At 45.1% G+C, this 128840-nt stretch overlaps 3 protein-coding genes and 1 long non-coding RNA gene across 23 annotated transcripts; 3 read left to right on the forward strand and 1 right to left on the reverse strand.

Annotated features, from left to right (window-relative positions):
• The first annotated feature begins 5285 nt into the window (after positions 1-5285).
• TPD52L2 (TPD52 like 2) lies at positions 5286-53194 on the forward strand. Of its 17 annotated transcripts, none has more exons than XM_081196636.1 (12): positions 5286-5395; positions 6705-6796; positions 20926-21015; positions 28516-28655; positions 32748-32896; positions 34080-34139; positions 37091-37150; positions 42054-42155; positions 47344-47370; positions 49461-49502; positions 51416-51464; positions 52921-53194. In XM_081196636.1, exons 2-12 carry the CDS (start codon positions 6718-6720, stop codon positions 53014-53016), a joined length of 894 nt encoding a protein of 297 aa, XP_081052762.1. In that variant the 5' UTR covers positions 5286-5395; positions 6705-6717; the 3' UTR covers positions 53017-53194. The 17 variants fall into 17 exon arrangements, with proteins under 17 accessions (XP_081052762.1, XP_081052753.1, XP_081052764.1 ...); XM_081196627.1 differs by having other exon boundaries at positions 5287-5395; positions 28489-28655; XM_081196638.1 differs by lacking the exon at positions 37091-37150 and having other exon boundaries at positions 5287-5395; positions 28489-28655.
• LOC308588130 (ABHD16B-like) lies at positions 8294-10363 on the forward strand. Its single transcript, XM_081196442.1, has one exon. The coding sequence runs from the start codon at positions 8910-8912 to the stop codon at positions 10299-10301; it is 1392 nt and encodes a 463-aa protein (XP_081052568.1). The 5' UTR covers positions 8294-8909; the 3' UTR covers positions 10302-10363.
• A 13019-nt stretch (positions 53195-66213) lies between the features above and the next one.
• On the forward strand, positions 66214-119243 carry DNAJC5 (DnaJ heat shock protein family (Hsp40) member C5). Of its 4 annotated transcripts, XM_081196761.1 has the most exons (6): positions 66214-66260; positions 87483-87573; positions 106159-106276; positions 108292-108505; positions 110321-110492; positions 112013-119243. In XM_081196761.1, the coding sequence occupies exons 3-6, from the start codon at positions 106170-106172 to the stop codon at positions 112108-112110; spliced, it is 591 nt and encodes a 196-aa protein (XP_081052887.1). In that variant the 5' UTR covers positions 66214-66260; positions 87483-87573; positions 106159-106169; the 3' UTR covers positions 112111-119243. The 4 variants fall into 4 exon arrangements, with proteins under 4 accessions (XP_081052887.1, XP_081052888.1, XP_081052890.1 ...); XM_081196762.1 differs by lacking the exons at positions 66214-66260; positions 87483-87573 and adding an exon at positions 92803-92905; XM_081196764.1 differs by lacking the exons at positions 66214-66260; positions 87483-87573 and adding an exon at positions 92885-92909.
• LOC308588386 lies at positions 78732-92697 on the reverse strand. The gene is made up of 5 exons (XR_014008687.1): positions 92553-92697; positions 87466-87663; positions 84371-86272; positions 81394-81857; positions 78732-80687 (listed from the first exon to the last, which is right to left on the reverse strand). It is a non-coding gene; the product is annotated as an uncharacterized lncRNA (long non-coding RNA).
• Positions 119244-128840: the final 9597 nt, after the last annotated feature.

Consider the following 128840-nt stretch of genomic DNA (forward strand, 5'->3'; position numbering starts at 1 on the left):
CCTGAAGCGTATGTAAACTGAGGCACCACTGTAGTGGGGCACCCTCCTCCCATCATTTCTGACCATTGGCTATGCCGGCTACAGATGATGGGAGTCCGACAAAATTGGGATGGCCCCCACAGATTTCCTCAACCCCTTGCCCACACAGACCAACAGTGGTTCTCCAGAATTTCAGACCGGACTTTCCCCTAGCTCTGCCTGGAGATGATGAAGGTTCAACAAGCAAATTCCTGCATCACTTAGGAGCTTTGACCCTAAGCTATGGCTCCATAGGCAGTAGAGAGAAGGGTAAGTAGAGAGAGTGACATATGGCCTGAGCCTCTGCTACCAGTAGAGCCAATCTATCTGGAAAAACAGAGAGGGTGGGTTGATCACATGGGCTGCCTGGGTGAGGGGATGGGCTATTGGTCAATGCAGCGCTGCTCCTAATTGGCCGACAGTGTCCCGAGAGTGGGAGCCCCTCTTCCTTTCCCCAGTGTCCCATTGTGCCTGGATTTGAACCAGGGGCTCCTTCTGGCATGGAAAATATGAGCTGCACGTTCCTGGGATCAATGATTGGGGCCAGTGGAGATGTCTTGATTCGGGTGAACTCAGCCTTACTTGCAACAACAAGTAAGGTAGGCTCTGTGCCCGTCGGCTTCCTGTTCCTCCTTAATCTCAGGGCTGCCCTTGCAGAATGCTGCAGGGAGGAGTATGGATGGGGACAAAGATAGAATGAGTTGGCTGGGCCTCTCTGGTGCCACCTACTGTTAGCCTCCCTGCCTGTTGTTTAGTCATTTTGTCATGTCCGACTCTTCATGACCTCATGGACCAGAGCATGCCAGGCACTTCTGTCCTCCACTACCTCCCGCAGTTTGGTCAAACTCATGCTGGTAGCTCTGAGAACACTGTCCAGCCATCTCATCCTCTGTTGTCCCCTTCTCCTTGTGCCCTCCATCTTCCCCAACATCAGGGTCTTTTCCAGGGAGTCTTCTCTTCTCATGAGGTGGCCAAAGTCTTGGAGCCTCAGCTTCAGGATCTGTCCTTCCAGTGAGCACTCAGGGCTGATTTCCTTCAGAATGGAGAGGTTTGATCTTCTTGCAGTCCATGGGACTCCCAAGAGTCTCCTCCAGACCATAATTCAAAAGCATCCATTCTTCGGCGATCAGCCTTCTTTATGGTCCAGCTCTCACTTCCATACATCACTTCTGGAAAAACCATGGCTTTAACTATTCGGACCTTTGTTGGCAAGGTGACATCTCTGCTTTTTAAGATGCTGTCTAGGTTTGTCATTGATTTTCTCCCAAGAAGCAGGCGTCTTTTAATTTCGTGACTTCTGTCACCATCTGCAGTGATCATGGAGTCCAAGAAAGTAAAATCTCCCACTGCCTCCATTTCTTCCCCTTCTATTTGCCAGGAGGTGATGGGACCAGTGGCCATGATCTTGTTTTTTTTTGATGTTGCGCTCTCCTCTTTCACCCTCATTAAAAGGTTCTTTACTTCCTCCTCACTTTCTGCCATCAAGGTTGTGGGAGGAGGATGGATGGGGACAAAGATAGAATGAGTTGGCTCCGCCTCTCTGACGCCACCTACTGTTAGCCTCCCAGCCTACTCCTTACCAATCCCAATGGCCACCAGCCACCACTGGCCTGGGGCTGGAGCATGAGAGAGGCAATTGTCCCTACCGCATGGCTGGTTCCAGTCTACTGCTGTAGCTGAGTTAGGGCTAGGGAGCTGCTTTGTGGAGCTTGCAGAGCAGGGTCAAGTCCTTTGTCTCCCTCTGATATGATGGGGTGTGGATACGCACGCAAGAGGTAAGTGGGGGTATGTTCCCCTCCATCTGCCCTGGTAGGACTTGATTTCCTGCATCCTAGGCCTGTTTCCTATGCATGAGCCAGTGGAAGCAGCTGCTCTCTGTGCATGCCTGGGGTTGCCCTGGTTGAGTGTTCTCGCGCCACCCCTTGGCTTCTCAGCAAAAGGCTTTCCCTTGCAGGAGGGTCTTGAACTCTTGTTCCAGGGGGATTCGAACTCCCAGCCTATAGGGACAGTCTGACCCCCTCCTTCTGTAATCCTCATAGAACTCTAGCCCGATGGTTGCCATTAATTGACTCTGAACTGATTTTAGAATGAATTGATTTTAGAATGTATTCCAATTAATTGATTATGATTTTATGTAAACTGTGTTATTTTTACTGTTGTTAGCCGCTCTGAGCCCAGCTTCAGCTGGGGAGGGCGGGATATTAACAAAATTTTATTATTATTGTTGTTATTATTATTATTAGGGGTGAAGAGCGAAGACTGACAGTAGCAGAGTAATTGCTGGCTGGACCACTGGTGCTGATGCTCTGGTGACCTCTGGTTGCATGTTTTCTGATGCAATGGGGGGCGTGTCCTCATTGTCACGAGTTCATTGGCTGATTCTCTGGGCGTGATTCGCAGCACACACCCTGATTGGTGGGCATTGGCTTCCAGGATCTGTGTGGGCGTGTCTGTAGCTTTGACACTGGGTATCTTGGCTGTTCCACCAGCATAGCACGAGCATTTCTCTGTGTATGTGCCAGCAGTGTGGCGTAGTGGTTAGAGTGTTGGACTGAAACCTGGGAGACCTGGGTTCAAATCCTCACTCAGCCATGAAACTCACTTGCTGACCTCGGGCCAGTTGCACACTCTCAGCTTAGCCTACCTCACAGGCTGCTGTGAAGATAAAATGGGGTGGAGGAGAACTATGTGTGCTCGCTTGAGATTCTTGGAGGAAAGGTGGGGTATAAATGTAAAAATAGATGAATAAAAATACAGTCATACCTAGGGTTGTGAACGTGATCCGTGCGGGAGGCACGTTCGCAACCCACAGCTCCTCGTCTGTGCACGCGTGTGATGCAACCCGGAGCTTCTGCGCATGCGCAAAGTGGAATTTGACGCTTCTGCACATGCGCAAAGTGCGATTCAGTGCTTCTGCGCATGCGCGAGCACCGAAACCCGGAAGTAACCAGTTCAGGTACTTCCGGGTTTGGTGCGGTCCGTAACCTAAAAACGTGCAACCTGCAGCGTTCGCAACCCGAGGTATGACTGTAACATTTGCTCCCACACCCACCATGGAGATGTATTTATTATTCACTTTTAGAACTAGCCTGCTTCCAAGTGACCAAGCTTCTCAATGTGGCAAACAGCATGACTTAAAACAGCAAAGTATGTTTTACAAATACGTATTATTAATAATTAACTTATTAATTAATTAATTCAATTTATATACCACCTTTTATCAAAAGATTTCAGGGTGGTGTACAACACTAGAAACACATTGCAAAACATCAACGACAAAAACACAATAAAAACGTAGTAAGAAGCATTCTGACAGACAGCCTAATAGTAAAATCATCATCATAATAACAGTCCGTCCTCCCACATGATCACAGGCCATATTTAATAACAGATATGAACAATGGAAGAATGTAGAAAATGGATTTTGGGGGTTTAGAAAATAAATGTAGATGTGTTTTAATGCAGCTATTAAGGGGGCATAACAATCAGGGAAGGAGGAAGTCAAGAAGAGAACGTGTAAAAAAGACAGAGTTATGTAATAATTTGGAAGATCTAATAAAAATCATTGGGGGGGAGAGATTATTTAATATCCACAGGCCTGGTTAAAGAGGAATGTTTTTTCCTGGTGTCTAAAAACATGCAATGTTGGCGCCAAGCCAGCCTCTCTGGAGAAAGCATTCCACAATTGGGGAGTCACCACAGGAAAGACACAGCAGGATTACGGACCAACATAAAAGTCCCCAGGCAAATGAAGAGAATTTCACCTGGTCCTAAAAAGACATATGGCTCAGTACCAGATGAGTCTTTCTGTGGAGAGATTTCCAGAGCCAAGATATTCTCCCTGCCATCTCTGAGGGGTTTTCGATCCACTGGATTTCGGAAAGCAAAATTGGCCTGAAGTAGGATTTGCAAGGAGGATATGCCATGGCTCTGCCCAAGGTCTCCATGAGGACAACAAGGGGAAGGAAGAGACCCTGGGTCACTTAAGCTGGACCCTCCACTGAGATTCTCCCTCTGGAAGATTCATGGTCCGGTTCTCTTCTCGCTTGGTTTGGAGTGAGGAGTCTGGGTCTTCAAAGGCCAGAAAGACCATTTCTATCAGATGATGTGGTGGAGAAGCTCTATCACATAGAGTGAGCCGTCAGGGGAGCAGGAAAGCTGGACTTTGTCTCCAAGTCCACAGAGATGCATCAAGAGGCAGGAGCAGACCCAGACCCAGGAAGGATCACACCTGGCTTCAGGTGAGGAGTTCTTGGCGGAACTGTTGCAGATATTTGAAGTGACTGGATGGATAAGAACTGACTCCCTTTGGAAGAAATCATTGTCCAGACCCATAAATATATTATTCAATTTTTTTTACTAGCAGAACTCTTTAGAATAAAACAGAAACATCAAATGATACATCCAAAACGTTATGCAATGTCTTGTGCTGTCTAGCACAGGCTCAGCAACCTACCAAATATGACATGATTCCATTTTTAGTTTGGAGTTGTTTTCTCTCTCTTAGTCAGAGAGGGTTTTTTACATGTCCTTACTTCCCAGAGCCTTGAGGCAAAAGATTTGCAACTCAATACCTTCATCGCATGATCTCAGGTTACAACACTCACATGTTCGCTACCAGAGAACAACCACCAGTTAGTCAATTATCAACTCAGGGAGAGCTCAGAGTGCTCTCCTTGGCTTTAATATAGCCCCATGGAAAATCCCCACATTAAACCTTTTCATCAATACACATTTAGGTATTCTCATTTCATTGTCTATTAAACTAATCCAGCTCTTCAATAGCTGGATAATATGTCTTGATCCATGCATTAGTCCAGGAGGTGCAGATGAGACCAGTTCCCAACGAAACCCACTGAAATCGACTTCCTCATGCACCCCTAGGGGAGGAGACTTAACCCAATGGGATGACATGCACATTGTTTACAGAAGGGCCCAGAACCAATCCCAGAGTCTTGCAGGATGATGAGCTCAGGTAGCAGGGCTGGAAAAGACCTCTGCAAGAACTCTGAGGAAATGCTGACAATGTGAACCTCAATCGAGCCCTCCAGATATCCTGTGGCCCTCCAGATATCGCTGGACTCCCATATCCATCAGCTCCAGCCAGTGCAGCAAGTAGAGATGATGGGAGTTGTAGTCTAGCAATATCTGGAGGGCTACAAGCTCCCCATCCCTAACCTTGATGGACCATTAAAATGCCTGATGGTTGCAGCTCCTCATGTGCAGAAAGGCAATGCATAATGTCATCACACTTAAGTGTTCCGCAGCAATGACATCACTGGGACTGAACTGTGATGTCACGAGGGTCAGGCTGATAATGGGAAATCTAATCTTCTCCCTCCTTCTTCTGCATTTCTACCTTTGGGATACACATAAGGTATCTTATCCTTCTAACAACATTACGATAAGCTTTGTGGATCAGGGCAAAAGCCCATCTAGTCGAACACCCTTTTCTCACAGAGGCCAGTCTGTGGGAAATCCTCTATTTTTTCCTTAAACTCTTACTAGTCGTGGGTTCCACAGCGAAAGTTTGTGCTTGTTGCTGCCTGCTAGGCATTTGCTTCATGAGGGCCACTTAACACAATCCTTTCCTAACAGTGTCATTCATTTAATGACACGTTTTTGAAAACATTTTATTCGATACAGCTTTCCCTCCCTCTTCAGGGCTTATCGAGCGCTATGCTCCCCCTCTTTCCAGTATTTGTCTCTTAGTCACAACTGGGACAGGTGTTCAAAGGCAACTGAGTGGTGGCTGGCAGCAGAATCCAAGGCCAGCAGAAGAAAAATATTTTGGCCTTGAAACAACAGACATGTCTCTGATAAAAATAATAGGGGAAAAGATAACTGAGCTTGGCACATATGTCTATTTTGCTAAGAGGTTCTTGAGACAGAGGTTCTTGGGAAATGGAGTTCAGGCTTTGTTCCAGTTTTATATAAGTGATGTTTATGGCAATTTGTAGAGCTACAGACAAGGAGGGAGAGGTCTCTGCCCCAAGGAGCTTGCAGTCTAACATTTGGCAAAGGGGAGGTATGAGAAGGAAGGAGAAGGGTGTTGAAGAGAAACAAGATACAAATGTGTGACCAGCTTTAGTCTGGGTGGCAGGGAGAGGTGAAGATTTGCACCTGAGGGCCACAAGAAGTTGCAATGGGTCTACTCTGAGTAGAATTTAGTTGGCTACGGCCCCAAGTTCACATAGAGAGAGTCATCCCTTATAAAACTGCCAGTATGTATTAATATCATTATAACTGCATACAGGGCCCTGCAGGATTCAACTTCCTTCCGCAGGGCCTGTAAGACAGAGCTATTCCGCCTGGCTTTCAATTTGAACTTAGCCTGATCTTTTATTCCCCTTCCTTCCCTCCCCCTCCCCATTTTATGAAGATTACTCGCTCTGGGATCCCACCGCTAATTCTCCCCTGGTCTCCTCGCTGGCCCAAATAGGACTAATTTAGCCAGCTAGCCCTGGTGATCATCAAATGTTTATTGGATGGATTTCCCCCCTAAATTGATTTTTGAATTCTGAATTTATTGTTATCCACGTTTTATACTCTATTTTATGCTTTTTTATTGTTGCATCAGTTAAGTGTTTTAAATGTGTTGTTAGCTGCCCTGAGCCCGGTTTTCTGAACCGGGAAGGGCAGGGTATAAATAAAAATTTATTATTATTATCATTTATTATTCATAGCTCACCCTGTCTCATGGACTCAAGGCAGACAACTGCGATTTCACCTGAGGCCCACCTGATGAATATGAACATGCAGGTTTTCAGAAAGCAAGGTTGGTCATTCAGTCGCTCTCTCTCTCTTCAATGAAAACTACAGTGGGGGACCTCAGGTAAAGGGGCGAAATCCAGCCCCTCCAGGTCTCTCTATGTGGCTGGAAATGTCCCCAGGTCATGCCACAGACGTCAATAACCTCAGGTGTTTTTGCCATACTGGAATCATAGAACTGTGAGGGGACACAGTGTGAGGATCTTCTAGCCCATAGATGTCAACTTTTCCCTTTTCTTGTGAGGAATCCTATTCAGAATAAGGGAATTTCCCTTAAAAAAAGGGAAACGTTCACAGCTATGATCTAGCCCAACCCCCTTGTAGTGCAGTAATCTTTTGCCCAACATGAGGCTGGAACCCTCGAAGCTGAGATTAAGAGTCTCATGCTCTACAACCATCATTAAATCCCAAAGCATCTTTAAAACAGTCTTATTTCGACAAAAGTTTAGTTGATACGAGTATTCATCTGTTTTTAGTCTATTGTTATTTTAACTCTTTGAACATTTAAAATCACAGTGGCTAACTTTTCTTATTGATGTTTTATTGTTTTGTCTTGTTTGTACTGCGGTACCTCAGGTTATAAACACCCTGGGTTACAAACACTTCAGGTTACAGACTCTGCTAACCCAGAAATAGTACCTCGGGTTAAGAACTTTGCTTCAGGATGAGAACAGAAATTGTGCTGCGGCGGCAGCGAGAGGCCCCATTAGCTAAAGTGGTAGCTCAGGTTAAGAACGATTTCAGGTTAAGAACGGACCTCCAGAATGAATTAAGTTTGTAACCAGAGGTACCACTGTAAACCACTTTTGAGGCTTTACAAGCAAATAGTGTATACATTATTATAAAATAAATAAAGACAGTGGTGCCTCGCAAGACGAAAAGAATCCATTCTGTGATTCTCTTCGTCTAGCGGTTTTTTCGTCTTGCAAAGCAAGCCCATTGACGGATTAGCGGATTAGCGCTATTAGCGCTATTAGCGGCTTTTAGTGGCTTATCGGCTTATCAGATCAGCTGATAAGCGGTTTAGCGGCTTAGGAAAAAGGGGGGAGGAAAAAAAACCCGCAGGAACTCGCAAGACATTTTCGTCTTGCGAAGCAAGCCTATAGGAGATTCGTTTTGTGAAGCACCTCCAAAACGGAAAACTCTTTCGTCTAGCGAGTTTTCCGTCTTGCGAGGCATTCGTCTTGCGGGGCACCACTGTAAATAAATAAGTGATATTTTGGCATGAGGGGCTGGGATTGTGTTTCCATGTGGGCATACAGTAACCTTACAGAAGTGAATGAGAGTGCATAAGAATGTGCATTAAACAAGCAAACAACCTGTCGTCTGGATGTAAACCCCCCATGTTTCTTCCTTGGCTTCTCCAGCCCAAGGCAACAATAGCCAAGTTCTTATAATTTGCACCAGAACCCTGGCTGTTCACAGCCCTGATTGGTCGCTGTTTTTATGATGTCACAAACCCCACCCCCATCTCCTCTTGCAGAGCATCCCTGCAGTGTTTTAAAGCTTGATCATACGAGTGGGGGGGGGTAAAATAAAGCACATCCACACCTGTACAGCCTGATTCCCCCTCCTTGCTCCGAAAGAAGGCGGGAATGAACTTCCGGTTGCCGAAATATCCAAGGAGGGTTTGGGGAGGGTGGACTGACTACCTGAAGATTGGGGGAGAACGTGGCAAATGAGTTGATGTGATTCACTGACCAAGCCATCTGCTAAAAGCGAGGGAGGTGTGGGCAGTAAAAGTGTGGAAGCACCACAGCCAGTCCTCTTTTCAGCGTTCATCTGGGGGCACCAGGACTGGTTGGTTTGGCTACTTCTGAGTGCTGGCCTCTGCTGCAATGTTCACAAAGGAGGCACGACCTCACTGATTGTGACACTTCCCTGTGGACTAGGGATACTGAGGCCCTTGATGGCCAGGCGCCAATGACCACTTCACCATGGCCAAAGGGGTGAGCTCCAATCAGTTCCAAAGCCCGCATCATGTACCTATGAAGTAATCTATCCGTCAACGGGAAAGCTCTGGAGACGTCAGAAATATCTGCCGTGGGGCAACCTTCCTTGCCCACACCTCTTTTTATGTAATTTATGCCTCTCCTAGAAGATAACCATTATCTCTCTCCATGTGCGTCTTCTGTTTTCCAAAGGCTCTGGCCCAAATATTCAAAACCTATTTTACGGCCAGCTACGACTTTGAGTTCAGCAACTGGCCTGTTGACTTCCGGTGGGACGAGGCCGGCGTCAACGGCAGCTCCCCCAGCCACGGTGGCAGCAACAAAGGCCACGGTGGCAGCCCGATCCTGGTCAAAGCAGCGGCGAGAGCATGTCCGCTGGCATCGGCCTTGATAAAAGGCCCTAGCAAAGACCGGGTCTCGCGCTGGAACTTCCTCCGCCACTACAAGCAAATGCCCGGCCAGTTGGCCAGCTATATCATGGCACATTCTTTGGGCCGCTGGCTCATCTACCCTGGCTCTGTCTTCCTCCTGAACCAAGCACTGTTGCCCGTCCTGGCCAAGGGCCAAGCTCGCCTCTTGAGGGATTACAACGGGAAGCGGGCCAAGCTGGTAGCTCGCGACGGGAACAAGATTGACACCATGTTTGTGGACCGGAGGGACAAGGTGAAAGGACAAGGGGAGCAGCGGGGGAACCGGCTGGTGGTTTGCTGCGAGGGGAACGTCAGCTTCTACCAGTGGGGCTGCCTCTTCACCCCCTTGAGGACCGGGTACTCCGTGCTGGGGTGGAACCACCCTGGTTTCGCCGGGAGCACCGGCCAGCCCTACCCGGAGAACGACGCCAACGCGGTGGACGTCGTGATCCGGTACGCCACCTGCCGCCTGGGCTTCAACATAGAAGACATTGTTGTGTACGGGTGGTCCTTAGGGGGCTACTCGGCCACGTGGGCTGCCATGACGTACCCGTCTCTGGGAGCCTTGGTGCTGGATGCCACTTTCGACGACCTGCTCCCCTTGGCCCTCAACATCATGCCCAAGAGCTGGAAGAAGCTGGTGGTTCGGACGGTGAAGGAGCACTTCAACCTCAACGTGGGTGAGCAGCTGTGCTGCTACCAGGGACCCGTCTTGCTGATCCGCAGGACCAAAGACGAGGTCATCACCACCTGCCCGTTTGGCCTGGAGGACCAGATCACCAACCTCAGGTGCAACCGAGCCAACGAGCTGCTAGTGCAGCTGCTGGAGTATCGCTACCCCGAAATCATGTCCCAGGACGGGTTGGAAGCTGTCCAGGTCTGGCTCAGGGCTGCCAACCCCAAACAGGAGGAGTCTGTTTACAAGCGCTACAGGATAAATGACGAGTGGTGTGTCAAGGAGCTTCAGAAGTACAAAGACAGCCTTGAGGACGGGAGCCCCTCCTTTCCTTGGAGGGTGGGGAAGCACCTCGCCCGCCGAGGGAAGCAGCTGATGGCCCTGTTCCTGGCCAAGAAGCACATGAGGAACGTGGATGCCACGCACTGGTCTCTCCTCAAGCCGGATGACTTTCAGATGCCCTGGAAGTTGTAGCAGGAGATGGGGAGAGGGATCAGGAGGAGAGAGAAAGACGCATAAAGAAAGAATGAGAAAGAGACAGGCTTGGGAAAGTTAATTGGGTGCCCCCAGATTTATCCTTCCCCGACAACAACGCTATGCTCTGTCAGTTCCTTTTGAGTTGTGGGGGGAGGAGAGGGAGGGAGAACAGAGACGGACATAGAACCATAGAGATGGAAAAGACCCTAATAATAATAATAATTTTTTATTTATATCCCGCCCTCCCCAGCCAAAGCCGGGCTCAGAGTGGCTAACTACAGTAAAATAATACAGCATTCCAAAATCAATTCATTGTAAAATCAGTTCAAATCAAATTAATGACAACCATTGGGCTAGAGTTCTGTGAGGATTACCAAAGAAGGGGGTCAGATTGTGCCCTGGCCAAAGGCCTGGTGGAACAGCTCTGTCTTGCAGGCCCTGCGGAAGGATGTCAAGTCCCGCAGGGCCCTAGTCTCTTGTGACAGAGCGTTCCACCAGATCGGAGCCACAGCCGAAAAAGCCATGGCTCTGGTCGAGGCCAGCCTAACCTCTCTGTGGCCCAGGACCTGCAAGATGTTTTTGTTTGAAGACCATAAGGTCCTGTGTGGGAGGTCCCGTAGGTATGAGGGTCCTAGAGTCTTCTAGTCAACGCCATGCAATGTGGGAATCAAATGCACACCGTTGTGAAATGCAAAGAGTTGCCAACGGACAGCTCTTCCTTGCTAATACAGTGGTACCTCAGGTTAAGAACTTAATTCGTTCTGGAGGTCCGTTCTTAACCTGAAACTGTTCTTAACCTGAAGCACCACTTTAGCTAATAGGGCCTCCTGCTGCCGCCGCGCCGCTGGAGCACAATTTCTGTTCTCATCCTGAAGCAAAGTTCTTAATCCGAGGTACTATTTCTGGGTTAGCGGAGTCTGTAACCTGAAGCATCTGTAACCCGAGGTACCACTTTTGAGAGTGGGCTTAGGGTGGAGGTCATAAGCTTTGTTTGGCCTCATCCACGGTTGTTTGCTTTATTACCCTGCTGCGATGGGGTGGTCAAGGGCCTTGTTTGCTTCCAAAGGGAGGCCAAAAAGCTCAGCATTCTCTCTGCCACAGCTAAGGGAAGCAAGCTAGGTCAGGGAGCAGACGGTAACCCACACAGGGAACGTACAGCTCCGTCTTCACACAACTCCCTGTCCCCCAGTTTTTGTGGGAATGTTCTGGGGTGCAGGAGAGGATATATTGACTAATTATATCCTTATCCAACTTGTGCTAACAAGTTCCCAAAATATCAGCAGAGTTTATAGACATTCCCATTTAAGTTCACAACGGTAACGTGTGCACAGGTTCGCTAGAACCTCTATAATAATTACTCTGGTAATTTCCCCTTTGTTCCCTCTTCAAATACAAGACACAACACAGTCTTTATAAAAGTATAAAAGAGTTTACTCACGTTCTGTTCACAACATGATCCCAGAAGGCAGACAGGCTTAAAAAGTTACATACACTTAGAATCTATCTTGTTGCAAGATAGACCTTATCTCCTCTCTGGGCTGAGAGCCAAGAGGGCATCTTTAGATGCTTCCTCATCGAGGGAAAATGGCAGAGAGAGGGAGATGGCTGCCTGCCCTGTGCTTTTGTCATTACCTGCACAGGTGAGGCCACACCCACCTCTGGTCACATGCGGAGGAAGTCCGTCCCCAGGAAGTTCACCTGCTTGCTGGACAGACATCCCTCCCCATTTTCTAACATGTACACTCTAGGAATGTTGTCATTGACTGCTCCTGTGTTTACATCCCACAGTTTTTGCCACCCAAGGCAGCCCCTTCGCTCCAATGATAGAGCCGGCCCTGGTGTATGGAGGAGTTGCAATAAAGAACAAACAGCAGGGAGCTATTTGCCTTATTTTTTGGACTATATATTGGGAGCAAATGTTCACATCACCCCTGCTTCATTCGTGTCGGATTCATTCCTGCTTGTGTACACACCAGGGGGTGTTGACAGCAGCGGGGATGTCTTTACACAGTTGCTCACACCTTGGCTAGACGTGAATTAGGAAGGGCTTAAGGATCCCAATTAGTGCGAAGCTGGTTTGAGAAGCAGCACATCAAACAGCAGCACATTTTATAGCAAAGTACAGGATACACCTGCATTTTGGATGACGGTATGTGAACATGGATTGTTCCCCGCACTGGAAAGGCAAGCGGTGCTTGGTAGATGGGAATATAAACACATCCTAAGGAAAGAGAGAGAGAGATTGTCCCAAAGTCACCAGTGAGCTTTATGGCTCGAATAGAGATTTGAACCCAGGTCTCCGTACCCCTGGCTTGACCCTCTAACCACCCCCTTTACAGTGGTGCCCCGCAAGACGAAATTAATTCGTTCCGCAAGTTTTGTCATCTAGCGAATTTTTCGTCTTGCGAATCACGAAATCCCATAGGAATGCATTGAAAATCAATTAATGCGTTCCTATGGTCAAAAAAAGTCCAAACAAAGCCAAATTTGGTACAACAAGAGTTTATTAACTGCTCTTTAAAGTCACACATACTGTAAAGAGCAGTTCAAAAATTGAAGGGAAAATAAATTAACTTTATAAACATGACAGAAAAACATTTAAAAATCAACAAAGTGTACAGTACATTTTCTAAGACTCTGGGGGACCACTCGAAGAAGGCTCCTCTTCCACTCTTTGCTTCTTGCTCAAGAACCTGTCCATAGTCTGCTGCTTCATCTGCCTTTTCAGCACCTCCCTGAAAGGCGACATGACCCTCGTATCAAAAATGTTCCCAACGTCATGTGCCACGTGCTTCTCAGGGTGGTGCTGCTCTGCAAAAGTCTGCACCTCCTTCCACTTCAGGCAAATGTCCCTCAGTTTTTCGGAGGACAGCCGTTCCTCAGTTGCTTCCTCCTCTTCCAGTGAGGCCTGCTCCTGCGCAGCCTCTGCCTGCAGTTCGACCAGCTCCACGGTGGTCAGCTCGTCGTCGTGCCCCTCCACCAGCTCGCAGACGTCCTCCTCCGTGACCTCCAGGCCCATGGTCCTCCCCAAGGCAACAATGTCCTGCACCACTGTTGACTCTGGTGCATCAGAGTCACTTGGTGCCACACAGTCCGGCCACAGGCTGCGCCAAGCGCAATTCAAATTTCTCTGGCTGATCCCTTTCCAGGCCGTGTTGACCATCTTCAAGCAGGTGACGATGTCGAAGTGGTCCTTCCAGAATTCCCGCAGGGTGATGGTGGTGCAGTCAGTCACCTCGAAGCATCGCCTGAAAAGCTCCTTGGTGTAGAGTTTTTTGAAATTGGCGATGACCTGCTGATCCATCGGCTGGAGCAGTGGCGTGGTGTTAGGCGGCAGGAACATGATGTTGATGAAGCTGAACTCCTCCAACAAGTCCACCTCAAGGCCTTTAGGATGAGCAGGAGCATTGTCCATCAGAAGCAAAGCCTTCAGCGGCAGGTCGTTGTCCAGCAGGTACTGCTTGACAGCAGGGCCAAAAGCAAGATTGACCCAGTCCACAAACAGCACACGTGTGACCCAAGCCTTGCTGTTGGATCGCCACATGACACTCAGCCGCTCCTTGTCGATCTTGTGTCTCTTGAAGGCCCGTGGGTTCTCCGAGTGGTACACCAGCAGGGGCTTGATCTTCAGGTTGCCGCTTGCGTTGGCACAGAAGAGCAGGGTCAGACGGTCCTTCATGGGCTTGTGGCCAGGCAACTTGGCCTCCTCCTGTGTGATGAAAGTCCTTTTGGGCATCCTCTTCCAAAACAGCCCGGTCTCGTCGCAGTTGAAGACCTGCTGTGGAACGTAGCCCTCCGTCTTCACAACCTCCAGGAACTCCGCTGCAAAGTCTTCAGCCGCAGGAACATCAGAACTGGCAGCCTCTCCATGCCTGACCACGCTGTGGATGCCAGATCTTGTCTTGAACCGTTCAAACCAACCTCTGCTTGCCTTGAAGACTTCTGGCTCGGCTGAGGTTCCTGGCTGTTCCCAGATGAGGTCAGCGTGCAAGGCCTTGGCCTTCTCACAAATGACGGCCTCAGACACTGTGTCCCCTGCACGCTGCTTCTCTTCTATCCAGATGAGCAGCAACTTCTCCACCTCCTCCAGAACAGCTGGGCGGTTCTTCACGATCCTGGTGACTCCCTTGGCTGCATCAGTCGCCAGGATCTTCTCCCTCATCTTCAGGATGGTCCCGATGGTTGATGGATTCCTGCCGTACTCCCTGGCGATGTCCGTCACACGCATTCCGCCGTCGTGCTTCCGGATGATCTCCTTCTTCATTTCCAGCGTCACCTTCTCCTTCTTCCTCTCGCCGGCCACCGCAGCAGCAGTCTTCTTGGGTCCCATGGCAGCACAGCTCTTACCTTCGTAAACTCAGAAAAAGAAAAAGAAATCAGTGATGTGCTTCAAATCCAAAAAATTCAAAATCACCCAGCCACCCACCACACAGAAATTAAAACCCAGAACCAAGTCCTTGAATCCCAAAAACCCCAACCCAAAATCCAAAATCCAAAACCCCCCAAAATTTTTTTAAAAGTTTAACTTACCAAATGGATGCAAGAGAAGTTCTGGAAAAGCTTCAACAATCAATCACCGAAGTCTTCAGAAACCTCAAATGGCTGCAAAATAAGTTTGGAAAAGCTTCAAAAATCACCAATGCCTTCAAAAACCTCAACTGTTCCCACAGACAACCACCCACCCACCACACAGAAATTGCAAACCCCTCCCCAACTGCTCCCCCAGCCCCTCCCCAACTGCTGCAAACCCCTCCCCAACTGTTCCCCCACCCAGACAAAAAAAAATTTCAAAAAATAACAACATGGCTCACTGGTCCCAGATTCCTGCAGAAACCTCTCCAACTGTTCCCCCAGCCAGCCAGCACTCAGAAATTCAAACTCAGGAATTTTTTTTTGAAAAACAACAAACTGGCCCAATGGTCACAGAAAATCATAAAAATTCCCAAAAAAGCCCCACAAGCTCCCAGATTATCGCAACTCCCCCCACAACACCAAGTCCTTGAATCCCAAACACCCCAACCCAAAATCCAAAACCCCCCAAAAAAGTTTTAAAAGTTTAACTTACCAAATGGATGCAAGAGAAGTTCTGGAAAAGCTTCAAAAGTGAGCAAAGTCTGAGAAAAGGCTACAAAACCACGTGCTAACAGTTGCTCCTCGAAGTCAAGTCGCAACTGCAGCTGTTCAAGCTAAGCACCCTTTGTTTTAACGGTTTTAAGAAAAAGGAAACAAAGTCGCGAGACGTTTTCGTCTTGCGAAGCAAGCCCATAGGGAAATTTGTCTTGCGAGGCAACTCGAAAACGGAAAAACCTTTCGTCTAGCGAGTTTTTTGTCTTGCGAGGCATTCGTCTTGCGAGGTACCACTGTATTTTTGTGACATGCAAACACTGGTGCTTTTAGAAGCTTGTGCATTTTGATGCGGAAGGGTGCTTGAAATCTAGGGGTGGTATTTGAAGAAGTTTATTCTGTGTAGACCTACTGAAATACCGTATTTTTCACTCTATAACACGCACCCGACCATAACACGCACATAGTTTTTAGAGGAGGAAAACAAGAAAAAAAATATTCTAAACGAAACAGCGGATGTATGATTTTTGTGGTTCATGCTGTGGCCACAGACATGTGATCTGACAGTGAGTTTGGAGTAGCCCAATGCAAAAATCCTGAGGATCCATGAGGATCCATGCGTTGTAACCACGTTCTTGCACCACTGCGGCCCCAGGCAACAGTGGGTGCGTGATTATTTTGGTGCAAGCTGTAGCCATGGACATGCTATGTGATCTGATGGTGAATTTGGGGTGACCCAGTGCAAAAATCCTGAGGATCCATGTGGATCCGTGCTTTGTAACCATGTTTTAAGTGGGGAGGGAAGGAAAAGCACTCAAGGGACAAGGAACACGCGTGGGGTGGGTGGAGAAGGATGCTGTTAATAATGCAGAAGAGGGGTATAAGAGGAGAAGGCTCCTCTCCTCTCCCGCTTTGCTCCTTTAAAGCAAGCAGGCTCTCTGTCCCTCTCTCCTCCCCACTCAGCGGCTCTTCTCCTGCTTTGCTGTTTCAAAGCAAGCGCCACGGAGGAGGGAAGGAAGGGGAACCATCGATCCTCTGCTCACGACTGCAGCAGATCCCCCCGCCATCCGTAGGCATTCGCTCCATAACACGCACAGACATTTCCCCTTACTTTCTAGGAGGAAAAAAGTGAGTGTTATGGTGCAAAAAATAGGGTAAATGGACCTGTGGGTTAAACCACAGAGCCTAGGACTTGCTGATCAGAAGGTCAGCGGTTCAAATCCCCGCAATGGGGTGAGCTCCGATTGCTCGGTCCCTGCTCCTGCCAACCTGGCAGTTCAAAAGCACGCCAAAAGTGCAAGTAGATAAATAGGTACCACTCCAGCGGGAAGGTAAATGGCATTTCCGTGCACTGCTCTGGTTCGCCAGAAGCGGCTTAGTCATGCTGGCCACATGACCCGGAAGCTGTACGCCGGCTCCCTCAGCCAGTAAAGTGAGATGAGTGGCACAACCCCAGAGTCGGCCACAACTGGACCTAATGGTCAGGGGTCCCCTTTACCTTTACCTTTTTTAAAAAACTTGTTCATTAATTTCAGTGGGCCTTACTCTGAGCAGAGTTTAGCTGAATATCACCCTGTGGTGCCTGATATGCGGGGGGGGGGGTATAGTTCTGCAAATGGAGAGCCTTTGGGGGCCCACTCCTATTTTTGTGATTTGCAGACATTTGTTTATTTATAGAAGGATTTACATACCACCAATCCGTACAGCATAACATGGTAGAGTGCAACGATATTTTATTGTACGTATTTACCGTGTTTCATGGAAGACAATCTTGCTCAGCTACAAGTGATTGCCAAAGAAGAAGACAATATGTACAATAAAACAGAAAACACCATTAATCAGTATATAATTATAATTGTAAGGTTATAATTAAAATCACTAATTGAAAAAAGCAGCTGCAGAGGCCTATCTGCATTCAAAGGATCTGCCATAGACGTCTGAAAAATAGAAAGAGTGCCTGCAAATCTCTGCTGAATGAGTGGTCCCAGTGCTTGATTTACATACAGTGGTACCTCGGGTTAAGAACTTAATTTGTTCCGGAGGTCCGTTCTTAACCCGAAACTGTTCTTAACCTGAGACACCACTTTAGCTAATGGGGACTCCCGCTGCCGCTGCACTATTTCTGTTCTCATCCTGAAGCAAAGTTCTTAACCCGAGGAACTATTTCTGGGTTAGCGGAGTCTGTAACCTGAAGCGTCTGTAACTCGAGGTACCACTGTATAAGCTAAACAAGCTATAGCTTAGGGCCCAACTCTCTTGAGGGCCCCTCCAAAATTTTACTATTAATATAAAAGTAAAGGGACCCCTGACCATTAGGTCCAGTTGTGGACGACTCTGGGGTTGTGGCGCTCATCTCGCTTTATTGGCCGAGGGAGCCGGCGTACAGCTTCCGGGTCATGTGGCCAGCATGACAAAGCCACTTCTTGCGAACCAGAGCAGCACACGGAAACACCATTTACCTTCCCGCCGGAGCGGTACCTATTTATCTACTTGTACCTTGACGTGCTTTCGAACTGCTAGGTGGGCAGGAGCAGGGACCGAGCAACGGGAGCTCATCCCGTTGCGGGGATTCGAACCGCCGACCTTCTGATCGGCAAGCCCTAGGCTCTGTGGTTTAACCCACAGCACCACCTGCATCCCTCACTATTAATATACTTCTTAATTGTATTTCAGTTCAACAATTACTTTGATAAAATACATATTTTGTTATGTGCAAATGGCTTTAGATAACTATTAGGTCCATAAATTACCATATAGCATATATTCAACACAAAAAACAGCGGCAATTTGTTGTTGACAAAGGACAGATGGACATATAAAGGGCCCCATTACCTTCAGTAGCTTAGGGCCTCATCATACCTAAATCCGGCCCTGATTGGTCCACAGCTGGGACCAGTGATCCTAAATGTTCAACTTCTAGTCAAGTCCAGTCAGATCTCTCTAACACTGAGGACAGCAGAGCGATGCATTTCTTAGGAATGACTGCAATGTCAAAAAAGGATGCCTGCTATTTTGCAACGTTTTGAGTTCGACTGAAAAATGGGTTTAACCATATCGTTTACATTTGGGTGCTTTCTAACAGCCAACACTGCTACCTGCAATGTTGGTCCATTGTAGGGGTCACTATAAAGCAGTGTGCCTGCTGCTCCTGCCAGATGCTGTTCTGCTTATGGGATTTGTAGTCCAAAACAAGTGGACGGCACCAGGTTGTCAGAGGCTGCTATAAGGGATGCGCCAATCAGCCTAGTCTTGACATTTCTGTTTGCACTTGTTTCCCATAAATCCACCCTGCCCTGTTTCAACATTCACCAGAAATTTTAAAAATAATAATGTTATTAATATGAAAATGCAAATATTTTTTTGAAAACGTTTCCTCTCAAAATATGGATTTCCATGCAGTTCTTTTGACCAGAGAACAATGCTAGGACATTTGGGAAGAACAAAAGGCGATGCATAATTGAAGCTGCAATCCTAATCCCCTTTACCTGGGAGTAAGCCCCATTGAATTCAATTCTGAGTAGAAGATTGCGTTGTGAATTTTTCACTGCTTATTAGATTGGGTTGTGCGGATCAGATCAGTTATTATGAGGCTCCACAAATACTGAATTCCTCAAGCGCCTGTCGCTACTATAAAACTTTTAAAAACTGTCCATCACTGTAAGGACCAGAGTGAATTGTTCCATAATTGTTATGTACTGAAGTTCTCACCCTGGGCCAGCAGGGGGATACTGTAGATACCGTATTTTTTGCTCTATAAGACTCACTTTTTCCCTCCTAAAAAGTAAGGGGAAATGTGTGTGCGTCTTATGGAGCGAATGCAGACTGCGCAGCTATCCCAGAAGCCAGAACAGCAAGAGGGATTGCTGCTTTCACTGTGCAGCGATCCCTCTTGCTGTTCTGGCTTCTGAGATTCAGAATATATTTTTTCTTGTTTTCCTCCTCCAAAAACTAGGTGCGTCTTGTGGTCTGGTGTGTCTTATAGAGCGAAAAATACGGTAGTTCAGGTCCACATATGCAAATAAGGGATCGAAAATGACGTTCAGTGATTGGATAGTTAATGGTTACTGTTGCGTTCTAGTGGCGCTCTATATAAGCAGGCTGGCTGAACCCTTCAGTTCAGTTCTGGCCTGTGAATAAACAAGAGCTGTCTGAAGAATCGCTGTGTCGTCTGATATGTTCACCCACAACTTAACAATAATGATGTGATTTCCCCCAAAATGGTGGCTTAACAACGAGAGATGTCAGAGTACAGATAAAGCATAGAGCTGTGAGAGAGCCTTATCAGCGGATTTGGGGGAAGGTGTCCGGGAGAACACAGATTTGCTACCGTCACAAAGACAAACTGTTGTGTCTTCATGTACCTGCAATGGAAACAGACCAGAAGGAGTCCCTCCGAACTATACATTTATAGCGGTATCATACCACTTTAAACACTCTCAGAGCTGTGGTTCTCAGAGTGGTTTAAAAATCAATCCCTCTGGGTAGGGAACTCTAAAAATTGTAGCTCTGTGAAGCAAATACGAGTCCCCTAACAACTCTCGGCTAGGGTTGCCATACGTCCAGGAAAACTAGGACATGTCCTCTTTTGGGGGGCCATCATACCTATCTGGGAGGATATTTACATTTTTTAAAAACATCTTTATTGCCTTTTTAAAATTTACAAAACAAGAAAATAAATTAACCCTTACACCCACATATACCGAAAAGAAAACAATACATAAACGAAAATATGAAAAGAAAACGATTAAAAAAGGAAAGGGGGGGGGGAATTGTCAAATACACAAAATTATTTAAGGAGTACAAACCACTATTTGAACATTCTATATCCAAAGTTCCTAGAAAGACATTACCTTCATATTTCATCTTTTCTTTTTTCCCTTTACCATCACTTTCATTCTATTACACTAAACTGGTTTGAGTCCCTCCTATGTTAATTGACTTCCCTCTATCTCTTTTTGCGGTTTCCATATTTCTCTTACATTTGAGTAATCTGTATTCTATTATTTAAAAAAATTCCCTTATTTTTACATTTGTTTACATTTTAAAGGAAATGTCTGGGTTTTTTTTTTATTTTGGGGGGTGGGTGGGTTTTTTGGGGGGGCGCATGGGCATGCTCAAGAGGGTGCTGTGCCCCAGAAGCGCCGCAGCAGAGTGAAGCCGCCGCAGCGAAGATCAGATATGAGCTGGGGTCCTGCCACCGCTTGGGCTGTCAGTGGCTCAGGCTTGGGCTTCTCTGCACACCGCAGCTGCTGCCAGCCAGAGCTGGGGGGAAAGGCATGCACCTCTTTCCCTGGCTTGGGCTGGCAGCGGCTTGGGCTGTCCTCTTTTTTGCTCTTCAAGATATGGCAGCCCTACTCTCGGTGCACTTAACAAACTACAGCTTCCAGGATTCTTTGGGGCAAGGGAACCCATTCAAAGTGGTATCATACTGCTTTAAATGGGGCCAGGCAGCCAGTTCTGGTGTCTGAAGAAGGAGGACCCATTTCTGTTGCTTACTGCTGGGATGTCCCAAGTCAAGGCTGTCAGCCCAGAGTCTCTTATCTGTTTCTCCCCCCAGGTGCAGGGTGCACGTGGACCCTCAGGCCTAAGTCCCTTGGAGGGACTATTAGACGGTCTCTCTCTCTTTCCAAAAGCACCAGCATGATCAGTAAGTATGCACAGCCATAGAATCCTAGAACTGCACACTGGGGAGGGACCTCGTGGGTCATCTAGTCCAACCCCCTGCAATGCAGGGCTCTTTTGCCCAATGTATGTTTCTGAGCACAATTCAGAGTGTTGGTGCTGACCTTTAAACCCCTAAATGGCCTTGGCTCACTATACTTGAAGGAGCGTCTCCACCCCCATTGTACATCCCGGACGCTGAGGTCCAGCTCCGAGGGCCTTCTGGTGGTTCCCTCACTGCGAGAAGCCAAGTTACAGGGAACCAGGCAGAGGGCCTCCTCGGTAGTGGCACCCGCCCTGTGGAACACCCTCCCACCGTCAAAGAGAACTATCTGACTTTTAGAAGACATCTGAAGGCAGCCAATCCCTTTCCCCAGGGAATTCTGGGAACAGGGATCTCCTAACAGCACTTTTAACAAACTACAAACTATAATGCCCAGAATTATTTGGGACTCTGAAAGTGGTATTAAAGTGTTTTAAACATATGGTGCGGATGCTGAAAATGTCAAGGATTTAACTTGGGACCAGGCCAAACTTCGGGAAGGCTGAAAGTTCAGACTGGGTATTTTTGTTTTTTAAGGGGACAGGGCAGAACTGAACGAAAGGTGGTGTATCAAACCAGTTCCCTTATTTTGCCTTTGGGATGCTGGTGGGTGAATTTTGTAGGAGCGTGAGAGTCATGTCAGCCAGGGCGCTTACAGCCTCCATGTTGCCGACAGCTGCCATTTTAATACCCCCGCCCAAGACTTACCCCAGAAGGGCAATACTTTGTGATGTTTCTGTAATTTATTTATTTGTTAGATCTCTTATTCAAGATCCAGGGTGGGTTACAACAATAAAATATATACTGGTAAAACAGACAAAGCATCGTAACCATCAAAAACTGTAAAAAACAGTTCCATTTATAAAGGAATTCCATATATAGCAACAATGTGGACATTTTGAAACAATTCCACATATGAAAACAGGTATAACAAAAAAAAAAAAAATAGTTCCACTACAGAAGCAGACAAGTGGGATACCTGAAGAAGAAAGTATTCAATTCATGTAGAAAAGACAATAGAGGTGTCCGTCTAATCTGTAAGGGGAGTCCCAAAGGGTAGTTGCCACCACAATAAAGGCCCAGTTCCTGAGAAGAAAGACCTCTTCACTGTGTAATGCGGCATGCAGATGTCCCTGAAAGCAGAAATGGTTAAGTCGGAATGATTTCCCCAGAAATCCCTTTAAAAGTGGTTAAGCTAGATTGCCTCAGCTAAGCTGTAACATGAGAGCTTATTTTCCCAGTGACTCACCACTTGCCCCTCGCTTGTGGAACATCTTTCTGCCAGGATGCTAAACCAAGGTGCGTGGATTTAGAGATATTAATTTAGAGATGTGAAAGCAACAAGCCCGGGGCAGAAGGGATACCTGGGCTGATACCTCCACCTACAGACCAAAGGGAGACATAACAGACTGAAGGAAGGAGAGGAGAAGGAAAGACTCCCCTACTAATCAAACCCATCAGAGCAGCCTTTACCAAGCTAGTACCCTGCAGATGATTGTCAACCAAAACTTCCATCAGTCCCAGGCTTAATGGAGTTATGAGTCCCATTAAACTCAGCAAGGCTTGTTGTTGTTTAGTCGTGTCCGACTCTTCGTGATCCCATGGACCAGAGCACACCAGGCACTCCTGTCTTCCACTGCCTCCCACAGTTTGGTCAAACTCATGCTGGTAGCTTCGAGAACACTGTCCCACCATCTCGTCCTCTGTCGTCCCCTTCTCCTTGTGCCCTCCATCTTTCCCAAGATCAGGGTCTTTTCCAGGGAGTCTTCTCTTCTCATGAGGTGGCCAAAGTATTGGAGCCTCAGCTTCAGGATCTGTCCTTCCAGTGAGCACTCAGGGCTGATTTCCTTCAGAATGGAGAGGTTTGATCTTCTTGCAGTCCATGGGACTCTCAAGACTAAACGACTAAACAACAGCATATATAAATGACTAAGTAACTGCAGTTGCGCACCGCAGACTTCTGTCACCCCTCAAACCACGTCCAGGGCAGCGCCGTCGACAAGACTGCCCGGAAATCACAAGCGCAACTTTGCGTTTGAACCCCTTTGGTCTGCAGCCAAAGAGCGACACCAAAGGGCTGCGGGCTGGAGCGAACCCGCAGGCTAGTTCCGGATCCCAGTCGCAGGTCGTAACGGCGCGTGGACTGAACGGCGAAGACATTTAAGGTTCAGTGCAAAATCTGAAACAGAAATGTAATTTCTGCTTCAGATTTCTACGCCAGCCTTTAAAAATGCTTCCGAGATAGGCTAGAGGCAGACTGCCCTGCTTTCAAGCAGCCACGCTTTTCTCCCCAAAGCAGGGGGGGGGAAGGGAAAGGGAGGGGGAACCGAAGGATAACGGCACACCTCGGCCAACGTGGAGAAAGCAAATGGAGAGTCTAATCCTAATTTATATTGAGGATTTCTCCTCAATGCAGAAGCGTCAAAAGGGATCCGGAAATGAGGGCGCAGCTTTGGCCTTTTGCAATTTCCTCTTTAAGGCCGCAAGCGCCTACTGATGACGTTACTAGCTGCGACTTCCGGGAGAGGCCGGAAGTGAGCGTGTGTGTGTGCGGAGACGGAAGAGCGGGAGGCGTGTGACGTCGCCGCGCCGTCAAGCCAGGAGTTTGTTGCCGCTGCTGCCGCCGCCGCCGCCTCCTTCCCTCGCGTAGCTGCGCAGCGGCCTCCGGGCGAGATGGAGAGCGCCAGCCAGGGTAGGCCAAGGCAGACCGGGCCGGGGAGAGGGCCGCCTCCTCCGCCTCGTCCCCCTGGGAAGGCCGCGCTGGGGCGGTAGGGGGGACGGGAGGAGGCCAGGCCCCGGGGCGGGACGCATCCTGCCTCCGGCCCGCTCTCGGCTTCCTCCAGGGCGGCACCGCCTCGGGCTGAAGGGGGGCGGCGGGTGGGGCGGGCCTGACAAGCGAGCGCATCCCTGCATGTAGAAAGCTAGCCTGTCGGGGAGGAGGCTTCTGGGCCATGGAAGTGGACAGAGCCCTGCACGGAGAAAGCTAGTATGTCGAGGGGAAGGTTTCTAGACCAGTGTTTCCCAACCTTTTTTGGGCAAAGGCACACTTGTTTCATGAAAAAAATCTCGAGGCACACCACCATTACAGCCCCGTGATGTCAGCGCGCAGCGTCACGCCGGGAGGGACATGAATTGCTAGCAAATTACATAATCACCTCCTTGAGGGCTGGCTCATCTTCTCCGAAGGCAGAACCCCATTAATTAACAGCACAGACTCACACCATAGCCAAGACGAGGGGGGAAAACCTCAGTCATGCACAGTCATGCACATGTGGGGGCTAAATGAGGATGAAGACCGGGCAGAGAGCAGGGTTCAAATCACCCCACCTGGCCAGGACAATCCCTGGGTGCTCCCTTGGGCCACTCGCCTGACCCACCTCGCAGGGCTGTTGTTGCGAGGATAACACGGGGAGAACCACGCGCGCCCCCGGGAGCTCCTTGGAGGAGAAAGCGGGCGATGAATGCAATGCACGAAATATATGAGAGGTCTGCGCGGAATATCCCCTGCCCGCCCGGCCGCCGCCGCTGTGCTCATTTCATGGCCGGGAGAAGAGCGCTTCAAACAAAACGCCCGGCCCGCCAGGCCACGCTGGGAAACGTAGTTTGCGCACCCTGCACGGGCGCGGAGCCCAAGGGCGAGGGGACTACGGATCCCGGCAGCCCCCGCCCCGGGGACGAAGGGGGAGAGGCCGGGTGCAGGGATGGACGGATGGGTGGGCGAGCGAGTGAGTGAGTGGCAGCCGCCAAGCCTTGGCCGAGAGCCAGGAAGGGCCTCCCCGGAGGAGGAGGAGGAGGAGGGAGGCGCAGAGCGGGAGGGAGGGAGGGAACTCCAGGGGTCATCTAGTGACGGCACCCCAATCAAAAATTTGACTTTTTTTTTAAAAAAAATCTTTCAAATTTTTTAATTTTTCCCGCGGCACACCAGGCAACATCTCACGGCACACTAGTGTGCCGCGGAACAGTGGTTGGGAAACACTGTTCTAGACTGTATAAGCGAAGAGATTCCTGCATGTAGAAAGCTAGCCTATCAGGGATGTGGCTTCTAGGCCATGTAAGTAGGCAGAGCCCTGCATGAAGAAAGCCAGCGTATCGGGGAGATGGTTTCTAGGCTGTGTAAGTGGACAGATTCCTGCATGTAGAAAGGTAACTTGTAGGCGTAGGATTTTAGCCCGTATATAAGTAGGCAAAGCTTCTAGGCTAAGTGAAGAGATTCCTTCATGTAGAAAGCTAGCCTGTCAGGGATGAGGCTTCTGGGCCATGTAAGTGGATAGAGCCCTGCATGGAGAAAGCTAGTATGTCGAGGGGAAGGTTTCTAGCCTGTATAAGCGAAGAGATTCCTGCATGTAGAAAGGTAACTTACAGGGGTAGGATTTTAGCCCATGTGTAAATAGGCAAAGCCCTGTATGTAGAAAGCCAGCGTATTAGGTAGAAGGCTTCTAGGCTAAGTGAAGAGATTCCTGCATGTAGAAAGCTAGCATGTCGGGATGTGGCTTCTAGGTAATGCATGTAGGCAGAGCCCTGTCTGAAGAAAGCCAGCGTATCAGGGAGACGGTTTCTAGGCTGTGTAAGGGGACAGATTCCTGCATGTGGAAAGGTGGTATATTGTGAAGAAGGCTTCTAGGCCAGCTTACTCTGGCCTAGATCTCTGACATTAGATTTCTGTGTGCAGGGGTTTTGAAAACCACTTGAAGGTTGTTGTTTTTTTACGATCATGGAGTGCATAAATTTTATGAAATGGGAAAAAATGATTCTCCCCCACACACACCTTTTTGTTTGTATTGTGGAACAATGTGAGTTTCGGTGTGCAGGCATGTTATGTGGGAGCCTTTTCAGTGGCGGCCCCATGATTTTGGTATACCCTTCCTGGTGCCAGTAGCCTCTTCTCTTGTGAGCTTTTAAATGGGGATTGAGCATCTGTTTGTTTTTGGGGAGTGGCCTTTGAAAGCAGATGCTGGGGTTTCGGCTGGCTGGAGAGTTTATAAGGTCATAGCTGGTGCTGGTGTTTTTCCTATGCTGATTAGAGTAATTCTTGTAATTAATTATGTATTCCTTTTAAGCTGGCAGGGGACTTGTCTTAAGTAGCAGCTACCCTAAATATACCCCACAGCTTTATTAATACTATTTTTTTAAAAAAATATTTTTATTTTTATTATTCATTAAATAAAAATAAGACCACCTCAAAGTTGAGAACTAGGCCTGGATCTAAATCCAGTGCAGCAGGAATGTTTGCTTTTGAGGTGGGTTGGGTTAGGGTGCGCCACATGGAGAGTGAGTGGGAAGGGGATTATTAAGAAAGGAAGGTGTTTACATGCAAGAGTTGTTTCTGTGTAGGCCCAGCTGAGGGAAGAAGTTGGTGGATCAGAGAGCTTACATAGGTCTCCTCTCCTCTTTTAACCCCAACAACAAGGCTGTGAGGTAGCTCAAATTCAGAGGCAACGGCTGGCCCAAGGACACTCAGTGGGGGTCGTGGCGGAGTGGGGATTTGGATGGGCATGATGGTTGAATTTAGGTGGGCAGGGCATATAGAGTGCTGAGTGATCATGGGAGTCAGGAGCCTCCAAATGTTAAGCTTGGTCTTTGAATTTGCCCTACCCCTTACGCAGGGAGCCCCAAGGATTTGATCAGGGGGCTAGGTGGGGAGGACCTGCAGTGGAATTCCAGGAGGCTGAATGCAGAGCTCGAGAATCTGAGCTACGCACTATCCTTTTAAGTGGGTTAGCTTGAGATCAAAGAGTTATAGCTTTGAGCTTCAGTGGATTCCCTGCTTTCATTTTTCTTGAGAGGTTTGCCTTTGATGCTTACCAGCAAAGAATGAAAGCACACGGTCTGTGCGATTCTCCTCTGTTTTTCAAGCAGCTGCATTAATTTCTAACGTGCTTATGTAGGCTCTCGACTCTCGCCTGCTGTGAGCAGTAACACACAATCGTGTGTGTAGTGATGCTTTGTTTGCTAAACTAACCTTTTGCCTGCTCCTTTGTGTCTTTGAAAGTGCAGCTGCTATCTTATCTGCAGGGCTTTTGAGGGGTAAAGACAGCAAGAGTACTTCGTTTTATGCTGAAAAGTGGTCAGCTTGCAATTTCTAGAGCTGGGATGGGAGCCTGTGGATCAAACTTCTCATCTGCCCCTTGCAGTCTAGAGCGGATCTGGAGGGCCCCAGCTCAGGTGCCCCACCCCTGCCCTAGAGGCTGTCATCGCAATTGCTGAAGAGTAACATAATTCAGCAGAATTGGAAAAACTCCTGAAGCTTGCCTTCCACATTTGTTTGTGGCTGATTTACCTAGGAAAGCCTCCCTTCCATCTTGCCCGACAGTCATCTTCGTGGGAAACGGTTAGGGCTTCGACAGCGAGGTCATATTGCATTAGCTTCATTTATTCATGTCTTGCACTTCCATCCCTCTAAGCAAGCAGCAAGGTGATTTATAGCCTTGCAGCAAAACAATGAGGTAAGCTCGGCGTAGAGATAGCAACTTAGCAAGCTTCTCCTCCACAAACTTTGGAACAGAGTGTGGATTTTGGCTTTTCTGCCTTGTCTGTATCACACTTCCTCTACCCTGCCCCAAGCTCATGTTCAGCAAGCAACTAGAGACCGTTCTGTTTACCCCACCCTTCTGGGCTCGGAGGAGCTCCTCTGCCAGAAACTGTCAGCATAATATCACTCCTGAGGCAGCTGGGCCACCAAATCCCCCAGCACACTTCCAGTATAGATTACAAGAAGCAAGGCAACCCATTGTGGTCTTAATAGGCCCACCCCTTCGTTTTGCAGGGGGCATGAGAATAATATGAGGATGTGTGCAGTAGAGATGTGGTCTTCAGAATGCCAGTACTAGCGTTGGCTCCCTTATCAAGGGTATGGAAGGAGAAGGACTGTAGTTTATGGATCTGCCCTGAGTGCAGAAGGTCCCAGGTTCAAATCCTGGCATCTCCAGGTAGGGCTGGCAGAGACCCCTTTCTGAAACTGGAGAGCTCCTGCCAGTTAGTGTATACAATACTAAGGTAGATGGCCTTGATAATAAAAGGTCAAGTCCCTATGTACGCTCTGGCAAACCCGGGTTTGTTGCTGGGTTACTGTGTGAGGCAGCCTTGAGCTACCTGCTCTCCCTGCAAGGAGAATGACAAGATCGCTAGATTGCCATCCCCGAACGTGTCAGCTGGAGGGGAAGGGAAGAGGCCATGTCTCCAGGGACAGCAGACCGTGCACAGTTGTTGTGGATGCAGCTTGTGGGAAGCTGCTTCTCTGGAGCTTTTGATAATGCAAATATGCTTCTGCGGGTCTCTTGAGCAGGACCTGATTTAGAGCAGCCTGCTCCTCTTTTCCCTCTTCCCCTTCGCCGTATAGAGGGGCGCCTGCAAGACTAACATGCTCTGCCTTTTAGCTGCTTATCCTTCCCCCCCTGGTTTGCTTCTTGTCCATGACAGATATCAACCTTAACTCTCCCAACAAAGGTCTGTTGTCAGATACTATGACAGATGTGCCTGTGGATAACACGAGTGCTGCCGCTACCGCTGCTCCTCCTGCAAGGGCCTCGGCCTACAATGGGCTCACAGAAGCGGAGGAAGAGGAGCTAAGGGCCGAGCTGGTCAAGGTAAAGGAGGCTGCCTCCACACTCTGCTTTTCTCCATTCTGTGCTCTGTTGCTGCGGTACAAGGGAGCCCAGATAATTCTTCCTCTGTAGCTCTAAAGAGACTTAGAAAGCCCACAGAATTTCTAAAGTGCCTGGTGTAACCTTGTAGTTCCCTCTTTTGTAGACATGTTCCTTCAGAGCAGTTGTCCCTCAAAACTGGGTCTCCAGCTGTTGTTGGACTACAACTCCCATCATCCTTAGCTGGCACCAGTGGTCAGGGATAATGGAAGTTGTAGTCCAACAGCAGCTGGAGACCCAAGTTTGAAGAAACACTGCTTTAGAGCCTTAGACAATATTGTGGCATTTGTTGTGTTTTTTAAAAATGATATTTATTAGAAGTTTAAAGATTACAGAAAAAAGAAAACAATAGAAAATTTAACAGAACATACCTTACAATACATAAAAAGAAAAACATAGAATAATACAACAAGACAACAAAAAGAAACAAAAACATTAAAACACACATCCAATATTCCATATCTTTACCTTTCATTTACTTGTTTCATCGACCTCCTCACACCTCCCTTTTTTGTATTCTAGTTCAATTAGCTATTTCAGCAAATTCTTTCCATCTTTCTCAATTTTTGTTCTATAATTTATCTTAACGGTCTAACCTTAAATTTTTCCATTTTGGCCCATTATCAATCAGTTTTTACTTAATTCTTTATTACATTTCTGCTAAAGCCATATAGCTTCATTCCAGCATCCTTCTAACATTCATTAATTTTGCAATATTTCTGTAAATATACTTTAATTTTTTTCCAATCTTCTTCCACCGACTCTTCTCCCTGGTCTCGGATTCTGCCAGTCATTTCCGCCAGTTCCATGTAGTCCATCAGCTTCATCTGCCATTTTTCCCTGGTGGGTAGATCTTGTGTCTTCCAATACTTTGCAATAAGTATTCTTGCTGCTGTTGTGGCATACATAAAAAAGTTCTATCTTTCCTTGGCACCAATTGGCCGACCATGCCCAGGAGAAAGGCCTCTGGTTTCTTCAGGAAGGTATATTTAAATACCTTTTTCATTTCATTATAGATCATCTCCCAGAATGCCTTAATCTTTGGGCATGTCCACCAAAGGTGAAAGAATGTGCCTTCAGTTTCATTACATTTCCAACATTTGTTATCGGGCAGATGATAGATTTTTGCAAGCTTGACTGGTGTTATGTACCACCTGTAGATCATTTTCATTAAATTCTCTTTTAAGGCAGTTACAGATAGGTAGCCGTGTTGGTCTGCCATAGTCACACGAAAGCTCATACCAATCACTAACTTAGTTGGTCTTTAAGGTGCTACTGGAAGGAATTTTTTTATTTCTTTTAAGGCATTACATGCCGTAAACTTCATACCAGTGGTCCATAACTGTTCCCAGTCAGCCATCATAATATTGTGTCCAACATCTTGTGCCCATTTAATCATAGCAGATTTCACCGTTTCATCTTGAGTATTCCATTTCAACAGCAAGTTATACATTCTTGACAAATTCTTAACTTTAGAGTCTAACAATTCTGTTTCCAATTTTGATTTTTCCACCTGGAAGCCTAAATTTTTGTCCAAATTATATGCCTCCATTATTTGATAATAATGGAGCCAATCTCGCACTCTGTTTTTTAATTTTTCAAAGCTCTGCAGTTTTAATCTGTCTCCCTCTTGTTCCAAAATTTCCCAATACTTTGGCCATTTGGCCTCCATATTGAGTTTTTTCTGGGCCTTTGCTTCCATTGGTGACAACCATCTTGGGGTTTTATTTTCTAACAAGTCCTTATATCTTATCCAGACATTAAACAGTGCTTTTCTGACAATATGGTTTTTGAACGCTTTGTGTGCTTTAACCTTATCATACCACAAGTATGCATGCCAACCAAATACATTGTTGAAACCTTCCAAATCCAACACATCCGTGTTTTCAAGAAGCATCCATTCTCTCAGCCAACAAAATGCGGCTGATTCATAATAAAGTTTAAGATCTGGCAGGGCAAATCCACCTCTTTCTTTGGCATCTGTTAATATCTTAAATTTTATCCGAGGCTTCTTGCCCTGCCAGACAAATCTAGAGATATCTCACTGCCACTTCTTGAAACAGTCCATTTTGTGACAATATTGTGGAATTTGAAGGCGCTACTATGCGAACAGCCACATTACCTGGGAATTCAAATATCCCTTTAGTACATTTTTGTCTTGCCCTTCCTCTGAGAAGCTGACCATGGCAGATGTAGTCTCCACAACATTTATCCTCAGAACAACTCTGTGAGTTGTTAGGGTGATGCACTAGCCCAAGATTACCCAGTGAGCTTCATGGCTATCTCTCTGGGGACTTAAAACTCTCCCCATTCCAGTTCCAACACTGCACTGTTCTTTGGCAGTAGGTCTTCTCTGTAATACAGGGCTTGCTCATGGTTTTCTAAAACTGGGGCATGGTTTTCTAAAACTGGTTCTCAAACCCTGCTCCTTAGGAATCCTGTGGTTGCTTAGTAAAGAAAGGTGGCTGAATACTTTCCTTTTAAAAAACTGTTTTCTTTGGCACATTCTAGGCATGCACTTAGCTTCTGTGGGATAGTGTTAAAGTCTAGCATGCAGGGCTCTAGCCAGACCTAAGCTGAGATGGTATGTCCCGAAACGTGCCCAAGAACCTTTTGCAACACACACAGTCCTTTGTAGAGAAATAACTTCTGGATTTCTTTGAGGACCGGAAGCAAATCACTGATATGTCAGGTCCACTGTTCACACATTGCAACACTTTGATATTTTCTCTTTCTCCTGATTGGGCTTCATACCACAAATTGGCCTGCATGTGAAACTTGACTGCGGAAACAGAGAGCTGTGTTCAAACAAACAGATCCATCAGGAATGTTGCTGTGTCAGGTCTCCCGTAAAGTGGATGTGCTGGGGAAACTCCCTAATCAATTATATTCTTTGTACAAAGGCTGATATCACTTCTATGCAGTCTACTTTTTTTAAATCAGAAACTGCATGGTCTAAACTCACAAAAGTAAAATCACATGCCCATAATACTTAGGCAGTTAAGGAACAACCAAACTGTAGGAAGTGGCCCTGAGTTCTTCACTTGTGTACACAAAGAGTGTTTGCAGAATCAGATCAAGGTCCAGCTAGTACAGTGTTCTGGCAAGAATCCCAGAAACCATCAGCTGTTAGGCGGCCCACTGTGGCCTACTTTCTGGCCATTTCTGCTCCAGAACAGCATTTCCCAAACTTGGGTATACAGTTGTTTTTGGACTACAAGTCCCATCTTCCCTAGCTAGCAGGACCAGTCGTCAGGGATGATGGGAATTGTAATTCCAAAACAGCCGAAGACCCAAGTCAGGGAACAGTGCTCTAGATAAATAATCTTCAGTCTTCTGGGGAGCTACCTTTAACCCGACCTACTTCTTAATTTTGCAAAGTATTTGTATGTTGGTAGCACCACTGCTGGGACGCGGGTGGCGCTGTGGGTAAAACCTCAGCGCCTAGGACTTGCCAATCGTATGGTCGGCGGTTCGAATCCCCGTGGCAGGGTGAGTTCCCGTTGCTCGGTCCCAGCTCCTGCCCACCTAGCAGTTCGAAAGCACCCCTAAGTGCAAGTAGATAAATAGGTACCGCTTTATAGCGGGAAGGTAAACAGCGTTTCCGTGTGCTGCTCTGGTGCCGGTTCGCCGGAGTAGCTTCGTCACGCTGGCCACGTGACCCGGAAGTGTCTCCGGACAGCGCTGGCCCCCGGCCTCTTAAGCGAGATGGGCGCGCAACCCCAGAGTCAGTCACGACTGGCCCGTACAGGCAGGGGTACCTTTACTTTAGCACCACTGCTGCCTCACACGTTACAACAGACTACAACCCAGTTGTGGCCGCAGCCCACTAGTTGCAGAAGAAAGCTAAAGCTGTTTAGCGCAATAAGCAGTTATGTTGATTAATACATTTAAAATGCTTTGCGGTTCATGTCTTGCTTGCCTCTTCTCTTGGAGGCCAGGACGTCACGGCTCACCTTCCATGCTGAACCGTTACGTACCTGCTCCTACGACACTCGGGTCTCTAACCCAGATACCTCTCCTCTTTTTTTGCAGGTGGAAGAGGAGATAGGCACCCTGCGCCAGGTATTGGCTGCCAAAGAGAGACACTGCGGGGAGCTGAAGAGAAAGCTGGGCCTGACCCCCTTGGATGGCCTGAAGCAAAACCTCTCAAAGAGCTGGCATGATGTCCAGGTCTCCACTGCGTAGGTGTTGCCTAGGGTGATTTTTCCACTGTAACCTGCAGAATTAGACGTGGTCTTCTATTGGGGCTTGCTCCTACAGAAAAGAGAAGTCCTATCTATGAGCTTTTATCCTTTGAGATCCTGAAGTAGTAAATCTTCCTTTACCATAGCAGTGGGGGACCTCTTGTCCAGGAGACTTATCCCCAAACCACAGCCACAACTGATAACACACACGACAGGGCTGCCAGTGCGCAGCCTTAAAGTGCTCCCAGTTGTGTATTGGCAAGCGAGGCTTGCTATCACCACCGATCAGTGGAGCAAGCCAGCTGGGATTGGCTGCTTGGAGGTGTTGGCAAAGAGCCATGGTGCTCTTTGTAATCTCCTTGCTCCTGCCCAAGAGGCCCTGCTCAGTTCTTTGAAGGACTGAGCACCAGCTGATCGGCAGCGCTCCAAAGCACCACGCAGGGCTCCTTGCGTGGCCTGCCCAGCGCTCTGAAGCTGCAACAGTTGTTGGAACGTCAAAGCGTCCCCTCACCTGACTCCATGCCTACCTCTCAGATCTGACCCATGAAGGGTAGGGGAGATAAGGATCTGGCTCCAACAGCCAGAACCACTTCTTCACACTTGCTGAAGACTTGGAAGGGACCCTGAGGTTCATCCAGTCTGACCCCCTGCAATGCAGAAATATGCAGCTGTCCCATATGGGGATTGAACCTGCAACCTTGGCATTATCAGCACCACACTCTAACCAACTGAGCTATCTAGGCTTGGTGCTTCTTTGGATCACAGTCTGGGCTCCTAATTGCCTTTTTGACTTACGTAGAACCCACTGGTTTTAAAACCCTCCTTGCCAAGACTTCCAGCTGTAGCAGCTTTGCAGTGCACACCCCAATCCATTCATGCAACGCAACACCTTTAATTTAATTTTATAATTCCAAATCTCAATCTCTTCCCAAAGGCATCTGAGGAACTGTATGTATGTATCAAAGCTACAAATACACTCTAGCTCCCCATCCTAGGATGCTGTGAATCTCGCACACTGCTTCATTTTTTCTCTGACAGGAGTGTTGCCAAGACCCATCTCTCAGGCTGGGTCAATATTTCATCACCTGCCTCTTGGCTGTTGGGTTTTCTTCTCCTCTCTTGAAACCATTTTGACCCCAGTTTTCAAAAGTGTGATTGACCCCCAGGTTTTTGTTTCTAGTTATATGAAAACCTCTGAGAAACTTGGAGAGTGGAATGAGAAACTGACCCGATCGGAGCTGTGAGTTCCTCTCCCGCCTTACAAGCACCAACTCCCTCTTCCTTGCTCTTTTCCTCTCACTCATTCTACCCCTTCACTTTGGTCCCAGAGGAAGCTGGCTGTGTGCTTGGGATGTTGGAGGAGCAACTTCTGGGCCTTTCGCTTATTAACGTCAAAACTCCATTCTTTTGCCCATAAACATTTCTTGTCCCCGTTCAAGATTAAGCTCATCTTGCTGGCTTCCGTGACGTTTCCTTGCATAGAGAAAGGAAAATTCCAATCAGTTACCAGGCCACATTGAAACATTGCAGAAGTCCAGCCGGGAATTGGCTACGTTAATTCAGCATCACTCCTGTACATGGCAAAAGGGAGGTTTTACCATTTCAAATTCTGATGCTCACATGCAGACCATGGACAAAGGAGAGCAGGAAATGTGAAGGCTGGGTGTTAGCAAATGCAGTTTCGTAGCTTTTGGTTTTAGCTTTCGGCTGGAACCATCGGGTGGTATAAGTTTTATGCAGAGTAGGCTCGTTTAAATTAATGACTAAGTAAGGTCTTATGGGATGCAGGTGGTGCTGTGGGTTAAACCACAGAGCCCAGGGCTTGCCGATCAGAAGGTCAGCGGTTCGAACCCCCACGACGGGGTGAGCACCTGTTGCTCGGTCCCTGCTCCTGCCAACCTAGCAGTTCGAAAGCACGTCCAAGTGCAAGTAGATAAATAGGTACCGCTCCGGTGGGAAGGTAAACGGCGTTTCTGTGCGCTGCTCTGGTTCACCAGAAGCGGCTTAATCATGCTGGCCACATGACCTGGAAGCTGTACGCCGGCTCCCTCAGCCAATAAAGCGAGATGAGCGCCGCAACCCCAGAGTCGTCCGCGACTGGACCTAATGGTCAGGGGTCCCTTTACCTTTAAGGTCTATTAATTTCAGTGACTATACTCTGAATTAAACTTAGTTGAATACCCGTATGTTCCATGGCTACAAAGTGGTGTTGAAAGGGGGAGATCAGCCGTGGGAAAGGATGCTCAACTCTTGCCCATTGCTTTCCCCCGCAAACACTTGCGGGCAGCAGAGAAGGGTTCTTCACCCTGGCTCCCTGCTTCTTCACTGGGGACCTCTTCTTCTGGAGGCTGCTTTGCAAAGGAGAAATGGTGCCTTGGGTTTCACTATGTGAAATTGCCACAGAAGGCATTGTTCCCTCATTGGGGTGTGAGAGAGGCGACGGCAGATGCAGCATCTTGCCCTTCCAGGTGCAGGAGACAGCAAAAGAGGATGGATGGGACCGTGCGAGACCTTCAAGCTGATAGACCTGCAGTGTTACTCTGTGCATCTCTGCCCAAAGGTCCCATGGAGTTCAGTGCTGCTCACTGCTAAGGAAGCACACCTAAAAATGTATTCAGGGTTTAGTTCTAGGCCAGGACGGAGCAACTTTGGACATGGCTGTGTTACAGCCTCCTGGCTGGCTTGAGATTTGGGCCGAGGCTGCCTGATCTGGTGTTGCTGAGGTGTGGGAGGGAGCTGTGTCCATATGGTCGACTGTGTGCATGCCTGTATATGTAGGTCTGCGTGCTGGCACACGGCCACCCTTGCCTGAATTAACGTATGAGAATCTCTCCCCTCCCCGTGCCTAGTGCAGAAATCCAAACAAGCTGGTGGAGTTGGGACAGGGCACTCTGTCGCTCCTTGGACAGCCCCTTGGAGCGAAAGTCAGGGTAGTAGTGATTCTTTCAGGCTTACTTACTTTACAAGCCTGACAGTTCAGCTTAAAGCTGGCAGCCTGGCCTGCTAGAACTATTTTTGACCCAAATTATTTGTCTTGGCTTGTATTTTTCTTTATATTTGGGACTGGACTAGGTGATTATAGCCAGCCAGCTAACTGTTAAGCAGACACTTTCCTCCCCAGTGCAGGAAAAAAATTCAAAAAGCCAAATCTTATTTTTATTTCATTTATACACTGCTTGATTGTAAAATGTCCCCTCCCCGCAAGAAAAAACCTCAAAGCGGTTTCTGAAGACTGGGTGTTAATAGGCTGCTATAGCACTTGTATTTATAGAATCCTGGGCTTAGTGTGACCTTGTTTTAAGACGCTCAATTATGTCTTCACTCTTTATTTTCCCACATGCTGCAGTGCATCTAACTGCAAATGGTAGCCCAAGCCATAGGCAACAGTGAGACACATTCTCTCTCTCTCTCTCCCCCCCCCCCCCAATCTAGCCTTTCAGATTGATTTTTCCGCAGGGGAGGCATAGAAATAAATGTTTGAAACGGCAGTTTAAAACCTGCCTTCCACCACTCTCAGCACTGCAGCAGCCTTGCAGCCTTTTAAACTTAATTGCACTTTAAAACAAAGCACCTGGCAAATGTTAAGTCGCGTAAAGGTATGTGTGGCAATTTCTTTGAGACGCAGCTGCCTCAACCAAACCGTAGTGGGAGAGGCTGATTAAATTAGCTTTGGGGTCGCTGACGTGTCTGCCTTTGCCAAAGGAAGAAAGAAGAACGGTTGCTGTTTTGATGCACTTCCCTGAACACCCAGCGTAAACTCTTTGTGCTTGAACCCTGCCTTGCGGGTTTCTCATTAGGGCATCTGGCTGCCTGCTATGAGGACAGGATTCTGGGTTAGGTGAGCTGTGGGCCTGATCCTGCAGGGATGGGCTCTGTTTTAATCTAACGGCAGCAAAGTAGGACTGCTAAGTCTAGGGTGGTGCCTTCCCCTCTGCCCTCCGCAAGCATGAAAAGGAAGGAGCTGGAGAGACCATTTTTGCAACATCTGAACATTTTATTTATTTAAGACTGCATGTCTTCGATGGTTCGCCCTGAGAACAGGAAGGAATCTGACCTCGAAATAGCACAAACTAGGGAGGAATAAATACAAAAGATTGAAGAAATAGTGATGCCTTTGTTACAGCCCTTGTGGTTTGGAGTGCTGTGGAAGAAAGGTTTTGGCCCCTTCTCTAACTTCCGTTGTATTTATAGATATGTTTCGGCCAGCAGCACCCTGGAGGACTGGAATGAGAAATTAACCCAATCAGAAGCGTGAGTGTCTTAACCTTCAGCCTAAAGCACGTTCCCTTATTCCAATAGCATCCTGCAACTAACCGTTCCTTCCCTGCACTAACTGCCTTCCTGCTTGGTCTCCATTCTCTAAACGCCGATTGTTTTGCTGACTAATTAGGGATAGTGGGAGAAGGATGACTTAGACTCTGCAGCTTACTGCGTGGCAGCTTTCTCTATGATCCCATAAACTTATCTGTGATACCCTTCCCACCCTGATGTTTGCCCATTGCTCTTTGGCAGTGAACACCTTCGCCTGCTTCTGTGCTTCCTTTTGATAGGCATTGTTCAGGTTAAGCTTAAGCTTGCAGATGATTATTGCTTGTGGACTGCGGTTCTGCGGGAGTGCAAAATGTAATGCAGAATGTAATAGTGGGACCAGAATCCTGAGGTTCTCCTCTTTTAATTATTTTTTCTAAATGCATGAATTCTAGCCCTTAGGGGTGTAAAAAAAAAAGTTTGAAAGTATGTGGGCAGCGTTTCTGAAATTTCAGCAGCCAGAGAGCTTCAGTGACTGTACCCCACCCATGACTAGCAAAGCAGAATAAATCATGCAAACGAGGAAAAAGAACCCACAGTATACTGCAAAGAGAGAAATGGTTGCAAATGGCATAGTTTTGCAAGTCGTAGAATGCATTTTTTTATTGGTGCAGAATTTAGATGGTAAGGGAATGGAGTTTTATTTTTTCAAAAAAGTTTTTGTATTCAGTATGCTCACAGGGCCTTGCAGTGAACCCAACCAAGCACACTAATGTTCCTGTGTGAAGCATTACTGCATATAAATTAAAGCGAGCTTAAGAAAGGTGCATTTTGTAACCCTTAGATGGGGGTTCTGGAGAACCGTAGATTCCCAATCCTAGTTTCAACAGGAGGTTAGTGCAACAGTTTCCTTTGGTTCACCTTATGTCTAGGAAACTTCTGGTTATAGTCCTTATATGATCTTACCATAATCAGCATATTTCTTCTGATGTCCCCAGGAGCCACTTTTTAAGGAAATTAGAGCCAGCTTCCATAATTCCTAACTGCAAGCATGTGAGTGTCTCTCCCCAATGAGTATCCCCATTGAAATAAATGGAAGTAATAGAAGAACCCTGTAACTCTGATTGTTTCCCGTTCAATTCAATGGAGCTGATGAGGGAGGAAGAGTCCCTGTTGACTTGAATTCAGAGAAGCTGAGGCTGGAATGGAATGCATTTCTGCTTGCACACATGTGAGGGGTGGGTGGGTTACTAATTTCCAGTCTTGCTGTAGCACTTCATTCATTGAATGCCACTCTGAAGGATCTCCCAGTCCTCTGGAGTGGCTTTATAGGAAGGATAGGACTGCATCAGAAATAAGGAACTGGGAAAGGCCTATCCTGCGAGAAGCTCCTTTGGATTTACAGTCGTACCTCAGAAGTCAAACGCCTTGTGACTTGAACGTTTTGGCTCCCAAACGCCGCAAACCCAGAAGTGAGTGTTCCAGTTTGCAAACGTTATTTGGAACCCGAACATCTGACGTGGCGTCCGATTGGCTGCAGGAGCTTCCTGCAACCAATCAGAAGCCGTGCCTTGGTTTCCGAACATTTTGGAAGTCAAATAGACTTCTGGAACGGATTCCGTTCGACTTCCGAGGTATGACTGTATAGTGCTTGGCCTTAGTGACTTGTTTGTGGAGCTTGACCCTTCCTCTCCCCTCCCCACAACACTTGTCTGCTTTTGGAGTATTTTATTGTTTAACTCATTGTCCTTTTCCCCTGTTACAATGTAGGCTGATTAGGGGGAAATTCTGAGAGAGGAACTTGACCTTCATTAAACTGAGATTCAGTGCTACCTGCTTTCTCCCACGAAAGTGCTGTGCATTGACATATCCCGGCAGTTGCTTTGAGTTAACAGAAAACTTTGGTGGGGTTTAATCAGAGTTTGTCCTGAGTTTAATCTGAGTGGAAACCCCCTGGCAAAGCAGGAAGTTTTGCAAACCTCAGCTTCCTGAAAACTGCAGCAGGAAGTCAACTTCGGTGGAAAGTTTCCGAAGCTGAATTTTTAAACACCTCTAATGCTATAAGGACGTGGGAGGCGCTGTGGTCTAAACCACTGAGCCTCTTGGGCTTGCCAATCAGAAGGTCGGCAGTTCAAATCCCTGCAATGGGGTGAGCTCCCGTTGCTCAGTCCCTGCTCCTGCGCACCTAACAGTTCGAAAGCACATCAAAGTGCAAGTAGATAAATAGGTACTACAGCAGCGGGAAGGTAAACAGTGTTTCCGTATGCTGCTCTGGTTTGCCAGAAGCAGCTTAGTCATGCTGGCCACATGACCTGGAAAAACTGTCTGCGGACAAACACCAGCTCTCTCGGCCTGTAAAGCGAGATGAGCGCCGCAACCCCAGAGTCATTCACGACTGGACTTAACTGTCAGGGGTCCTTAACCTTTTACCTTTTTTCAGTCGTGCTGTGCTAGCCTTCCTTTTCAGGCTTTAGTTAAGTACCAATGCTTCACTGAATTTGGTGACAAATGACTAGAGGGGTGGAGGTCTGCACCAGCCTTCCCCAACCCAGTGCCCTCCAGATGTTTCATACTGTAGCTTCCATCAGCCCCAGCTAGCACAGATCTGAGGCTGAAGAGATCTTTGGTTCAAAATATTTGGAAGGCATTGGCTTGTGGAAGACTGTGTATTAGGGTATTGCAAAGCAAATATCTCTTCCCTATATTTCTAGGAAACTTCAGCTTCTGCTAAGACAGCTGGGGCTGCAGAAAGGCAGGATGGGTCTTTGGGAGGCCTCAGCTGAATAAGCAGTATTATTCCAGAGCGGTACGAGCAAATACACAAGCTTTCTTGTCAGCACAGGAAGCAAAATGTGGCTTCTGGGACGCATAGGCTAGAAGCAGATTTTGTACAGTGCTTAAGGAGCTTCTGTGTTGCATGTCTGAGCCAGAGAGAGAGAGAGAGTGTTTGAAACCGTGCTGGGGCTTAGGGTTAGCGTTAAAAAAACCCTAATGTTTGAGTAATACAGAGACCGGATGCTGCTAGCCTACCCCTTCAGATGATTATACCCCCCGTTTTGGGGGACAAATGGTTAGGAACTTGCTGGACTGTAATCAGGGGGTGCTTTTGGTGTCAGGGTGAATAATAGGTACAGCTACATGACAGCTGGTCTTGCTAAGTCGTCCCCAGCCGACCCTTGCAGTATCTTAACACCTAATGCAGGGCAGGAGAATGCTGAAGAAGACAAATGACATTCACTTGCCCTTTTAAACAACTGAGGACCAACACCTGGGATAGCTGCAGCCATGTTTAATGAAGCTGCCAATACTTTAAACAAGGAATCAAGTAAAATGGCCTTGGCTCTTGAGGATGCAGCTGTGGCTCACATCTCAGACCCTCTACATAGAAAATCGGGGTGGGTCTAGCCTTCTTGGCAGGTTTGTTTTCAATGGGTGTGTTCCTAGTGGAGCACTACTTTTAGCTATTAAGCTTCAAAGTGAGCACCCATCTGTAAATCTAAAGTAACCCAGGTTCCACACAAGAATTGCCAGCCTCGATGAGAACTGGGCACCTTCGGGAAGAAGGCTGCAGTGCAGGTTTAATAATTAGATAATTAATAATTTTTCAAAGGAAGGAACCGCAGGCCTGGGTTCATGGGCGAGGACAAGTCCTGCCTCTCCATGGACCAGTCTGAGGCTTTCTCTCCAGCTTGGCTCTGATACTAGAAGTGATCTTAGCTAGCACATGAGAGCCCGGGGCAGTGAGTTTATGAGGATTCACTATGCAACGGCTTACTTCATTAGGATATGGAATATACTCGCCATCAGCGATGCTGTTTGTATACAAAAAATGCTATCCTAATTAATGGCAATGCGAATAGTCTTATCTTGTACGTGGCTGATGAGGGACAAGTCCCACTGAGTTTAGGTTGTTAGTGCATGCAGAATTCTAGCATTAACGATCAGGGGAAGAGTTTAAAAGGTGCTTGGCTGTAATCCTATCTTTAATCTGTTCCCTGTATGCACTGATTTTTTCTGGGGATGTTAGTGACTTGCTCAGTAGGGACTGAAATACTGTGTTTAGAACTGAAACATAAAGACTGTGCCATCTGAGTCTTTGGATTGATGGCAGAAAACTGTCCCAGAAATGGGTACTTCAATTCTTTGGAGTGTGTTGCTATTGTCCCTGTTTTAAAATAGCAATGTTAATGGTAACTGATGGGAAACATTTTCCTTACATAGCAGAAGCAAGGCTGATTCTTTTCTGAATTAACTTGTCACTGTTAACTGTTCCTTCTAAATTTCTAATGCTGTCGCCAGCTGAAAGCTTTTTTTGTGGGGGCGATGGGGGCTGCTTTGTAATTTCTGGGTAGATGAGAAATCCTCTTTTTTTAATATGGGCGCAAAGAAAAGCCGGGGGTTGTAAGGAGAACGAATGCCCCAAATGCAGTTTGACTGACTTGCAGTGAGAAAACGCTTCTAGCCCTGTGCAATGAGATTTTTTTTTTTTTTTTAATCAGTACTGGTAGTAAAGGCATACGTTAAAGAAACAACTTCGCTGCTTCTGTGCAAAAAGGCTTTAAATCCATCATTGCACTGGGAACCAGCTGAACAACTTTCCAGCCATTCTCACTTATTCACTGAAGTCTTTTAGTTTCAGTAAATGCCTCTGAAGATGTGTGCCAGTGTCACTTACAGCTGCATATGCCCTGTTTTAACCACAGCTGCATGGTGTTTAGGAATGAAGATGGATGACCCTCAAGTGATGCTTTCTCACAATGAGACCCTGGTCAGAAGTGCCGCTGTCTCCCTTATCCACAAGAGCCCTGTTTGCCAGACACCAGCTGCCTTTTCCCCTAGCACCGCCTCGTCCTTCCTCCTTAATTGCTGTCTTCAGCTGCTAACAAGCCTTGTTTTTCTTGCCTAGCTACAAGAAGACGCAGGAAACTCTCTCGCAGGCAGGGCAGAAGACTTCGGCTGCCCTTTCCAACGTGGGCTCTGTGATCAGCCGGAAGCTTGGAGACATGAGGTAATTTCTGCGCTATATTTGCTTCAAAGGGAGAGGAAGTTGAGCATGCGCCCAGTGCAACAGTAGCAATCAGTATCTAACAGCCCTGGTATTATTGACTGGTTCCAGTTACAGGGGTGAGAGGTGCCGAATGTTTGACTTTCTATTTAACTTACATTTTCTCTGAAGCTAAGAATGGCCTTTCCTTGGTGGCCTCTCCTTAAAAAAATAAAATAATAATGCCCTATTGATATCTGATAAAAGCAATGTTCCCCTTAGCTCTGAGGAATTTGCAGTTAGTGTTATGCTGATTTTAGAAGCAGGTCCCCCAGCGCCAGACGCTGTAATGTAACATAAACTGCTCTTTTAAACAAATTCTTTGATTTCTTTTCTTTTTTGCTCCGCTGTTTTTCTGAGATGAAAAACTACAGAGGATTTTTTTGATTTCTGTAATGTCCTTTGCCTACACATGTGCTTGTGTAATACTACAGTATAAGCAACTAAGTTTAGAACTTGTGTCCAGAACTTAATAACACTTGTTTGGCGTAGATTTCTCTGCTTGTTACACACCTAATGTTTTATAAGCTTGATTATTTAAATGGTCAGTGGGGGGGACGACCCATTTAACCCATTAGATGGTCTAATCCTGTTTGTTCATGGGTTCAGTGAGAACTTGGGTTGTGGACATACCCCTACCCTCTTGGGAGTGCAGCAAGACCAGTACCAAAAACTTCATTGCTGGTTAACTCTTCTTTAGTGTTGTATTTATGTACGTAAGCCTAGAATTTTCGTGTGTGGGTGTGTGTGTAATATTGAATTTATTCTCTGTTTGCCAAATTGGTTTAGGCTTTTTTATTTATTTACTGACATGTTCTATATTTTGTATATTTGTATTTCAAAGGGTCTATATTTTGATGTTTGCTGTAAGCCAGTTTGGGCAATCTCATTATGAAAAAGCGGCCTATAAGTAAACAATCAAAACAAAACATCCCCTAAATGTTTAGACTTTCACTAGAGTTCAGCTCCGTTGCAAATTGTCTATGTGCTCCAAACTTTGGTAGCCTGCAATCAGGTGATAGTTGCGTAGGGTTTGTTGAAGGATGCAGTTTCTGGTTTGGAAACTCATTCAGCCTTCATCTTAAACTGAACTGGTGGTAGTCTAAATACAGGGCTAAAAGCTGACTAGAAGCCTAACGCTACATTTCCCCATGAAGACACATGAAGTCTTATTTAAATGCTGTATCCCCATTTAATGCACCAGGAGCATTAACTTACAACAAGTGAAGTTGCCACTTTAGTTTGGTCAAGAGAATATGGAAGGAAGTTATCCAAGGTTCACAGGGTAGGTTCACACTTATTTGTGAAATGCAGGACAGCAAATGATTCCCCTTCAATCCTTATTCTTGAGAATTTTTATAAATGCAAGCTGTGTTATGCTACACTATATTATATACATCAACTGCTTAATGTGTTAATAGTACTTAATGTAAAATTGAGCCCTTGTATTCACTGCAACATTGATTCTTCTCAGACATTCTCCATTCCCTCTCTGGCTGGGAATATCTGGGTGGTAAGCGCTTGATATGAACTCTGATCACATAATAGCACTTTCAGGACTATTGCCACCTCTAGTACATTGTGGTTATGTGTGTATTTGTGTGTGTGTTGTTCTTCGAGTTAGCAGGTAGCACCGTTTTCTTACCAAAAGCAACATGCTTGCTTTAAATGTCCCAGAGAATTATTTCATAAATGCGTTGGTCTTGATAACATTTTCCTGGAAACTGATACAGCTTGCAAACAAGACCCATGCCTTTCCATCCTCCTACCCTAGGTTATTAAGAACCTAGTTTGCTATTTTAGTTTTGCATGGTCGACTTCCTGAAATTCACAAATTGCAATGTGGCATCTGCAGTGTGAATAGCAAAGACATTGATTAGATCTCTGTGTGTGTGTGTTTTAAAGAAGCATTTAAATGTTCATGCAGGTTGTCAAACCTTTGAACCACAAAGCAGCAGTCCTTAAAAAAAACAACGTATTTGTCATCATGGTATGAAGTCATTGTGGCCAGATCACACAGGATCTGAAAGAAAGTCGGAATAGAACTCGTAGCTAGGCTAATGAGGAGGATGAACCTTGGAGAAGGCAGAGCACTGCCCTGTGCCACTTAGAGTAATGTGATAAATGGAGACTTTGGTGGTTTATCCTCAAAGAGAACGGACTTTCAATCCACATCATAACAAAGGTGTGGTTGAAACTTAGTTGGGACAGATAATTTGTGGTCTTCTCTTTTCCACACCCTGGTAATGTCTAGTTAAATGTCAATAAAGTACTGCTGCTTGTGATTTTCTCTGCCCCAGATAGCAGCAGTCAAACAAGTGGGAGAGAGAGAAGCTGCCTCCTTCTGCAAGGTCTCATCCTGATGTCCATAGAGGCTCTTTTCCTAGTCCTTACCGAACCAGTTCCCTCAAATGAAAGGCAGACTTCTGCCACGAAGCTTGACTTATGTGATCAGAGACTAAAAGGAGTGAAACTGGTGTTTTGCAGTGAACTTCTTTCCTTTGGGCAGAAGAGGTTTTTTCCTCTCTGTTCAGCCTCATTCATCTTTGTCACGTGCCTTAGAGATTCTGCTCTTTTTATACTATTCTCTTAAGAAGCAAACTGCATTCCTTTGTTTTGCTGGTGTGCTTTGAAGTGTGTTCATGGATGAAACTTTCCACATTGGCTGCTCCAAGTAAGCGGAAAGGTAATTGATGAAGGGACAAGGTCTTGGTCAGGTCTAAGCAACAATAATCTCCTTGAACTCGCAGACACCTGTTGGATAAGCCTTCAACCTCGACGCATTGCCTGTATATTTTCTATAGTATCTAATCTGATTTAGCTTCCTCAGGGCCCAACTTGATAAGTTTAGTCACACTCCTGTTCCACTGAAATAAATAGAACCAAACTGTGACATAACTTCCTCTGCATCCAACCCATCTTAGCAAACTAACTGTTGTGAAAAGCCCCAGTAGAGACGCCTCTGCTAATCTTTTTTTTAATGAATGGAATTAACGGCCTTGCAGCATTGGCAAATGGCATGGTTTTCACAATCCCTCTTGAAAACAAGGGGCCACTACCACCAAACTTTTATGTACAATGCAAATTGGGCCAAATTGCACTGGACTTTTTTGGATGCGAGATTTCATAACAGCTGTTCTCCCAATATTCCTTTGGAACAGAGTCCTTTGGAATCTCAGTCCTCTTAACTCTGACACTGCTGCACTCAATTTCTGGCTACCAGACCTTGGCTTGCATTTTCTCCTTGCTGCTCTACAGCTTGTGAGAAATCGGGGGCAGAAAAAGATGCTTTGAGCATGCTGCCAAATCCCACTCACATGACTTAAGAGAAGCGGTTAAGGTTCCAAACCAGGGATCAGCAACCTTTTTCAGCCATGGACTGGTCCACTGTCCCTCAGACCATGTGGTGGGCCTGACTATATTTTTTGGGGGGGAAATGAACGAATTCCTATGCCCCACAAATAACCCAGAGATGCATTTTAAATAAAATGACACATTCTACTCATGTAAAAACATGCTGATTCCCGGACTGTCCGCAGGCCGGATTGAGAAGGCAATTGGGCCGCATCCGGCCCACGGACCTTAGGTTGCCTACCCTTGATCTAAACTCTTCTGTTTCGTTAGGGTGTCCTTGAACCTCTTGGTACAATGGTGTCAGTCCATTCCAAAATCCATACTTGGGCAGTGTTTCTTCTTAAAGCCAACTCAAAATCGTGCACAGGATTTTAGGGGTCGGGAGAATGAGGGGAAACATGAAGAAACAATAATAGTAATAACTCTGCATTTTGAAGCCTTGAGGTCTGCATTTAGACACTAATCTGAAGATGCAGATGGACTCGGGTATCAAGTTGCCTGTAGGATTCTGGGATGAAGAAGCAAATGCTGGTTACTGGTCAGGAAAGAGAGAGCCCGGCTGTTACCAATATCTGTTTTGTGCCTTAAGCAAAAATACACACACATTCCTGGCTTGAAAGGAAGTGTAAAGAGAAATACAGCAGCCCTTATATACAGTGGTACCTCGGGTTACAAACTTAATTTGTTCCGGAAGTCTCTTCTTAACCCGAAGCGTTCTTAACCCGTGGCGCGCATTCCCTACATAGGCCTCCCTCAGCCTCAGAAGCGGATTGCGTTCGCATCCCAGGGCAAAGTTTGCAACCCAGGATACCTACTTCTGAGTCTGTGGAGTTCATAAACCGAAGCGTTCATACGCAGGACTGTTGGTAACCCGAGGTACCATTGTATTGGCAAAGCTGGAGATTAATTTTTGGTGGTGTACTAAGTAAAAGTCAATTGACCCCAGATAGTGTGTTATGCATTCGTGGCTGGAGGGCATGCAGCCCTTGAAATGCAAAGCCCCTCTCTACAAAGTTGAAAATCATTATCTGATTGTAGATTTCTACCCTGAAGGGCTGGATACAGAATTCTCCATAGCACATTAAAATGAAACCCTTCTCTCTCTCTCTAGCCTCTTAGGGAGGTGGAGGTTTTCACTCTCCAGGCAGAATTTACACAGTAGTTCATCACACTTGCATCTGAGATGCTTTTTCTCTCTCTTCTGGGAGCAGCTCCCTGCTATGTGATCTGTGGGTCTGGTAAAATTGACCCACTGGCCACATAGTAAATACAGGTGGATTAAAGGAGTCAGGTTTAACCAGTTAGCAGTGCCTCTGGATAAAAAGTTGGCAAGTGTATCTGTTTACCTATGAGGGTTTGCCACATGCTTAATGATGTAATAAACGGCAAGTTAATTTAGCGTGGCTTAATGCTCGCATGGTCAGTGCCCAGTGCCAGGAATATAGCAGGGCTGGAGCTTGGAGTGGCAAGTAATCTGCTTTGCATGCATTAGCTACGAGGTTCAGTCCTGAGCATCTCCATGTAGGGCTGGGAATGTACCCCACCCGAAATCTTGGAGAGCTGCGGCCAGTCTGTGAAGACAGTGCTGGACTCGGTGTACCAATGGTCTGACTCTGTATAAGACAGCTTCCTATGTTCCAAACCTCTCCTGAAATCACTGCTTGCTCTCTATCTGTTAGTCTTTAGATGGGTTCCTTTGGGATCTCTTAAGTGTTGTGTTGTACTGGTTGGTGTGGGAATGTGCAACTAATCGCCTCTTTCACTGCTTTCCTTTCCTGCTGCTATTGGATTCCTCCAGGGCCCACCCCTTCTCACATTCCTTTAGGTAAGACTCTGTTCAGGAGGGATATCTGCAAGGAATCTGGTTAAACAAGGTTGTTTTCCGAGGCATACACATGAGCCTCACTTTCAGTTGAAAGGAAAGGGATCGGGAACCACAAATGGCCACATAACACTCCTGCCCTCCAGAGCCATTTATAGATGCTGCCAGTATCTTTCCAATGAGCTCAAAGCCAAAAGCTTCTGGTTTTCCCTCTTAAAAAAGGAGAGGTTATTGGTTGCTTAATGTCTCACGCATACATGCTCCCAAATGCCTTTTTGGGGTGGTCATGTTAAACGCAAGAACTGGTTTGACACAACAGAAGAGCCTGATCAGCTTTCCTTTGGCTTCGTTCCGCAACTTGGCTCAGATGGGGGCCGGATAAGACACTTGAGAACAACAACCAGTTGGCCTACAATAGACTGTGCTGGGCAAATCGGACCTTTGCTCCTCCCCAGACAAAGGCAGCTTTTTTACAACAAAGTGTCACAACTGTGCGGGTTCATTACATGCTTTGCGAGAGCTTTTACCTGCTCTCCTTTTCCACCGATGGCTTTAGACTGAAGGCAAGTTGCCGGGTTCGGAAACCTAGTGCTGCAAAAGCCATCTGAATGCCTCTTTCGCACTTTGCTGTGTCGACAGCATTGTGTGCAGCCCTGCCTCCCCCCCCCCTTTTTATATAAAAAAACAGAGTCCACTCCAGGGCTTGGTTGCGGGCCAGATGCGTCTCTTGGGCAAAGCACAGTATTAAAAGGCTTTCCCTTGAATTAAAATGAATTGGTGCTTGTGTGGGCGGCATTGGCTTTTTGACCAGAGGCAGTGTAGCTGCAGTTCAACATCCAGCCTGCTCTTGTAATGTGGGATGCTGGACTTTAAGCTCCTCTGGGTGGTGACATGTCCTGTTCATGTTGCCCTTCAACAGAAGAGGGGAACCTGGTGCCTGCAGACCCCACCACCCATCCCTAGCCACTGGTTGCTTTGGATAGGTCTGAATTGGAGTTGTAGACTGGAGGGCTGTGTGTCCGTCACGCTTGCTCTCCAAGGTGCGGCAACACCAGTGGGTGCTTTGAGTCTGGGGTCCCCAACCCATTTAAGCCCAGGAGCACCTTTGGGAATCAAAAATGGCTGCGGGTGCCACAAAATACCCATTTCGCAGGAGGAAAACTGGCAATGCTCAGAGCCTTTCACTCCCCAAAAGACCCAGGCTAAACCCCTACATGGGACGCGGGTGGCACTGTGGATTAAACCACAGAGCCCAGGGCTTGCCGATCAGAAGGTCGGCGGTTCGAATCCCCGCGATGGGGTGAGCTCCCGTTGCTCAGTCCCTGCTCCTGCCAAGCTAGCAGTTCGAAAGCACCAAGTATAAGTAGATAAATAGGTACCGCTCCGGCGGGAAGGTAAACGGCGTTTCCATGTGTTGCCCTGATTTCACCAGAAGCGGCTTAGTCATGCTGGCCACATGACCCAGAAAAACTGTCTGCGGGCAAATGCCGGCTCCCTCGGCCTGTAAAGCGAGATGAGCGGCGCAACCCCAGAGTCGTCCGCAACTGGATCCTAACGGTCAGGGGTCCCTTTACCTTTAAACCCTTACATAGCCCAAAAAGCAGACCACCCTCCGGGAAGCAAAGAACCCCCCTCCAGACCCCTCCCAGGATGTTTTAGTGCCCAAAGGTACCATATTGGGGGACCCCAGCTTTAGATACACCTCTTCCCTGGCTGATTTGAATTGAGATCAGCAGTGGCGTTTTGTATCTATTTACAGGCAGAGCAGTAGATTCCTTTGCTTTTAGTTATAAACCTCTGGCACACTTTGGAGGGGGGGGTTCTTTCGGGGGGGGGCGTTTCAGAGCCTCGGAGAGCCTGCTTGTGAAAGATTGCATTTTCAGTTGTGGTTGCCTATCGAGGAAGGCTGGGAAGGAACAGAGGAGCTATGCAATTTGCACCCCCAAAACACAGTTCTCCACAAAGGAAGCCTTCCAAAATGCTTTGCGGTTTTGTCATGGCGCTGTGTGGATGGGGGCAACTGGGTGTGGCGGCTTCCAGGGTTTTAACTGCTTCTAATATGTTCCTCCTTTCCCCTTAATGCTTCCGAGTAGCAGCTACTCCATTCGTCACTCGATAAGTATGCCAGCTATGAGGTAAAGTAGCAAAAGCCCCGTCTCTTTTGCAAGTCCCATATTTGCCTAAGGGTGACTCTGTCTCTGCTAAATGTATGGGGTGATGTGGTGGTGGGGAGGCACAGCAATGTGACCCCTCAGAGGGAAAAAGATTGTGTATTGTGAATTGTTAATAATTTGGATATTTATGTCCTGCCCGTCAACAAGGTTTTCACGGCGGCTAACAAACATGCAGTTACAAACATTGCGAAATATAAAATACAGGATAAAAGTGCAAATCCATAAAAATGTGAGCGGTTGCAAATCCTGTGGCACAGAGACAAAAAATGACAGCAAGAAAATGAAGGTATCTGACTGGTGCTTAAAATACATTGAAGGAAGTGCCAGGCAAGGTGCTCTGGGGAGGGTGTTGCGAAGTCCTGGCATCACCACTGAAAAGCTCCTCTCCTCTTCCCCCATCCCCAAACAGCCACTTGCCACCCTCAGGACCCAGTTAGATTGCTTTGCCTTTAAAATATTTCATTCTGTCTTGCCTGCTGCAAAAGAACAATGGGGTGGCCAGTCAGTGGATATTAATAGGAATGAATCTTCAGTCTATAGATATTAACTAAGGCAGTTCCCCAAATCAGCTTTATGTAGACAATTTTTTTAAAAAAAATCAACCCACAAATGTGGTTCTGTGCGATGGATCCCTTTTAACTGGTGGGCCTGGCAAACTACTTTTTCAGAATCAATCACTGTCCACTCGAAACAAAATAAAAAAATTCCTTCCAGTAGCACCTTAGAGACCAACTAAGTTTGTTATTGATAGGAGCTTTTATGTGCATGCACACTTCTTCAGATACACTGAAACAGAAGTCGCCGGACCCGAATGAGTGCTAACATCAAGGCTGATGAAACTACTTTTAAGCTCCTGTGTTTGATGGCTGGTTCACATTGTATTATACAGTTCTAGTTTTTTGAAATGGCTGTCGCAAAGCTTTCTTATCGCTCAAGAACACATCTATGGGGACATCTTCTCAACCATGACTAAGTCTATTTCGATAGCTGGTGCCTCGGCCTACTTCGAAAGTAGGATAGGCTGAGAGATCGTGACTTGCCCTTGGGCTTTGCAGCCAGGGGATTTGAAGCAAGGTATCTTGGGCCCATAGCCAGTGTGGCATAATGGTCAGAGTGTTAGACTGGGACCTGGGAGAGCAGGGTTTGAATTTCCACTCAGCCATGAAGCTCATTGGGTGACCTTGGACCAGTCATTGTCCCTTAGCCTAACCTACCACACATGGTTGTCGTGAGGATGGAATGAAATGTGGAGAACCATGTACACCACCATGAGATCCTTGGAAGAGAGAGGTGGTATATAAATGTAATAAACAAATATATTCTATCAGTTACACCATCTCAGCCTACTTTGGGAACTTGACTTTTTAGTTATGAAAGTTTGGCAGCTTATCTTGGTAAGCTGTCCTCCAAACCGAGCTAACTGAAGACGACTGGAGGCAATTGAGATACTTTTGAACTAATTCCACTGAATTTTTTGTGTGTGTTCTCGGGTCTCTTGATATTTGATTTTTCTCTTTTTCATTTTGGGGAGGAGGGGGCTTTGTGTGTGTGTCTGTGTGCTTCTTTAGGATGTTTTCTGGTTGGAACCCCAAATTCAAAGCTGCCAAGTACTTTTTGATATTGACTTCCTCTGCAGTTAGGTGCACGTTGATTTCTCTGAAACGGGCTGGCGAATGTTGGTAGCAGAACCAGGAATTTGCAGTAGCTGTGGTTGAGCCAAACTTTTCAGGGGCCATGAGTGCTTTTGGGGGGGGGGGTCTGTAGATGTTTCTCCACCAGCAAAGCTAGCTGCCTGCCTCAAAACGGAATTCAAGTTTCTAATATGCCTGTGCAGTTTTATTTTCTCACTTGCTTCTTCCTCTTTTTCCCTTAAGAAATTCTGCAACCTTCAAGTCTTTTGAAGACCGTGTTGGAACCATAAAGGTAATTTCCCTCCCGTGACGCGGCACAAAGCCACGATGTGTTTAGGATCGACGCGTTTCTGCTAGACGAGCAAGATGCCCGCTGTCATAACTGGCTGGGTGTGTGCAACGGGAGAGGTTGCATATTGCAAAACCAGGGAGAGAGACCCATACGAGTGAATGAAAAGCTTCATTGGATGAGAAAGGGGGTGTAGGTGGGGGGCAGCCACCTCTGCCATTAAGAACCTGTCCTCCTGTCCGCTGAGTCCCATCCTGTTTTTATATTGCTTGGTCACACTCTAGTGTGAGGGATCTGGGAACTGGCTTCTGTACAAAGGTTTGTGCACAGGAAAGATAGAATGTGGGGAGGGCAAGGGTTCAAACGACGCTTGAAGTGAAGGACATGAGGCAGGAGTTGGTAATGCAGGTGAGCTGCGCATAAGCAAGCTGCCAGCTAGCTCTGCCAAGGCTCTTTTTATTAGCACAATACAGTGGTACCTCGGGTTACATACGTTTCAGGTTACATGCGCTTCAGGTTACAGACTCTGCTAACCCAGAAATAGTACCTCGGGTTAAGAACTTGGCTTCAGGATGAGAACAGAAATTGTGCTTCGGCGGCACGGCAGCAGCAGGAGGCCCCATTAGTTAAAGTGGTACCTCAGGTTAAGAACAGTTTCAGGTTCAGTTTCAGGACCTCCGGAACGAATTAAGTACTTAACCTGAGGTACCACTGTATGCAAAACCAGTCAGATACATTTTGGACTGTGACCTTTACACATCTTCCAATCCTGAGATCAAGGGGTGATACGAAGTTATTTTAGCACCTGATTCCACCGCGTCACTTTCCCCTTGCACAACATATGACTAAGGAGACAAAGGTCACAGACAGGGCACGGCAGACCAGACAACTAAGAGAGCAAAGGTTAGATAGAGGGCATGATGTTCAGACAGCTATGGCTTGTCTGTTGGTTGGAAGTGTGCTCCACACCCAACAGTCATTCCTTCAGATGCTGGGTGGAATTCAATGCACTATTACAAATGTTCCGATCATGCAAGCAGTTCAGCTCTCCAGCTGCAATGGTCCTCCCTCTCCTCTCCCTGTGCTGTGTTCTGGGGGCACACCTCACCCCAATCCAATTTCGGGGGGAGCAGAAGGGAGGGGAAGCTCCCTCGCACAACTGGAAGTTGTTGCACAGGGCCTCCACCCTTCTGAGTAATACCCCTCCCCACCTTCTCACTATATAGAAGGGTCTGGCAACTTCTGTTTCAGTGTATCTGAAGAAGTGTGCATGCACACGAAAGCTCATACCAAGAACTAACTTAGTTGGTCTTTAAGGTGCTACTGGAAGGAATTTTTTTATTTTGACTATGGCAGACCAACACGGCTACCTATCTGTATCTGCTGATGGGGTTCTTCATGCGAGTCCCGCCCACTGCTTCCTGCTCTCACGTGTTCCCATTCCTTCCTTTTCGTCCAGTCCAAAGTTGTGGGCGGCAAAGACAACGGCACCGATGAGCTCCACTCCCCATCAGCATCCGGCGACAAGCCCTCCCAAGACAACGCGCCTTTCTAAGTCTACATCCGTGTGCATGACTCCCAGAGCCTCGCCCCTTGTTCTTCCCAACATGCAAGACGAAAGGAAAAGGTTCCTGGGCCGCAGGTCCTACTCTGACGAGAGAGATCCATACATCATATATGTAGACTTTTTTTGCTGCTGGATTCTTCAGGTCCAATAAAGTGAACACACAGTGTTTTGTACACTTATATATTTTACACTAAAAAGGTTTCTAGATGGAACACATTGCTGTGCTGCCTTTTTTGGAAGAGCGCCAGCAATGAGGATTCTGCAACCCTGGCCCAAAACAGCCCTCTTCTTTTTTTGGCACCAGAGTCCTGCACTCTTTCCTCCCACCCCGACCCCCTCTAATGTGCGGGCAAAAAAAATCTGTATGTCATGTAGAAAGAATAGTACTCAGATGCCGCTAGCTGCACAGGGGGCTTCTCTCGATTCCTGCTCCATCTTCTCCTCTGCATATAGCTAGCCAGCTTTCTGCTATCGTGGCTTTCTCTGCGATTGGAAGCACCGGGAAAGCTTTGGAAGCCTGCAGTTTCCACTTAAGATATATAACCAGGTTTGGGGGGGTTTCTTCCGGGAAGCAGGGGAGGGGGGTGATAGAAGATATTTAGAGCCTCTATTTAGCGACTGCCTAGCTTTGCTACACTGATTCTCTAGCTTTAATGAATCTCAGAACCTTTATTTTTTTGGAATGCAGTGGACTTCAGAACATACCAGCTTTTAGCATTGACATTTAGGGGCAATCTACCTTTGAATGCGGAAGCTGAAACACAAGCCTTACATCACCACCTGCTTTACTGGTTTATAACCTTTTTTATATCTCAAAAGCGCAAAGAATTCTTTTTTGATGGGGGGGGGGAGGGAAGGGGTGAAGCACTGGAGTTCTGCATTCTACCATAGTAATCGCATGCGGATGTGCTGGTCTTGTGTTCATTTCATCGGTGCGTGACGGTGCACATGCCTGCTTTTGCTCTCTCTCTCTCTCTTCTGAGTGTGTGGAACTTGCTTCTCTGCCTCTGGGTTTATGCCTCTGTTTTCTTAGTCCACCCATTTAATCAGATTAAGGAAGGACATGTTGATCGCAGCACAAGAGAGCTATCCTGGAGGGCTCCTCTCTCTCTCTCTCTCTCTCTCTCTCTCTCTCTCTCTCTCTCTCTCTCTCGGTTTGGTTCTCCTACCAGGAACCTCCTTAAAATACTTTGTACACTTTATGTGATGACAAAGAGCTCCACCTCTGATCTCCTTTTGTTTGCAGCACTTGCCACCAGTTCCTGGCTCTGTTTTCACTCAATGCTAGGAGCACTAGTATGTGGTATGTCTGCTCCTCCTTCCGAAAAAGGATGCAACCTTCCACTGTCCTGACCCCTTAGTTCTAAGGCAGAGGTGCCTCTTAAATTATCCAAACCTTTCTGTGCCTTAGAGGCTCAGTGGGACTTCAGCAGTGCCCTAAGTACATATCAATAAAGCTGTTTTGCTTCAAGGCCTTGGTGCCCCCAGAAGGCTTCAAGCTCTTATCTGACCCCTCCTGCCCAGCCACCCCCCGAGAAGCAAGTTTCAACACTTAACGTGCTGATTGTAGAACTCTCCCTGTGTCCTGTGTTGCCTGTGGATGGTGACCACGCCGTGTCGACCTGGCACAACGGATGAGAGAATCTGCAGGGTGTGGGGGTGTCATTTGCTGGAGTTCGTTCAAGGGTAAAGTAGGCACCCTTGTTGGGTGGGGAAAGCGGTGCCACTGGGACCGGGGAGCTGTTAGAACACAGACTGAACTGTTTCTCCTGTACAGGTGACTACGGGGGGAACTTTGTCAATAAAATATTCTTTTTTGAAAAGCAAAACGGCTGTCTTCGTCTTTGGGCTTGTGTACCAGGTGCGAACCTGCCCAAGCGCCCTGTGGTTTTGACCTTGGCTTTAGGGCAACCCTCCTTGCATTACAGAAATGGAGTTCAGACATTTCTAAATGGATGACACGGTAGGTTGCTCCCGATGTGATTGCCCTTGTTCACTGCAACTTATTTGTGCCAGCGGTGCTGAACTGAACTGATGGCAGCCCAGGGTGAGGGAGGCTTTGTCTGCAGCGATTGAAATATGAAGGCGGTCAGGGGTTGGCTGATGAGTGGAGGTGGGCTAGAGGAGAGTCGTCCGACAATGAAGGGGTGATTCAGATGGTTTGGGAAAGGCTTTGGAAAATGAGCGGGGGGAGGAAGTGGTTTCACAAGTCTCTGTGGCCATATACAATGTCAGGGGTCAGCAAGGCTTACCTTGCCTGGGCCGGTTTACTGCCGCGTAGCCCCCTCCGCGGGCCAGATCGCAGGTGCGCATGAGTGCACGTGACCGCAATTTTCGGTGTCTGGCACCGCGGAAACGAGTCCCCGTGCCGCACTGTGCTGGTTTAGCACAGTGCGTGGGGACTCGCCAAGTGGGTGGCTTGGTTCAGGGGTGGCTTGGGGGCCAGTAAAATGACCCCCGTGGGCCACAGGTTCCCAGTCCCTGTACAACGCTGTTGGGAACCAGCGGGGAGATGAGCACACAAGCATCTTCTCTAAGGGAAAAACAGTCAAATCTCTTAGTCTTTAAACAGTATTAGCTAGAGGCCACTTACATGCATTTGACCATTTCATGTTGGACGATCAGAACAATGCTGTAGCAATGAGAAACGACAACCATATTTACACCTGATGTTTGCACAGAAGGCCTGTTGCAAACCATCTGTCCCTTCTGCATTTTATAGCTTTCTGACTCACCTGTGTATACTGCCTCTCCTATTTATCCTGCTGCCCCCCCCCCACTTCAAAGATGAAGATATTTGTGTAATACAATCCGCCAACTGAGGATAACTCTTTAAGCATTGAATTACTATACCACGCTTCACCCAAAGATCACAGGCTGGTTTACAATATAAAAACACAAAAATGCATACCATAATACAAGAACAAAACCTGCCCCCACTGGTAGAGTTTAAAAGGCCATAGATTTTTTAATTAGCCAAGTGTCTGGGAGAAGAGGAATGTTTTTGTCTGGTGTCTAAAGATACGTAACAAAGGTGCCAGGCATACAAATTAGCAACTGCAGAAAAGGACCGTTCTCTTGTTGCCACCCACTGGACCTCTCGTGGAGGCGGCACATGAAGAAGGGCCTCGGATGATGACCACAGGGTCTGGGTCGGTTCATATGGGGAGAGGCGGTCCTTGAGGTATTGTGGTCTTGAGCTGCTTAAGGCTGGTGACCCTGTGGGTTAAACCACAGAGCCTAGGACTTGCTGATCAGAAGGTTGGCGGTTCGAATCCTCATGATGGGGTGAGCTCCCGTTGCTCGGTCCCTGCTCCTGCCAACCTAGCAGTTCGAAAGCACAAAAGTGCAAGTAGATAAATAGGTACCGCTCCAGCGGGAAGCTATATGGCGTTTCCGTGCGCTGCTCTGGTTCGCCAGAAGCGGCTTAGTCATGCTGGCCACATGACCTGGAAGCTGTACACCGGCTCCCTTGGCCTGTAAGGCAAGATGAGTGCTGCAACCCCAGAGTCAGCCACAACTGGACCTAATGGTCAGGGGTCCCTTTTCCCTTTAGGTCAATGCCAACACTTTGAATTGGGCCCTGAAACTTAATTGCTAGCCAGTGCAGTTGGGCCAGCATAGGTGTAATATGCTCAAAAGAAGAAGAAGAAATATGCTCAAATCATCTTGCCCCGGTGAGCAACCTGGCTGCTGCTGAATTCTGCACCGGCTGAAGCTTCTGAGCCATCTTCTGAGGCAGCCTTAAATTTAACTTGTTGCTGTAATCCGTCCTAGTGGTTAGCAGAACATAGACAAACTATGGTTAGTTTTAACAAGCAAGCATAATAAACAACGGTTTGAAGTTTGCTCAGGAAAACCATAGCTAAAACTAGCAACTTTTCTCCCATACCATAACATTCTGTGCTTAGTTGAAAATACGGGAAGCAGGTCCGATGTATCTTGTAGTGAAGTTCAAGGAGGAGGGGATGTTAACCCATTATCTCTCCTGAAGTGCTAAAACTATGGACTGCCTACTTGGCACGAAACCAGTCTGTTACCAAAACAATGAATTGGATGCCAGAGTATTTAAAGGGCACATTTAAAGGGTTCTGCTTGAGGGGTTTCTCACGGGTGCCTTGCTGGCCACTGTGAGAATAGGATGGTACACGAGGTGGTTCTTGAGCCTGATCCACCAGGGCTTTTATTTTTTTAAAATAAATTTTTTTATTAGTTTTTCACAATTTTTATAAACACAAACATAACACAATAACAACAAACAAACAAACACATAAACAAACATGTATAATTTCAAATCCTTATTTCTTAAACCTTACTTCACCGACTTCCCCATACCTCCCCTTTCTGCATCCCAATTTCCAAATTCGTTTCAGCAAATCCTACCCCTTGATTTTATCCAATTTTCCCTTATTCTTTCCCTTTACTTAATCTTTTGCAGCTGTAATCCCCTTTTTTCAAAAACTTCAACATTTTAACATTCATTAATTTTACAATGTTTCTTAAGATAAATTTTAAATTTCTTCCAGTCTTCATCCGCCGTCTCTTTCCCCTGATCACGGATTCTGCCGGTCATTTCAGCCAGTCCCATGTAGTCAATCACCTTCATCTGCCATTCTTCCAGAGTGGGTAGATCTTGTGTCTTCCAAGATCCACCAGGGCTTTTACATCCTTAACTGTTTCGAAATTTGCATTTGCAGAAAGGAAAGCAGACAGTGAAAGCTAATTTTGCAATTAGCCTTTTTAACAGCGGAGGCTTTGAGGTTTAATCCCTGGCATGTTGGGTACAGATTATTAGAACTTGTCCAGTAAAAGCACCTGTTCACTGCAGCTGGAGAGTGGTTAAGTGCCTTGTTGATACTGCAGTGTGGATTTCCTTCAGATGAGAAAATTTCCTTTGGAATTATTATTATACAGACACGAGATCAGTTTGGAATTCTCTTTCTGCACAGTGAACCAGGACTTGCTGAGATGAGTCACCAGGACAACAAAGAGAAAACAGCAAAAAGGTTTGCGTCTTCTGCCTCCTCTCTCTGGTGCTCAAGGGACAATGCAATGCAGAATGCAAGACAATTAAAAACATCATGAAACGTGGAAAGCAGTCTGACTGGCTTCCTTGGCTCCTAAGATACTGTCACAAGCAGACACTTGAAGTAGCTGCTGTCTTAAGCTTGGGAAGGATTTTGCCTGTAAATTTAGGCAGTCCTGACCTTGAGTTCACTCCGTATATTAGAATTCTGGGTCCCACAGCAAAGCTAACTTGCCACACTGATCCAGGGTGCATAAAAGAAAACATGCAAGGTTTACTGAATTAAACAGGACTCACATGGTTAGGACTGTACTGTTAGATGACTTTAAACGTGGTTGGACAAACTGATGGAGAATTGGTCTAGTTGTCTCATCACCATCATTTTTAATTTGTATATCGTCTTTCTATCTTACAATACTCAAGGCGGTTTGCAAGCTGAAGAAACAAAAAATGCACATCTTATAAAAATCTAATTCAATACAAAAATGTGATGATAAAACAAAACTTTAAAATAAGCAACCTACATCAAAAAAGTAACATTCAACAATCATTAGGATAGTATAAAATAATAATATCAACATAAAAAAGTTAAACAGAAATCCACTCAGCAGTTACAATAAATAATTTCTAAACTATAATCAATAAAACAATGGCAAGCCACAGTAGTAAAAATAAATAAATAAATAAATAAATAAATAAATAAATAAATAAATAAATTATACCCCGCCCTCCCCAGCCAAGACCGGGCTCAGAGCGGCTAACACCAGATATAAAACAATTGATTGAAATACAACTTAAAAAACCAGATTAAAATACAACATTAAAATGCAGCTTCATTTCAGCAGAAACTCAAAAACTTTTTGGGGGATGAAAACATCAAGTCTTCACCAAGGCTAGCTATCCAGACTGGTCCTACTTGGGTCAGAAAAAAGCCAGGGAAGTCCCCAAATAGGAGTTCCATCACAGAAGGAAAAAGGAAAAAGAAAGAGGGGGAGGGGATCAAGTTAATTCCAAGCCAAAGGCCAGGCGGAACAACTCTGTCTTACAGGCCCTGCGGAAAGAAATCAGATCCTGCAGGGCCCTGGTCTCATGAGGCAGAGCGTTCCAGCGTGGTGTAGTGGTTAAGAGCGGCAGTCTCGTAATCTGGTGAACTGGGTTCGCGTCTCCGCTCCTCCACATGCAGCTGCTGGGTGACCTTGGGCCAGTCACACTTCTCTGAAGTCTCTCAGCCTCACCTCACAGAGTGTTTGTTGTGGGGGAGGAAGGGAAAGGAGAATGTTAGCTGCTTTGAGGCTCCTTTGGGTAGTGATAGAGCGGGATATCAAATCCAAACTCCTCTTCTTCTTCTCTTCCACCAGGTCGGGGCCAGTGTTGAAAAGGCCCTGGCTTTGGTTGAGGCTAATCTGACTTCCTTCCATTCAAAACTCATTTTTACAAATGAGAACAAATCTGAGGCATAATTGTCTGAAGGGCTGAGGGTAATGAAAGCAGTTTGATTGGTTAAGGTATCTGTCTCAAGTATGTTTTAGAATAGAATAGAATTTATTATTTATACCCCGCCCATCTGGTTGGGTTTCCCCAGCCACTCTGGGCGGCTTCCAACAGCGTATTAAAATGCAGTGGTCTGTTAAACATTAAAAGCTTCCCTAAGGAGGGCTGCCTTCAGATGTCTTCTAAAAGTCTGGTTTAAGTCTGGTTCTAAAAGTCCGGTTGTTTTAGCCAAGGAAAGTATATAGCCACAAATATTTCTTACAGATGTTCTACCTTCTGGCTTATTTGGAGTTGATGCCTTGGGCTCCATTGGGAGAAAGGGTGAGATATAATTTTAATACATAGAATAATAAATAAGGTGGTGCCCTTCAGATGTTGCTGGACTCTGATTGCGTCGGGCCTCAGCCGGCATAGCCAATGGCTCAAGGATGCTCACAGCTGTCACTCAAGAGCAGCTCGAGGCTGCCATGCTGACTACATCCGATGTGCAGAGACAGCATAGATCTGTGGACACATAAAAGGCAGCCAGCCTCCTCATGCCCTGTTTGTAATTGCCTGGGTCCCTCTGCACGACTGCATTTGGAGATGGCGTGCCAGACGAGACAAGGCTTTGATCTCTTCCAGCAGGACTGTTTCATATGATAAAGTAGCTCAGCAAGAGATGCTCTCATTAAGCAATGGGTGGGAGGGAAGGAGACACGCAGCCCGGGGAGGTGTCATCCTTATGGCTTTTTGTGCGGCGGAGATTTTGCATTCCATAACATCCTGTCGCCTCTTCTTTACTAGATAAGATCCCAATTCCTGGATATCTTGGGAGGAGCATAATTAGCCCCAAAGAAATCTGCAACTAATTCTGAATTTAGAGTTTGAAAGTGGCGCATGGACCATGTCTCCGACAGCTGCAGTGCATGACTGCAGCTGCCTGCATGAAAAGTTGGCCCTAGGGTGAAGGAATGTAAATGGTGCCCCTTAAATCTCAAGTTCCTATTGCAATGCTCTTATGATATTTCTGAAGGCTAATGACGACAGAACCTGAACTGCTAATTGAAAGAAAATTGGGAGCTTCCAAAAAGAGGCCAAACTAATTTGCTGTCATAACAAAACTGGTTGGCCTTGTGTACATAAGAGAAAGCAGTACTTTTCAAAAAAAAAAAAAAAGTCCAGGAGAGATCAGAAAGAGAAAAGCTGCTAGCCCCCATAACACTATAATCCATGGACATCCAGGGTCGGATTTAGATGAAGGGAGACCCTAGGCTACTCCACCTGTGAGGCCCCCCCCCAATCCCCCACCCTCACGACTAGAAGAAAATGGAAATGTTATAAACAAAATTTAGTGAAGCCAAGGTGTATTTAAATTTCTGCAATTCACAATTTCTCCTCTAAAGGACATCAGAAAACTTCATCAAAATTGGTTTGTCTAAGTTTGTCACTTTCAATGTGCAGAATGCTCAGTGTGCACAACATCTCTTGAGACATCGTGGCCCGTAATTCATTTTTAATTCTTTTGAGTCTTGGAAAAACCCCTCTCTCCTGAGCAGTTAGTGACCATAAAGCTAAGAAATAGCCGCAAGATTGCTTCCACATTTGGAAAGGCCACCTGAATTTTTTCCTTGTATATAATTTGATAAAGGTCTGTATGAGACAGAGAGTGCTCTGCTGTAAGCCTATGGCTTTGTCTCACGTACAGGGGAAAGTGCAAAGTTAAATAAGTTTCAGGTCCTTATCTTCTGGGTATGCTTCCATCAACAGTTCAACACCTTGCTGAATTTCTTGTTTAGATGCTTTCAGAATAGCAAGAATGGAAACCAATTGTGCAGCATCACTGTACACAGCACTTCTTTTTAAATTGGCTGCAAGTGTATCTAATATAGAAATATAGGAATAAAGGATTTTATCCTAAACTTATCTCTTAAAGAAAGTGCATCTAAGGCCCTAGGCTTTAGTCTACTTAGCCTATACATAAATTCAGCACTGGGGACATCCATTGAAGCTGGGTGCTGGAAGATTCAGGACAAATAAACAAAAGTACTTATTCGCGTAGCGCATAGGTAAACTATTGTTAACGGAGAAATCTGAGGGCTCCCTTGGACAAAAAACAATGACACCAGCCAGGAATACCAGAGCAAAACAGCAGCCAGTAGGCTTGGTCTTTATTGAAGACGGTCGCGACAGGACTCCTACCTGCCACAAGGTGGAACAAGATGGAAGCCCCGAACAAAAGAGAACCCAAACTTTTATTAACTGCTAATCCCCATGTTACACCCCCCTAAACTACATCACTCATACATCATGAAAGGGGAGCTCTGGTGGCAGTAATCTGAGCATCCTGGACCCTGCCCCATGGTTCTCCTTGCCCTCCACCAAACAAAAGAGATATTTACATTTCCTTGTTTCCTTGTTTCCCAGCCAAGTTAATCGCACCCTTTTGTCTTCATCTGGGTTTGGTATTTCTGGAATGGCTACCTGTCTGGAACTCAGGTATCAAGATGCCAGGAATTATCACTCAGGCAGAGGGGCTGCTGAGTAGCTGAGGTCACATGTCTATGAATTTATGAAGTTCTCCAATGAGCCAGTACAGATACATTTACAGTGGTGCCCCGCAAGACGAATGCCTCGCAAGACGGAAAACCCGCTAGACGAAAGGGTTTTCCATTTTTGAGCTGCTTCGCAAGACGATTTTCCCTATGGGCTTGCTTTGCAAGATGAAAACGTCTTGCGAGTGTTCCGATTTCCCCCCGCTCCCCCCCCCTTTTTCTAAGCCGCTAAGCCACTAATAGCCTTTTAGCCGCTAATCCGCTAAGCCTTTAATAGCCGCTAAGCCTTTAATAGCCGCTAAACCGCTAATAGCGCTAATCCGCTAAGCCGCTAATAGGGTTGCTTCGCAAGACGAAAAAACCGCTAGACGAAGAGACTCGCGGAACGGATTAATTTCGTCTTGCGAGGCACCACTGTATCAGTGAATTCTTACATTTGGTATCATACAGCAAAGGCCCTTTGAATAGATAGGAAGAAACTGTGATGAAGTGTTTTGTGGGGACAAATAACAGAAGTCACAAAAGTGATTGTGCTGATTTTGGTAGTGGGCTGCATGTGCATGATATCTGCTGGAGGGGCACCCCCCCCAACCTGTACATAAATTCCTGCAACACTATGGAACTCATTCCCACCAGAGGCAGTTATAGCCACCAGCTTGAATTGCTTTAAAAGAGAATTAGATAAATTCGTAGAGGAGAGGCAACGCTTCTGAATGCCAGTTGTGGCAGCCACAGGAGGGAAGAGGGCTCTTGCACTGGGGTCTTCCTTGTGGGTTTTCCACAGGCACCCGGTTGGCCACTGTGAGAACAGGAAACTCACAGCACAATCGTAAGCACTCAGAAGTCCAATTGAGCTCAAAGGGGATTTCTAAGTATGCTTTGAAGTGCCACTGATTTTCATGCAATGACGATACGATATGATACTGTTATGTACTGAACAATAGGATCCAAAATGCAGCAGTCTGATTGGTCCCAGAACAATAGGATTCAGAATGCAGCAGTCTGATTGGTCCTAGAACAATGCAGCAGTATGATTGGTCCGCAGGAGCCACCCAATCCAGATGGAAGTGAATCCACAACCTGATTGGCCTACAGGAGAATCCCGGAATTAGCCAATCACATGCAGAGCATTGTGTAAATAATGTATATAAAGCAGATACTTTGGGGGAACTTCCATTCCTCCTCACCACTATGTGCTGAATAAAGAGCATGAAATCCACTCTCGACTCCGAGTATATTTGAGATATGATACAATAATCTTTATTGTCATTGTCCAATACAGAACAACGAAATTGGAAAAAAAATCTACATCAGACATTCAAAAACCAACAAGCCTGCTATCCCAGTCATCCCAGCCTGGTTAGGTCCCTATAAACTCCGATACCCCATAATTAAATACAGTATATTCCCATAGAGACTACCTTGCACTGTGTTTAAAACCCAAATCGCATTTGAATAGAAACTGTTTCTCAGGCAGCTAGTCCTAGTCTTTATAACCCTGGACCTTCTTCCAGAAGGCAGAAGCTGAAAGAGATCGTTTCCAGGGTGTGCACTATCCTGCACTATGTCTGCAGTTTTCTTATGGCACCTGGAAGCATAGATTTGATCCAAGGTGGGAAGAGTGCACCCAATTATCCTCTCCGCAGTCTTTACAACCCTGGACAGCATTGTTTTTTCAGTGGCATTGTGTCATACAGTGCACCATGCAGCCTACCTTACAAGGCTGTTGTCAAGATTACAAATATATTAATCCTAATAAAAAAAGAATGAGAAAGGCAAATGCTAAACACTGCTATGATTTTGATTAGCCTAGTCTAACAATGGCACCTCTCCAGATCCGTGCTGGAAGGGCAATTGACTAGAATCATAGAATTATTGATATGGAAGGGAGTCATCTAATCAACCGCCCCCCTGCAAAGCAAGAATCTCAACAGTGGTCTCCCATCCAATTTGAAACCACATTGGACCCTGCTTAGCTTTGACAAATGTGCTAGCTGTTCTTGTTTATTGCAGCAGGTTTGTCTCTTTACTGCTTTTGGCAATAATGTATCTGTTTAATTATTTGGTGGTGCTCACTGACTGCGTCCCAGTGGCCATGAGGTTCCAGGGGCCACGGCAGATGAATCTACGCATTCCAGAGGTCATGCGGTTGCAATATTTTTACTTGAAGCAGAGTGCACAATCCATATTTACTTTTCATTTCCAGGCAGTGCTGAACAATCACATCTCGTTATTCCAAATTTTAATTTAATAATTTATTATTATGTAGCTAAATACCTCTGTCTCTCCACTCACCCATCTCTTGGATGCACTCTGTGCCATTTCTTGCAGTTGTTTTGTCTGGAAGATGGTGTAGAGATAAGACCTCATTCTAACTGCAATTAAGACTTAATGCACTCAACTAGAGGAAGGGGGGGAACTGACGTCATTTCACGAACATAAGCATGTCAGCCAACCTTTCTTTCAGCCTTCCCTGGTGGTCTAGTGGTTAGGATTCGGCGCTCTCACCGCCGCGGCCCGGGTTCGATTCCCGGTCAGGGAATGACATTTTTTTAAATAAAAAAAATATTTCTTAAATCCAGGTACCTTTACAAAGGGCGGGGAGCTCGCTTTGATTTTAGCATTTGCTTCTGCCCTGGCTGCTTTTCATTCCCTGAATGCAATACTTTGCAGGCTTTTGCTGCTGCTTTTTTTGCATTTGGAAGCGTGCACCATCCGCTCGATGCACGCGCCCTGCTCTTTCCAAGGGAGGCCGCCGCCGGCTGCACCCTTCAAGCTCGCTCCGCGGCCGCGCGCACGCTTAAGAGGATTGCCGCCGCCGCCGCCATGAACGAGGCCGGCGAGCGCGCTTTGCCCGCCCCGCGCGCCTCTGCAGCGCCAGGCTGCGATCCTGCGCCTCGTTGCTCCCGAGCAAGCCCCGCCGGACTCGGTGGACCTTGCTACCGAGTAAACACGCCTAGCAAGGCTCAGCAGAAGCGGGGTGCCCGGGGGGGGGTCCCCGATCGAGGATGCGCGCTGCAAGGAGATGCTTCGGGGCAAAGATTTGCAAGAAGATGTGGGGCTACTACGCACCCCGCACATTGCACGGGGCGCGCCGAGACGTTGCCTCCACCGGCCTCCTCCAGAGAAGCGCCTCCTTGCAATAATTAGATTATTATTATTGCAACTATTAAATTATTATTGCAATTTGCGCGCGCTCGGGTACCCCGCATCGCATCCCGCACTTGAACGCGAACACGCCCACCCCTCTGATTTGTGCCTGCAACTTTCCCTAAGCTTACACCTGACGTCTACTCAGAAGTAAAAAAACAAAAACCATCCCATTGAGTATGTGTGCAATATGACACCCAAGTCAGAGGGTCTCCGGGACTGACGCCTCACCTTTCCTTGGGATTGCGGGTGGTTTAGGATTTGCAAGAAAATTAAAACCGACGGTTGTATTATCATCATCATCATCATCATCATCATCATCATCATCATCATCATGATGCACGGCGTCCCCCCTTCATTGATTTATTTGCAAAGCGCACGACCCCTCCTCCTCCTGGAGATTTCTGCATTGCAGGGGGGGTTGGACCAGACGACCCTCGGGGGGTAGGATCCAGCCCCCCCTTTCCCAGCCCCACAAGATTCCCAACTCCTTCCTCCCCACTCCTCTTTCCAATTTTTGCTGCGTGCCCTCCCTTCCCCTCCTCTTTTTTTTCTCTCCCGGAGAACCAGACAGGCCCCTGCTGCCGGAGAAAGGGACGCGGACGGATTGACAGGCAGGCGCGCGCCCGCGCGCTCCCTTTCCCCGAGCCTCGCCTGCGCCAGGGCTGTCTTCCCCTGCGCGAGGGGGGAGGGGGGACGGGAAGGTGAGGGAGCGCGCGCGCAGGCACGCACGCACGGAGCCAGGCGTACGGGAGCGAACCCCGCGCGCGCGGAGCCTCCGGAACAGCCCGGCGCGTGCCCGAGCCTCCTCCTCCTGCTCCTCCTCCGCGAGCGCGCACGCTGCTGGCTCGGGTCGGCGTCGTCGTCGTTCTGCTCCCTCTCGCCGGCCGCCTCGCTCTGCCTCTCTCTCTCTGCTCGGTGCTGCTGCTGCCGCCGCCGCCGGCCCCCTTCTCCCCCCGAGGAAGGAAGCTGCGCAGGATCCGACCCAGCCGGCCAGGAGACGCCGACGGAGGAGGCGGAGGATCCGGCAGGTGAGGAGGGCGCAGCGGAGGCGGCGGCGGCGGCCCAGGCGGGGGAGGAGGAGGAGGGAAGCGGCGGATTTTCTGTCAGCGCCTCACGGTCGGAGGAGGAGGAGGAGGAGGGAGGCCGTGAGGCGCGAGGGAGGAGGGAGAAGCCATTGCGGGAGGGCCTCGGGGTCTCTCTCTGTGGCGCATTGGGGGGGGGAGCTGTGGGGAGGGGGGCGTCGAAGAGGGGCGTGTGAGGAAATGGAGGGTGGGGGGGATGACGAGGAATTGGGAGGGGTCGTTGAGGGTGGGGGGCAAGGGGTGACTGGGGAGGTGGGGGGTAAGGAGGAATGGAAGGTGAGGAGTCATGGAGGGGTGTGTTTGAGGGTGGGGGGCAATGAGGAGGAATTGGGAGGGGTCGTTGAGGGTGGGGGGGTTGAGGAGGAATTGAGGGGAATCATGGAGGGTGGGAGGGATGAGGAGTGTGTGAAATGGGGAGCGGAATGAGTGAAAGAGAGGGAATCAGGGGAGAAATTGAGGCCCACCCCAAAGGTGGGGTGGGGTGGGAAGAGGGAGAAGAAGATGGGTGTGTGTGTTTTTTTGGGGGGTGGGATGTAGTCAGATTGTGGTGGGTCAGAGGAGTGCAAGGAGGTGGGGTGGGGAACGGGGGTCGTTCATCCAGGGAAGTGGGGAGGGGAGAAGAAGGGATGAGGTGGGTTTGGGAAGGGCTGGCAAGAGAGGAGGAAGGGGAGATGGGGAGGGGAATTGGGGGTCGCCTTTGCGCTGAGGAGGCCGGTGCAGTTGAAGGGCAGAGAGAGGGCTGCTGGTTCGGGGTGGGGATGACAGAGGAAAAGGGCTGGAATTAGGTGGCTGTGGGCAGATCATGTATAGGGCCGTTGGGTGTTTGTGAAAGAGAAAGTGTTGGGGTCGGAAGCTTCTGATTCTTCCTGCATGACATAACATCCTCTCTACGCGCCCCCCCCTCGCCAGAGTCTGCCTGGTGATGAGGACAGCCCTGTTAATGCTGATAGACAGATTGCCAAGAAAAAGGCCTCAAGTCATTGGGAAGAAACTACGAGGGGGGCAAAAGAAAGTGAGGCAGGGCTCCTCCTGGGCTCTATTGCAGATGTGTGTCTCTGTGTGCATGTGCTCCTCGACATAATGTGGAGAATGGGGTTGAAAAAGCAGTAGTTCCAGCAGGGGAGAGCTGGTGGTTTATTCTTGGGAACCTCTTTCACCCAAGGTAGGCTGGGGGAACTCCTCATCCCTTCACTGACGTACATATACTCTGTGCCAAGGGAAAGCTATTATCATAGGTACGTGCTCAAGCTCCCTTCTCATGCAGTTCCAAGATAATTAAAGATTAAAAAGCTCACAGATTATATAAATAATGGTCTTAGATTTAGGATTGCTGTGTATTCACTGTGATTGATAATGCCAAGTGACATGGGTGGGAGAGAATCAAGAGGCCCTGTCTCCCTAATAGATGATTCCACAGAATCATTGAACATTTGAGTTTTTATGACGTGATGCATTAGCTGCATCCGTGAAATGAGTTTGAGATTTGCGTTCTCCCTTGTCTGGTTTTGACTGGTGGCCACCAAATATTTTAGCCTACCCCCACAGATAGTGCCTTTAAATGTTGCTGGATGAAATGAGCAAGGGCCGTGAGTCAGAGCAACACTTAGTTGTCTCTTCTGTGCTTTATCAATACCTTGCAGTCGTAGACATGGTGGAACAATTCATTTGACGTATTACTGGAGCATGTTATGTTGCTGGAGCCAGTTGAGGAAGAGGTGAAAGCCATCCATGCATCTGCTGGCGCTGTGACACAGAAGGGACTTTAGAAGCTTTCACATCTTGCTTGCATTTTATCCACTGAAGTATCAGTTTGCAGTTAATGTGTACTGCTAGCTTTTGCTGTAGGTCTCTGCATTTTGTGCTGTGTCTCAGGCTGCGAGCTCTGTAGTATAATGTGTATTCAAGGGTAAAAGACAAAGTCAGTACATCATTTTGAACTAGTGTGAGATGAAATCTGCCTTATCTGTTCAAGCTGTTTTATTGCTTTAATTTTCTCCTTGGACTCTGAAAAGGTGAGGTTGCCTTTCATTTATGACACAGCAGTTGGTCACTGAAGCAAAGCAATGTAAGATAGAACTAGATTGGTCATCTACTGATGAGCTTGGCAAATATATAGCATTAAAGAAATTAAGCTCTTATTTGGGATGAGTATCAGAAAGGAGCTAATGGTTGTATTTATGCATTTTCAAGTCATGTAAAACTTGGCATCCGCCTTTAAGCTCAATGTTGGACCTAGGAGCTACTTTTAAATGATTTCTGAATACATGTCTTTTTCTGTTCCCTTTTCTTTAAAAGAGAAACAAAACAGAAAACCTCACAAATGTAAAGGTTAGGGAAGTAGCCAATGTGGAGTCCTCCAGAAATTGTTGGGCTATATTTCTCATCAGCCCAAACCAGTTTGGCCAGTAGTTCAGGATGGTGAGAGTTGTAGTATCTCAAAGGCACCACATCAGCTACCCCTGGGTTAGACTGTGCTCATTTGTGGGTCACAGGCCTCCAATTGGAGGCCAGTGCTGACAAACAGAATATTTGAGCGCAACTGAATATTGCTAGTGATGCATGATTCATTTCTTTTACAGACACTCATAAAGCCAATTCAATTAACAAATGGTTATAGCACATTTTAATTTATTCTGTGCCTACTGAAAAGGGAGAATAAAATTGAGGAAGAAGCAGGGTGGGAAGTGAAGGTGTTGCTCTTAAATTTGCATCAACAGGATATACTTTAATTCAGTAAACTGAAGCCATAGCTAAATTAATTTGCCCTTAATGGGAAAACCTTTGTGGGCTTCTGGGAGGTGGTGGGGGACTTATTCTGCACTTCTCTATAGTGTGGCATTTTCATTTGCAACTAAATTGCATTACCACATTAAGTTCTGAAACTTCCCATCCTTTCAAAACTGGGCCGGTTTGGAAATCAGTTGGGCAAGAAAATATGTACAAAATTGTAGGCAGCTTCTCAACTTTATTTGGTTCTCTGCTTCTCCAATGAAATGTTGGATTGTGGATGGAGTGTTGATCATTTGCGCATTAAGTCATGCTATTCATGTGAGCGGAAGCTTCTCAGTTGCACAGCTGCTGGTTCCCAGTGATCTGGCTGCTTTATCACCAGCCTCTCTTATCTACCCATGTGTTGTCTGGTAAACTGAGACTATTCTATTGTACTTTGGAAACAGAGAGAGCTCTCATGCATACATATGACATCTTTCCCTGTGCTATAGAAATGTAATCTGTGGGTAAATAAGAATCCAGGAAATATAACGTGTCAATTTCCTGCTGCTGTGGCCGCAGAAATTATTTCTAGTTTCCTGTCTTCAGTTATATATGCCATGGTTAATGGAAGCTGATGGCTCACACATGCCTTTGTCAATACTGAACAGAAGACTGATAACTGGTGCCTGAAAGAGAAGCGTAAGCCTTTCTAACACTGAGATGTTACAGGCTTTCAGTTCCATGTCTTTGAGGGTAGGGAAGAGCATAGTTACTGAGCAAGATAAGAAGCTGATTCAAAACAGAAGTCAATGCCAGAACTAGAGAGTTAGAGATGGAAGTGTCTTCCAATAAAAACAAAGATTGGGTCGAGTAACCAGGGTACCATTTTTGGCTTTCTCACCAGTCTGTATACCTCAGGGATGTCTATCTATGCATGTGTACTCTATATTATTCAGATGTTGGCAGCCAATCATAAAATCACAGATCCTTAAACTGTGTAGCAGGCCCCCCGATGGAGTGTGGGTGTAGGGGACTGCTTTGTCTGTGGGAGTTAATATTATTATTTGTTAGGTTTTTATCCTGCCCTTCCATCCAGGGTTGGGGACGTCTGGGAATACGCATGTGCATTCTCTTCTTTCTTCCAGTTTGATCTCCTGGTTAGGACATAGCTAAGCATGAGACTTGACAGGAAGCAGCAGACCTATTGGGGGAATGTTGTAGCTGGTGAATCCACCCCCTTATGTTTAGAGTAACTAAACATCTGTCTTCAGAATGTTGCTCTTACCAACTTGAATTTAACATTCAGGTCAATGTATGTAAAGACATATATGTGCATGACACCCATCATATATGTACAGTGAGGACTGCATGCATCTGCTACTGCAGCACACGATTGCTAGCCATAACTGTGTGACTTGGCGTTAAGAAACTTTAGATGACTGGCATCTTCTGTTCCCCTTTCTGAAAAACTGTAAGGGAGGAAATCCCATCATAAGGATATACAGTGGTACCTCTGGTTACGTACTTAATTTGTTCCGGAGGTCTGTTCTAAACCTGAAACTGTTCTTAACCTGAAGCACCACTTTAGCTAATGGGGCTTCCCGCTGCTGCTGTGCCGGCAGAGCATGATTTCTGTTCTCATCCTCAAGCAAAGTTCTTAACCTGAGGTACTATTTCTGGGTTAGCGAAGTCTGTAACCTGAAGCATATGTAACCTGAAGCGTATGTAACCCGAGGTACCACTGTAATCAAAGCCCTGCTGGATCAGCCCGGTGACCCATCTCACCCTGCATCCTGCATCCTGTACTCAAAGTGGCTCAACCAGATGCCTATGGACAGCACAAAAGCATGACTTGACTACTCTACCCACTTGGGGTTCCCCAAACTGGTACTCAGAGGCATACTGTGACAGTAAAGGTTGAATATGGTCAGCATTTCCCAGCTTAGTGTGGAGGTGAATGTTATATGGGAAACATGAGGATTACCATCCTCAGTGATGATGATGTGGGGAGATTTGCAGGGGGAGTATCTGCCAGTTCTTATCCTTCTGGTCCATAGTATACGCTCCCTAGGATGAGAATGAGTGATTTGCCCAAGTAAACTCGTACAGGAACTAAGCCAAACTGAGTGTGTGGGGGACAGTTTGGGGAACATTTGCAGGTGAGAACTAGTGGCTGGGGGGGGGGAAGGCACATTTCACCCACTGATCCCCCCTCTGTTCCCGGTATCCCCATTATTTTAACAAATGTGGGTTGGGCAACGGGTGTTTGCCCAGTTCTGATTTTACGCAGTTTGTTCACTTGTTCATATGGTTCAGAAGTTTGTTACAAAAGTTCAGCTAAACTCAACTTCCTCTGATTTAAGCTGCTTGTTGCTTTTGCTGTCTTTCTTTTTAACATTGTTTTAACTTTTTTAAAAAAATTGGCAATATGCACCCTATACCTTTTCTCTAGGCTTAAAAATCCCCTGCTATTTGTCTTCTAATTTACAGGTTAGATTAGGCTTCAGTTTATATGCCACCTTTCCAGAAGGAAATTGTGTTCCTGGCAGATCACACTATGCAAGCTAAAGAAACTGCAAAGCAGAAAAATAGTTAACAAGCATTTCTGACTTTATATTTATTTATCTCAACATGTATTTAAATCAAAGTTAAAGATGCAACAACACAAACTCTGCATATATATTCAAATTAAACTATGCAAATGCTTTTATAATGCATGTTTTCTCAAAGTTATTTTCGGATGATCACTGTCCGTGCAAAAAATCCATCCAAAACAGTAGTCAAAATGAGTAAAAAGTAGGTCTGTTGCTTTTTGACTTGAACACATGTGATGACACTTCAATTCTCAGGAGTTATAGTGGCCGTTAACTTTTGTGCCATAGCATCCCATTTTTGACTAATTTTGATTTTATTAAATGGTACCTGAGAATATTTTCATTCTTATCAGTGCAATATCTTTGCAAATTGCCTTAAGAGATTTGATTCATTAGTTTACAGTATCATTTACCGGTAATTGTGGTCCGGTGGGTTAATTGCCTTCTCTTATCTCTTAGATAACTCATAAGAGCAAACCCCCCCCCCCCAAAAAAAAACTTCCTAGCATGCTCCAGAAACAAAATGCATGCCAAGACCATTTAGGAACAAATGCTGGTTGTGTCTTATGCAAAGACTTGCTGTATAATAGTCATAAATTGGGGTGGGACTAAATATGACATTGTTCACTGGTGTGCTGCTGAAAATGACAACCCCATGTTGAGTTTCTCTCACCACCTGTTATGTGTTGCCATACCTACGTGTTATGGAAAAGGTGTCACACGCAGCACTTACCCTTCTGTTCTGTGTGTTTCCTGTGTGTGTTGTTGCAACTACTTCCAGTCTAAACAGGCTGTTGAATACATCAGAACATTTATTATTATTGTTTTTAAAAATTACATTTGGATATTTTCGTTTTGATGTTTGGAGCAGCTTCTTGAAATTGAGGATGGTAAGCTGGTGACATCAAATCTCTAACTGCAGTCTTATAAGATTATTTACTCCAGAAAATGCAAATAGCTATTAACACATTTACCTCTGACATAGCTGATCGTGAAATGCTGACTTGCTGAATAAAGTAATTTTCTAAGTCATGTCTTGAGGCATCTGCAAATGTATCCATGGAAATGGTTGGTTGTTGGTTGCTTTTAGCTAATGACAAAAAGATGAAGTAAAGAATCAGAGTTTTAAGTTTTTGTTACTTAAACTGTCAAACCAGCAGTTTTTTTAAAATTATGTATGCCAGTTAATCCATTTTATGCTCATTATTTTTGCTCACTTTTTGAGTAGTCCGTAAAGAAGTCCAGGAGTTGGAAAGCACAAACACATTCTTGGTATGTTTAATTGAATCGGTGGCATTTACTGTTGCATTCAGATTCTAAGCATTTGTGCCTCTGGAGCTCCATTTACTGTCTCTGCCATGCTCACATAATGGCTTCTGACCTTGGGATTGTGACCCACTAGTGCATTAGGACCAAGCTATGAAATTTCTTATAAAATGTAGAATTTGTAAGCAGTTTGTTGACTTGCTGGGGAATCTTTTGAAGGAGAAGGTGATGTAGGAGACGTATAACTACTTGGCAATATGTTCTCTTTGCAGTGGTGGTGCATGGAATGTCAGTTTTTCACGCTTAGTAATTAGGATGAGAATTACGTTTCTCAGCTATAGGTAGATAGCTGTGTTGGTCTGCCGTAGTCGAGAAAATTCCTTCCAGTAGCACCTTAGAGGCCAACTAAGTTTGTTATTGGTATGAGTTTTCATGTGCATGCACACTTCTTCAAAGCTCATACCAATAACAAACTTAGTTGGTCTCTAAGGTGCTACTGGAAGGAATTTTATTATTTTTTTCTCAACTATGTAATACATTAATTTGCTTAAACTGTGAAACTTGACCCACCAGCAATCTCCAACATTGTTTTCTTTTTCATACCTTATGGGTTTCACCAGTACTTAATGTAGAAAGACTGTTTCAGTTAAGCCTGTGGAATCCTGTGTTCAGAAAACGTAGGGAATTCTCAATGCATGGTAGTATACTCCTCTTGGAGCTGTCCAGCATGGAAAAATGAAATCTTGAGCTTGGTTTCCTTACGAGTGATAGACTCGTAATCTGGGGAACCGGGTTTGCTTCCCAGCTCCTCCACATGCAGCTGCTGAGTGACCTTGGACTAGTCGCACTTCTTTGAAGTCTCTCAGCCCCACTCACCTCACAGAGCGTTTGTCGTGGGGGAGGAAGGGAAAGGAGAATGTTAGCCGCTTTGAGACTCCTTGTGATAAAGCGGGATATCAAATCCAAACTCCTCCTCCTCCTCCTCCTCCTCCTCCTCCTCCTCCTCCTCCTCCTCCTCCCCTCCTCCTCCTCCTCCTCCTCCTCCTCCTCCTCCTCCTCCTCCTCTCTGAAGTAGAGTTTTAGGGTACCCAGACTCAAGAGTTACTGGATTCTACTCCTGATGGCCCCTTTATCTTTGAAAAATCAGCTTTGGGTGTGTGTGATGAAATAGGAGGGCAGAGAGGAGGTGTATAACCCATTCCCTACCTGCTGTGTTTCTTCTCCAGGTCACCCGCTCCCAGTCACATTTCCCTTGCAGGATATCAAATGCGTTTTGGGGGCAGTAAGCAGATGTTTGAAGCCTAGCTTGAAGGGTGGCCAGATTGGTGGGTGATTCAGAGCAGAAAAGTGGGTGGAGAAAAGATTAGTATCTCTCTCCCCCCCTTGCTGTTTCTCTGCTAGGCATGACTTCCCCATGGAGATCCTTTTTTGGGTGTTGGTGGTAGGAAACAGCCATTATAATGAGTTACAAGCAAACACTTGTAATATGTAGCTCTGTCCTTTTCCAGACATAGACAGCCTTTTGAAAAGATTTCCATAGAGAGGTGTGCATAAGACTGTATTACATTGAAGTAAAAAGATTCACAGAGCAGGTTCAGAGTTAGTGACAATTCTTGCTCTTTTCTCTTGCTCATCAGTGTATTACCCCAGATTTGTTAGCCTTGGGGAAACAGGTTATTAAGGGAGGTTGGTGTTTTTCCTTGTTTGCTACATGCTCTCAGTACAGTGGGCACCTCCGGTTAAGAACTTAATTTGTTCTGGAGGTCCGTTCTTAACCTGAAACTGTTCTTAACCTGAAGCACCACTTTAGCTAATGGGCCCTCCCGCTGCTGCCACGTTGCCACCGCGCAATTTCAGTTCTCATCCTGAAGCAAAGTTCTTAACCCGAGGTACTATTTCTGGGTTAGCGGAGTCTGTAACCTGAAGCGTCTGTAACCTGAAGCATCTGTAACCCGAGGTACCGCTGTACAGTGTTGAGGATGCTAGCTTGAATACAATGTGTTGAGGAAGCAGGGCAGGAACAAGCCATACTTGTAGAGATAAATTTGAAAATGTGGTGGCAAGCTTGCTGATATGTTAGTCTACATCTGTATTGAATTTGCTTTTAAGATTTTTTTAAATCACTTGTTTGCTGCTCTGGGCTCCTTTCGGAGGAAAAGTGGGATATCAATTTAATAAATAAATAAAAGCAAGGAATAGAGTAACAAAAAGAAGTATGTAGTCCATCTTTGAAGATTCTCATTATTTGTCTTTTCACCTTTCCCCGCCCCCCAAACGGCTCATTTATGATTTCCGACAGTTGTGCGTAACTATATCAGATTTAAAGATCTTGTAGAAATGAGACATGTCCCAGTTTTCTTCGCCAGCTGCCAATTGAATGAAAGCAACAGGAAATCTGCTTGTTTTGTGTACTTCACAGAATTGTAGAGTTAGTTGGAAGGGATCCCAAGAATCATCAAGTCCAGCGCCCTGCAGAACCGGCAAAAGTGACAGATAGACTAAGAGAAAAAGACAACAGAGACTTTGAAAAAGATTGGGAACCATTCATATTATATTTGCAGAAACAAAGAAAGTCAATAGACTTGATGGCAGGATTTAAATAAACATCCACGTTATCAGCATCAGAAAATGTTTAGAAGATAGTGAAATAGGATGGTGTATTTCCTTTTATTTTTATGTTTTTAGGTTTGATGTTATGTTATTAATAACTTTTTCTGTTGAGAGACAGCAAAGTGGGCGAAAATAGAAGAAAACCAGAAGCGGAAGTTGGGGGAAGTCTTGGAGGGGAGGGGAGGGAGGAATATATATAAAATGTTAAGAATTTGAGATGTATGTAATGAATGAAAAAGAAAAATGAATAAAATAATTTTTTAAAAAAGTCCAGCACCCTGCAATGCAGGAATCTCATCCATGACAAATAGCCACCCAACCTCTGCTTAAAAACCTCCCAGGAAGCAGAGTCTGACACTTTCTGAGGGAGTCCATTCCATTGTCAAACAGCTCCTAAAATTGAAGCCATTAATTTGGATCCTACCCTCTGGAGCAGAAGTAAACAAAGCCTGTTCCATCTTCCTTGTGACAGCGCTTTAGATATGTTATCTTAGTCACCCTCCTCTATACATGTTCAAGTTTATCAGTATCCTCAAATTGTGGTGCCCAGAACTGGACACAGTACAAGTGTGGAGAACTGAGACTAGTCTTTCTTTTTTCAAATATGAAAGAAGGTCCTGTCTCTCCCACGTGGTGTTACGGTTAATTTACAAACTCAAATCCTGCTGGTGAAATGTTGGCTTCCTGTTTCCTGTTGTACATGCTTTTTGTGAGTGTGGGGTGTGTGTGAGTAACATGTTTTAAGGATGCCAAATGCAGGAGTAACACTGCCTCGCTTATGTAACATAGTCTTTAAATCCAAAACTTTTCCAGATAAAATATCTTGCATAGTTGCCAGTCTGGTTACTAACAGGGGCCGCTAAAAAGCAAGTATGCTAAAAATGGTCCGTGAATCACCAGCTGTCCGTAGACCTGACAACCTGCTGAATGAAGCACTTTTGGGGAAATGAGCACCAAGGAGGGAGATGTCCTAGCATGGATATAGTCTGAGAACTGCTGCCGCAGAATATCGGTTCACAGGCGATACTGTAATAGCACTTGCAAGGATGCTGATAAGATTGTGCCTAATAGTATAGTAGGTGCTTAAGGCATCCTAGCACTGAAGAATTTAAAAACTGCCAGTCTCAAAGCTTTATAGACAGCCAGCTGAAATGAAAGTGATATTTCATAATTTAATTAAGATTTTGAGACCTCAATTTATCTTCAAGCTTTTAAATTTTGGACTAGAGAGCTTTTGTATTCTGAATCTCGTCAAATTTTGAATTGGAAGCTTTCATTTTAGCTTTCTTTCATAGTCACCACTACTTTTTCTTAATTCACATTTTAATCTTATTTTGGTGATGTTGCATCAACCCCTTGTCCAAAGCACTATAAGATTTCTTGCTAGGTACTTGTAACTGGTCAGACATGAAAGTTCACTATAGGCACAGTTACTTCACGCTTTGATACTGTGCATTAACTATAGCGTAAGTGGAAAAATAAACAAAATAAGCTGTTTTAGAGTTGCAGTACTCCTGTCACTTAGGTAATTGATGCTTGTCTGAAACCTGGTAGTTTGTGTTTATTAAAAGCCTGGCAACAGTTATTCTTGCAGGCATAATGCTGAACCGTGGTTTATTTTCCTTGACTGCTGTTTATTCAATTTCTTACTTACCACATCAGGCCTCGGAGCAGGGTACAGCAATTTAAAATTCAATATTTAAAACAGTCTAAAATGAATTATAGCCACAAGAATAGGGTAGGCCCAAAAGATCTATATTTCAGGTATCAAGGCCAGATAAGATGTTTATTATACCTCAATATAAAACTTAGGTTAAGGACTGCTTCCAAGTACCTCCTTTGAAGTGAATCTTCATGAAGTAGTTAAGCTTCATTGAGGGAAGTATGAAAAACTGTTGCCCCACTTATCCAGGCACTATGCTTGCAGGTGACAAGTTTCATAGTTGACTTTTGTATGCTCTCAAGGGCAAGACTTAGCTAAGTAAACTAACCAATGGCTTCCATGACCCAACTTGGATATAATGATAAACTGCAGTTTCGTGCTATGTGAGGCAGCCTTGGGCTTGCTCCTATCTTTGGGGACTGGAAGCACCTGCTTCCTGTTTTTCCTCTAACCTCTGTTTATTGTTATAGCTGGAAAGGACAAACTATGGTCAGCTTTAATGGTGGTTTATTAAAAGAAGGAAGGATTGAAACTGATTTATGGTCTTGGCTTGTAATAAACTATTGCTTAATGAAGGGGTAGGAACTGTCAAGGAATTCTACTCATTATTGATTCAGAGCAGAACTCCGATGTATAGTTAGCAGAGTAAAAACTTAAACATGTTGCAGGATTCCCAGAAAAATAGACCAGAGGCAATTAATTTCATCCAGCAGAGCTTTACTGCTATTGAAGGCAAATGAGCATAATGGTCACAAATCCAATACATTCAGGATTGGCACTGTCCATAAGAAATCCAGCTGCAGCAGACTTATCTTAAACTTACAATAACTTATTATGTCTACAGAACACCACACCAGAAGGAAAAGAGATAGAGAAAGTGAAACCCACACTCCTTCTGGCCTTATTATCATAGTCAGCATGACCATGCCGGAAAGAGATAACAGAACCAGCTTAAGCCAGCTGTACTCAGTTTCTCCAAAGGAGTAACCCAAACATCATGAACCTTCTGCTTGTTTCTTTCACACACAAAGCTTCCAGAACCTTCTTGAATTAATTAGAATAGGAAAGATTTCTACACATCAGATCAATACCTCCTGTACTAAGAAATGCAAACTAACAGGAACTTGTGGTGCTCCGTAGGTTCTTGGATGCTCAGCTTCCATCAGGTCCTGCCAGCATGGATACTGGTTAGGTGTGATAGGAGTCGCTATAGGTCCTCTTCAATTTCATTGTAAGTTTGGAGTCATCCAGGGTTAAGGCAACATGCAGGGTATTGGTACCATGGTTAAGTGTAACATTTGTACTGAGCTTCAGTGTTCCCTAGAAAATGCGGTACCCAGCGTGCTCATAAATCAGCAATATATTATGTTAAGTACCCAAGGGAATATTGTTGCTACCACTTTCAAAATTCCTAAGGTGATATTTATTTATTTTACATATAGAGAGAAAGAAACTAAAAATAAGACTTAGTTGGCTATTACTGTTAATCTTACTTGACAGAAATTTGAAATATATTTGATCCCTAACATGGGCATTTCTGAATTCTCTGCTAACTTTTTCTGAGTACAGCCATGTATTTAATGGTGTTTGTGTGGGACCAGGCTGGAATAATCTCCAGGCTGTCCAGAAACTTGAAATATTTCCTCAGCCCTGCAGCCCTTGTTTTTTTGTTAAGCCTGGGTGGAGCGCTCTAAACCTGAATACAGTAGAACCTCTACTTACAACCGCCTCTACTTGGGCCCAATCCAAGTTGCGACCACGGCAAACCCGGAAGTAAATACCGGGTTTGCCGTGATTCACGCACGTGCAGAAACGGCTTCTGCCATTTGCGCATGTGCAGAAGCGATTGCCGGATCGACTTACGGACGGACCTCCGGAACTGATTATGTCCGTAAGTAAAGGTTCCACTGTACTCTGTTTCTAAGCCAAAGGAATGGAAGAAAACGAAAGGAAAGAATATCTCTGTTGGCAGTACATACAGTGCAGGACACTTTATCTCATTTATGAGCTTGCATTGCCGGGTAGTATTTGACCACAATGTACACTTTTCTTACTGGCATTGTAAAACTTGAAGAAACTTGAAGTGGCAAAAAAGCACAGCTAAGGTTAGAATCTTTTGAATGCCACACCCTTACAAAAATGCATGACTGTTGCACTGTAGTGTGTGATTCGGTTTCCCTTGTGCAGAAGAAACTAAAACAGCTGGCAGGATGGGAACTGAGCTCCTCTTTCTCTGTGTGTACTTTGCCTAGACACATTCCTGCCTAAACACCCTTCTTCCCTTCTACCCAGTGCCACTTCAATTCACCTTCCTTTGTTTTGCAGTTGGAATGATGATCCAAGCTTTACCTCCTTGTATCCTGTCTTGACATGTCAAAATATACCGGTACCTTCTGACTTATGGCAGGACTAGAGATTCATGAACAGTTTGCTGTTTGTTTGTTTTAAAAAGTTAATAGCACTTTGGGAAGTTCCAAATCGGATTGAAACAGTGGAGATGCGGGAGGAGTGTGAGTTTAACCCTTCCCTTACAGTCATTTTACCAATTAAAATATATCCTTCCCAAGCTGCTGTTTGCCCCATGGCAGGTCACTTGGTACGGACCGTGTGCCCCATTGATTGAGGAGAAAGCTATTTAGCACACAAACTGATAGCAATATAATATCTAAAATAGATGGTGTCCAACGCTTACCCTCCCGTGAGATAAGCACTGGGGTAAACCTTCAACTCAGTGGTCTTGTTCTTCTCAGTGACATGTCAGAAATTCTCAATTGTATTGTTCTCATAGGCAATACCAGGAACCAGAAGGAAAAAACCCTCTTGCACTCTGCGAAGAGTTTGAAGTCTTCTAAACATAGTCTTTGAATCCTTTACTCTCAACTGCTTTCAGTCCCCATTTAGCATTAAGTGACTCCTCAATCTTTATTTCTGGAGCTACCATCAAGTTTGACAGCCTAAACTCATTCATAGTCTTATAGGAATACCCATTCTTCCTTGCAGGCCTGCACTCTATTCACTAAGCAACTGATCTCCCACCATTCCAAATAAAGTTGGCTGGTTGAGATTCACCTTTGAGCAGCAACACTTTCATCTACTCCAGAGTATTTTGGGACTGACCCTCTTACAAACCTGGGGTCCTTTTTATAGGTTGTGTGACCAGTAGTATTTGATACAGCTCCATACTTCTGTGTCATCCTTTTTAAAAGTCAGGATATGCTGATGGTCTTTCCAACATCCTGTGATGAAGAATTCAATGAATTAAGCATGTGTTGTTTTCTGTCTTGAACCTCCCACAGGAACTTCTGTGTTCTTATCTGTCCTTTGCCTAGAGCTGGACCATCAAGGAATCAGTCACGTCATATTTTTGTTCTTGCAGATCTTATTTAGTGGTTTTATCTGTTTAAAGTAGTCATCCCCTTATGGTAGAGTAGAGAAGTTCCTGGTTGTAGAACAGAGACAGACAGGCTTAAGGCTGGCAGGACCTACTCTGCTTGTTTTTACTAGAATCCTGAGTTACATCCATGGGAGCTTGGTACATAAAATATAAAATGTATGTTAAAGTTACTTATAAAAGTCAGAAGCTAAAAGCAAGTTAAACTAAAAATATATAAGTAAAACCAACAGTTTAAAATATATAATAAAATTGCATATTAAAATGCACGCCAGAATCACTTGTTAGCAACATGTGCTAACATGGTTGCTGTTCTGAAATCTCTCCCTTGGTCTTCTGCAGGTGGCTATAAGGAAACATTGCACATTAAATAGTATGATTCACACTTCCACCTAGCATCCTTGCCCTTTGTAAACAGCCTCCTTTCTCAAAAAACCAGCAAACCAAACTTAAGGAGTGTGTTTTTCTTTCACTCTTGTCTGGTGCATCTATAATGCATGCATATAGCTAAATTTTGCACTTTAGTAATTAGGAAGCGTAAATCTCTTCTGTTGAATGGCACACTGCGAAGTTCCCTTGTGTAACCTTTTTTTTCTTTTTTTTGAGGTTGTTGTTGATTTCTTGTTGTTTGATCTTGTGGTGTTTAGTGTCACTGGCTCTGGCCGCAATAAAACTTGAAACTTGAATGCATGCATATAAATCATTGGCCCTACGTGTGCCTGAGATTCCGGGATTTTGAAGGTGTCCTAGTGAGTGAGAGGAAAAAGGGGGGTGGGGAAACTTCTAAGTTTTCCAAAAATGAAAACGTTGACTGCCATTTTATTTGCTGGAGCTTATTCCTACCTTCACCGGAAGGGTCCCAAAACCCATTGGAACAGATTTTCGAGGGTGCATGGGAACGGGGAGCACAGAGGAGGGTGACGTTCCATCGTAGAAGCAGAAATCTGCTTCCTTGTTTGCAGCTCATTGTCAGGAGATTTTGCTTCAAGACACTGTACACAGCCAGTTCTCCTATTAATCACACCTTTGAAAAGGAAAAACCATCACCTACAGTATAAATTGCTTTGCATAGGTCCTGGCTGGATGTTTCCTTTGCTACTACATTTGGAAAGACTGCTCCGGTATTAGTGTAGCTTACCCACACTGGAGGCGCATCCTCTTGCGCACTTGACACCCTGCCAGGCCTCTCGCTGCTGCCCGTGCTGCGCAGTCTCATGAAGTCACTCTGACTCTGCTGGTGCTGCTGATGTCACAGTTTCTGAGCTCTGCTCTTAGCGCTCTCGTTTCACATTCATAATCTGGTGATTCTAGGGCAGAATAAAGCATTAGGCTTTTTATGCGAGCAGGCGGGTTTCAGGATCACGTCAGTCAAATGGCTCTTGAGCAGCAGGCGCGTATCTGCTGTTTAGCTGATAGAATAAACAGTATATTGCTAATGTATTTTGACATGTTCACATTGTAGTGGAGGTTTCAGCTTTAGATTTTATATATAATTCATATTTAGGTCAAATAACAACAGTTCTTCATGTCTTTGTAGCTATAGTTGTTTCTTACCTTCCATCTTTAGGCTATTCCAAGTGGGTTTCTGCTGACACTTTATTTCTCAGTATATAGAAGTACTTTATTTCTTTTTCTCCTGACAGGATACTTTCCTTCGGAAGGATATGAACCATCTATATTACCTTGGCACTGTTTTTTCATAACCTGGGCTGGTTACATATTTAATTAGGTCCCAGCTTTTTGGGGATATTTAGCTACACTGTTTGAGGTGATAATATGCTGCCTTAACTCTTGCACGGTTTTGATATATTAAAAACTAGCCAGCATCCACTCAAAGCCACCTGCATGATATTAATGCCTGTCATTGCTGGGAGGCAACTGATGTTCGTTTTCTTTAGTTCCGTTTCTGCTTGCTTTTTATATTAGAATCCTAATGTAGTTTTTTAAAAAAACTTATTTTAGAAATAAGTCAATAGGCAACCCAGCTTAAAGCACTCTCTTCTAGATGACTTGTGTTTTTCTTTTAATAAATTTCCCCAAAAGAAAGACTTCATTGGTTCTTTCATTCAACCAATTCCATAATTTAGTCTGTGAAATGGAAGGCTTTGGGACTTTCTAAAGAATTTAATTTCTTTAAATAAGCTGAAGAAGTGTGCATGCACACGAAAGCTCATACCAAGAACAAACTTAGTTGGTCTCTAAGGTGCTACTGGACAATTTACCGTATTTTTTGCACCATAACACTCACTTTTTTCCTCCTAGAAAGTAAGGGGAAATGTCTGTGCGTGTTATGGAGCGAATGCCTACGGGTGGCGGGTGGGATCTGCTGCAGTCATGAGCAGATGATCCATGGTTCCCCTTCCTTTCCTCCTCCATGGTTACAAAGCATGGATCCACATGGATCCTCAGGATTTTTGCACTGGGCTACTCCAAACTCACTGCCAGATCACATGTCTGTGGCCACAGCATGAACCACAAAAATCATATATCCACTATTTCGTTTAGAATATTTTTTTTCTTGTTTTCCTCCTCTAAAAACTACGTGCGTGTTATGGTCTGGTGCGTGTTCTAGAGGGAAAATACGGTATTTATTTTTTATATATATTTCTACTGCATCAGACCAACACGGCTACCTACCTGAATCTTTAATTTCTTTAACATCTTAATTTTTGTAGTGTCATATAAGAGTTTGAATGCTACTTGCTATGGTAACTGCTATTCTGCCTTTGGTGAAAGCCCCTCCCAGTGGGGGTGGGGGTGTGAAGGATGCTTGGGTTACTACTGAATCCCTTCTGAGTGTGCATAAGGAGGGAGCCTTTCATGCACAGCATGAGAGGTAACTAAACTCTCCACCCTGCATTGTTCGCTCCCTCAATGCTTTTTACCAGTGTTTTCAGGGCAGGGGTGAGTTCACTTCTGACAGGAGAAGCAAAAGCTTTTTCAGGGACAAAGTGCACTTGGAGGAGTCCCAAACCACCCCATGGTGTGGTTTAAATCATTCTGCCCCCAAAGCATGACGGTGTGATGTCCCTCTTATGTCTACTTGTACTCAATATCGGTGTGTCATATGTACATGGAGTACAAGGTCACAGGCCTTTATAAGAAGTTGGTCAATTAGACTTAAATGGCTAAATTTTAATCCACTAAGCTTATTAGAGCAACAACATTTGGGCAGCGGTAGTTAAACTTGTCACAAGAGTCTGTGTAACCTGTGAAACAAGGTTAATGATGATGGTTAAAAATATGTCTTAGTGTGAGCTAGCTGGGGGCCATAATTAAGCTGAAAAAATTGTGTGCATGTGTACGTACTAGATTGCTCCAATTAGGTGATGGAAACATAACCTTTTACCTAGGAAAAATGAGTTTAAACAACTCTGGATCCTTAGCTTCTCATAGTGTGTTTCTAGGCCAAGAGACCCACTAAACACACAGATTGGTCATGTTCATATATTACGCTAAGCTGTACTATGGCTTAGTGTGTGTATACACACTGTTTTCTGTGAAGAAGGCAACAGCCATATTGCTCATCTCTGGACTTTATAGATTGGACTGGCAAATAATCCAAGGGTAGGCATACTGTGTCATCTGAACCCAGGATTGCCGTTAAAGTATTTCCTCCTAAACCATGATTTGTAGCCAAGGTTGAGGAGGAGAGACTTTAACCGCAATCCTGGCTTTGCATAACACTGTAAGCTAAGTCTTGGTTGAGTTACCATCCTGTGCTGAACTAAAAATTCTGGGGGGAGCAAAGCGACTGCAGGCTCTTTGTGGGGAGCCAGCGTGTTTATATGGTCATGATATGACACACTCTCACACTTACTATGATGTGCAGACCTGGCCATTGCCTCTTCCCATGTGGATTTCTCAAAAGAGCTTAGCAGCAGAGCACCCAGAAAGCAGTAAGGATGATATGAATCAACCAAACAAATCTTTCTGTGTTTTGTCTCTCTCCAAGTTATGATTTGACAGTACTTGATATGATTCAACAGTGTATTTGCTCTGGGTGAAGGCAGGGTGGTTTAGGCTTGATACAAAGCTCCAAGGTCTGCTGAAAAATAGTTTTGAGGCAAACATTGCTCACTTGGGATCTATTCTGAAAGAGGTCGGCCAGCCTGATGATGCTAGCAGTTTGCTTCTGATGCTGATGAACATGTCCATAATTTAAAACCTGGCATGCTGAACTTGGCTGTAGACCTGTCCAATATTTCCGCTATACAACAAGTTTGGGTCCTTGAAACAGGAAGGACTGCATTACTAACTGGAATACTGGTATGCTGCTGATACCAAGTTACATCTCTGAATTTCATCTGAATCAGGAAAGACTATTCAGGTCCTAAGCTGGTGTCTGGGGGCAGTGATGGGCTTCATTAGGGCCAATAAACGGGACAACAAAGTAGGATCACATAATGCCAATCCTGAAAGCATGGTACTGGTTGCCTCTGAGCTATTGGTTCCTGTTCAAGGTGTTAGCCTTAGTATTAAAAGCCCTGGACAACTTAGGGCCTTAGTACTTACAGAAGCATCTTTTCCAATACTTGTTGACTTGTGCCTTAAGATCTGTGATGGAGGCCTTATTCATAGCTCCACCATTGGGCATGGCCAATTAAGTCACCGCCGCAGGGAACATCCTGACTTTGGACCTCTCCCCCTGTAGTATTGTGTTTGTCTCCTATGGTGATGTAATTTCATTGACAGTTTAAAATGTACCTGTTTGCCTGGACCTTTGGCAAGGATGATTGGGGCTGGTGACCTATTATTCATTGCTTTTTGTACTGCATATATAAACTCTCTTACTGATACCCACATAAAAAATGCTTCTTAACAGTATTTTAATTAGATTGTTTTTATCTAATTTTATACCACTCTGGGCTCCTATGGGAGGAGATGCTGGGTAAAAAATATAATAAAATACTTTCCTGTTTAAAAATTATAGCAACAATATTTAATATTGTCATTGGGTTGCATCCATTGTTAGTCATAGTAGATCCATTGAAATAAGTGGATGTGACTAACTTGGAACCACTAACTTTAGTGCGTCTACTTGTGAGTAGAATTTAGTTTCCCCTCCATCTGTTAATAGCATCAGGCATAGCTGACAACAAATCAATCAGTTTTTTAAAGGCCAAGTGTTGCTGTTAGCAACCTAAGATGACAATAATTTTTTCTGCATACCTACTGCCCCTCTAGCATATGAAGATACTTTATTAATTTCAAGGCAAGTAATGTGGGTTTAAAGAAAAAATGTGATTGTAGAACCTGCAGTTTTAGTGCAGTTAGAAATTCTGTGCAAAAGGAGGAACTGAAGAAAAGTAGATTTCAAAGCCTTAACGCTGAATTGTGATTTTTCTCCTCTCATTTGGATGTGTGTGGAGGGGAGGGACCAATCTCTTCACTGTATAAAATGCAGTTTATGAAAATATAGTCAGAGTATTTGAAACGACAAAAAGATTATTCAGTAAACACAGAGCTTTATTTTAATCCAAACCTCTGTCAGTAGGCTGGGATCTGAGACCGTTCCATCCTAGCAGGGAGGCTATGTGCTCCTTCCTTGCTGACATGTGCATGATGGTAAATAGACAAAAAACTGACATAAAAAAGGCCAATAGAAACCAGTAGGAGACCATTACAACCTCCCAGGAACACTGTTACCGACCTTAAGGTGGCTATTCTTGAGCACAGATACTTCAAAGGGAGACTCCAGTGTGAAACTCCTGAAATACAACTGATAATGAATTTCTGTTTAATCACCTGTGATCTGAATAGGAATAAATAGCCTTTTATCTCACTAAGGTGTTCATTAGCTTACCAATTTCAAGATGTCAATGGGCACAGTCATGATTTTACATAAATACATGTAAGCTGTAACCTAAATGACAGTCTTGAGTTTCCTTCTTATCTCGCTACTAACATTTATTGTCCTTTACACCCATTTGCTGCCATTAAAAAAATAATCTAGTTTGATTCCTTTTTAATTTTAGCTGGGTGGCTAATTAATTACATCATCATGCATTCTCAACCATGAAAACAGTGAGAGAGCTGTCTGTGGCTCTGACAAATCACAGCATTGTTTTCTACATTGAAACTAATGCATGGAACCTTATTGCACATTACAGATTTCACCACAAAACCTCATGGTGTATTACCTTTTGATGTAATTTGTTAACCAGCCATTTAATCTAAGTGTAACCAGAACAATGAAACACCATGGTTCGTCTGCAGCAGCACAACCGGGCACATTCATCTGCCCCAGCTTCAACAAAACATGTCTCTCCCATATTGGTCTCTACAGCCACAGCAGGCGCTGCGACCTTTCAGCAGTTTGACTTCACCCCCAAAGGCGCACCCCTCTGCTGTCTACCGAGACAGACAGATGCCAACCACCAGAACAATGGGGTATACTTGTTTGTATCACTTGAAATGCCTTTTTCTTTACTTGTAAGAGTATCTCATGTGGCAAAGGCCAAAGGTTCTTGCCAAACCCTTTTAGTTCATGCTTTAAAATCTTTCATGTGGGATTTTGCTGAAAGGTTGCAGTCATTTCGCTCATCTGATTCTGCTTGTTCTAATCAGTTGCACAAATTAGCAGCTGCCAAATATTATCACTGACCATATTGAATTCTAGTGCTGTAAGAGGCTTCACATCAATGGGAAGTCCAAGTCACCCATCATTCTTACTTGCTTGTAGAAATTTGCATGCATTAGCTATGCAAACTGCAGTTGTTGGAGATTATATTTTTCTGTCAATGAGTAAAGTCATAAAACTGTCTTCTGGTTCATTTAAATCAGTTGTTATTAAGCAAGAAAGAATTAGATTAGTGTGATTATAAACATTTGACATTGTTAAATATTCTCTGCCCCATCTCTGTTCTCCCAACACACAGTGTATTGTTAGCAATCTGATATATTGTTGTTTACCTGTGCTTTGTCCTTAGGAGAATCCTGTTCTGGAACCTGAAGGCTGAATTTTTAGGATCCCGCATCTAGGATCTAGCTGTGCTGTTTCATAAGGACGGATTTGTTAAGGCAAGTGAAGCCTCTTAACCTCTGTTAAGAGTTTGAAAATCTCAGCTCTCTGGCAGATGATGTGGCAGGAGCAGAAAGCAGTTTGGTTCCCTTCAAATGCAGCAGGTAGAGAGATTCCATCATTGCTTTGTGGGAGTTGGTAGAAGTGGAGGAAGATAATTTTTCTAGTTAGCACTAGTTGCAAGGACTGCATCTTGGATTAGCCTTATAAAGCTATTGTACACGAGTTGAACTACGCTTGAAAATTGCCAGATTTTAACTTTTATTCTTAATTAACATTAAGCTGGTTGGCTGTATGTTTGATCCTGCACTGGCACTACAGGTTGGGAAAAAGCAATAGCTAGTAATCTGTCATATTATTAAGTCATTTTATTGATTAAATAGTTGACTGAAAGAGAAACAACCCTTTTAATTTCATTCCTGCAGCCATCCCTGTTTCAAAAGTTCAGGGTGGGCAACTGCAGTTTTACATAAGAGATTGAGTTGCATTGCCAGAGAACTCTTATTCCTCAAAGGTGCAGTAAAAGAGTATATTACAATAACAAAATGTGCATTGCAAAGTTAGGTTTTAATAGTGATGTGAGGTGAGAATATTCTCGAGAATATTCTTTGCTAGAAAATTCTCCAGACAATATTCTCCACAAACTGTAAATTCTAATGTAAGAACCAGTTTTACAACCCACATTTAAAAAAATCTAGTAAATAATAAGTCAAACTGTGATATTGCCAGTGTAAGTAATGAATAATGATTGTTTTTATCCAGTTATATTACTGGCCATTGTGTCATTCACCATTGGTAGTTCTGAAATGTGAACTACATAATTTGATGAACATTTGAATTCATATGTATTTCAACTACAGTGGTACCTCGGGTTACATACGCTTCAGGTTACATACGCTTCAGGTTACAGATTCCGCTAACCCAGAAATAGTGCTTCAGGTTAAGAACTTTGCTTTAGGATGAGAACAGAAATCGTGCTCCAGCGGCGTGGCAGCAGCAGGAGGCCCCCATTAGCTAAAGTGGTGCTTCAGGTTAAGAAGAACAGTTTCAGGTTAAATACGGACCTCCAGAACGAATTAAGTACTTAACCCGAGGTACCACTGTATATGTAATAGCCTCTCCCCCACATTTTGGTGTGACCTTATTCTTAGCAATTCTGTACCCTTGGCCAAACAGTATGATTTTTTTTTACAGAAAGTACCTTTAATGCTTTGTACATTTAAAGTACCTAGGCCTATACAATTATGTGTAGCAGCATGTAAGGTGGCCTTGATTTAAACAGTTGATGTTTCTATATTTTTATTTAGTGCCAGTAACTGGTTTTTGCAGTGCCATTCAGTGGTACAATATTCTCATTAATCGAGAATATTCTTGAGAATATTCTACAAAAGATTATTCTCGAGAATTTAAGATCACTAGGTTTTAAATTGAATGATGATGATGATGATGATGATGATGATGATGATGATGATGACTTATTATTTATACCCCGCTTGTCTGGCTGGGTTTCCCCAGCCATTCTGGGCAGCTTCCAACAAAAGATTAAAAATGCATTATAAACACCAGTCATTAAAAACTTCCGTAACTAAATAAGACTAAGGAGTTCTGACATCTAATGTGACCTGAGTTCTGGAACAATAACGTTTGAATGCACAGGATTTAACAGGTGCTAGTGTGCAAGACTCATCCCTTGCTTTCACAACTACCATATTTTTCGCTCCATAAGACGCACCTGGCCATATGACGCACCTAATTTTAAGAGGAGGAAAACAAGAAAAAAAATACAGTATTCTGAATCAAATGTTGTACTAAACTGTTTAATAAACTACCGGTATATCAGAATAATATTTCAACCATGTAAGATGAACAGCAGTCAACAGTGGCATTAAGAACCATCATAACTGTCATTAACAAGTGAAGAGAGACTTTATCCCCTAGTAAGGGGAGCAGGCAGTGGAAATATATGAGCTTCCCACATTGAGTCCCTTAAATCTCAGGACTGTATGGTATGGCCCCACACAATTATTTTAATAAAGCCAAAAGAAGTGGGACTTTCTTCCTTTTTTTGTTCATTGCAGAGAGCTCTGGCGGCTTTCATATGAGGGAGGAATGAGGGAGAAATCTGATTCAATTCCCATTTAAATTCAAACCTACCTAATTCACACCTTCATACACAACACAAGGACCCTTCAAATTTAACACTTCTGCAAAGGAAGGCACTGCTGTCCCGGCAAGACCTGTGGCGGAGGGAGGGTCTTGTGTGGCAGCACGTCGCCTGTGGGGATGTGGTACGTTGCCCACGCAAGTGACATCCCAAGGGGGTGGCCAAGTGTGGGGGCAGAGGGATTACACAGGTACCACTGTGCTTGCTTTACACCCGTGTAAGCGGCTCCTGTCCCACTTTGCTGCTTTAAAGCGAGCTGCGAAGGAGGGATGGACGGGAGCCATAGCTCCCGTCCGTCCCTCCTCTGTGCAGCGTTCACTTCATAAGACACACAGACATTTCCCCTTACTTTTTAGGAGGAAAAAACTGTCTTATGGAGCGAAAAATATGGTAGTTGTCATGCATGCAGTTTGAGAAATCTGTAATGGAGTGCAAAGCTAGTTTTGAAGGGTAGAAGGTGGTATGCTGCATTGGCATCTAAGTTCTCAAGAGTGATAGAGCAATACAGAGTGACATGCACAATTAACTAATAGACATTGAAATAACAGTCTAATAAAGTCAGGGTCCCTCCTAGTTTACCATTGATTAACGTAGTCCTTTAGATGCTTGGGTTTCCTCATTGCTTGAACTGTGGGCTTTTTTTCTCTCTTAACTCAAGCCCCCACCAGCCGTGGATCAGTATATGCCATCTTTTAGCTATGTCTATTAGCTATCTTTTAGCTAATATATCTATTAGCTTTGTCTGTTAGCTATCTTTTAGCTATGTTTGCAGAAATGATTTCAGGGAGGTCAAATGCACACCTGTCCCATGCAATCCACACATGATTGACTTCGAAACTACACTGGCCTTTTACTTATTATCTCGAATGAGGGCATCTGGGACCTCTGTGGACTACAGTGGTACCTCGCAAGACAAATGCCTCGCAAGACGAAAAACGCGCAAGACGAAAGAGTTTTCCGTTTTTTGAGTCGCTCCGCAGAACGAATTTCCCTATGGGCTTGCTTTGCAAGATGAAAAGTCTTGCGAGTTCTTGCGAATTTGTTTCCTTTTTCTTAAAGCCGCTAAGCCGTTAATAGCCGCTAATCCGCTAATGACCTTGCTTCGCAAGACGAAAAAACCGCAAGACGAAGAGACTTGCGGAACGGATTAATTTCGTCTTGCGAGGCACCACTGTATTTCAGCCTGTACAGCTCAATGAACAGAGTTGGCATGGGTTTGTCCTGTGCTCTTTTTTAAAGGAATTGATGCAGCACTGTTGTGCTAAACTGGGAAGTGTGCCATACCAGTTTGCCCTTGGTGATCCCTCTGTAATGCTTCTTTAAAGAATCGGGCATACTTTCTGACATGGTTAATTTGGGGCTGGGAGCAGTTTCCCCCTCAGAATAATTCCTGGATGGTTTGAGCCATGTACTTTCTTGCTGGCTTCTTATTCATAGCCACCTGTGCATTTACAGGGAGCACTTCGTGCAGCATAATTCTGTATACCAGAGATTAGTGTGCTGCTATTTATGTGTGTAGCTACAAAATGAGCCACAAGGGATGCTAGCATTTTAAAAGGCGTTGGCATTTTATAGGAATATGCTATACCAGCAAAAATTAACAAAGCTATTACTTTGAGAGGCGAGAAAGGAATCCCCTTCAGTCTCACAACCTTTCCTGCGTGTATAGGCCAGTGGTTCTGCTTGCTGTGGCAAATGTTCCATCACACTCAGATGCGTGTAATGAACCCCAGCCTTCCTTCCAACCTTGGAGATGGAGGGTGAGGATTATCCTCTTCTCCAGCTTTGGTGGTCGGGAGGAGAATGGTACAAGGGAATGCTGAGGCTACTGCTGAACTGTCAAGGCACTTGAAGCACCTCAGGGACATAGGACAGAGCTTGCCATGCCCATAGCTCTCATGCAGGCCATCTTCCCATCATTATTAATCTCCATCTGCCAACCACCTGTTCCCATTGCTTGTTTCCATCTATTGCATTTTGGTCGCTCCTCTTTTTGTAGGAACACATGATTCTGCCTTACTCCGATTCATTTCTCCCAATTGGTCTAATCCAGTACAATCTGCTTTGGGGGTGGGCTTTTGTTTTTATTCGCTACTATTTTATGTATTTTTTGTGCTTCCATATTGTAAACCACCCTGTAATCCTCGGATGAAGGGTGGTATAGAAATTTAATACATCAAATAAAATAAATAAATTACTGATAGCAAGCTCTCAAGGTCTTAAGTAGAGAGATCTGTTTTGTTGCTTAGTTGAAAATGCTGGGGACTCAGCCTACGTCTTTTATGCATGCCCGTCACGTGCTGGGCCACTGAGCCATGGCTTCCACCCAAGGTAGTCCTTTCCCAACTACCCATTTCATTCTCTTCATAATAGTCTTTCCCAGTGCTTCTTTTCTAAAGAAAATGTTTAGGGGTACTCTCATTTTCTGACTCATATTGAAATACTGCCCCTCAAAGAGGCCAAACTTAGATTCACAAAAGGTTTAGGGATATGCTTACCCCTGTGTCCCCCCAGAAAAAAAGCACTGGTCCTCCTTGTATCTGACCTCCTCCCTATGCCATATGAGCCCCACAGTTGATTTACCATCTTCCTTCTTGCTTCTTTTCTCTCTCCCCACCCCTATCATTAGTCAACTACTCTTCCCTGGCCAGTTCCCATATCTTTGGTCTTTAGCTACTTCCCCTTCCATTGCTAGCTATCCTGCTCACTCTACACCTGTCCTTTTCACTCTCTCCCCCGTCACAGACAAACGTCAGTTGTGGGTACTTCTCCATTTTAGTTGTCACACACTCATTCTGGGCTTGGGGTACTAACCTTTTGGCACTGTCATCTCCAGCCAGTCTTTGCCTTTTGTTTCTGTGGTTCCACATGGTCCGTGTCATAGCCTTCAGCCCTATAATCTTGCTGGGGCTTCATCACTTCTGAGCTTCAGTTGTGATGCCTCTCCTTTGCAGCCACCGATGTTCATTGCTCCTTCAAAATTTCTTTGGCTCTTCTGTTGCTTGTTCCATTTTGTGATGTCAACCAATTCATTGTGATATCAGAGCTCCCATTAAGTAGTTGACAGGTCTTTCAGCTTCATAAGAAAGGAAGTGTTTCACCCAACAGGCTTCTTAGCAGTTGGCAATGTTGAGGATGGTCATTGAATTGAAGTTCATTGATTTCATGTAGGTTTGTATTCTTATCATCAAGTGAGTGTGCATCTCTTGTGAACAAAGCCTCATGCAGGAACCGAAAATGCATTGTGGAATGGGCTTGTGTGTCTCTGCAGATCTAGTGCTGGCTACTGTTGGAAGACAAGGGAGGTGGGTGGTAGATATTTTGATGTTGCAGGAGGGTGAGAGTTGGCAACATGCAAAATTCCAAGTCCTATAAGGCCATGTTGAAAAGAAAGTCTCAAAAGATTTATTGTATTTGCAAGATTTTGAAGCCATGTGCTACTAGAAAATACCAAAGTGGTGTACAGAAAAGAGAAAGTGCATAGCATAAAAGCAATATAAAAGCAACATACAGGCGATAAAACTGCTGCCAGTGGACCAAATAAATAAATAATTGGAACTGATTCGCAAACTTATGTTCCTAGATGGAATTCAGCTGATGCACCACACTATCAGTTTTGTAGGATTTGGCCATACTACGTGGGCAAGCCTGGTACACGATGCACTGAAATAACATCAGCTTGGGGGGCTTTGTGCCACATATGCACCTGTCCATAAAGCTAAGGAGGTCGCTAGTCTCAGGCCACACGTTTGTGCAAAAGGGCAGGGAGACGTTACTGGACAGCTTTGAAATTGGACCATAGCCCAAGAATTGATGCATTTGACATAAAGCGATATTAAATAATGATTATTTACTGCATTTATAGCCCACATTTTTCTCTAAGGAGCTCAGGGGGGTGTACATGGCTGTCCCCCTCCTGTCCCCCTCACCAGTTACTGGCCCAAAGTCACCCAGTGAGCATTGTGGCTGAGCGGGGATTTGAACCCACGTCTCCCAGGTCCTAGCCCAACATTCTAACACCATATTACATTGAAGACACAAGTGGCTGAAGATTTCAATGCATTGCTTAATTTCATGTCAGCATGTAGGTGTTCTAGAGGTGGGCCTGGTCAATTGGCTTTGTGAATTCAGAGGAATAAATTTATCAGGCTCTTTGAAAACCTCCTCATGTGCTGTACAAGCTGCACATAGAGGCCTGATCATTAGAATGTTCACAATCTGGGCATATTTGGCGTTCTTTTGCCTTAGCACTTTAGAAGACTAATGAAGTATGTCAGCTTGCTGGCTTCAGAGATGTGTTTTCATTGCCAAGGCAGAGTAAGCAACTTGGGATCAGTCACTTGTTAAGCCGCTTCAATTTGTTTAGTTAGACATGGGAAATACTCTTAAAATCGTCCGTAAAGGGAGGGCTATTGTAAATGACAAAGCATATGTACCTTGCAGTTTCCTTACAGTTATATGTTGGTGCTGATGTTGTATCTCACAGATACTAAGATATATCAGAGATTTTGAAGGTGTTGGATTGTTACTTTGAATAGCCCCCCTTCTTATTTTCTTGAGGGGGCCGCATGAAAACAAGACTGACAGCTTTGTACTTTTTTTTCTTTCCTCCCCCCAGCGACCAAATTAGCTGGCATTGTGCAGTGTGATTCCACCATGAGGCTGGGTATGAAAATGAAGGCACAGATGTTCACTGATAAAGGAGGGACTCTTGAGTCACTGTAGTGACTCAATGAGCAGAGACGTTTGTTAATCTAAATTAAGTCTGACATGATACACTTAAACATTGGTTAAGATACATGAAAACAATGAAAGTAATGAAGAAATGTGGAGCATGATGGGGTTTAGCATATGTGCATGTCTGTTCCCCTCACCCCACTGCAATAGTACTAACTATAAACCCTTAGTGCTTGGTATGTAGACAGTTAAGAGTGATGCTGTTTTAATCCAGGAGATTACCTTTCTTCATAGCCTTTGGAGAGAAACCGCTTCAAGGGAACCCTCCTTGTTTCGAATGCATAACAGATGGCTGGTGAGTGTGTAGCAAGGCATGCTCTTTAAAGGTACAGAACATAAGTGGGACCCATGAAATAGGGCTCCCCAAAAGGGCTGAATCTGTGGAAAAGATAGTGATATGGTTGTTTTGCAGAATATAAAATCTGTACACATTAGATAATCCATTACTCGTGAAAAGCAAACTTCTAAGTTTGCCATTACAGTCATACCTCTTGTTATGTTCGCTTCAGGTTAAATCTTTTCAGGTTGCGTCCCGCGGCAACCCAGAAGTACTGGAAAGGGTTACTTCCGGGTTTCGCCGCATGCGCAGACGTTCAAAATGACGTCACACACATGCCCAGAAGCGGCAAATTGCAACCCGCACATGCGCAGACGCAGGGTGCGTTCTGCTCATGTTGCAAACGGGGCTCCGGAACAGATCCTGTTCGCAACCAGAGGTACCACTGTATATGGAAAATCTTTTGTCGTCTCACATTTAAATTACTTTGCTTCCATTCTTGCACCTAACTTTTTTTTTGAATCAAGAACGTTCAAAGCAGAATGAGGCTAAAACTACATGTTTGTTTGTAGATTTGGGGTTCTGGAAGTTTATTGCTTGTAGCAAGGCAGAGATTTGCAGAAGAAAACTGGTGCGGCTGGGTTTAGATAATCAAACAGGCCATGGTGTTATATGCGAATCCGTCCACTATCTGCAGAATCATGAGAGCTGCTGTGTTGAGATACATGTTGTTTCTCTAGGTTACATTTGCTAATGGGATAAGATAACTTTCATGCATTGAGAAATCCTCTGAGCAATGCTGGTGTAAGCCCATGTTGTTGGACCTTCCTATTTAACCGCTGTCCCAAACTGAAGGAGTCTAGATTCTAAAGTATCTCTATCAGATTGACTAAAGTAGGTAGTTAGGTTTTGTCAGATTAGCATCATGTTGTGACAAGTTGAAAATATATTGCGGTATGACTGCTGATATTAATATCCTGTAGCGGTGGTGGCCAAACTTGGCCCTCCAGCTGTTTTTGGACTACAACTCCCATCATCCCTAGCTAACAGGACCACTGGCCAGGGATGATGGGAATTGTAGTCCCAAAAACACCTGGAGGGCTAGGTTTGGCCACCACTGTCCTATAGAAAACAACTGCAAGGGCAAATATTTTATCCAGAAACTAGGACTGTTTGTTAATGGAAACAAAGTCTACCAGTTGAGAAACAAGGAAGGGACAGGACTCTTCTATAACTCTCAAAAATCCTTGTGGGTGCTCAGTGCTTAGAATCATAGAATTGCAGAGTTGAATGCAGGATCTTGTCCACAGCAGTCCCTGTGGTGGGTTCAGACCACCAACCTTCTAGTTATCAGCCAGATGTATTGACCCATTGTGCCATGTTCTGTTCAATACAAAGGAAATTCTTAGTGCTAATTAATTGTTTAGTAGTAAAATTTTCTCAGGTATTGCCTACATATTCTCATGTTCTCTTTACTGGCATAAGAGCCAGAAACTTCATTTTAAAAATCTTAATATTGATATCCTTAAGATGCCAAATTCAGTTCCAGCTACTGTACTTTTGCAAGCACCCAGCAAAATACTTCATCCACCTTACACAACAGTGAAAGTGTAAAAGTGTAAAGAGGACTGTCAATGCCATCCCGCGAGGGAAAGAATTTGGTTTCTGAGTTTCGGTTAATCTCAGATGAACATGCAGGGATTTTCATGCTGATGCAGCTCTGTGTTTTCATCCTGCACTGCAATTGGGCCTTGGAGCGCAAGGCATAACTGCTTAATTTAAATAATATAAGGCACCTCAGTCAGAACTCTCAGAGCACAATGTTGTAGCAGTGCAAATGAAATTTAGCATTAAATGTGAATGTATTGGATATTCTGGTTTGTATCTAAGAAAGTCATAGAGTACTTGAAATCAATGAACTTAAGATGGTCATGTCCATTGATTTTAGTGGGTGCACTCAGAGCTCATAAATTAAACCCAGATGCCCCTGTTTCAGTGGGTCTGCTGCATTTGAACAGTTGTGTTGCTGTAGAAAGTGCAGAAGTGGATTTCAGGCATATATGCAAACCATCCTTACAGCTGGGATCATTATGCCTACTGAGTCACATACCGTATTTTTCGCACCATAGGGCGCACCGGACCATAGGGCGCACCCAGTTTTTAGGGGGGGGAATCAAGAAAAAAATCTTTCCCCCCCCAGCCCCAAAGAGCAGCGTACAGGGTGCGCACAACCTCTCCCTGCCAGAGGGGTTGTGCGCAGCTATGGAGCAAGCCAAGTTTTGGCTTCCCCTTTAGCCCCATGCAGCCTCTCCTTGCCGGGAGACGCTGCGCAGGGCTAAAGAAGCCATAGCCCCGTGCAGCGTCTCCTTGCGGAGGGATTGCGCGCAGCTATGGAAGAAGGCAAGGCAGCGAGCGGGATGGATCCCACTTGCTGGTTTGCCTTCCCCTTTAGCCCCGCGCAGCGTCTCCTTGCGGAGGGGTTGCGCAGCTATGGAAGAAGGCAAGGCAGCGAGCGGGATGGATCCCACTTGCTGGTTTGCCTTCCCCTTTAGCCCCGTACAGCCTCTCCTTGCCGGGAGACGCTGCACAGGGCTTTCCTGGCTTTTCTGGGAGGTGGGGGAATTCCCTCACCTCTCGCAAAAGCCTGCAGAAGCCGTGAGCTCTTTAAAGGGGCTGCGCGGCTTCTCCTGGCTTTCCTGGGAGGTGGGGGAATTCCCCCACCTCCCGCAAAAGCCTGCAAAAGCCGTGAGCTCTTTAAAGGGGCTGCGCGGCTTCTCCTGGCTTTCCTGGGAGGTGGGGGAATTCCCCCACCTCCCGCAAAACCGGCAGAAGCCGCGCGCACTTTAAAAGGGCTGCACGGCTTCTCCTGGCTTTCCTGGGAGGTGGGGGAATTCCCTCACCTCTCGCAAAAGCCTGCAGAAGCCGTGAGCTCTTTAAAGGGGCTGCGCGGCTTCTCCTGGCTTTCCTGGGAGGTGGGGGAATTCCTCCACCTCCCGCAAAACCGGCAGAAGCCGCGCGCACTTTAAAAGGGCTGCACGGCTTCTCCTGGCTTTCCTGGGAGGTGGGAGAAGGGACTGATGCGGCCAGTCAGTCCCTTCTCCCTCCTGTGGAAAAGCCCGCAAGAGCGCACGGAGCTTGTGTGCGGCTCTTGGGGGCTTTTCCCGCCTGCCTCCCCCTGCATTCGCTCCATAGGACGCACACACATTTTCCCTTGCTTTTTAGGAGGGAAAAAGTGCGTCCTATGGTGCGAAAAATACGGTAGCTTTCCCCCATCTTAACATGGCTGGGTTTTTGGGGGGGTTTTTTTTGGCAAAATGTCTGCTTTTTTATTCTAGCTGTTGCAAGTCTTATTTACTTGTCACACTCACACACCCTGCTAAATTTCTCTACCCACCACCAGGATGGGAGCATGATTTGCCTCTGGTATGCAATGCATCTAGTTCTTTGGAAGAGCCAGACTTGAGAACCAAATAATGCTCAGTTTTGCTTTGTTTTTATAAGCATCTTTTGTTGAGAATAGATAGGCCCGTGCCACCAAAGAGAGAGAGAGAGAGTTAAGCTGGCTGAGAGCCACGTGCTTTAAAAATACCTCCTCCAAAGGCCTATTTAATCTAGTGTGGGCTAGCTGAAATGACCTAATCCAAAAATAGCCAGCAGCCTGTCTTTTCCCAACGTGTCTGCTGCTGAAGAATGGCAGCTCTTCGTTTTGTTAACGGCATTGTTGTGTTGGACTTGGGCTTGATTTTGAGGGGGTTTGGACGTGAAAATGTGAACCGAGGAGAAAACCCAAGCATAGGGGTTTTTTTTAATGCCTGTGTAAATCAATTTGCCTTTTTACTATAATGCCCCCAAAGGCTGAATTACATCCGGTGAATGTTGATAACATTGTGCTTGTCATCAAGGTATTAACTGGATTCTTTGGTTGGTTTTAAGCATTAACGTTCATGGAATCATAAGAGGACAACATTCATAGTGATCACATCACTTTGGTGCTCTTTCAGCTGTGCTGGCTACTAATTTACTTCTGGGCTCACTCTGAAGCTCTTACTTTGACCTTTAAGGCGCTAAGCAGTCTGAGTCCATGATACTTTAAAGATTGCCTTCTTTTATATGAACCTGTCCAGATGCTCCATTTTCAAGTGATGCTTTGTGGATGGTCTCCCTGCTGTCCAGTGTTTGAGATGCAGGCCATGGTCTTTTGCAGCTTTCCACACTCCACTGGGAGCCGGTAAATGATTTTTTCCGCCTGGGCGCCACCATAACAAGCAACCTCTCTCATCAACGCTGAGCTAGGCAAGCGTATTGGCAAGTCAGCTATGGCAGTGGCTCGCCCCTCCAGAAGGGTATGGGAGTATGTGATGCTAATGACCAATACCAAGATGAAGGTCTACCAGGCTTGCATGTTGAGCATGCTATTTTATGGTAGTGAGATGTAGGCAGCTTGCACCTGCCAGGAGCAACGCCTTCCACATGCACTGCGTCAGGGAGGTTTGGGGCATCACATGGCATGACAGAGTTTCAAACAAAGATGTGCTCTCCCAGCATATTCTGTCTCAGTGATGTCTACGCTCTCTTGGTCATGTCCGCAGAATGGAAGAGGGGAGGATCCCCAAGGACGTGCTAGTAGCTTTTGATAGCCATCTCCTCCATGAAGTTGGTGCCTCCCGTGGGAGCAAGTTCCAGAGTTTAACTGTTCTGCATAAAGAAGTGCTTTCTTTTATGTACCGCCAGTTATGTGGGTAGTAAAAAAGGTAGCTGAGAATCATTTTGCATTTCGATCATGCATTGGAATGTTTAAACATAGCGTTTCCCAAATCTGCAAAGATTCCTGATCATAAATGATTTAAAAGCTCATACTTAGAAGGTAAAAGCATCAGAGGGGGTGGGGGTTATTGTTTTGTTCTTGTTTTTATTCTGAGTTTTGTGTTTTTATCTTGTATTTTTATGCTGCAAACCACCCAGAGATCTATGAATGAAGGGTGGTATAGAAATAATAAGTGGAACTTTGCAGCATTTCAGCAGCCAAAAAGAACAATGAGAGAAAGTTATTATATTTGCTAGACTGTTTCCAAGAATTTGGGGCCTGTAAGAAATATCCATTGCAGAAGTACAATTGTTAGTCTTATTGCCACTTTAGGAGGCATATGGGGGGGGGGATCTGTGTGCGTGCATGTGCATGTGTGTATACACATACATACATGATATATATGATATACACCAGGTCAGCAACCTAAGGCCTGTGGGCCACAAGCGGGGGTCGTTTGACCGGACCATCAGACGCCCCCGAACCAAGCCGCCTACTCGGCGAGTCCCTGCGCTAAACCGATGTGGGGACTCACTTCCGCAGTGCCGAAAATCGTATCTGCGCATGAGCAGACAGCGAAAATCGCATCTGTGCAGACGTCAGAAATCGCAGGCGCAGATGCCGGAAATCGCAGGCACACACGCGATCTGGCCCATGGAGGGATCTCCACTGGAGTGAACCAGCCCAGGCGGCGAGGTAAACCTTGCCAACCCCGATATACATATTATACACACACACACACACACACACACACACACACACACACACACACTCACTATATATATATATATGTGTGTGTGTGTGTGTGTTTGTTTATGCTTCACTTCTGGGCCCTAAAAAGCCCCCCCCCTCCCATGATCAATGATAAAATACCAGAAACAGTAATATAATAAAATTAAATATGGGCTGGGGAGAGAGAATCTACACCAAAAGGGCAGACAAAATTAAAATGAACTTACCTGAAGTTCAGACAAAGGCAACCCAGTGAGATGGGCGGGTTACAAATAAAATAATCACCATCATCATCAAGCACAGCTAGCACACAGTCACGCTGGCGGGGCCTTTTGAGAGCTGTAGTCTAAAACATCTGGAGAGCATCAGGTTGAGAAAGACAATGCCAACCTTTGGCAAGCATTGTGTCTAAGTGTAGCTGGCACTGCAGCATGAAGATCCAGCTCAGTATCAACAGTTAGTTTTGTAACTGGATAGCAAAGAGGTCAGGAAGGAGGTTAATTTATCTGTGAAGTGCTAAAGGAGTCTACGATAGAATCTGTAGAAATTCTTATATCTGGCTTCTGTCCTCAGGTTTATTGTCATGGAATGTGTAAGAACGTATGAGTGTTGCGTTGTGGATGGCAGGAGGACGTTGTCAATTATTCCCTTGAGGTTGTAAGAAGAATTATCTCTGTTGTGCAGAGTCAGGAGACAATCCCGTATTACACTTCTAAACCCGTGGAATGCGTCCCAGCCAAATGGGACAGCTCGAAATGTCAGATGGGTTCTGCAGAGTTTGAGTTTGCTTTTCAGACTCTATGAACATGCATGACAGACTTGGTCTGCTGTGAGTTTTGGGGCCTTGAGCCGTCTGACGCTTCTTCTCTTACCTGACAACATGAACAATGTTTGAGGGTTTTGTTGCCCCTTAACCATTTGGACCCTGCGTGCTTAAAATTTTGACATCACTTTTGGCTGTCATATAATACAGGCTTCTGAAAGTGGTGCTTAAAATATATTCTAATTATTGCCTTACCAGATGGCAGCAAGGCTTCACGTGTTTCTCACTGTGTCTCAACAGAGACTTACTTGCCTCACTCTAAAGTAAAGATTTTTATTCTAGGTTTTAAAGTAATTGCCCATGTAGCAGCTTCTACCTGGTTTCCGCTTTGCCATCTGGCTCCAACATATTCTGTGAACTGGAATTCTTTATCTGGGTGCCAGGTGACCGGTGCTATAGTCTGGCAAACTTAAGTCGGGCCCTCAGTGCTGTTTTGAAAGAAAAAGTACCTTTCAAAAGCATTGAGCATTTCATTTTCTTAATTGCTCTTTGCCATTATATACGATTATAATTATGTCCATTTTTAGAACATTGTACAGTGGTGCCTCACAAGACGAAATTAATTCGTTCCGCGAGTTTTTTCGTCTAGCGAATTTTTTGTCTTGCGAAACACGGTGTCGGAAAAGTTTTGGAAAAGCTTCAAAAATCACCAAAAACCTCAAAAAAGGCTACCACACCGCGTTCTATGAGTTGCTCCTCGAAGTCAAGTCGCAACTGTATTAACAGTGTTAAGAAAAAGGAAACAAACTTGCAAAAAACGCAAGACGTTTCCGTCTTGCGAAGCAAGCCCATAGGGAAATTCGTCTTGTGAAGCAGCTCAAAAACCGCAAAACCCTTTCGTCTAGCGAGTTTTTTGTCTTGCGATGCATTCGTCTTGCGGGGCACCACTGTACATAATACTGGCTATCCCACACTGAAATAATTAATCATTATTATTATATGGCCAGTGACATGGATTTTCTGGAAAATATTCCTCTGCACAACGAGGTGTAATTTGCATTGGAACAATTTCTGATGCCCTATTTACTTGTTTTTAGTAATAGATAGGTAGCCGTGTTGGTCTGCCATAGTCAAAATAAAAAAATTCCTTCCAGTAGCACCTTAAAGACCAACTAAGTTAGTTCTTGGTATGAGCTTTCGTGTGCATGCACACTTCTTCAGATACACTGAAACAGAAGTTGCCAGATCCTTCTATATAGTGAGAAGGTGGGGAGGGGTGTTACTCAGAAGGGAGGGTGCGAATGGGAGATTGGCAGATAGCTGAGAGAGCCTCTTGACGACTCTTAACGACTGTAATAGGTCTTACAGGAAAAGGCAAGGGGTGGGAAGGTGAGAAATGGTTTAGTCATGTATAGTGAGATAAGAATCCAATGTCTTTGTTCAGTCCAGGTCTTTTCATGGTTTTAAGTTTGGTAATGAGTTGTAATTCAGCAGCTTCTCTTTCCAGTCTATTTCTGAAATTCCTTTGTAGTAAAACAGCTACTTTGAGATCTTGTATAGAATGTCCTGGGAGATTGAAGTGTTCTCCTACTGGTTTCTCTGTTCTGTGATTCTTGATGTCAGATTTATGTCCGTTTATTCTTTGGCGTAAGGTTTGGCCTGTTTGTCCAATATAGAGAGCTGAAGGACACTGTTGGCATTTGATAGCATACACAATGTTAGACGATGAGCAATTAAATAGTCCCGAGATGGTATGTGTGATGTTGTTGGGGCCAGTAATGGTGTTGTCCGGGTGTATGTGGCAGCAAAGTTGGCATCTGGGTTTATTGCAGGCTCTGGTGCCAGTGTCTGTGTTAAGTCTGGTTGTAGTATTATTGTGGGTTAGGAGTTGTTTAAGATTGGGTGGCTGTCTGTAGGCAATGAAAGGTCTTCCTCCCAGAGCTTGAGAAAGAGAACTGTCATTGTCCAGGAGAGGTTGTAGATCTCTGATGATGCGTTGTACTGTTTTAACTTGGGAGCTGTATGTGATGACTAGAGGTGTTCTGTTATTTTCTTTTTTGGGTCTGTCTTGCAGCAAGTTCTCTCTGGGTATCAGTCTGGCTCTGTTGATCTGTTGTCTAACTTCATCTGCTGGGTATTTTAGTTCTGAGAAGGATGGGCGCATAGACACCACCTTATACCGCAAACCAACTGACCGACAAACATATCTACATGCCTCTAGCTACCATCCCAAACATACCAAACAGTCCATTGTATATAGCCAGGCACTACGTTACAGCCGCATCTGTTCCAACTCTACAGACAGAGACTCTCACCTAAGGGATCTACAGCAAACCTTCTCAGAACTAAAATACCCAGCAGATGAAGTTAGACAACAGATCAACAGAGCCAGACTGATACCCAGAGAGAACTTGCTGCAAGACAGACCCAAAAAAGAAAATAACAGAACACCTCTAGTCATCACATACAGCTCCCAAGTTAAAACAGTACAACGCATCATCAGAGATCTACAACCTCTCCTGGACAATGACAGTTCTCTTTCTCAAGCTCTGGGAGGAAGACCTTTCATTGCCTACAGACAGCCACCCAATCTTAAACAACTCCTAACCCACAATAATACTACAACCAGACTTAACACAGACACTGGCACCAGAGCCTGCAATAAACCCAGATGCCAACTTTGCTGCCACATACACCCGGACAACACCATTACTGGCCCCAACAACATCACACATACCATCTCGGGACTATTTAATTGCTCATCGTCTAACATTGTGTATGCCATCAAATGCCAACAGTGTCCTTCAGCTCTCTATATTGGACAAACAGGCCAAACCTTACGCCAAAGAATAAACGGACATAAATCTGACATCAAGAATCACAGAACAGAGAAACCAGTAGGAGAACACTTCAATCTCCCAGGACATTCTATACAAGATCTCAAAGTAGCTGTTTTACTACAAAGGAATTTCAGAAATAGACTGGAAAGAGAAGCTGCTGAATTACAACTCATTACCAAACTTAAAACCATGAAAAGACCTGGACTGAACAAAGACATTGGATTCTTATCTCACTATACATGACTAAACCATTTCTCACCTTCCCACCCCTTGCCTTTTCCTGTAAGACCTATTACAGTCGTTAAGAGTCGTCAAGAGGCTCTCTCAGCTATCTGCCAATCTCCCATTCGCACCCTCCCTTCTGAGTAACACCCCTCCCCACCTTCTCACTATATAGAAGGATCTGGCAACTTCTGTTTCAGTGTATCTGAAGAAGTGTGCATGCACACGAAAGCTCATACCAAGAACTAACTTAGTTGGTCTTTAAGGTGCTACTGGAAGGAATTTTTTTATTTTGTTTTTAGTAAAACTGCCAAGCTTGCCTATAATCTATTTGTGGTTCAACGCCATCCATAGTTACTGATGAACTTACAAAATGGAAAGTTTCCCCTGGGAAAATAAAGGACTGATTTTTTACCCCATTCTTTGTCACTGATCATGGCTGAGAGGAAGAAGGTGCTGAAAGGAGCGATTTAAGTGATGGGGGGAGGCGGGTTTGTTCCATGAATATAGGTTGGTTGAGACACTATGGCTCTACGCCTTCGAGAGAAGAGAAATGTTTGAGACCATGAGAAGTATGGACAGAAATGGATTCTCAAAATGCAAATGCCTGGAGTGCATCGACTGGAATGGAGAAGCAGCAGGTCTAAGACATTGAAGTGAATACTTCATGGAACATGTAACTTAACTAAAGGAATTCACTACCATAGGATGATATTGAGATCATTACCATAAAATGGAGGGGAAAAAACATGCTTTGATTATTAAGCATGATGGTCTACCCTCCATGTTCAGGAATAACATCTCTTGATTACCCTTTACAGGGAAATATCAGTAATGGTTAGATATAGTCATCATAAGATTTTTGTGAGCTTTTCTGGGCAGCATACTGTACTAGATGGACCCATTATGGTAACTGGGTCCTTATTAGCTCCCCAGACCCCATTTAGCATTAATTTGCATCTAAAGCTAGACTACGAAGTGTTGCTTGGATTCTAACGGGCATTTTTAAGGTTACCAAAAACATATTGCTTATGTTCTGCGAGAGTTTTCTGACCCCTTTGTTGTGTACAGTTTTGATGGGAGGTTAATAGCTATACATAAACAGCAATTACGAACCGTGATATGGGATTTTTTGCTCCTCAAGTAGTGCAGGGGTCAAAGAAATAGTAGACTGGTTCACACACTGTGGCTGTTCAGTACTCGGAGCAAAAATTGGTGCTACTTTGCTGCTCCCCCATTTCTGCTGCTGCTGTGCAACTAGGAATTAAGTCATGGTTTGGCTTAGTGCTGCGTCCTAACCTGGTTTCGTGGGTTGCCTCACTTCAGACAAGCCATGAGGTGAAAGTAAAGTTTGCTCTTGGCTAATAATAATAATAATAATAATAATAATAATAATTTATTATTTATACCCCACCCATCTGGCTGGGTTTCCCCAGCCACTCTGGGTGGCTTTCAGCAGAATATTTAAATACAATAGTCTATTAAACATTAAAAGCTTCCCTAAACAGGGCTGCCTTCAGATGTCTTCTAAAAGTCTGGCTTGCCGCTCATGGTTTGTTTGGGGGAGAAAAACCACAAGTCAGGTTCAAACAAAATGCTTAACCAAACCATCACTTAGCTCTGTGTAGAGCAACAGCAGCAAAACCGTGGGTAGTGATTTTTGTTCTTAAGTTCCGGCATGTTTGCTTGTCAATGCTTAGCCACAGTTTGGCGTAGTGTTACGTGCGAACTGGGCATAGTCATATCTTCAGAGATGTTAGGTGTTTTTCTAAAGCGGGTTGGAAGAAGCTTGAGATTATAAACCAATTTTATCTTCTTTGTATCACGCCGTTCCTTCTGGAAGCTTAGAGTGGCATATATGGGTTTTCCTGACTGTTACTCTCAACGCTCTTGTGAGTTTGGTCAGGCTGGGAGATGGTGATTTTCCCAAACGCACCAAATGAGTTTCATGACTGAGCAGGGCTGTGAACCCTGGTACACCACCTAGTATGAAATCCAGCACTCGGCCCAATTCTGATTTTTGTCCTAAACTCTTTTCTCCCCAGGTTAGCTCAAGATGGGAGACCAGAGGCAACGCTCATTGTCTACGTCTGGGGAATCATTGTACCATGTTCTAGGACTGGACAAGAACGCCACCTCAGATGATATTAAAAAGTCATACAGGTAAGGAGGCCAAGAGCTCGCTCTGAACATAGCATCCATTCTAACACAGCCAGCTTGCCTCATGATTATTGTTCTGTAAGTTTCTGCTATCTCTGAGATGCTAAACACTGCAAGTGAGGTGATTCTATTTACTCGTACTCCATTTGGGTTATCTGAAACATACATAGCTATGGTTTCTATCTGGGAAAAACACAGAACATGGTAATAGGAATCTAACCCAACTTCCTTGTTCAAAGTAGTTGAGTAGAAGAAATCAGACAAATTTATATACTCCTTTTACACAGCACACTATTTGCTCTAGCTGTATCTTGTGATGATTTTGAGATAAGTAGAACCTGAGATTGATTCAGTTATATTTTCAGAACTTCAGCTCTTTCAGTCATAGGTCATACCACTGAGTAATAAAATCTCTCCTAAAGTTTGGAATATAATAAAGCTTGAATCATGATCTATAGTTTTCTTGTCAGTCCATATAATGTTGCTTTTATAAAGTTGTGTCTTCATCACAGCTATTTTACTCAGCAGCAATGGAAAAAGAAGGTCTAGTGACTCAGTGATGAGTCTTGTCTTGGGAATAAATCTTAGCTGTAGAGATCAGTCTGCTTTTCACACCAAACTTTTAATCACATTAAAAAAAAATCAAAACTTTTGATGCTCTTGTTTTAATTATTTTGGGAACAGTGGAAGATAAAAGTCCATAGGCTAAATAGATGTTCTGGTGAACCAGCAGTAGTCTTCTAGGCATGCGTCTTCTTTACTCCGCTTTTCCCAGGGAAAGCCACAGTTTACTGCTGAATTAGAACAAACGTCAATTGAGTTTTCTGCAGATTGAAATATGTTTCAATTCAGCAGTAAACAGTGGTTTTTTCCTGGGGAAAGCAGCAGGCCAAAAGGAAAATCTCTTGGACCCGTGTCTAGAAATCATGAGAAGAACAAGAAATCTCAGGACAAAGAAAGGGAAGCAAGGATGAGCCCAGAGGTGAGTTCAGGGGGCATACTAGTGATAAACTGCAATGAACTGAATTAGACACTAGGGGTCAGCAGTAAACCTTTTCACAACGATAAGTGATTTAGTGAGCAAGCTACTTTCCTGAGTTTGCACTAACTCAGGGCGGAAACGCTGGCTTCCAAATTATAAACTTTAATTGTATTCCCACTATTTCTCAGAACAGAAGCAAACAATAGGAGATTTGTGGAGATTCTGGCTGCAGGTATTCTTTTGTGAACAGAAATTGGTGGAAATGTATGTTAGCTTTTGTTGTACCATCAATATAATGCAGCTTCCTATGTTCTGTATCACAGTGAATCTTCCCCTTTTTTTGAAAAAAATTATATTATTCCTCACCGTAAATGGGTAGCTGTGCATCTGTCTGGAAATATTAGTCTTTTGTTCCTCTTGATGTGGAAGAGTCAACCGGCAACTGCAGTTCTCTGCTTTGGGCAAACATCTGCTTGAAGTTGTATCTCTCTCATGTGACTTTAGAGACAAGGCGCTCTTTGCAGGATATTTATGTGCAGAAATTGACAGTCTTTCCAGAGTAGCAGCTACTTGACATTTTCTAATGGGCTTTTGCTTTTCATATAAACCAGCCCTACATTGACTATGTTGGATGCTTTCTGCCATTACGGACTAAATCTGGGCACAAACAATTTTACTCTTTTTGACTTGAGTTAAACTATGGAACTTGCTCCCACAAGGGACAGCAATGGCCACCAACTTGGATGGCTTTAAAAGAGGATTAGACAAATTCAAGGAGGCTATTAATCAGGCTATTAATAGCTGCTAACCAGGATGGTCTGTGCTCTGCCTCCATTATCTGAAGCAGTATGCTTCTGAATGCCAGTTGCTGGAAACCACAGGAGGGGTATAGAGTTTTGCTGTACCCAGATACTGCTTGTGTGTTTCCTATAGGCATTTGGTTTAACCACTGTGAGAACAGGACGCTAGACTAGACGGACCTTTGCCCTGATCCAGAAGGCTTGTCATGATCTTCTGTGGTTTCTTCTTTCCACAGGAAACTTGCATTAAAATATCACCCCGATAAGAACCCAGATAATCCGGAAGCTGCAGAGAAATTTAAAGAAATCAACAATGCACACGCGATATTAACTGATGCTACAAAACGAAATATTTATGATAAGTATGGCTCCTTGGGTCTGTATGTAGCAGAGCAGTTTGGAGAGGAGAATGTGAACACGTACTTTGTGCTATCCAGCTGGTGGGCAAAGGTAAGCAACAGAGAGATTCTCCTCTGAACATGTTCTTTGTGTAGCACAATAATAATCCCATAGAGGATGGTGTTTCAACAGTTTCTAGGAACCTTGAGAGATTCTGCTGCCTCCCCAGTAGGTATGTTAGTTTTTCAAGAGAACCATTGAACCACCGAATTGTGGAGGTGGAGGGGACCTTGAGGGTCATCTTGTCCAACCCCCTGCAGTGTAGGTATCACAACCAAAGAAACCTTGACAGTTGACCATCCAACCTCTGCTCAAAAACATCCAGTGAAGGAGAGTCTATACAGTACCAGTTTCCCAGGGAATTTGTTCCACTGTCAAACAGCTCTTACTGTCAGAAAGTTCTTTCTGATGCCCTAGGGGTGCAGCCTATTACAGAACTCCATTAATTAATTGAACGAAACTCATATAATCCATTTTTCAGATTTGTGTGTGGGTAAAAACGTTTCAGAAGCAAGAGACGTTGCTGCTCTTGTTTTTAGATGATGGGCATGTGCTGTTATATTTCTGTTTAGTTTATTCCTGCATTTCTGGTGGCTGAACTCGATGACCTTGGGGGTCCCTTCCAGTTCTACAATTCTGTGATTCTATATGGAAGAGACATTGCCTCCTGTATGAGGGGAAAAAGCAGAATTCTCCTTTTTAATGATAGTACTGTTGTAAATTTTGGCCTGTGGTGTCCAGTCGTGATTAAAAGTTTTAAGTGCAGCCATTAAAAAATATGGATTCTGGCTTAAAATGGCAACTGATTTAGAAATATTCCACAAGCAGCAGTCTCCGAAGCGTTATCTCTTGAAATTCCTGGAATGCTTTTGTAGGTTCCTTGTGGTTTGAAAGAAGATTGTTTTGACTCAAGTTTACAGTACAAAAAGGGTTGTGTGGTCTTTTATCAAAAGCTCAGTGTGTCATGTGGTGTCAGTTGTTGAAGTCACTTAACTTGCTTTCTGAATGTGTTAGTTTCCTGTTTTGATGAATCACCCATTGGGATACTTTCTTTTCCTGCTTTCTCCTGACTACTTTGTCATGAGAGAGAAGCTTTTGAGCGTCATGGAGCAGATAACTGAGTGGCAAACTGAAGCAGCTCCCTAATCTAGGAGTTTTGCAATGATTAGCTTTCTTGTAATTTTGTACAAATTAGGCATATTTTATTTATTTTATTTTATGCAACAGCTGGACTTCTTAGTGCTTGTTGGGCCTTATCTTGGATGTATTGGCTTGCATTTTGGGGGAATACAGGGTGGGATTCAACTAATCAGCCCCGACAGCCAAAGGTCTGTGGAAGGCCTTCTGCAATGGGCTCCCTTCCCTCTCTTCCCTCTGCATGCCCTGCGCCCCCAGAGTTGGCTCTGGGGAGCTGGGAGAAGCTCCAGAACACAACATGGGGTCGTTCCACCTGGCAGTACTTGTGCAGACAGAATGATTGGAAGAGCGCATGGTTGAATTCCACCCACAGTAATTGATGAGAAGCCATAGGCTGGGACAGTCCATCAACTGCAATAGCATAAACTACAGCAGTGATTTGGGAGTGCTAGAGCAGAGGGGTTGGCCTTTGCTTCACCTCAAGACATAGTAACTTGCAATTGTACGACACATGGGCAGTTTTTCATGAGACCATCATACACAATTGTGAAGAGGCAAACCTTTGCCTGAGAGGTTCCCTTCCCATTTTAGATTTTATGCTACGTGTCAGGAGGGTGCGAGCTTTTTAAGTTCAAGGGGCTGTTTTTCTGCTGCTGATATCCCAAGCATGAGATCTAAGTTAAGTTGGCATTCGTTGGTTGGAGACACTTTCCCTTTTCCTCTCTGCAGGCGCTGTTTGTGTTCTGTGGACTCATCACGGGCTGCTACTGCTGTTGCTGTCTCTGCTGTTGCTGTAACTGTTGCTGTGGAAAGTGTAAACCGAAACCCCCTGAAGGTGAAGAGCAGGAATACTATGTCTCCCCCGAAGACTTGGAGGCACAGCTACAGTCAGATGAGAGGGGTAAGTCTTCTGCTCTCCAGGTCAGCCACACATGGAATGTCTCAAAATCACAGGGCTGAGTAGAGAGAGGAAGAGGAGGAGGAGCTTCGTGTAGTTTCAACTGAAGGAGGTGCCTAAAAAGCATATCTGTGCTGCAAATGTGTTTTTTTTCTGAAGACCTGGCTTCATGGAGATTCCTAAATATCTCCCTGAATGAAAGCGAGGTTTGCTCATGTACAAAATGGTGAAGAGATGAGCAAATTCGTTGATCATATCATTTAGAAGATTTTATAACTTGCCTGTCAGTGGAATGGCCCTTGAGCCAGCTCACAATACCTGTACACGAATTGCAAACACACACACACAGCCGGGCACCCCCTTTGTCCCCTGTCCTGTGGTTGGGGGCCAGAGTGTGCTGCTTCTCACTTCCGCAGTCCCAGGGCTTGTGGCAATTGCACCTGGGAGTTCTTTCTGGCAGGGAGAGGGAAAGCCAAGCTTCTTGCAAGCTGTTCCTTCTCTGATCCATGGGTTTGGCCAGGCTGGTGGGTCTCCTTGCTATAGGAGGCAGAGAGTGCAAGCGTCCAGTAGCTCTTGACTCCTGGCTTGATGGCAGAAGCTGGAGAGTGCTTCCCTTCATCTTTGCAGTCCCATTCATGGAACGATGGTCTAAAGGCACCCAGTGGGTATGCTTCTTTCGAAGCTAGTTGGTGTAGCCTTAAGAGGAAAGGCGAAGATAACATTTGTTGACACGGTTAGCAGTTTATGGAGGAATTTCCCCTACCTTGCATATTGCTCACTGTATGGACACCATTAACTAAGAATATGGTGTTGAAATAATTAATTAAATGCAACCCTTCTGTCTGTTTAACTGAAACTGATGGAAAAATAATGAAGCAAACCAACATCCTAAGAAGGAGGAACTTTTTAAAAATTAACGGCTGCACAGAAATCTTAAGTTGGCCTTGCAAACTTCCCTGTTTCCCCCACAATCCTACGCTGGTCATTTATAGCTGCAATGAAGGGAAAATTTTTTAGATGCCCTTACCTGGTTACCTAGGGATGCGGGTGGCACTGTGGGTTAAACCACAGAGCCTAGGACTTGCCGATCAGAAGGTCGGTGGTTCGAATCCCCGCGACAGGATGAGCTCCCGTTGCTCGGTCCCTGCTCCTGCCAACCTAGCTGTTCGAAAGCACGTCAAAGTGCAAGTAGATAAATAGGTACCACTCCGGCAGGAAGGTAAACAGCATTTCTGTGCGCTGCTCTGGTTCGCCAGAAGCGGCTTAGTCATTCTGGCCACATGACTCGGAAGCTGTCTGCGGACAAACACCGGCTCCCTCGGCCTATAGAATGAGATGAGCACGCAACCCCAGAGTCGGTCCCGACTGGACCTAATGGTCAGGGGTCCCTTTACCTTTACCTGGTTGCCTAGAAGCCCTTAGGGCTGGCAAGTTGCTTTTGACAAGCCAGGTCTTCATTGCATCACTTCCTTTCAGCAGTTTTAGGAGGGAGCTGTCTAACCACGATTTCCTTTGATTTTCAGACACCTCAGATACACCTATTGTGATACAGCCAGTCTCAGAGACGACCCAGCTCACAGCGGACTCCCACCCCAGCTACCATACCGATGGATTTAACTAAGTTAAGGAAGCACTGTTAACTAGAATGGATAAGAATAAATAATATGGCCAATCCAGCACTAGAATCATGGACATTAGATAATAGAGTACGGGGAAGGGAGACGTCCTCCCACAATTAGAGGGCAGCCTCCAACCTGCTGAGAATATTTTGTAATCCCTTCGCCTTTTGTCACCTTCAGTGTCGTATCTTGATGATACATGGATGATACTGTAGCATGCAGTATTTAAAGCAGTTTAGCTTTTGGTCTTATTTCGTTTCCTTTTTTAAAAAAGAAAAAAAATTAGCATGTGTGGAGTTTTATGTTATAAATGTCTTTGTGTTGTAATGTATTGAGGAGTTATCACAACGAGTGTGATGGATACATTCTGCATTTTAAGCAGCGATACCAGCCAAAAAAACAATGAGCATTTTTCAAAGAGAATTTAAATTTGCCACAGAAGCCACCAAACTTCCATACAGTTGAGCTACAAACATCACTTGAAGGCGGCTGTTGATCAACCACTTGATAGCAACTAAGATTTCCAGTATATCCCAACTGCCCCTTTGCTCCTAACACCCCTGTCTCAAGAGCTAACCTTGAAAATGGCTGATGTTGCATGGAAGGGATTTTTTTTAAAAGGGAAAAAAATGTTCCCTGCACATCTGTTTCATCTTCTGAGTGTCAGTGGCTTTATAGTTAAGATGTTCTTGTATAGGAGAGGGCCAAAATGTTGGTTTTGTTATAAAGCCAGACGTTACTTGAATTATCTCAAATTAAAGTGCACACTAATTTTGTTTGAATTTAATCATTCCCCTGCACTATTTATGATCAGTTACTGCCATTTTTTTTAACTTGTGCATGAACATGGAAAACAGAATGGATGCTCTTACTGTCGCGTTTGAATGAAGTCTAAGCAAATAAATAGTCGAGTAAAGTTTAGATTTCTGTTGTTTGAATATGCATTGCTTTTTACATTTTTACAAGCACCTCTTAAAAAGAAAACTAAGGCCACTTTACACATGCATTCTAGGTATGCATCTAAGAGTACTTAAAAAAACATTTCTAGAATAAATGCTGCAGGTACAGGCATACTTATCAGGGGACTGAGATTGGCTGTGGCTCCCTTTTGAGTGTTTGCTGGGTGGCAAGCTTCAGTTTGCTGCTATGTGATGTTGGAAACAGATCTATGCTGACTGGCTCAGCAGACAAAACACAGTGTTTTGGAGCTGAGACACCAAGTCTTCTATCTGTAGCTACAGCCATGTGGCTTCCTAGCACAAATTTGATTGCCTCTGTTCTACCCTGCTAAAATGGGATCAATAAGTCTGATCTGCTCTAACCAGTGTGCAGTGCTTTACAAAATTGGAGCACTGCGTGGTTGATTAATTACTATTGCTGAATGGTTGTCAAATAACTAATCACATCTGTTTCCTTGTATGTTAACCCATGAAATAATTTGCACGTGTTCTTTTTAAAGATAATGTTTATTTTGTTTGGGGTTTCCCTTACATCCCTTCATTGATAACTTTGTGATGGATATTCTGGAACGGTTTCCCTCTCTGCGGTAGAAAAAAAAATTATGAATGGAAATTGTGTGTGTGAGAGAGTGTGAATGTGGTGGGCATCATGAGGCTTCCTTAGGTATCTCAGCAACTTATATTCTCTACTTCTCTGCTATTGTTTGTTTAGTCTCATTTTAGAAAATGTTCAATCCACTTAAAAATGCATCACCCATTTTCAGGGCTGCTGCTGCTTTTGAGTTTCAGAGCTCAGATCAGTCTTCCTTCTGTTCTCTTTTTCTCTCTCTCTCTCTCCCCCCCCCCCCATTTTCTCTCTTTGGAATTAACTGTGGCTGTCTCTTCTTACACACCATTCTGAGGTGGTACCATTTCAGACTGCAAGTAGGAGATGCCAATATGAATATTCCCCAGGGCGTGTGGAGAAAAGCAAAGTCAATGCAAACAGAAAAATTAACACATAAGGAAAAGCGAGTCTGATTGAGCCCTTTGCCTGTTTCACAAGTTTATTGGGGAGCATTGTAGAAATGTCTTCTCTTGTCTGCAGTCTGAAATAGTGCAGTCGGGCTCTGCCATCACCTCCTGAGCATCCCACAGTCTCGTAATGCAGATCGTGTGGGATGAGGCCTGACTTTGTTCTACATGCATTCTGCTTCCCCACAAGCAGGGTTTGCTTTCTTTGCAGGACTTCATCTTCCCTACACCTGACCTGAAATCTGTACTAAAGGAAAGATCTTTGAAAGCTTCTTAACCATATGGACCAAAACTGTCTTTTGAAAGCCGAGCCAGCTCTTTTCTTTCCTCTCCTGCCCTCTCCAGTCTTCTCCAAAGGTTCCCAATATGGCATGTTCACTTTACTTAGGCTAGGCAGAAGGGCAGTTCTTAACATTTGGGTGAGCTAACACATTGTTAACACTTGTTTTGATATTGCACCCTTAGTTTTTGGCTAAATACCCTGGACAGCTCAGTACTTTAATGTTCCTTGAATCCACCTGCATGATTCAAACTTAATATATTTCAGACTTGTATCTTTCTCTAGGCGAAAACAGGCTTATCATGCGTTCCTAATGCCTGTCACTGGGTTTTACTCAACATCCCCCACCTAGGGGTTAGGGGACACACACACAGAGATTTACATATCTAGACTTGAAAGCCTCATCCATCTTGTTTAGGGTTACATGGAGGGTGTAATATGGAGAATTTATAAAAGGTGACAGAGTTCTTTGCCTAAAAGTAAAGTATGATCTCAGCTGCGCTCCTGCTGCCCGGCTTCAGTCTTGATTTTAACATAACTAAAATTGACCATCTTGGACTGATTTCATGACCTAACAACATTGGCGCTCCAGAGCAAAACATCTAGTGAGGAACTTGGGCCATGACCCGGTGTCAGGCTGGATTTTACAAACATGTAATAACCCCTAAACAGTTTGCTGCCGCTGCAAACAAGCTGCTTCAATCTCTAGCATAGTTCATTGTTTCAATAGAGTTTCAAGGCACTTTCCTCCCTCCCTTCTCCTTCTCAGTCTTGGAGTTCAGAGTACTGTATCGCTATTTGTGTTCACTTAAAGTAGATCAATTTATTAATCATTTTGCTGTTGGGCAATGATTTCATAATCATTCCAGTAGTGATTTGGGGGTAAAGCTGTAGTACTTCCTGTGTTTTCTTACGCCATTGTGTCCTTTAGATTTGCATCCCACTGAAGCTTGTTCTAAATATCCATTAATTGCTAAGCTAAAATGCCAGGATGAAGGTGCTTCACATAGTCTTAAACACAGTCTCTGCTCTCTGTTCCTAACGTTGTACTGCTGGACACAGGGAACCGGGGCTCTTTCAAAGTCTGATTGCTGTTTGATATAAAGGAAAGTTTCTAATTCGAATTTCTAATAGCTCTATCTTCAACTGGAGGCAAACAAAGCTGAAAATGATTTGAGAGGAGTTTCACTTTCCATTGCATTTGTGTACTTGCTGTAAGTCTTCTTGTTGCTGCCTCTGGACAAACAGGACTTAAGGGTTTTTGAGACCATACCAAAGTCATTTAAAAGAAGGTGAGATTGGGGGTGAGCATACGTGATTCTGAGTGTGAGTCTTCTTTCAAGCTACCTTTAAAATTTCCGGAACAAAACCCACATCCATCTGTCTTCAGTCTTGTTTATCAAGTCCACTACCTCATCCCCTTACAGCAGTTTTCCTTTAGACTGCCATGACTCACCTTTCTCATTTTTTCAAACTCATATTATGTTGTTAGAAGACTTGCAGAAGGTTGTCCTTCAGTCCTGTTTAACTGTGTCAAAACCAGTGGATCCGGCCAATTAAAGTGAGTTCCACGTGGCTTTGTGATAGGCATATATAATGCACCAAGCCGCCACAAGCCCAGAAGTACCTGCTTCGCTTTGCATGGTGGCCAAACCACATCCTAGCTCTGGCTCTTTGGCTCAATTCAGCTCCCAGGGACTTGAATATGCGAGTAGCAGGGCATCTTTCCCTGCCCCCTCAGTAAAATCAACACAGCTTTTTTTCATTTGGAGCTAGTGAGAATGAAGCGAGAGATGAAAAATGGGCAATGAACTTTTTAAAAGTCCATTGGCACTGGCTTACATGAAGAACGTTCACTGCCAATGCATATGAAACTTTTGCACCATTTTTCTATGCTTAAATGTGTTGCCAGCCAATTAAATTAGTGTTTTCATTTTTACTTTAAGTGATGCTAGCATTCACAAGCATCTTCATGAACCTGCCCATTTTGCTCTCAGATTGCATTCAGGGAGCTGGCTGTGTTAGGAACTCCTGTCGTTAACCTGCTCATTATTGCCCAATCATCAGGCCACTTGTGCAGAGTCAGGGAGGATCTGTACAGCTTCCCGTGGTACGGAGAGCTTTGCGGGCTGCCGTTTTGATTACCTGGGAGATGCAATTTGGGGCTAATGCAACCTGAGGAAGGTTGGTACCTTGCTGGTTGGACTTCCAAGCTTTTTACTAAATCATGCCAAGCCACAGGCTTGCACCCGGAAACTTGCTTTGAGCGCTGATTCTCCATCCCTTTCCCAACACAGGAGTGATCCTGGGAGGCTTTCCTGTGTCTGAAAATGTATCATGGATACACTGATTAGATATAACTGCTGTGGAAAAGGCACACTGCTCTCAGAGCTACTAAGAACCAGATGCTACGTTTTCAGACACCAAAGTGCCAAGTCCTGATGTGTTCAGGAAAACTGTCGCTTGGGAAACTGGTCTTAATTTATTCTACATTCCAGATGAGCTCCAAATCCCCTCTGCAGCAGCTGCTGTTGAAGTGATAAAAAAAAAATATATAGTTGTTTGGTGCAATGAGCAATGCAGTCATCCTTTGTTTGGGGAGCCAAGGGGCATTGTACCTACAAATGCTAAATAAATTTCACAGGCTGTGTATGTATGAATCTGTTGTTTTTATCTGTATATACATGTATATATAAAACACTTACGTAAACATCCTTGTAGCACTTGTGGGTAGATTTCTGCCATTTCTGATGTTACCAAGCGCTTTTTCTTTCAGCTTAGTAACTTCCAAACATTGCTTCTCTCCACCCTCCTTTTCTTTTAGCCCTCACAGTAGTCAATAAAATGTGATGCTCCATAACATTTCATTGCATAGTAGCCTATCACGAGAGCACCCCCCCAAGCTTATTCAATGGCAGAGTTTCACATTATGTTCTCAGTGATGTGGTGGTGTTGCTGGGGAGTCTGCTGTTCGATCAGCAACCCTTGTGACAGTTTTTACCTACGTTACAGGTGGAGGTGGCAACTGTGCCCTGATTCTAGGAGCCTCCTGCAGCAGTTGGGGCTCCTGCAAACAAACACATCAAGAATGGACAGCGAATGCATGTCCTTAAAAAAACCAAAACCCTGAACATGTCGGCTTGATTCAAAGAGAAGGCAGCAATATCCTGAGAGGCAAAGAGTTCTTTCTGGGATGGTTGTCGTGGGTTGAAGTGGAGGGGAAGGTGGCTTCTGAAATAGTTGCAGGGCATGGCTCTAAGCTCTTTCTAGCGGCAGCGTATTTAACAAAGTGGGGCATAGCGTGGGAAATCGTAGGATGAGTGCTTGCATTGCTGTGGTTCTTTTCTGTTGGTAGTTCAGCTTTGACTGTTAAGGAGATGAGTCGATGTGATTGTCTAAAGCAGGAGTTGGCCACCTGCAGCCCCCGGGCCACAAGCAGCCCACGGGGTCGTTTAAATGGCCCACGAGCCGCCCCTGAACCGAGCCGCCCACCCGGCAAGTCTCCGCGCACTGTGCTAAACCGGCACAGTGCGGAGTGGGGACTCGCTTCCGCGGTGCCGGAAATCACATCTGCGCAGACACAAATGCTGGAAACCGCATCTGCGCAGACGCGATCCAGCCCATGGAGTGATCTCCGCAGGAGTGAACTGGCCCAGGCGAGGTAAACCTTGCTGACCCCTGATCTAAAGACCCCAAAACTAGGCATGACAGAGACAGCCTCCCCCCTTCCCTGTTGGAGGAAGAAGACAGGGACCCTTCCTGCCTTTCCATTGTTTCTTTACCTCTCCCCGCAGTCCCGTTGCCTAATTCTTAGACTCTAATCTGTAGGCCAACAATAACACTTGACATTTGATTTTTGGTATTTTGCTGGAGGCAAGCCAACCCAAATTGTTTAATTGCACAGCGCAAGACCTGCAGCTTATTTCCGTTTCAATGTTTTGACTCAGTGATCTTATTTTACTTTTTGGTATGCCTGTGTGTTGTGTGTCGATGGGTGGGCTGTGTGTGTGTATGTAATGAACCTGGAGATTTGCCAAGCTGCAAAAGCTGTAGAAATTGCGTTTTCCACATTAGTCCTGTGTGTCTGTGTGCGTGTGTGTTGCGTCGTTCAGCTACTGCTGGTGTTCTATTAATTTTTGTATCATCATCTCCTGCTGCTGTTGCCCCTTCTCCTCTATTGGGGAACATGGTATGTGTTTTTTGTTTTGTGTTGCTATCGCTCTATTCAAGGCAGCCTCTTCTTGCATATGAGTAAAAAAAGTTAGGATGAGCTGTGGCCCAGTCAGCCATTGCTCCTTTCATGCCGTTCCTTTCAGTGAAGGTTTGCAAGCCCCATTGAAATGAACCATGGCTCCAGAAAGCAAAGTTTGGTAGATTCCATCATTCACTTAACTGTTGATTTTTAGTAAGATTTGTTGTGGCCTCTCCTGAAGTCTGTGTGACCTGATGAAGATGTATCAAGAGTCTCATATTGCACTTGTACTTGCTGGAGAAAAGGGGAAATCCAGATTTTTTTTTAAATTAAGAAAAATGTTAGTTGTAAAGAACAATCAAAAAGTATAAATGCATTTGAAAAGCAATTATATATATATACATATACATAGAAAATATATATATATATTTTGTTATGTTACTTAAAGGGTCATCCTTTAAATTGTATGTAAGTAACTGTGGCTGTCCGAACTTTGTGGATTGTTAACACTCGCAAATACTGAGCTCCTGTACATACCTACAGTTCAAGCAGAAGGAATTTATTTTATGTTTTAGCATGTAATTTATGTATTGTATGTCTGAATAGGAACATAAAATTGAAAAAATAAAGACTGCTAAATTATCAGAAACCAAGGTTGTAAAATAAATGTTTTCAAGGCAAAAAAAACCACCCGAAGTGTTCTCTTGATCTGTTTTTTTTAAAAAAATGTTTATTTTAAGGCTGGATTAGGGCCTTTTCTGCCATTAACCAAAATGCTGTGACTTAAAGGAGGAAGAAATCAAGCATGGAAGCCACCTTCCTTGGCTTCTTATCCTGAGCAACTGTGATGATAATCATAATTTATTATTTATACCCCACCCATCTGCGGCAGCCTTTGGACTCAGAGCTATCTTGTGTAGAGCGGCCACAGAAATTTCTGAGGAATTCTGAGGAGAAGTGGAAGTTTTCAAAAAGACCAGCCCATTTCCTTTTCCTCTAAGGGGCTCATATGGTTGCAGCAACCCTGTGACGCTGGTTAGGCCAAGAGGCAGAGACTGGCCCAAGGTCACCGAGTGAGCTTCATGACTGAGTGGGGATTCGAACCCTGGTCGTCTCCCAGATCCTAGTCTGACACACTAGCTAGACACTATCCCACCAGAGATAATAGCCACTGGCTGCATTCTGCATTAGCTGCTGTTTCCATGCAGTCTTCAAAGGGAGCCTCGTGTAGTGCCCCCATCCCAACCAAAAGTTGCTCCATAAGGGTCTTCCTTATCTATTTTCAAAGGAAGGGGTGGAAGTTTTAGCACTATGTTCTCATTTCTGGTTCTTTATAGTGTTGTGAAGATGGTGCTTTACACAGGAAAATGCTCACAAGGCAGGTCCCTGCCCCCAAGCAGATTACAATTAAAAGTTTAAATGAAACCATATACAGTGGTGCCTCGCAAGACGAAAAGAATCCGTTCTGTGATTCTCTTCGTCTAGCGGTTTTTTCGTCTTGCGAAGCAAGCCCATTGACAGATTAGCGGATTAGCGCAATTAGCGGCTTTTAGCAGCTTATCGGCTTATCGGATCAGCTGATAAGCGGCTTAGCGGCTTAGAAAAGGGGGGGGGGGAACCAGCAGGAACTCACAAGACATTGTCGTCTTGCGAAGCAAGCCCATAGGAAATTCATTTTGCAAAGCACCTCCAAAACGGAAAACTCTTTCGTCTAGCGGGTTTTCCGTCTTGCGAGGCATTCGTCTTGCGGGGCACCACTGTATCCTTCTTCTTCTTCTTTGGCGATCACTCGTAGCCGAGTAAGATTGTCTTCCATAAACATGATTTTAACAATGAGTCCGTAAGTGACTGTGGAGGCCAATTCTGGATCCACACGTCCTTCCACAGTGGGGACTTTTGTTTCCGGGCGGGACTTGATCACGCTGTGGATTTGCCAAGCGTGCCTTCCTCTTAGCACGTTTCTCCCTTGCGTCCTGAGTTCAAGTGTCTCCAAAGCCCATGACACCTTTGGTAAAGGCTGTTCTCCAACTGGAGCGCTCGCAGGCCAGTGTTTTCCAGTTGTCAGTGTTTATACTACATTTTTTAAGATTTGCCTTGAGACAGACTTTAAACCTCTTTTGTTGACCACCGGCATTACGCTTTCCATATCCTAAAGACGCCACCGTCTCTGCTGGCCTTCATTCCTAAGGAAACCAAGTGCTGAAACCCCTGGAATCTCTCGCTGCTTGGAGACTGGGGTGGCACGTAACAGTATCTTCGATGCACGACGCCTGTGTCTGAGCAGGGATGCTGAGGCAGAATAAAAAGGCAAACTGTTCCCTGACGGCAGGAGCATGAGAGTCTCCACCATCACATTCCTGGAGCATTTGAGCCGATCTTTTGCGGACCTTGGGGAAATCAGAGCAAACAGCTGCCTCCCACATGGAGGCGTTGGCAGTCATGAGCCGTTCCCCTTGCCCTTTCTCACCGCCGCACTCCAGGACTGGCGCGAGGGCACACAGGGAGCCCCCTCCAGATCGGCACTTGCCTCTTCCCTTGTCATGTCGACCCACATGGACTACAACTCCTGCCCTAGAGATTGCCCCACCATGGATAGCCTGGAAAGGCAGCTGATTTGCCCCATCTGTTTGGAGATGTTTACCAAGCCGGTGGTCATCCTGCCCTGCCAGCACAACCTATGCAGGAAATGTGCCAACGACATCTTTCAGGTGAGCCGTGAACATGCCTGGGTTTGCAGCTTGGCTTGGTTTTCATTTTAGGGCTAAGCGCATAAGGTGTTCAAAGAGAGGTGGCACCAGGGATATGGAATCGCTAGCAAAATGCCCGTCGTCATTGCAGGTGGCGTGAGCTTTGGGGAAGGGTCTGTGTCTTGCAAGATCACTGGGTGAATCTGTGTGGACTGACGGACACATGCTATAAGCGACCCCTGTATGGTGGCGAGGGGAAACGCCTGGTTCCCTGTTTGGATTTAAAAAAAATAATTATGGGGTTACAAGAGGGCTGGGGAAGCTTTTGCAGACTGAGACTTCGGGGGGGGGGGGGACAGGCCAAACACAGAGGGCAAAGGTGGGCAGAACAAATAATGCCAATTTTACCTTTGTTAGTTACTTTTACCTGCACATCCCTCTGTATCCTACAACCAGACAAATAACAGGTAACATCAGAGGACAAGGACACATTGAGAGCAGGCAAAAACACTCAAGGAGGGTGTGAAAGTGTTGAGGGGTGTGGCTTGGGAGTAATGGGTGTGGCCTGTGGAAGAAGGGGTGTGGCCTAGGGAGAGCTCAGGGGCCCAGGAATAATAATAATAATAATAACAACAACAACAACAACAATAATAATAATTTATTTGTACCCCACCCATCTGGCTGGGTTTCCCCAGCTACTCTGGGTGGCTTCCAACAAAGATTAAAAAACATTAAAATGTCACACATTAAAAACTTCCCTGAACAGGCCTCCAGGTGTCTTCTAAATTGTTAGGTAGTTGTTTATTGCCTTGACATCTGGTGGGAGGGCGTTCCACAGGGCGGGTGCCACTACCGAGAAGGCCCTTTGCCTGGTTCCCTGTAGCTTTGCTTCTCGCAATGAGGGAACCGCCAGAAGGCCCTCGGAGCTGGACCTCAGTGTCCAGGCAGAACAATGGGGGTGGAGACGGTAGTGAGGCCTGGAGGGCTGCATTTGGCCCCCACCCCTGAGGTTCCCTACCCCTGTGCTATAAGATGGCTAAGGACATGGTACCTATTTATAGACCGGAATGACTTGCACAAAGCAGAGAGGGAGAAATACTTATCCATAGCTCTAGAACCAGGTGGTCAGCTGATGAAACTGAATGTACTTCAGCACAGTATCCGCTGCCTCGTGGGACATCTTCGGGAGAAGAAAAGGCTAAAGAATAAACCTTGTGTAAATTTGGTGTGGAGTCCCTTGTACACCTCCTTCAGCCAAGCTGGTGCCAAACGTCTTGCCCTGCTTTCCTTTGGACCCCATCAGTGAGGCCGAGAGGGTGGTCTTGTCATCTGGGCAGCGCAAGACCACTAGCCACACTGCCCAGGCTTGCCCCCCCCCGGGCATATCCTTGGTGCTGCTAATGCACCAAAAACGATGCTGGAGGCAGCAGCTACGAGTTCCCGATCTATTCCGCCACAGCAGGCGCTGCGATTCTCCAGTGGTTTGACTTCAGCCCCAGAGGTGCACTCCATTGTCTCTCGAGATAGACAAATGACGACGACTTCAGCTGCCATTCTCCACCCAGTGTGTGTGATTTCCTTGTTGGAATCCAGTCATTTGTTTAAAACCAAATGTCAGCGCAAAACACTAGAAAATTCAGTTGCCGATATAAAATACATACCACATGGGACCAATCGAGAAACATTTGCTTAAGGTGTGTTTTCACCCTGGTGTAATGCAGTGCTAGCACTGTGCAACTGCCACAGGCCCTGTAGTCGCAAAGAGCGTGTGATTGTTTGAACTGGCCCAAAATCAAAAATAAGAACCGCTCTTTTATCAGAAGGGGATTCCCCAAGGAATCTTTCCCCCTTGGAACTTTATAGAGTGCTGCAAAGTGTAAGGACCTGCGGCTTGCATCCAACTAAATTGTACTCGAGCCGAGCCACTGAAATGAGTGTATTTAAGTTACTTCATTCATTCCAGTTGGTCTAAGAGTGCTTAGCATTGATTATCACCCTATGTCTTCCACTGTGGGCCCCTCCCTACTGATGGGGATTTTTTTTGGGGGGGGGGGAGGGTTGGGAGTGCATTCTGCAACATGTCACTGACACAAGAATAGCCCATTAGTGGTGGATTTATAATGGACTGTCCACAAATCATTCTGCTTTGCTACTTGTTATGTGATGCTTATTGGCGCTCCAGAGCAAAACATCTAGTGAAGAACTTGGGCCATGATCCAGTTGGATCATGCTGGATTTTACAAACATGTAATAACCCCTAAACAGTTTGCTGCCACTGGAAACAAGCTGCTTCAATCTCTAGCATAGTTAATTAATACAGTTTCAAGGCACTTCCCCCCCTCCCTTCTCCTTCTCAGTCTTGGAGATCAGAGTACTGTATCGCTATTTGTGTTCACTTAAAGTAGATCAATTTATTAATCATTTTGCTGTTGGGCAATGATTTCATGATCATTCCAGTAGTGATTTGGGGGTAAAGCTGTAGTACTTCCTGTGTTTTCTTACGCCATTGTGTCCTTTAGATTTGCATCCCACTGAAGCTTGTTCTAAATATCCAGTAATTGCTAAGCTAAAATGCCAGGATGAAGGTGCTTCACATAGTCTTAAACACAGTCTCTGCTCTCTGTTCCTAACGTTGTGCTGCTGGACACAGGGAACCGGGGCTCTTTCAAAGTCTGATTGCTGTTTGATATAAAGGAAAGTTTCTAATTCAAATTTCTAATATCTCTATCTTCAACTGGAGGCAAACAAAGCTGAAAATGATTTGAGAGGAGTTTCACTTTCCATTGCATTTGTGTACTTGCTGTAAGTCTTCTTGTTGCTGCCTCTGGACAAACAGGACTTAAGGGTTTTTGAGACCATACCAAAGTCATTTAATAGAAGGTGAGAGTGGGGGTGAGCATACGTGATTCTGAGTGTGAGCCTTCTTTCAAGCTACCTTTAAAATTTCTGGAACAAAACCCACATCCATCTGTCTTCAGTCTTATTTATCAAGTCCACTACCTCATCCCCTTACAGCAGTTTTCCTTTAGACTGCCATGACTCACCTTTCTCATTTTTTCAAACTCATATTATGTTGTTAGAAGACTTGCAGAAGGTTGTCCTTCAGTCCTGTTTAACTGTGTCAAAACCAGTGGATCCGGCCAATTAAAGTGAGTTCCACGTGGCTTTGTGATAGGCATATATAATGCACCAAGCCGCCACAAGCCCAGAAGTACCTGCTTTGCTTTGCATGGTGGCCAAACCACATCCTAGCTCTGGCTCTTTGGCTCAATTCAGCTCCCAGGGACTTGAATGTGTGAGTCGCAGAGCATCTTTCTCTGCCCCCTCACTAAAATCAACACAGCTTTTTTTCATTTGGAGCTAGTGAGAATGAAGCGAGAGATGAAAAATGGGCAATGAATTTTTTAAAAGTCCATTGGCACTGGCTTACATGAAGAACATTCACTGCCAATGCATATGAAACTTTTGCACCATTTTTGTATGCTTAAATGTGTTGCCAGCCAATTAAATTAGTGTTTTCATTTTTACTTTAAGTGATGCTAGCATTCACAAGCATCTTCATGAACCTGCCCATTTTGCTCTCAGATTGCATTCAGGGAGCTGGTTGTGTTAGGAACTCCTGTCGTTAACCTGCTCATTATTGCCCAATCATCAGACCACTTGTGCAGAGTCAGGGAGGATCTGTACAGCTTCCCGTGGTACGGAGAGCTTTGCGGGCTGCCGTTTTGATTACCTGGGAGATGCAATTTGGGGCTAATGCAACCTGAGGAAGGTTGGTAGCTTGCTGGTTGGACTTCCAAGCTTTTTACTAAATCATGCCAAGCCACAGGCTTGCACCCGGAAACTTGCTTTGAGCGCTGATTCTCCATCCCTTTCCCAACACAGGAGTGATCCTGGGAGGCTTTCCTGTGTCTGAAAATGTATCATGGATACACTGATTAGATATAACTGCTGTGGAAAAGGCACACTGCTCTCAGAGCTACTAAGAACCAGATGCTACGTTTTCAGACACCAAAGTGCCAAGTCCTGATGTGTTCAGGAAAACTGTCGCTTGGGAAACTGGTCTTAATTTATTCTACATTCCAGATGAGCTCCAAATCCCCTCTGCAGCAGCTGCTGTTGAAGTGATAAAAAAATAAAAATAGTTGTTTGGTGCAATGAGCAATGCAGCCATCCTTTGTTTGGGGAGCCAAGGGGCATTGTACCTACGAATGCTAAATAAATTTCACAGGCTGTGTATGTATGAATCTGTTGTTTTTATCTGTATATACATGTATATATAAAACACTTACTTAAACATCCTTGTAGCACTTGTGGGTAGATTTCTGCCATTTCTGATGTTACCAAGCGCTTTTTCTTTCAGCTTAGTAACTTCCAAACATTGCTTCTCTCCACCCTCCTTTTCTTTTAGCCCTCACAGTAGTCAATAAAATGTGATGCTCCATAACATTTCATTGCATAGTAGCCTATCACGAGAGCACCCCCCCCAAGCTTATTCAATGGCAGAGTTTCACATTATGTTCTCAGTGATGTGGTGGTGTTGCTGGGGGGTCTGCTGTTGGATCAGCAACCCTTGCGACAGTTTTTACCTACGTTACAGGTGGAGGTGGGAACTGTGCCCTGATTCTAGGAGCCTCCTGCAGCAATTGGGGCTCCTGCAAACAAACACATCAAGAATGGACAGCGAATGCATGTCCTTAAAAAAACCAAACCCCTGAACATGTCGGCTTGATTCAAAGAGAAGGCAGCAATATCCTGAGAGGCAAAGAGTTCTTTCTGGGATGGTTGTCGTGGGTTGAAGTGGAGGGGAAGGTGGCTTCTGAAATAGTTGCAGGGCATGGCTCTAAGCTCTTTCTAGCGGCAGCGTATTTAACAAAGTGGGGCATAGCATGGGAAATCGTAGGATGAGTGCTTGCATTGCTGTGGTTCTTTTCTGTTGGTAGTTCAGCTTTGACTGTTAAGGAGATGAGTCGATGTGATTGTCTAAAGCAGGAGTTGGCCACCTGCAGCCCCCGGGCCACAAGCAGCCCACGGGGTCGTTTAAATGGCCCACGAGCCGCCCCTGAACCGAGCCGCCCACTCGGCAAGTCTCCGCGCACTGTGCTAAACCGGCACAGTACGGAGTGGGGACTTGCTTCCGCGGTGCCGGAAATCACATCTGCGCAAACACAAATGCCGGAAATCGCATCTGCGCAGACGCGATCCAGCCCATGGAGTGATCTCCGCAGGAGTGAACCGGCCCAGGCGAGGTAAACCTTGCTGACCCCTGATCTAAAGACCCCAAAACTAGGCATGACAGAGACAGCCTCCCCCCTTCCCTGTTGGAGGAAGAAGACAGGGACCCTTCCTGCCTTTCCATTGTTTCTTTACCTCTCCCCGCAGTCCCGTTGCCTAATTCTTAGACTCTAATCTGTAGGCCAACAATAACACTTGACATTTGATTTTTGGTATTTTGCTGGAGGCAAGCCAACCCAAATTGTTTAATTGCACAGCGCAAGACCTGCAGCTTATTTCCGTTTCAATGTTTTGACTCAGCGATCTTATTTTACTTTTTGGTACGCCTGTGTGTTGTGTGTCGATGGGTGGGCTGTGTGTGTGTATGTAATGAACCTGGAGATTTGCCAAGCTGCAAAAGCTGTAGAAATTGCGTTTTCCACATTAGTCCTGTGTGTGTGTGTGTGTGTGCGCGTGTGTTGCGTCGTTCAGCTACTGCTGGTGTTCTATTAATTTTTGTATCATCATCTCCTGCTGCTGTTGCCCCTTCTCCTCTATTGGGGAACATGGTATGTGTTTTTTGTTTTGTGTAGCTATCGCTCTATTCAAGGCAGCCTCTTCTTGCATATGAGTAAAAAAAGTTAGGATGAGCTGTGGCCCAGTCAGCCATTGCTCCTTTCATGCCGTTCCTTTCAGTGAAGGTTTGCAAGCCCCATTGAAATGAACCATGGCTCCAGAAAGCAAAGTTTGGTAGATTCCATCATTCACTTAACTGTTGATTTTTAGTAAGATTTGTTGTGGCCTCTCCTGAAGTCTGTGTGACCTGATGAAGATGTATCAAGAGTCTCATATTGCACTTGTACTTGCTGGAGAAAAGGGGAAATCCAGATTTTTTTTAAAATTAAGAAAAATGTTAGTTGTAAAGAACAATCAAAAAGTATAAATGCATTTGAAAAGCAATTATATATATATACATATACATAGAAAATATATATATATATTTTGTTATGTTACTTAAAGGGTCATCCTTTAAATTGTATGTAAGTAGCTGTGGCTGTCCGAACTTTGTGGATTGTTAACACTCGCAAATACTGAGCTCCTGTACATACCTACAGTTCAAGCAGAAGGAATTTATTTTATGTTTTAGCATGTAATTTATGTATTGTATGTCTGAATAGGAACATAAAATTGAAAAAATAAAGACTGCTAAATTATCAGAAACCAAGGTTGTAAAATAAATGTTTTCAAGGCAAAAAAAACCACCCGAAGTGTTCTCTTGATCTGTTTTTTTTTAATGTTTATTTTAAGGCTGGATTAGGGCCTTTTCTGCCATTAACCAAAATGCTGTGACTTAAAGGAGGAAGAAATCAAGCATGGAAGCCACCTTCCTTAGCTTCTTATCCTGAGCAACTGTGATGATAATCATAATTTATTATTTATACCCCACCCATCTGCGGCAGCCTTTGGACTCAAAGCTATCTTGTGTAGAGTGGCCACAGAAATTTCTGAGGAATTCTGAGGCGAAGTGGAAGTTTTCAAAAAGACCAGCCCATTTCCTTTTCGTCTAAGGGACTCATATGGTTACAACAACCCTGTGACGCTGGTTAGGCCAAGAGGCAGTGACTGGCCCAAGGTCACCCAGTGAGCTTCATGACTGAGTGGGGATTCGAACCCTGGTCGTCTCCCAGATCCTAGTCTGACACACTAGCTAGACACTATCCCACCAGAGATAATAGCCACTGGCTGCATTCTGCATTAGCTGCTGTTTCCATGCAGTCTTCAAAGGGAGCCTCGTGTAGTGCCCCCATCCCAACCAAAAGTTGCTCCATAAGGTTCTTCCTTATCTATTTTCAAAGGAAGGGGTGGAAGTTTTAGCACTACAGTGGTGCCTCGCAAGACAAAAAGAATCCGTTCTGTGATTCTCTTCGTCTAGCGGTTTTTTCATCTTGCGAAGCAAGCCCATTGAAGGATTAGCGGATTAGTGCTATTAGCGGCTTTTAGCGGCTTATCTGCTGATCAGATCAGCTGATAAGCGGCTTAGCGGCTTAGAAAAGGGGGGGGAGGGGGAAAAAAACCAGCAGGAACTCGCAAGACATTGTCGTCTTGCAAAGCAAGCCCATAGGAAATTCGTTTTGCGAAGCACCTCCAAAACGGAAAACTCTTTCGTCTAGCGAGTTTTCCGTCTTGCGAGGCATTCGTCTTGCGGGGCACCACTGTATCCTTCTTCTTCTTTGGCGATCACTCGTAGCCGAGTAAGATTGTTTTCCATAAACATGATTTTAACAATGAGTCCGTAAGTGACTGTGGAGGCCAATACTGGATCCACACGTCCTTCCACAGTGGGGACTTTTGTTTCCGGGCGGGAGTTGATCACGCTGTGGATTTG

Source organism: Podarcis bocagei (genome assembly GCF_964188305.1).
Source record: "Podarcis bocagei genome assembly, chromosome: 5".
In the NCBI taxonomy this organism is placed as follows: domain Eukaryota; kingdom Metazoa; phylum Chordata; class Lepidosauria; order Squamata; family Lacertidae; genus Podarcis; species Podarcis bocagei.

What these genes read in the sequence shown, in the direction of transcription:
- DNAJC5 (XM_081196761.1), top strand. Translation starts at nt 106,170, where the DNA reads ATGGGAGACCAGAGGCAACGCTCATTGTCTACGTCTGGGGAATCATTG. An exon ending in TATCCAGCTGGTGGGCAAAG is followed by an intron (nt 108,506 to 110,320) that starts GTAAGCAACAGA and finishes TCCTCTCTGCAG; the next exon opens with GCGCTGTTTGTGTTCTGTGG. An exon ending in GCTACAGTCAGATGAGAGGG is followed by an intron (nt 110,493 to 112,012) that starts GTAAGTCTTCTG and finishes TTTGATTTTCAG; the next exon opens with ACACCTCAGATACACCTATT.
- TPD52L2 (XM_081196627.1), top strand. Translation starts at nt 6,718, where the DNA reads ATGGACTCAAGGCAGACAACTGCGATTTCACCTGAGGCCCACCTGATG. An exon ending in AAATTAACCCAATCAGAAGC is followed by an intron (nt 37,151 to 42,053) that starts GTGAGTGTCTTA and finishes TTTCTTGCCTAG; the next exon opens with CTACAAGAAGACGCAGGAAA. An exon ending in ACCGTGTTGGAACCATAAAG is followed by an intron (nt 51,465 to 52,920) that starts GTAATTTCCCTC and finishes CTTTTCGTCCAG; the next exon opens with TCCAAAGTTGTGGGCGGCAA.
- LOC308588130 (XM_081196442.1), top strand. Translation starts at nt 8,910, where the DNA reads ATGTGCGTCTTCTGTTTTCCAAAGGCTCTGGCCCAAATATTCAAAACC.